We start from the raw sequence: 144,179 nt of genomic DNA, 5'->3' as shown, positions 1-144,179 counted from the left end.
GTACCTCGATGCTGTTTGCTCTTCGAATGCGAGCGCACAGCGAGTGCGGGCTGACAACAAAGAACTAAAGACTAGAAGAAAGGATCGTGGGGCATCGGGCCGGGGCGGACTCATCCCCCGGCTGTCTGCAGCTACCGTGAAAATGCGAGTCTGCTTGGTTGATGTGTTGCGGTTTCTCGGGAACGTGAGACTACGGGGAGGATACGCCGAGGTACGGCTCGATGACATACTGAACAGACAGCGAACGGGACTCTCGCCATACAGCGAACACAGCTATCCTAAACTAGCCGGCGCCAGCATTGTTATCGGAGAAATGCTGCACCCCTGCCTGGGTCGGTCGTGAGAACGTGCCGACGATGCAGTTTCCAGCTGACGAGGCAACACTCGAACGGCTGCCACTCTCAACGGCAACCGGCGATGGTCAAAAGCACAAATATTCACGATTTCGGCACTGCACATGGTGAAGAAAACGCAACCACGCAACTACGAACAGACGAGCTGTCGGTGGGACCGGAAGTGCTAATATTAATGTTTGTTCGGTGTTTTAACGGCATAACACAATATAAACATACATATTATCTACTTATCGAACTCAAAATTAATAACGAAGGTAATAATGAGGGTGTTATCGTGATTATAACATCAGCCAATGGTGGAACTGGCGACAATCGCGTCATATATTGCGGACTAATACATCATTTGTCGAGAGAAGAGGGAGCGATTTCCAGCTTACTTTGAGAATTTATTGTAAATTCCAGGCCGCGCGCTTCGCTATAATATTTGGCTCGCGTGTTTTCGGGAGCCTCGACTACCGATTGGCAGCGCTTTTTGACCCTGCTCAAAAAGTGTTGCAGGGCCCCTTTAATACAGCAGCGTACGTCGGGGTAATAAGAGACACATACATACTTTGAGAAAGTTTACTGCTCCACTTATTAACGGCAGCGACCCTCCCCCGAAAAAAGAAAAGAAACAACAAGAGAAACGAGAACAGGTTTCCAGAGCTTGAATTTCACGCTAGAGCTTTGAAAAATGTGGGAACTCTGAGCGAAACATGGCGCCTAATGTCGGCTTCATCGCGGCCGCGTGCGTCTGGTGCCACGCCACGCACGTTATTTATCCTGAGCGAAAATTTCTCTCCGTGTCCTGAAACCACTAAGTACTGTTAACGCAAGCGTCGCGTGCGACACAGCTTAAACTATATGCGGGCGACGCTCATTTCGCGGCGTATATTCGGAGCCTGGCTCTGGCACCCCTTGAGCTTGATGGCGATGCTCGTTTATCAAAGAAGGGAAGTGTAAGCTGGCTTGCTTCGTTGCCCGGGATTCCACGATACCGGAACATCACGGAACGCGAAGGATTTTGCGGTACTGCGAAGAAACAGAGCTCAAAATTGAGACAAAGAGCGAAAAAACTACAATTGCTGTGCACGCCGGGAACCAGTCCTCGCTGGAGCACGTGCTAGACTTCGAATATAATGCAATGTCATCTGTGGAATTTATTCCGAACTGCGCTGTGATGAAACGAACTATTTATAGGGAAATCAGTGTTATGGAGAAATCTGGCAACAACAGGCATTCCTTCCTCAGCTTTTTTGACATTTTGATTATCCCTGATTGCTTTCGATACATGCTTGAAAAATCTTCGAATTCGTTTCAGAAAATAAGCAGACAGTCCTGAATGTAGTGTTTGCGGCGTGAGGAAGCTGTAGCATTTTACCTCCAAGGGATCGCATGTAATCAGGCTCGAATATAACCAGCTACTTCGAGAATGTACCCAGATTTCACCGATATGCCAGTTTATGACAGAAAACAGTATTTAGAGCTATTTAACTTAACAATTAAGCCGTTAAGAGAGCGGCAACGTTAAAAAATTTCCTGTTAAGAGTAGCCAAGCGAACAGTCTTGAACAGCCCGCACTTTTCAAGTCACATTCAACTATTCCGATATCAGCAAAATTGTGGACCTTAATTTTCATTGTGTTTGTTACTAACTTCGTATAAATTATATTATAAGAAGGCAATATCGCAAGTAACTCTGACGACAAAAACGGTACACCATTTCCTTTATATATTTTGCATACACATACGTTTCATAGGAGAACATACACTGAGCACAATAAAAAATTTTCAACGTTTTAAAGCATGAGAGGCATCTAATATCATACATATGAAAAGCAATATTTCTTGATACTCAATTGAAAGTTGAGTTTTTCACATGCCACAGGGACTAACCAGACAAGATGAAACTTGCATTCACCGGCTGAGACTCGACGTTGCCTACACGAAATACTTCAAGCACAAGATCAGGCAGTCGGACAGGCCCACGTGCACCACACGTAACACTCGGGAAGACCTAAAGCACGTACTCTGCCACTACGAAGCCGAACGACAGATTCTGAAGGCAGCACTTCATTTGCAACGCGGCTCGAGCTTGGAGCTGCGGCACCTTCTCGGCCTGTGGCAAGACAGCAGTTGTGCGATGCGCAACACAAAAGCGCTGTTGGCGTTTTTGAGGGACACTCAGCTTGACCAAAGCTTGTGAAGGACTCTTTTTATGTATATATGTGTGTATATGGTGTATATGTGATCATTGTATATACCATAACCACCCGACACCTGGCGTAGCAAGCCAAGCGACAAACCAGGCTAACCTCTCCGGGCATTTCATTAAAGAATCTTATCTTTCTCTCTCTCTCTCTCTCTTGATACTCAAGACGGTACCGCAAACGCACTCCCAAAGGGATGCGAACGAGCGCTCGGGCAGCCCTGAAGGAGACAGCTAAGTGTCTGCGGAGCTCTCAAAGAAAGCAACGAACTCCAAGACGAACATAATTATTTAGCTTGCTTTTCCCAGTCAAGCTTCGTATCTTGCAATCAACCCAAAGATTTTTTTTTGCTATGCATCTGCTTTAATCACGTATACACTTTGACTATGTAAAGGACGTATCTACTTCACGTCTGTGTCGGGAAAAGATGCGAAGCAAATATAATAAGTGAAATCTGCAAATCCAGCGCGATAGTGAGGGGAGAAGTGCTTTTGTATATATAACCGAAAGGACAATGCGATCATTTTGCTTTACATCGCCTACTCCAGGAACCAGCTGGATCTGGTCAGTACAGTTCGCCGGTTGGACGATTCACATGCGGTCTTGCAGTGATGTCAACGCCAAACACCGACGCCATTCTGGGGATAATGTACCGGTGTGATGTTGCACGCCAATAAGATTTACTTCTCTCTCGCCTTATTTATGTATCTATTTTGTTGTTTAATTACGCTTACTTGGAAACCACGGGGCCCTTGCTCAACAAAGGCTCATCGAGGCAACCGAACTTTTTACACACGAAGGAATGAAGGAAGAAACTAGCGGAAAGACGGGGAGTTTAGCCGGTTCTGTGCACGGCTGGCTACCCTTTGCTGGGAGAATGTGTGGGGGGGGGGGGGGGGATAAAAATGATAGAAAATATGTGTTACAAGAAAACAAGAAAATAAAAAAAGGAAGAGAATATGACACTGCCTAAAATCTGTCTATAAGGCCACTTGTCCGCAAGAAACGCACTAATGCTTCCAAAGCCTTCTGTGTTGAGGATGGTTTACACCTTGCGTTTTGCGCATGATAGCCTTAGTTGTTTACATGGTATTAAACTCAACAAATCAACAAACCAAAGTTTACGCTGAAGTCCCTATTCGATCGCTATCGGAAGCTAATGTACGAGCATTGTTTCGTCAAGAATTGTTTGTTCAACTAAGCACGTTGCGGGGCTGGTTGGCGTTGCATATCTTTCTTCGTGAAAGTTATTCAGTGCAAAAGTTTGTGAAAAACACACTGAAAGACATAACAGCGCCCCTCCTCTTGTGTCTTTCCGTGTGTTTGTCGCCAAATTTAGCGCTGGATAACTTTCATGAAGAAAAAATAATTAATTATTTTTAGTCACATTTTCTCATGGCAAAGAGGCAGATATAGAATATGTTAGGATGGTGGCTGAATGCACCATGTGTATAGTGCCAAAAACTTAAAACTCAAACAGAAAAGAACGTTGTCCGGGAAAGCGTAGAACTTCTTACTCTGTGCGTATACCTACATGTAGAAAAGTGAGTTTCAAAATTGCCAGATAATGAAGAAAAACGTTTCAAGGAAAGCAATAGAGTTTGAAAGGGATGCAAGCACACAGAAAACCATGAGCCCGCAGGCAATCGAAGCAATCGAATTGAAACCAATTCAAAGGCGAGGCGCCCGCGCTGCGTTCGTCAAGCTTGTTGACATTCGCACGCAAGCCATGTTGGTGATCGAGCACTGCGATGCGGGTACCTTTCCTTCCGACTAGTCATTCTATTTCACCGCTACAGTGAATCAAGCTTTGCCATTTTGTTTCATTCTCTTGCTTTCCACATTTTTTTGTCGACCTTAGACGGTGGATTTTCGCCATATCTCTTTCGTGCTCCACACATCCGATTACAAGGCGCCATGTGCTTTGTATAGGCGCATTTTCCCTCTGCGCATGCCTTCATTGAGGAGCTACGCTCACCCGGTATAGGGTGGCCCAGATAATTCTGGCCTCGCGCCTTACGAATGACGTCAGCCCGACGTCATAGTAGACATTTGGAGCGGTCGTCTACATCGATTTGTCGACGAAATAAGAGGAAGCGCATGGCTGATCGCATTTGCTAAGGCTTTTATGCGATGCTTTTTTCATTCTTCGAGCCTCGAGAATGATTCCTCTAGATCGGTGGAAAACATTACGCGTCCACGAAAGGGAATCAGCAAATGGGCTGTCGTTCGTAGATGTGTAGATTCACAAGGCTGTGCAGTGGATCTATTGATTTAGCGTAAGCGTTCCGTTCTTCAATTGCAGATACTTAGTTACATTCGCCCGTTGGTATTCAACGTATAGCTTAGGATACAGTTTTCTGGGCTTTTCCTACTCCTCTAGCTTCGCACTTCTGTACGCGTCACAAAGACCGGTTGAAGCCGTGGTATTAACGTAACGCAGAAGAAAATGCGATTTACGGCATAGCTTGCTCACCATAAATGTCGCACTCTGCAGCTTATTCTTTGCTCCAGCTGGATTCTTTGGAAGCTGGACTGTGATTCAGTTATCTCAGTAACGCCCATCACGTCCTGCAGTGCGTCATTGAATTCCGAGATGCTACCTTCTCCGTTTCATGGGAGAGCATAAGATTTTTTGTTTGGTGCTTCAGGTGGCTTTACATGGTCCCACATTTTCTTTTGTGGGCCTCGATATTCTTTTTTTTTTCAACCGTCAAGCGTGCGGTACACATAGAATTTTTTTCATTGGCAGGAGCAGTGGGTGACAGGCTTATTCCTTTTGCAAGCACTTCTGGTCGAGCACTTACTTGCGGTTTTCCGAATATTCAGAAATGTATTTAAAAAATAAAACTGGTATACCGAATTCATTGTTTCGGTTCAAGTTAAGAGTTATATCGGACGCGTAATATCGGAGCATAAGGTTACTTAAGCTCCGATATCATACAGACAACAAACGTTCATATTGTAAAAGACCAGGGGATCACGCGCAATAACCATCATGACTCTGAGAGAGACAGAACTGCTGAAGATTTCAGCCTGGCGTGCTGCTCCAGGTGGTGGGTGATGATTGCGATATGCGCACTGATAAACACATAACAGCACATACAGTCCCCCCCCCCCCACACACACACATACACGCCCACATAGATTACACTGCTTACAAAGTTTCGTCAAGGCTTCTGGCCCGCAAGAACTTCAACAGCACTTTCGTGGCGTGTAATGCAAAGGTGGTGCTTTGCCATAGGCCGATAATATGCCACATATCTAAGCTCGAGTCCTTATCATCAACACAGCACAGTCATCGAACACAATGTACGAAAGTAAACACTGTTCTGATTAAAGTTAAGAACGGAACACTGACGGAATACTGACGGACTGGGAACCAAGAGCCTGTATATAAAACTGCTTCTGGTAGCTCTGGGGCGGCGGTGTCCCTGCTCCTTTTCACTATAATAACCTGATTAAACAGAGCTTAACGCTTTCACTATTTACAGTGTTGAGCTAAATGAGAGCCTGTTTATGTCGGTAGAGACCACTCGTGTTCTCTAGGGCGCTCACTAACACTGTGGCCTGACTGGCCCACATATACTTTGCCACGTGACAAAGGAATCTTATATGCAGGCGCGAGGTTCTGTGGCATAAACTACAAACCCTCACTTTTCTCTCGCCTGCCTTACACCACAAAATTCACCTGGTAATGTAACCTAATTCGGACTACAAGTTTTGTTCTGTCAGGAGAGCGAACCTAAACCACATTATGGGGCAGCGTGAAAATCACTCCCCTCCCGCGAGCCTTCGTAAACATTAAGGTAGTCAAGAGCTCTGCACAGCTACAACTCCGCACTTCAGGAGGCTCCCCTGAAGTGGGCTGAGGTGGTAGAGGAGGCCTACCGCGAGTAGGATCCCTCGCCTTCTCGCAGCCCCTTTCCCTTAAAATGGGATAAAGTTGTTTCTCTCTCTCTCTCTTATATACCACACAACTGCTACAATCCACAAACTACGGTTCTGATCAAATGCAATTACCGTGCCGTACACAACATTGTCACTACACAACAACGTTGTGTAGGCGCATTTCTAAAGGCGGTAAAAAAACGGGTTGTTTAAAGAAAGATCTCTCTTTATACATCCCGCTTTCTTACTGTCTTTAGAAATGCGCCTACACAACGTTGTTGTGTAGTGACAATGTTGTGTACGGTACAGTATAAAAAAAAATAGTTGCATTTGATCACGACGGTAGAGAGCATACTCTGTTGCTGAAAGTGGGTAGAGAAGGCTGAGGAAGACACTAGGGAGTTTTAGAATAGGGTACGCAAAGATAGCGTTCGTTGCGTACGCACGCTATCTCTACCACATAAAGGGGTTGCGCAAAAGGATAGCGTACAGTGGTTACAAACGCACCCTATTCGAAAACTCCCTACTGTCTTCAAAATCCGGGTAAAGTCTATGCAGTGCATATTAAGCGTTTCTTTATTAAGCGGCATGGCATACTAGTGCGCCTGCTTGATTTGAAGAAGATGGACGATGCCTGGTTAAAATGAGACGGAAAAAATTGCTCGTCTTGCCACCTCCTTTATGTATGCGCTCGTGACACGAACGTCCGGAGCGGATGCTGCCCGGACGTGTGCGACGTATGCGTTTCACGCTTAGGAGGAAGTCCCTCCTGTACATTGGCGACTAATGTGGCGTGCGAGTTGGGGCGTTGAGAAAGTGCAGGGCTGCGAATGAGGCTATAATATATTCCGACAGACTAAACAGAAGAGGTGATGAAACGTGCTCAAGATGAATGTCGGCTTGCAAGAAAAAAAAAAAAAGAAAACGAAATGAGTAGCGCATTCACTTCACACAGTCCTGGCGCCTATCGTCGCCTTTGTCACGCTTTATTTAGTTTCACGTTCCCCCTGCATATTTTTGACTTATAGTTTCGTTCGCCCTTGTTCAAGATGTGCAAGCTATTTATCTGAAGAAGTTGCACAGCACAAGCGTTTTCTTTAAAATACTGCGTTCTCCTCTCCAACCCGTCCATCGTTCTCGAGCGACCGCTCAAGGCGATGCGGATACATTCAAGGCAGCAGCAGCGGCATTCTCATAAATCGTAGCCGACATGAAAAACGGCCGTGAACTTATGCGAGTGAAAGGAAAATAACGCGGTCGCGTGTGGCTCACTGGCGTCAGATAAATCTTGTTAATTTCCCGTTTCGTTACGCAGGCTGCCTGCAACGGCGAACTGCCAACTTTTTGTAATAAAACGCTAGCAAATGGATGCTCCGCTACCGGTGCTATTGAGAACACGCTAACACATTTTTATGAGTGTGAGCAATAGCGATTTTCTACGTACGAGGTTTATGGGGATAAGAAGTGGTGCTGCTGGGGATTACGTAAGGTCACTCTTCCCCGACCTTCGTGGTTCTTTTGGCACATTAAGAAAATGTAAATAAAAGCGAGCCAGGCTCATATTGCTAGAGCCCTTCGGTAAAGAAGATCTCACAAACGCTTACAAACAAAGGTGCATTTTACCGGCGCAACGGTCGCTATAAGCATTCCGCATAGGTCTTATGGATGATGTGCTGGATTTGTGCAAACGAGATGAAATTGCTGAAAGAAGAAGCATGCGAGAGAGAGGGGGGGGGGAGGATTATGTGCACAATTATAACAAACAGCTGTCTTACACCGCAGCGGATCATTTCAGTGATGTTTTCAACGTCTTCATGATGTGACACGGTAACTGACGGTTTTTTGTGCTGTGTTTCTCATGCTTTTTCTTTTCTATACTCGCAGGTGACATATTTCAGTAATTCTTTGGTGTTCAATTAGAAGCTTCAGCTATGGTCACCAAATGATAATGATGCTATCTGGCGCATTACGTGCCAAAACCGCGATCTGATTACGAGGTACGCCCTTGTGAAGGGCTCCGGAAATTTTGCCCATCTGATGTTCTTTAATGTACTGCCATCGCACAGCACCGTGGCTTCTAGCATATCGCCTCCATCGAGATGCGACCGCCGCGGTTGTTATCGAACCCGTGACTTTCGGGTCAGCAGCCGAGCACTGTAACCACTGCACCACTGAGGCGGACTGGTCAGTCGCCAAGGTCCATTGAAGCAGGCGTCCCTCTAGGTCAGAGTTTCATTTACCAAACAGGACACAGTTATCAAATGCCGAGCTCTCTTTACCGACCTCTGGTATGCTGAAGCATACCTTTCAGCTCCTACCCTACAGGTCCATCTTACGCACAATAGAAGCGCATTCAACTGTACTGAGTTTCTCGCTCCTCCTGTAACAGGAGCGGCTTCGCCCACTAAAGTGGTTCATTACCGCGGATGAATTCGAAACAAGAGTCGAGCTATATGACTACCCAGTAAACATAGGGGGCACACTGCATCGTTGGGATGGTGGGAAGAATTAGGAACATGAGGAACGAAAGGCGCGGCACCGAAGCAGGTTTATTATTACAACGAGTGCTTGGTGCCCGAGCTCCTCATTGTCTACCGTGCTTCAAAGCACCCGTCGGAAAACCCGGAACGCGAGTCGGCTTTTGTTCACCGCCTTCTTTATGACGTACTCGGCTGAGCAGTTCCTAAAGCAGTTACGGGTAGAAAGCAAGCACTGTGACGGCGGCCTTCACATTTCAAGCATTCACGCAGTTTCTGTGGGCACTCCGTCGAATCGGTCAAATCTGTCTTTTAAAAGTGGTTACTGTGGCTTAGCGGCTAAGGCGCTGCGCTGCTAAGCCGAAGGACGCGGGATTCGATGGCCGGTAACGGCGGCTCCCTTTTGATTATGTCGAAGTGGAAGAAACGTTTGTGTACATGGATTCAAGTGAACGATTCAACTGAACGCCCTAGGTGATTATACCTCAATGTCTCCGCTGCACGCTACTTGTAACAGCACAGAATATAACTCTATGCTGTCAAAATGAATCCCGAGATCCCCCTAAGTTACTACTCACTAGAATATCCTGCTGTTGGCACGTAAAGCCCCAGACTTTTACGGCCAAGCCGTACATGCCGAGGCGTAACGGGTGTCTTAGGGTAGGCTTTTCCTAGCGCAGCTATGTGCCAGAGATATTGGATAAGCCCCACTACCCCCTACTGCTATACTAAAGATAAGTTCTCCGGAGGCAAAAAAAAAAAGTCACAGTTTGGCCGCAATGGCGAAGAAATGAATGCGATAGCAAGAAAAGCGGCCCGTGATGAACGCGCTGCTACGCGGCAGAAACATCTTCGAACTTGTTTGGGGCAGCGCTAAGGAACACACGGAGAAAGACACATAGGAGACGCCACAGCGCGCATGTGCCACAGAAATGGGGCAAACTCCATTACCCACCATTGGTCCATTAGAGTGACGCGAAACGGAGAATGTGGAAAAAATACGCAGGACGCTCAAATGGCTCCTCAAGAACGCGCACGAAACGCCAAGCATATGCTGCAAGACAGACAAGACAACGAATATCGCGCCAAAAAGACGCATGTTGCTCAAATGGAAAACTTTACAGGGAGCATAAGTTGCGTTTAAAGGGACTTTATGTACGTTTCTGTGCCGTTCAGAAAAATTGTGTGCCTTTTTGCACCTTAATCAAGAGTCAGTGTGACCACTGCTCCGTGTGATCAACAGCTTGGCTGGCAATCCACTACAACAGAGTGGAATTGCTCCGTGGTAACAGATAAACACCGAGGCCGCCCCTTTCAGCTTCGCCGGTCAGCTTCGCCGGTCACAGGGTTTAAGGGCGATGATTTTTTTCTAGGGTATACTTTTGGATCCCACAGGTAGCAAGTTGTTTTCTTTTTCGCTCATGATCATTTAACTCTAGCTGATCATTTCAACACATCTTATCCTCCCCTAAGGCTTATGTTTTTCCTTGGCTTCGCGCGGCTGCAAATAAGAGGCATCGGGGCCACTGGTTACGTTTCTTCTGCTTCATGTATTCTTGCTGTAGCTTGTAGCTTGCGATGAGCGAGTACTCTATAGTTGTTTTCGTTGCTTTAAACAACCTCCGGTGAAATTCGCGCTATTTTACCACTTTATTCATAAGAAACTGCCGAAAGTTTGCTTTTTGAATGTTTTATTGTTTTCAGGTGTAGATGTCGCCTTCCGGTCTGCTTCGTATTCACTTCATACGTCACGCTCCGAAAGCAAGATTTGCTGAAATGGAGCTTTCAGTTTGCCAGGACATGAGTTTCCTGCCCAAGCTAAATTTTAATGCTGATACTAACAGTATTCAGTCCCACTAACTCAATTTGCAAGCAGATGAATTAACTGATTACAAAAATGTGCAGGTCAAGTTGTTTGCAACAAGAAGTACTATGAAAGCTTTTCTTTGAGAATGCTAACAGCGTTGCGCAAACGAGTTGCCATACTTGTATCCATGTAGGAACAGAATGTGTTAACACGATATATAGCTTTAAAGAGCTCGTTTCGCAGAAATTTGGGTGTCGGCGGCGGCGTCGTTGGTTGTGAGCGGAATATCGGCGTTGTCTATGAGCGAAAATACGAGCTATATGCAAATAAATAAGTAATAAAAAAATCTTCGGCCGAAGTGAGAATCGAACTCCGGATTTCTCAGTGAAAATCAGGTGTTCTACTACGGAGCCACGACAGTGCTTGAAACTGCTTTGTAAAAGAACGCTATAAGAATCTCATGCAGTGGCGCAGGAGTCTCCATAACGCATGCGATACTCCGTGCAAGAAGTTGAATTGCACCAGGCGTAAAAGCATGTGGACTGCTCAACGAGTGGGTGCTTCAAAGCTGCCCACCCATTACAAAGTGCGCAGCTGCGCAGATACGCGTGGCACCTTACGGACCCGCTGTGGGTACTTCGCCAATTTGCAAAAGGAAGAAATATGGCGAAGTGGGCGCTTCGCAACTGTACTTGCAGTAGGCATTTCAAGCTACCTTGAAAGGGCCAGTGTTACGCTCAGAGACGTTCATTTTCTTGCGTCACGGTTGAAGGCGATGGGCACGGGGCCCGATTACGCTGTCGCGTTCTACTCATGACGGCGGAGCTCAAGCGTCCTTCAAGTTTCTTATTTGTGGTACCACACGTCACACACCCTGGAAACACAGGTGAACGGTCAGCGTTAAACTAGCAGCAAAATCAAAGAGGAAGCGACAAGAAAATCGCAGTAACCTCTGCCCAGATCAGAAAATCCCAGCAGGCCAATGCATAGAATATACGAAGAGATTCATGCAAACTGTCACATGCATTCCTTGACCTTATACGATTTATTTTGTAGTTTTGTCACGAAAAATCATTTCTTTAACGATATTTATGTACACGTCGCGCGAGATGTCCAGTATTATTCAATTCGATTCAATTCAGTTTATTAAGACAATTTTTTTTTGTAATGAAACCATTCACGTAAAGCTAAAACAATGCTTGGCCGTCACTTCCACTTGCGGTATAGCAGCTCTGGTTATAGCGCTATGTAACAGAGTTAGGAAAGTTAGACAACTTTCCTGACTTTCTTGCTTGGTGCTGCAACCAAACCTTGCGATGAAGTATCAACTAGCCTGCACTGACACCCGTGTTCAGTATAGCAGCCATTCGCTTTGTATTATGTAGTGTTAATATACAGAAAGTTTCAACGTGATGCCTCCTTTTTCTGTTTAATACGCGTCCTCGGCTCCACTCTAGAATAATAGCGATGGCATTCCTAACCGAGTGTACAATACTACGGAAAGTTGACCTTCTCGTATTCTCTGGAAAGATTCCCGCGGCAGGCATTACTGTGTGTGGCGAACACTCGTCCTGCTTTCGGAGAAAACGCTCTTTTCTCTGACACGCACGCCCTCGCTGCCAGCGCTCGCCTAACGCGCAGCTTGCGTACAGACTCACCTAATCACCAAGAGCGGTTAATTACGCACTCCCCGGCAGCATTCGTGCTCTCCTAGGGCAGGCCACTATACCCGTTCATTTGGCATCAGCCGACCACCACCACACTGCGTCAAGCTGCGCTGCGGTTCTCGGGCTTTCCGCGAAGAGCAATCACGCCCGCGGCTGCGGGTCACCACGCGACCGCTTTTCTCACAGTTGTTTTATTTGCGTGCATTGAGGCAGGTGTTCATGGCAGCAGAGCTCCCTGCTTAAATGAAGCTTAAATGAAGATAACTAGCGAATCGCATTCCGCAAAGACGCACATTAGCCGAGTTGTGGGCTGTATGAATTTCGAGCTATCGCCACTGCCTTATCGTCGACTTTTAAAATGTTCTCGGTTCGCATAGGTATAGTTATTGATTAACACTTTTCCAATACATCGCCAACTCTGACCCTATCAAAGCACTCGCGGCGACACAAAACCTAAACGTTGAGGTTTTGTGGCCATGGAAATTTGGCTAACCTTACGTCACAAGGAAGCTTTGCGCAGAGAAAGTTATTTATCAGCGTGAACAAGCTGTTCTCTCTCGTTCTCATTCCTCTTGTTTGGGAGCATCATATTCGAGCCTGCGAATCTTTACGGCCGTCACTGGTCCTGTATGTTATTTTGCTTCTTTTTTTTCCTTTTTCGCTCAGGTAAGCTTTCACATAAACACCGCCCAATATCAATACTTGTCTCTGACAGGCTGATTCGAATAACACTATCATCTATCTCGTAGAAGGCGCATGTGCATTTTTTCTCATCCGTTGGCATTCTTCGCGGGCGCACACAAGCTGTAACATTTAACGGCACACGACGCGCGTGACCCGAAAGCGGCAAATGGCACTCCATCCACTTGTAGCAGGAAGCAAAACACGGGTGGATTCCTTTACTCGACGCAAGCGACGCGAGCTCTGATGGATCTTCTCTACATGTCAACCGGTTTCCTGCGGATTGGCGTGTTCCTTGTTTGCCTTTGTCGATCAATTCCGCCTTTATCTTGTTGTGCCTTTCTTTTGCATTATTTGCTTAAATATATTTTTATAGAATGCAATGAATTCCCAAGAGAGGAAAGCCGAACTGTTGTACTTTTTGGCGTCTTGAAATCAATGCTGGGCGAGTTGGTATCTCATTTCCTCGTAAAATGTGTCTGTGCGGTAGCTAACGCGGATTTGTGTGCGCAGCGGTGTCGCAATTCAATCAAATCAAGCGGCAGATAAGTACTTTAGGTAACACTACATCAACAACAGTGCTGACCCGCCACGGTGGTCTAGGGGTTATGGATCGCGGGATCGAATCCCGGCCGTGGCGACCGCATTTTCGATGGAGGCAAAAATGCTTGAGGCCTGTGTAATTACGTACATGTTCAAGAACACCTGGTGGTCGAAATTTCTGAAGCCCTCCACTACGGCGTTTCTCATAATCATATCGTAATTTTTGCAAGTTAAACCCCAGCAATAATTATAGCTGGGAGACATGTACGAATGCTGGGCGAGGTGGTATCATAACTGGGTGAATTGGCGTCCGAGTTCGTTCGTACGTACAACGTGTGCGTGCCGTAGCTAACTGTGACTGATTAAATTTCACTGCGGTGACGTGATTCAATGAAATGTGTCTGCAGGTATGTACCGTAAGTAACACTACATCAGTCGTATTGCTGTGCGCGTTGACTGTTACAGTCACCGGTGGTGCTGCTGTAGCTTTCTTGCAGCTCGATACGGTGTTTACATTGGCGGCTTACGCGACATCGCTAGACTTTCTCGGAGATACATTTATGCGATTATTAACATTAGTAAGCCTCGTTGTCATCACTATTGAAGGTCGTGTCTTTTTGTAAACATTACCTTTTAATGAAATGCCATTTTGTCGTGGAGTGTCGCATTCGCTGTTCTTTGCTCTAAGAGTTCAAGTAGAATTATTTGGACGGGACGCCGTTGTTCTCAGCAGGAATCCTTTCTTACAGCGAAGATGTGCGTGGCTGGACAACAAAAACGTATGTGCCACAGAAATTGGGCAAATCGCACTGCTGACCACTGATCCACTAAAATGAATAACGAAACACACGGGCGGCAAACACGAATTAACATTTCTGGACAGACGTAACCAATAATTGCCGAAATACTTTAATTAAACCGTCGGGATTAACCCGGGAATAAACACCCGGGTCGCACGTTTCAGCATCACTTGCTGATTATATGTAAGTAGTTCTTGGGCGTTAATTCTTTTTAGGGGCGAAGCTCCTTATGCCGTGGGTCTGTCCATCCTCCGTTTGTTTGAAGCGTTGTAGTAGCCACCTCTAGCTCGTGAGAAGCGCGCGTTCTGATATGCACGAGAAGAAGAAGACGACGTTGACGAGTGACACTCTCGTGCGTGTTCGCCTGTGTGGCGTTAATTCTTCTTTACTACGTCTCGTGTTTTCAACGACACCCGAAGACAACATTTCAGAAATAACGCGCCATGAGGCTCCCTCTTGGCACGCTTTCTCTTTAGCTCGGAGTCGCCAGATGGAAGACAAGGCTGCGGAACGGAGGGCACGGAAGGCGGCGGCAGCGCGCGCTCGCAGACAGAATCCTGAGGTGAGACCCTGCGAGGCCGAAGCTGCACGTCGACGCCGCGAAGCAGATTACGCCGTTCGAGCCCGCGAAGCCGCAGCTGCTCGACAAGCTGCACGGCTGCGGCGAGAAGACCCCGCCATTCGAGCCCGCGAGGCCGAAGCTGCTCGACAAGCTGCAGGGCTGCGGCGAGAAGACCCCGCCGTTCGAGCCCGCGAGGCCGAAGCTGCTCGACAAGCTGCACGGCTGCGGCGCGAAGACCCCGCCGTTCGAGCCCGCGAGGCCGAAGGTGCTCGACAAGCTGCACGGCTGCGGCGCGAAAACCCCGCCCTTCGAGCATGCGAGGCCGAAGCTTCACGGCTGCGGCGCGAATCGGATCTTCAAAATGTGAAGGACCCTGAAGCGGCGAGAAAGCGCGCGTACCGGAAGGCAGAGCCCGAAGCTGTGCGAGCACGTGAAGTTGCTGCAAAACGCATCAGGCGGGCTCTGCCCGAAGGCGCCGACGGGCGCTTCCAGCGGGACTTCCTTGATAACAGTTTCGGCCATAGTTGCGGTGTGTGCAACAGATTGTGGTTCTCAATCTAGTCACAGTATCTTCCATCAAGAAGGACCACGCTCGCGCCAATGCCATCGACGTGCTGCAGCGCGAGTTCGCTTCGCCCCACTCATCATCATTCACCACGTGGATATGCTGTGATTTTTTGTTGGCTTATTTAGAGTCGATTATCATGTGCTTCCGATACAGTTGGTTTAGTTGTTTTCGTACAGCAAGGTCCACTTACCATGTTTGAGCATGAAATTGTCTTTGAGCAGGCTTCGCGTTATTGCTTTAACGATTAAGGTTTAGCGATGTAATTGGGACGCTGCATTATGATCAGCAGGCAGCGAGCCGTGGTAACCCATTCACATAAATAAAAATATGTGAAATTAATGGCGTAAAGATAAAAGGGACGAATCATTTTCTCTCTGAAGAGTGAAGCTGCGACAGCTGGCGTTGCTTAGGATCGCGAGAGCAATCACGGCGAGTAAACAACCTTTTCATATCTTGATCTCTTCGTGTCTCGCGCGGCGATGGGGAGTGCACACATTTCGTCGTTTTGTTGACAATGAGGCAAAAGTCCGTGAGTGTAGCTTACCGATGTAAAGGTCTTCATTATTTCGTTCCGTTTTGACGCGGACCTACGCGCGAAAGCGCAATGCAAGAAACACGGGTTGGCGAGGACAAAAGACACGTGCTATTCTTGCTCGATCTCTCTCTTTGTGATGGCGCTGCGTATGACAGCTCTTACGCGCTCGCCAAGAGTATCACATAGCCCCCTCCAATTTAAGGATTCAACTTTTGCGTGAGACGCTGCCATTGTGTATCGTACGTTAAGCCTACCGCATGAGCCCAAAACGCTGTTAGGTCTGTCGATGTTCTGCACTAGGTTAAGAGTTGTAAATGTTGTTGATGCAGTCACGGTAACCTCTACTCTGGTGAGTGCTATAGAAGACGCACATGCGTATTCGGATTTACGTTTCACCTGCCCAGCTATATCCGCTAGCTGAGCGTTCCGTTACGAAGAAAACCTGAAGCGACGGCTAAAGGAAGAATGTGCGGCTTCAATCACAGCAGTGTTGAGCATACAAGATCAGGCGAACGCACGCGTGAAGTATGTATGTATGTATGTATGCATGTATGTATGTATGTATGTATGTATGTATGTATGTATGTATGTATGTATGTATGTATGTATGTATGTATGTATGTATGTATGTATGTATGTATGTATGTATGTATGTATGTATGTATGTATGTATGTATGTATACGTATGTATGCATGTATGTCACCTTCATCCCGTTAACCTGCAGCTTAGAAGAAAACGTTCTCGTTCCTGCCGTGTTCACAAGCGCTCTTCACAAAATACCCTACTTTAACAACTTTTTCAGAAGGTTCCTACTTGTAATCTCATCTTGATGATTGCTTTAACGTTTTATTCATTTCTGTCATAGTAATATTTTCTTGGATTCTTTTTCGCTTAAGACAAGCCTCGAGGGGAAACATCTTTTTGTTGCCTGCATCTAGAACGCGTCCTCATTCAAGACTGCCCTTATATCTTATATCTTGTGTTCATCAACGTGACTACTGCATCGCTAGCTTGTTTGAATGTATTTATAATCCACTATACCCAACTCGCCTTTTAGGGCTTAGGACAGTTATAAATAAATAAATAAATAAATAAATAAATAAATAAATAAATAAATAAATAAATAAATAAATAAATAAATAAATAAATAAATAAATAAATAAATAAATAAATACTGTACCTAATGCCCCAAGGCGGCCGCGCTTTATTCTGCTTCAAAATTCTTCGCATAGCCTTCATTTATCTTATCTTGTCCGTGCTTTATTATTCACTCCCTTTCCCGCTACATGCGGCCAAATTGGCGTCAGATTCCATTACAGAACTGTCTTCAGCTGTCTATATATTTCGCGCCATTTTCATCCAGTGCGATTGAATGATTTGGCATGGCTAAGTTTGCTTCCTCCTACTTGCGTCTATGGTTCCGCGCTTCCTTATTCTACGTTTTTTTTTTCTCCAAGAACACTCCTTAGCCCTACTGCGTCCTCCACTAGCCAGACTTATTGGGCGCTCCGTGGCAGGCTGAATCTCGCTGCGGCTGCAGCGCCCCCGCGCGTGCTCGCGCCATATGGCGCTTGCTCGCTTCACTGCCTCGTTTCTGAATAAGTCCCGGGATATAAAGCGTGCCTCGAAAGAACTTTGCGGGACGCCTCACTACATCTTCGTTTCTTATATCCTCCTATTTCTGCACTTCTTACTCGGCATAGTGAGTTGCAGCGTACTCTCCCAACAGGCCTGGCTGTCAGACTCTGCAGCTGAAGCGTATTCACTAACACATGGATGAACCCCGAGAAGATATTTGAAGAAATAACTCCACCGAACGCTGCTTCTAACCCACCTACTTACTTCTCATTGCTTATCTATCATACAGCAAAAGAAAGGGAAGTAACGTACTTATTCTAATAATTACTGCGTAAGCTTTCTGCTCTTTCGTGTGCTTTTTCCCGTATTTTGAATGAAATCATGCATGGTAGTCACTTCCATCTGAACTGGAAGTGTGTGCGGCAGTAGTTCCGCAACAGTACAATAATCTTTCCTATATTGACTTTTGCGACCCTTTGTTCTGTTGCCAACTTCTTCTTGCTTCGCAGCGATGTCCTCCTCTTTCTCGGGCAAGCCTTTCGAAACCAGCGCTGTGCTGGACTCGGCCAATGTCTGCTGCGACCATTCGAGTCGCAGTGGATTTCCTGTGGCTTTGGCTGTGTCTGTAGTTTTGGCTGTGTCTCTGGCTGCAGCTCTTGCAATGCCGGCCATGCTTCAATACCACTGTGGTGAGCTCTGATCCTCAGAGGTCGACTCGGACGTGTCTGGTCTGGGAAGCAGAGGAGGAGGTATCATCTGTGAAGTATATGCTTCACAGAATTCCGTGAACCTTCACAAAATTCCGTGAATTCCGTGAACCGCATGGGGAGCATCGCTTTCTGACGACAGCAACAGCTTCCCGACGATAAGAGCGGTCTCCATCATCTGCATTAGGATCTCCTTTTTCCTTCTGTATCGCCGGCAGCCCAAACTGCCTTGCGACTGCTGGAGTTCTTAATCCAATGTTTTCAGCACTACAATAATCACCGCAACTCCCATACGGCCCACATAAAAATCGCCATTGCCCAATCGAATCCCAGAGCACTGAAGTCGTGTAGGCTAGAAAACTCCGGCGTCAGTGACTATTTGTATTCATGTGCACGTGCAGTGCTCGTCTTCTCTCACTCTTTCTGTTTCCCATTCCCATATTCCCCAGTGCAGGGTACCAAACCCGACGCTCGACTGGTTAACCGCTCTGTCTTGCCTGTGCTTGCTTTCTCTCTTTCTTTCTCTTTGCTTGCTTACTGCTGAGGTTCCTGCGAGCTACCCGCCTTGTTGAATGTATGACACTTTCATGTGTGTGTGCTTCTTTCACCGTCGTTTCTCCCTTTCTTTTATGGCGATAGCAATTATATGGACACTCTCGGCTGGTTTTTGCCGTCACCGTCATGTCCCAGATATGTATATGCCTGCATATATTAATAAAAGCCAGAGAGATAGGTAAGAAGAAAAACATTCTGAAGCGCACCACCGAGATTCGAACCTGCGACCCCTCGCTCCGCTTTAAACAATTCGGTCACACGCCACCAGTTGTTTAGGTTACTTACGGCGAGCGATTCATATACACCGTTTAACGCTGGCGGCACGCAGAGCTCGGAGGTGCTTCAGCGTGTGCAGTATCAGCCGCGAGATGGCCCGAAGGGCGCGTTGAAGCGACGATCCTGCATTTTCCTTCAGTTTAAAAACTACCCATGAGACGCGCACTATAAGGTGGCCCAGTTCTGTAGCCACTCGCTATGTGGAACGCCAGGTAAACCATGGAGTTAATATATTGACTCTAGAGGAAAAGCTCCCCATAGGGCCCATGCATTGAAACCTATAACCGCATGAGTTCCGCCATGATGGAACAAAACGAACGTTGCCAGACCCTGAGACGCTCGCTATATTTCACGGTAGTAGTCAGCTTTAATCTACCAACCTAGGCCAGCTACGCGCTGTTCAGGGAACATCAGCTGTGTTTGATGCGTGAAGCCGTGTGTTAGTGTAGCGTTGTCTGTGCAGCTGCCCCGATTGATAACAGTTAACGCTTCCACTTGTTTGTGTATGGTTTTTACTAGGCACGCCTTACCAATAATGCATACCGAATAAAGTTTCTCCGTTCGCTGGCACAAGGGTCACTCGACAGATTCGCAGCTCGAAGCAAAGTGCGTAGGCCGTGGTGGCGCGGTGCTTCGACTTGCAATGACGACACACCTGTATCCACGTTCTTTTTCAGCTCATTGCTGCCGTACTTCAGCACAGAGTGCCATAAAGCAGAACAATGTCGATTGCAGCATGCAGCGGCGAATGTGATTGAGACGTCACCCGAAAGCTTCAATCAAAACTAAAGATACACGGCGCACGAAATTTTATCGCCGTTAAAAAGACTTGAAAAAAAAAAACTTCGGTTGCGCCTAGTTGGTACCTAACTTTCAGTGCTTGTCATCTTTTCTTTGCCGTCCGTCCTGTTTACACTGAAGTTTTCAGCTTGAAAGAAAAAGGGCTTTCACATGAAGTCTAGTGGTACGTGGCAACAGAAAACGCACACAACGGGGCATAATGACAACTACGAGATACACGACGTAAACGAAGTTTCAGGGGCTTTAACACGACGTGGAAACCGGCGCAATCGGCCGCGAGCGCACTCTCGAGTGTTGGTGTTGGTATGGTGGCTCCATCTAGTAAACCAGCCTGCAAACGCTCCTTTTCGCGCGCAGTAAATTGCATAAATAGCCGTCGTATTCTTTCGCAAAAGTATTTAAAATAAACAAAAAACAATACATTTTAATTGTGCAAATACTTCTTTAGGATTGATATGTGATGGCAAGAATGACAACGTTCCAAGATGTCAGCGTTCTTGTGGTTAGCGGTCTCGCGGTCTCGCTTTTCCTCTAGAGTCAGTATATTGACTCTATGGGGTAAACAATTCGTCGAACGCCACCGCGCGGCAGGCGACGCGGAGAGGTCACTCCGATGCGCCGCTGTTTTCAAGAAGCAAAAACTAAGAGCGGTGGGCTGCAGCGCGCTGCTCAGACACGAAGTAACAACTGTGACAGTTGTTCGAATTCGTCCTGTGTATACCTGCGCGTTCTTTTCGAGCGCCCTTCCTTTTGTTTGAACAGCACGCTGCAAGTGTCGAGCTGTGACCGAACTATATAGTTCGCGGTCTTCCTGTATGTGTTCTTTTCGTGAGTCGGTGTTTGAGCGGCGCGCTGCAAGTATCGAGCTGCTTGCCGTTCTTCATGTGACATTCTAATATGTTGCTATCGCATTCATTGCTTCGCCGTTGCGGCGAAACTGTGACTTTTTCTCTCTCTCTTCTTTTACTGTTTTTCTCCCCTCATTTGTCCCCCAGGGCCGGGTAGCACACCGGATGTTTATTTTGCGGTTCATCTCCCTGCTTTTCCGCATTATATTTATCTCTGTCTCCCTCTGCTTGCTTACATCCAGATTTGGGTAGGTCATTCGGTATCGTTTGTAGAATATGATATGCTTATTTATTTTGGTTTATTTTGAATTATTTTCACGTAGAGAGAGAAATAGATGAAAAGGAAGAGGCAGGGAGGTTAACCTGGTGCGAGCGACCGGTTTGCTACCCTGCACAGGGGTGGGGATATAGGGGTCGGAAAGAGGACAGAGAGAGAGGGAGATAAAATAAAAACAAAGCAAAACATGCGCACATGCACACACATGCAGGACGTCCTATCACAGCCGGTCTGATAGCCCGGTTGAACGCAGAAAGCGCATTAGCGCCTGCACAGCCTTCTTCTGAGACGTAAAGTCCTGTCGGTGGCGCAGGATTCTTTCTTCCGAAAGAGTTCGGTCGTCCAATTTGTCAAGCGCGTTGCAAAGCGACTGTCTCTGCGAACAGTACTGTGGACAGTCGCACAGAATATGCTTAATTGTTTCATCACTTCCGCAGTGGTCACAAGCTGCGGTGTCGGCCATTCCTATGCGGAACACGTACGCACAGGTAAATGCGACACCCAACCATAACCTGCACAGAAGGGTAGCGTCACCTCAACGAAGTCCTGGGGGCATTCGAAGGCTGAGAGTTTTGTCTAGGGCATATAGTCGTGCGTGCTGTAAGTGTGGCTCGTTCCACTGCGACGTGGTGAGTTGGCGAGCAAGCACGCGGAGCTTCCGTTCAGCATCAGTTCTGGAGAGCGGTATTAAGAGTTGATTGTTTTCAGTATGGGCGGAACGGGCAGCTTGATCGGCCCGTTCATTGCCGATAATCCCACAGTGACTTGGAAGCAACTGAAAAGTTATTTCATGCCCTTTCTCAGTTAAATGGTGCGTCTCTTCTGCAATCTCAAATACAAGTTGTTCGTGCGGGCCGCGTCGTAAAGGTGACAGAAGAGACTGTAGTGCCGTCTTGGTGTCACTGAACATAGTCCATTTTTGTGCCCGTTCATCACTTATGAAATGTAATGCGACACGAAGCGCTGCGAGCTCTGCTGCCGTCGATGTCGTAAGGTGGGAGGTCTTGAATTTGATTGTTGTGGCTTTAATCGGTATCACAACTGCTGCAGTTGAGCTGTTTGGCAAAACGGAGCCGTCAGTGTGTACGTGTACATAGCCTTGGTACTTCTCATATAGCAGGAGTAAAGCGAGCTGTTTAAGGGCAGGTGACGACATATCCGCTTTTTTCCGGATGCCAGGTATTGTTAGGCTGATGTATTTTCACGTAAAAATGCATTATCCCCGGTGGTGTAATTCTAATGCGGCAAACAAAAGTACGAGTAAGGGCGACATTGCCAGTACAAGGACTAATAAATTTCTGCAAGGGAAAGCGATATACACAGGATTTTATTCAATAAAAGACGGCAAAAAGAAAACCACTGGATATGAAAAACAGTCAGAAAAAAGAATAGAGAGGAATAGAAAGGATAAATGCAGCCATCTGTGATGATGATGCGGATAGCCAAGAATCAACATAGGAAACGGACAGGAGAGAGTGAAACCACTTCCTTTCATAAGGAAGGAAGGAACAAGAGAGAAAGGAAAGGCAGGGATGTTAACCAGTCTAGAAGGACCGGTATGCTACCCTACACTGGGGGAAGGGATGGAGGAGCTTTAAAGGCAGAAGGAGAGCACGCACGCACAAAAAGTCACACAAATCTCACAGTCACGCTAACGTCGTAGTCTATAACCGCCGGTGCAAGTCTGATGCCTTCACAAAGTTAAGCACTGCCTTCGTCGCCTTTACCCGCGATGACCTCTCTGGACGTCATTCCAGAATGGTTTCTGCTGTCATCGGTCTGGGATCTATGCGAGCAAGAGCGACTGCGAGGGATTTTCTCTGCGCTTTGTAGCGAGGACAGTCGCAGAAGATGTGCTGTAGTGTCTCCTCGCTACCACAGTTGTCACAAAACGGGTTGTCAGCCATTTCGATTCGAAAAGAGAATGACTTTGTGAAAGCCACTCTTAGCCATAAACGGCAAAGCAGAGTGGCATCATTTCGGCGTAGTCCCGTAGATGTCTGAAGAAGCAAAGTGGTCGGGCAGTGACGGTGGTGGTTGTGCAGTCTGCTTGCTGTATTACAAGTGGAGGAAGTCATTTCTTGTGCGGCCACTCGAAGTTCGCTAGCAGCATCGGTCCTTGATTGGGGTATTGTCTCGAGCCTGTCACCTTGAAGAGCTGATCGAGCAGCACTGTCGGCGTGTTCATTGCCTATCAGGCGGCAGTGACTTGGCAGTCCACTGAAATGTCACGTGCTGTCCTTTCTCTAACGAAGTATGGAGGAGATACCTAACCCTAACCTCGAAGACCAACTGCTCGTATGGTTCGTGCCGCAGGGCTGATAGCAAAGATTGCAGGGCTGCCTTCGAATCGCAGAAGACTGACCATCATTGAGGCTGTTCGCGGTTGACTGCACAAAGTGCAGCGCGAAGAGAGGCAAGTTCTGCTGCCGTCGATGTCGTTGGGTGGTCTGTCTTGAAACTGGCAGTAATAGCTTTCTATGGGACGACCACTGCTCCGAACGAACACTGGAGGGTAGTTGATCCATCGGCATAAACATGCACGTGATCAGCATACTTCTCGTGCAAAAGAATCAGAGATAGCTGTTTCAGCACGCGAGATGAGAGCTCAGATTTTTTTCTGATTCCCGGTATGCTGAGGTGCACTTCAGGTCGAATGAAGCACCAAGGAGGTATTGCTGGCTTAGATGCGGGGCTGAAGCCTGATGGAAGGTGGGCAGAATGGTATGCAATCGTTGCACAGTACGATGTCCGTGGTCTTTCTGATGGCAATGTTGCAAGGTGGTGGCAATGGGCCCGGGAAAAATGCCTGATATGAGCTCTAAAGGCTTCCACCGCAATGTGCGTTTGCATAGGTTGGTCCCGTGCGATGGAAATAGTCGCTTCAGTCAGCGCGCACTTTGGCAAGCCAAGGCAAACTCTGAGAGCCTGAGCTTGCACAGCCGGCAGGGTGCGAATATTTGTCTTGCATGTATTAGATCAGTACAGGCAGACTATATCACAAAAAAACCGAAAAACAGTGTTCTGTACAGTTCCAGCATTGCGTCTACCGACATCCCCGAGGTTTTTCCACCCAGGAACTTATAAACTTATATTGTGTGGTTGCACGCGCAACCCAGTGTCTTCAACGCGGCGCTCGGCTCATGATGTGTTTACACGCGCAGCGGCGAGGGGGGTTGCATTGGGCGGGGGCATTTTGCCACCACCGCTGCCCTTCGCGCACTGCGCTCATTCTGCAGCCGAGACGCCCCGTTCCTTCCTTCCCCTTTTAGGGGGAGATTCCTCTTCTCAACCCGAGGAACGCACGTCGCTTTCTCGGGGTCCTTGGGGGTCTTCGGTCTTGGGAGTTGTGACTGACCACATCGGACCCAAGCCGTGAGCACCGCCGCCGCTATAAACCCTGAAGCGCTCCGGCCATGGAGTGCGAACCACCGCCTCGGACCGGAGTGCAAAAATCACGCGAGGTGAGATGACCATTTATCATTCCCTCGACGTGTGCTTTCTATTTGTTTACGGTTGTTTCCCCCAGTGGTGCGGAACACTCCGCCGCTGAGGTGTTCTGTTAACTCTATGTGCTACTCTATTGCTTGCAATTGGCCTATATGTATCTGAGGCGAATAAACACCTTCAGTTGAAAGACTTGTCTCTGTCCCCACTGGCCTCAAACCCGCCGCGGTCGCGACTCTATGTGAACCGCGGTATAGGGGGTCACAGCTCTGACTGTTAGGGCTGCTACGTAGTACTAGCGAGAGTGACCGACACTCCGATAGCGCGTGCAGCGATCCAAACGACGGACAGGTTCGCACGCGCGGCTTGTTGTGTTCATGTTTCAGATAAGAACCCCTATAATATCAAGAACTTATATCATAAAAAATACACTGAGCTTATCTCACTCTCTTATGCCCTTCTTATAAGTAAAGGAAAGAAGTTTACTCTTAAGGGCTCGTTTTTCTTCGTTAGACACAATATTAATGAGAACTAACAGACAGCAATGCCAAGGAAAGTATAGGGGGTGTTATTTGTAGTAATTAGAATATAAATGTGAAGAAAGTAAAGTGGACGAAAAGATAACCTGCCGCCGGCAGGGACCGAACCTGCGACCTTCGAATAACGCGTCCGATGCTCTACCACTGAGCTACGGCGGCGGTCATCTCCCCGTCCACTTTATAGGGTATATATGTGGATTGAAACTTAGGAGTGTCAGTCAGCGCCAGTCGCAGCCATGGCGGCGAGTGTGGAACACTCTTTTTTCTGCCTTTTTGGCGTCACGTAGCACGTGATCTATTTACGAGCAGGCAGCTGACCAATAATCCCTCGCATACTACCTGAAGGCATCATGTCTGCCAGAACGAGACCCTCGCTATGAATGAAGGAAAGAAGTTTACTCTTAAGGGCTCGTTTTTCTTCGTTAGACACAATATTAATGAGAACTAACAGACAGCAATGCCAAGGAAAGTATAGGGGGTGTTATTTGTAGTAATTAGAATATAAATGTGAAGAAAGTAAAGTGGACGAAAAGATAACCTGCCGCCGGCAGGGACCGAACCTGCGACCTTCGAATAACGCGTCCGATGCTCTACCACTGAGCTACGGCGGCGGTCATCTCCCCGTCCACTTTATAGGGTATATATGTGGATTGAAACTTAGGAGTGTCAGTCAGCGCCAGTCGCAGCCATGGCGGCGAGTGTGGAACACTCTTTTTTCTGCCTTTTTGGCGTCACGTAGCACGTGATCTATTTACGAGCAGGCAGCTGACCAATAATCCCTCGCATACTACCTGAAGGCATCATGTCTGCCAGAACGAGACCCTCGCTATGAATGAAGGAAAGAAGTTTACTCTTAAGGGCTCGTTTTTCTTCGTTAGACACAATATTAATGAGAACTAACAGACAGCAATGCCAAGGAAAGTATAGGGGGTGTTATTTGTAGTAATTAGAATATAAATGTGAAGAAAGTAAAGTGGACGAAAAGATAACCTGCCGCCGGCAGGGACCGAACCTGCGACCTTCGAATAACGCGTCCGATGCTCTACCACTGAGCTACGGCGGCGGTCATCTCCCCGTCCACTTTTAGGGTATATATGTGGATTGAAACTTAGGAGTGTCAGTCAGCGCCAGTCGCAGCCATGGCGGCGAGTGTGGAACACTCTTTTTTCTGCCTTTTTGGCGTCACGTAGCACGTGATCTATTTACGAGCAGGCAGCTGACCAATAATCCCTCGCATACTACCTGAAGGCATCATGTCTGCCAGAACGAGACCCTCGCTATGAATGAAGGAAAGAAGTTTACTCTTAAGGGCTCGTTTTTCTTCGTTAGACACAATATTAATGAGAACTAACAGACAGCAATGCCAAGGAAAGTATAGGGGGTGTTATTTGTAGTAATTAGAATATAAATGTGAAGAAAGTAAAGTGGACGAAAAGATAACCTGCCGCCGGCAGGGACCGAACCTGCGACCTTCGAATAACGCGTCCGATGCTCTACCACTGAGCTACGGCGGCGGTCATCTCCCCGTCCACTTTATAGGGTATATATGTGGATTGAAACTTAGGAGTGTCAGTCAGCGCCAGTCGCAGCCATGGCGGCGAGTGTGGAACACTCTTTTTTCTGCCTTTTTGGCGTCACGTAGCACGTGATCTATTTACGAGCAGGCAGCTGACCAATAATCCCTCGCATACTACCTGAAGGCATCATGTCTGCCAGAACGAGACCCTCGCTATGAATGAAGGAAAGAAGTTTACTCTTAAGGGCTCGTTTTTCTTCGTTAGACACAATATTAATGAGAACTAACAGACAGCAATGCCAAGGAAAGTATAGGGGGTGTTATTTGTAGTAATTAGAATATAAATGTGAAGAAAGTAAAGTGGACGAAAAGATAACCTGCCGCCGGCAGGGACCGAACCTGCGACCTTCGAATTCTCATTAATATTGTGTCTTCTTATAAGTATACATCAATCTACACTACGCATATACAAAGAATATAGAAAAGGTATAGATGGCCAGTTTTGCCGATGTACACTTTTCTGCAAATGCACTCCAGTGCCGTAGAACAGGTGTGCCATACGAGACGTATATCCGACGGAGGAGTTGACTATACACATACCATTTTGCTTGCGCTGTCCGTACGCCTGCATAGACTGTACGTACCAGCTAGCCCAGTTTTCTACCGTGTTGAACCGCATGCGAAACGCGTGCCGCCGCAGAACCGTGCAGCCCGAAACTATCCGCGCATGTTACTTTGTCTGTGCGATATACACCACCTCTCACTGCGCGTTCGGTTTACGCGGACGCATATTTCGTTAGCAGGAAAGTTTCGCCACGCCAAAGATTCCAAACAAATGGCATACTAAGGGGCTCTCGTGCCAGGCATGCAACCCCGGTGTGTGTAACAGCGTTGTAGAGGAAGCGAAGGGTCGGCGTGGAACACGGGCAGCCGAGGCGAGGGATTCTAGAAAGTGGCCGTGAGCTACCCGCTGCTCCCGTGTGCAAGCACATATAATGCCATCCATGTCTAGACGCCGACAACGCAAACGTGTCGAGCGAAACTCATTACGAGAACATTAGGGTTCTAATTACCCTGCCGGCACTCAGAGACCGATGGCGTGTTCTAAGCTCCTATGCCTGCGTGCCGCAGGTCAGCGAACAAAATTAAGCGAATGAAACAAGTGACATAAGACGATAAAATCAGAAAGTGTTGAACGTTTTGATTGTTTTCTGTGTACAGTGTTCCATTTTTCTCAGTCACTGTACCCAACCACGCTGTGGCTGGGTCGAGTGAACGGTGGAAAGGTAGAGTGAAAACCTCACAGGGTCCCTCATGCATTCACTTGAGACGACTCGAAGGCGAAAGCCATCTTCTTTTTCTTCTCATTCGGTGTGTTGATCCTGCCTCGCCACACTACGAAAGCATTCTGCACCTAACGAGGTTTTGCACACCTTTAATCAAGCAATGGTGTCATGTGATGATGTCATAATGTGACATCCGATTATGTGACGTCACAGTGAGGTCATGATGAAGTCAAATTTTTACGATACGTGACTTCATGGTGACGTCTATGTTGTCGTCATCACATGGTGGTGATTTTTTGCATCACTCGTGTAGACGCCGCCGACGCGGGACGCCGGTCGATTTTCGCGTTTGGTGAGGCATCTAAGGCTTTCGCTTTATTATTTACAATTGTCCAGTAAGTTTAGGCTTTTTTACATCGAATAGTGAATTATTAATGCTTTCCGATAAGCCAATTTCTGACAGGTAATTGAAAATTAACTCTAAAACCCGTCGCCGTTTTGAAGGGCCGGGCATTGGGCATAATGCGCTGCGTAACGTTACCGCGTCATGGCAAACCACGTTAATTTGTCGCTCCAAAAATTGCCTCCTCGTTTTACAAGAGTGTAACACCTGCTGAACCTTTTTCTCTTTTTTGTCGTGGCTTCGCTGAGTTAAAGTGTGTGACCTCCTTCTCGGGTTTGGCTTGAACAACAAAACACGTTGCAACGCTCCAGCTTGCGCTCCGCCGTTGGCCGCTTAAGTGGGAGACTTTAGTACACGCGGTTTTCCATGAACAGCCACCCGCCGTTGTGGTCTAGTGGTTAGGTGCTCGACTTTTGACTCGAAGGTCGCAGGTTTAAATCGCCACCGGGACGGCCGCATTTCGGTGGAGGCGAAATTCTAGAGGCCCGTGCACTTAGATTTAGGTGCACATGAAAGAACACCAGATGTTCGAAATTTCCAGAGCCCTCCATTACGGCGTCCCTCGTAACCGCGTCGTGATTTTGGGACGTGAAACCTCAACACTTACTATATTATATTCGTGAAGAACCGCTGCTGCAGCCGCCTGTGCTCCCGCCACGTCATATTTCCGTGCTTCAGCACCCCTGATAACGCCGTGCGGGCAACGTAGGCTTAGGTTAACTCTGAGGTTACTTCGAAAGTCAGGAGTTCATCCACTAATGGTCAAGTTTCTGCCACAGCTGCTAAGAGCTTCAAGGTTGCATTTTTTGTGCGTGTCCATAATTCGGCCTCCTTCATCAGTCCCTTATGAATATGCAACTGTCGCCAACGTGCCCCCTCCTCATCCTCCACATCACTCTCATATTTCCATCCCTGCGCAAAGTAAAGATGACTACCCGAGAGGCTGTGCATTTGCACAATGTTTGAGCTTGTTAGTTTTAGCGAGGTTTCGGGCCATGAAGTGTGTGGGAGTTGAGTGACGGTCATTGCGTAGGCTTAGTAGCCCGAAGCCGCCTTTCTTAATTGTTGCGTACGAAAAAAAGCGTATGACGTTTCTTCGGGTAAACAGGGAGCACTGTCTTAGGCTACGTTGTCGTGATGCACGTAAATTCAAAGAAGATAGAATAGATTATGTTTGCTGAATTAAGTATTTTATACTCTACATACGTGGTCATTCTAGTTCATACACCAATATGTTTGCTTGGTCTGGACCTTGTGGGTAATTCATCAAAAGTTGGTTCCTGGAAAAAGGGGCATGCTGTCACGCACTCTGTCGCACCGATTTGACGGTATAGATACTGCTATTGGCTTTTACAACAAGCACCGTTAGATAACAGCTCGAAAGAACAAGACCCTCCGGTCTTCGCCTTATTTTGTAATTGGTTAAACAATAAGGCGAAAAAAAAAAGCAGAACTACATGATGCACTTTCCTGCACGTACAAATTAGGTTCGTTGACGTGAGACAAGCTTTTTATTCGAATAAAAACGAACAGAATTGCTGTAGCCATTTGTTGGCAATGCTTACCCTGTTTCACCTGGTTATTAGAATAAAAATAGCATGCAAATGTTCCGCACACACTAAGTAAAATGCACATTTTAACACTTCATTTGTAGTTCACTCAGGGGTGATTCTTCCTTTTCAGTCTAGTCGTAATAGCGATAATAAGTGCGGCTGTAATAATGGGTCAGCGAAAAGTGATAAAAGTGATTGCTGCTTCTTACGTGTAGGTAATGCTTCAATGCGCTCACTTAGTTAAAATGTAATTTTAGCTGACATGGATGCAATATTTCATGTCCAACTGACCATAGGCGTGCGCAGGTTTATCTACTGGGGGGGGGGGGGGGGGCAAGGTTCTATTGCTTCTCACAACGACCTGCCATTGTTCCCCGCCTATTTGGGGAGGTAAACGTAGGAACTAAACAGTTCCTTTATTACAACAAACATCGTGGGTCCTCGGCAGCATTATCGCCTAAAAACATGCGTGGCCATAGTAGGGCTCGTGTTTTCCGTGTTTACTTTTCTTCAATTTCGGAGGGTGTTTTTTTTTTTGGCGGCATTTCGGCAATTACCGGAGTTTGTTTCTCGTAAATCCCCAATTCTCCGTAATTCCGAGTTTAATTTTGCATTATTTGCTCAATACTTCAATATCGAACGCGCGAAGCGTATTATAGTTACCTAGAAAGTTTGAATGCACAAACACATATAAACACAAGCACGAATGCTTGCATACAAAACACCTACGTTTGTGTGCATTAAAACGTTAAAGCTTGCTGTAACAGCATACTTAACTAGCTTCGAGAAAACCCTTCACGCCTAAGCGCCACCACCAGCAGAAAAAAGCACAAGAAAAGAGTGGAGTGCTTAGGCGTCCCGTTTCTTCTCGAAGTCATCTACCAATACATTGTTGGGTAGCGCACAAACGCACGAAACACGAAGGAAGAAGACTGGACGAGCTTCTCTCGTCTTTCTTCCGTTTGTGCTCTGCCCGACAATGGATAGCTTGCAGCTCGCCTTTCTTCTAGCCCTACAAAAGTTTATGTACCAGCTAGCCCAGCAACAACTTCTGCTAGGATATTTTACGAGGTTGCTGTCACTAATGGAAGCGCGCTCCTTTCGATTGACGATTCTCAGCTTTGAATCGGAACAGAACACAGCTACGTCGGCTAAGGCCTTTCCAGTAGTGATGCAGAACTATCGATGGTACTATCGATACTATCGATAGCTGAGTCAATATCAAACTATCGGTAGTAAAAAATACTATTGATAGCACTATCGATAGTAAAAAATTCCATGGTACTATCGATAGCATGAAATCAACAGCACGAACTCATTGCAGAATAAACTTTGTTATTCTGCAACTTGGAATAAACGGGGTACATAGTGGAGCCGGAGGAGCAGGTTGAAGGGCAAGAAAGTTGACATGCTTGTGTTATTCACCCGAGTGCTTTGCTGACACCTGATTATAAAGTCAAACTGTTCAGCTGTAGCGGAAAGGAAGGCGTCACCTGTAGTGGAACTGCGCGGCTTCAAATTTATATTGCATTTTATGATTTCAAAATAAAAAAAATATGAACTAAGTTTGTTAATTGTAAGGTGTAACTGGTTGGTTTTGGATGTGAATTTATTGATGGAAATATTCCGCCATTTTCCCTGCGGAAATAATTTATTTCTTTCGCCAAGAATTGCTCATACGAGTAAATTAACCGAAGTTGATTGAAGGCTACCTCAAATATTTTGGCCATATGCCGGCCAGCAACAACATCATTATTCACACCACTATCGATAGTATTGTCACGTGTTCATGACGGTGAAGAATGCTGCAGCAAGACTGGGAAATACGGAGCTCTTTATTTGTGCGAACTTATGCCCAGAAAATTAAAACTCAAAATACTAGCGATACACGCTGCGCACTGATAGCGGCGAGAACAGTCGTTGGCCGTCAAGTAATCTGATCATCGGTGGAACGCGTCGTCTTTCATACATCGGCCATCGAACCTTCCAGCGTTATCGCTGGTGCTCGCGTAAGCTCTCGAATAAACTTCACTATTCGCGTCCGGCGCGTATTCTTAACAGAATGATCTCAAACAATCGTGAAGCTTCTCAATCATTACGGCGCGGTTTGCGTCAAACGTTGCTAACAGTGTTTGTGGGTGAAACCCGAATGCATCAAAACAAAGCAATAAACATGCATGGCAGTAATATCGCTAGTAATATTAACCATGGTGCTACCGATTGCACTATTTATAGTTTGTAGATAGTAGTACTATCGATAGTTGGTCTACACTATCGATAGTTTCAAAAAAAGCTATCGATACTATCGATAGTCAATTTACCGATAGTTCTGCATCACTACTTTCCAGCCTTCTGGAGAGTGGATTGTATCAACATGCCAGCTGATACTGCGTTACACTGCACTAACTGCTTGCAAGTCTATCATGGGAGTTCTACGTTCAGGAAGCTCGTCGTCGTAGAACGTTGCAGGCACCACCACTGCCACACGTCCGCGGAGTTCCGGCGTATCGTCGATGGGAATGTAAATGGTGCCGTCTTTCATCGAAGAGCTTATTGTCGCAACATCTATCGCATTTACCTCATGTAGGTACTTCCGAAATAGTTGACCTCTACCTGGCATCGCGCCGGACATTTGTTGCGAAAGAGGCTGCCAAGAGGTCCATCGGCTTGGTGCAGTGGAATCCCAGCATGACAGAGGGCACGGCAAAACTGGTGCGTGAGGCAAAGTTTATACCGGGCAAGCCGGCCGATACATCAATGACTGCTTAGAATGTGCTCTTTCAATAAGAACGGAGCAAAGTCATAATGGTGGTTAAAATCGACGTTTATCGGATAAATCCGAATTCTCAAACATTTCACCGGCGAGTGTTTATCGGATTTTTTCGAATTTATCTGCAAACACAGAGCCCCACCCTGTACATTAAAAATGACAAAGGTTCGACTAAGTAAGAGCACAGGACAGAATTAACGCCCCCCTTTATATCATTAGGGGGAGGGGGGGCAACCTCCTCGGTTCCCCCTTGCGCACGCCTGTGGATCTGACTTTAAGGGAAAAGCAACACTGATCCAACCGACCGACTACGTAAACGTTGGCGGTACCGCTAGTTGTTGTTATAAACCCTAGAAACCCGTATTTCACCTTATTTTTTAAATGTACGAGCCATATACGAATACATTTTTAAGTATAATTCAACTGTGATTACTTAGCAGTAATGAAACAAAAAGAGGTAGGCAGAAACTCACGATTTAACGCAATCCTTGCAAGAGAGAGAAATAAGCGAAGAGGATAGGCAGGGAGGTTACCCAGCTCTCGCTCGCTTGGCTACCCTACACATATGCTCAACGCTAATAATATTTCGAGTGAATTGCTTGTTCGGGCGGCCTGTAATATATTCGTCGAACTGTTCAACGCCAGGGCCAAGACGGCAGTCGAAGGCAGACGGTTCCTGGACTAGGGAGCCCTCTCACCTTAGGGTGATACCGGGCATTGCTCGGAACACTGCTTGGAAATATAAACATTTACTTCTCTCTTTATGTCATTCCTCCTTATCTAACTTTGACGGGCTCTTCCTCGGAATTGCGGCGCGCGTGTACGATGCCCAGGAGGTAAGCGAGCAAACGATCATACACTGCACGTGAACCTGACACTTTATTTTTGAAATCTTTTTTTCGTACCCTCCAACACCACAACACCACACAGAGGAGGGGCAAGAACGGATATAAGTGTAAGTGGCCTGTCCTGAAGCTCCTGGGTTAAGAGATGCAGAGGATGGAGGCAGGCGGGTGGTTATAGTCTTCCGAGTTTCTCGGGACTAATGAGCCTGGGTAACGTACCGTTAACGACTGTGACGCTTACGATGAGAATTATCTAGAAGAGCCTGCTCAAACGCTCTCAGTATAACATGTGCACAACCTACAGTTAGAAGTCAAGTAAAGTTACAGATACTAGACGTTTAGGGAGTTTAAAAAGTGTAACGTCATATCGCGGGATCGCGCCGTGCGGAAAAGCTTTAATGCCTATAGGAGCTATACCACAGCCTATTGCGTAGTCGTATTTGTCTCGGGATGAGCTGTATTAAGCGGCGTTTGTTATTAATATCGTGAATTTCAGTATGCTACGACAGAAAAAAAGCTAGTTGTTCAAAACACCTTTCTGCACGAATGCAGTTCTTTCTGACAAGGCATAATGAAAAATAGAAAATTGAGCGAAGAGCCCGTTTTCTTTGGACGCAACCATACACAGCAAACAGATAAAGAACCCAAGGAAAGTATAAGGGGCGTTATTTGTAGCTTGTAATTGAAGTGTTGTAGTCATTCAAGTGTTAGATGGAGGTTAGATTGATTGTTGGATGGAAATTTTGTAGTTATGAGACTGTGACCAAACTATATCTTTCTATGGACAACATAAAATTTGGATTTTCGTCTCCTTAATTGAATCGATAGCCCTCTTTCTGTAGTTAGGAGCTCCTACTTTCAAGAAAATTGATTTCACAACCGAGAAAAGGAATGGCAATAACGGATTGGACGCCTTTGTATTAGATATCGCCCAACGAACTTAAAAAAGACAACGCGGTTCAAAGATGAAGATAGCGCGTCACAGCAGTCGCCAAGCGTATGATACCAGGCCGTATTCTAGATTAAATCCAGCCGATGTTGCGTGTCAAACAAGGATCGCTAGAAACCTCTAAACTTCGTCACAAGTGGGCGAGCGAAGACCGGATATATTGTGGTTCTCCTACCCTGTCGCGACAGCAACGTGTAAGTTGCCTCGACGTGTATTGACAGCCACGTGTAAGCTGCCTCGACATGTAATGAGAGCAACGTGCAAGTTGCCTCACTACAACGGTACTTAAGCGGTGATGCAATAACGGCAGGATCACGCGCAATAGCGCGTACCTATATGAGCTCTAATGAAAACTCTTGGCAAAGACAACACACACATATAAGGGCTTCACCCTTTAAAACCACGCTCCCCCTTTTCCTTCACGCAAATGTAAGTACAAAATATGCGGCAGGAAAGTGTTTTCGAAGTTTCCGCGCAGGAGTAATCGATCACTGCCAAGTGAGCTTACGTGGAAGCCTCATGCCGCAGGAGATTGCTTCATAATGAAAGAACGAGAGAAAACTCCGTTGCGGAAATTAGCTCTCACATTCTCTCACTTCTTTTATTTATTTATTTTTTCATGCGGTTGAGAAGGTGTATACGCCATTTACGTGTGAGCTGATAGCCTTATGCTGGAAAAGCGCTCGGCAGAAAGCAATAAAGTAAGCGCTAACGCAGCGAGGCGGAATAATTTTCTGCGTTGAGTTCTCAAACTCGGGTGATGGAAAATAAAACGGTGCATGTTGACTAATCAAATGACTCAGGCTAGATTTTCGTTATTGAAATGCGTGACTGGGAGGAAATTCTGCTGCCGCTGCGGTGGCTGAAAGGCGAAATGCTAGAAGCCCGTGTACTATGCTATGTCTGGGCACGTTAAAGAACCCCAGGTGGTCGAAAGTATCCCGAGCCCTCCATTACGGCGTCTCATAGCCTGAGTCGCTTTGGAACGTTAAACACTATAAATAAACCAACCAACCGGATATTCTGCTCACGCCATTCTGTAAATGTAGTCGAGAAATAAAGCAGAGTTACCTCTCGCTCGGGTTGCTAAATAATGCAAATATTATGCTCGCAATACGCCATGAATGCTGTCTTAAAAACGCGTTTTGCATTATCAGCTGAATATACTCGAAAGAAAAAAAACTTTGCGAGCCGGTGCTCGAGTTGAGCGAATTATTCTTGTTTTGTAGTATAACATATGGTGCAGTAAATCGCAGGATAACAAAGAAAATCGAGAAAAAAGCTTGGAAATACGCACAGTGCAATGGTACGCAAAATGGTAGGCTTAATAATAATAGATCGCAAGACAGCATAATTGGTAAGTGAGCAAACAATGGCGGCCAATATTCTAATTGGCATTATTGGGAAAAAACGGACTTGTGCAGGTCACGTAATGCGAGGGAAAGGCAACCGGTGGCGAGTTAGAGCGACGGAGGAAGGGGAAAAAAAGAAGCCGATGATGGCAGCAAGTTGGATAAAGTCACGAATCTAATAAAGTTTCAGTCAGAGAAAAGAATCGGCTCGTGCAGGACACGGTAAATAGGAACTTATAGGAAGAAGCCTTTGTCATGCGGTGGACATAAAGTTGGTTGATGACGATTTATATTGCATGACACGTAGAAAAATAAGCTAGGCCATAAAGCACACAGAACGTGCACAACAAGTGCCTATGGTAGTTTCACTATTCAGATTATCAAGGAATGAGATTTATGTCTTAGTTCCCTCGGCTCTTTCTGCATAAAGAAAGTTTTATTGACGTGTTTGTGGAGATTTGAAAATAAATAAATGTTTCAATTTATTTATTTATTTATTTATTTATTTATTTATTGATTTATTTATTTATTTTGTCTTACCGCACCAGCTATTACGGAAGTTCAGTTAGCATGGAAGCTGGAGGGCTGAAAAATCCTTGCATATGGGGTGTCACTGAAGTAAACGTTTCAACAAGTGGTTTTGTCTTCTTCAAGGCAGCGACAGTTGTTGCCCTGAAGAAGAGAAGACCCATTGTCGAAACGTCGGCTCCAGCGACACCCCGTGTTTAAGAATTTTTATCACATCAACTATTGTGTCACAAACACAAATAAAGGACAGCAGGAGTTCGCGGTCATAAGAAGGTAGCTAATGTTACACGAAAAGAGGTTTTGCTATTATTAGCTTGAATGTTAATTGAAGGTGGTTCCCATCCATACATCTGTGATGGAAGAAAGACAAGGGAAGATACGTTGTTTGGCATAAATCAGTCCCAACCTTCCGATAGTGGTGAACGTGGTGGAACACACAATGTGGGTGTTGTAAAGGCTGTCCTTGCAGTGTCGAATGCTGAGAAAATCTGCGAAAAGGAGAATAAATGTGTATTGTGGGTGCGGAAAAAATATCGCATCAAAGCAGACATTAGCTTTCACTAATGCTTGGTATTATGTGGTAATTTCAAAGATTATAAAAAAAGAAATATTTTAGGCCATCCCTAAAGAATAGTTAGGCTGTCGTGTCCGAAATTTGAGAAAGATGTTTCATAGTCTAACTTAGAAGGCACTGATGGTTTATTGATAGGTATTAGAGCAAGATGTTCTGCAGTCAGTGACAAGCAGTTTCATCGCACATTTTAGGGATTTCACTGTTTATTACTAAGACGTGATTGCTGACGATCACTTCGCAACATCCAGCTAGTGCTCTCCGACTTTGTTTCTACATATTTTATGTATTCCAGGTTCCTAAATTTGTCCTTCGCCTTCTTGCTTCACGTTTGGGTGGTAGTAAGCTCCCCGAAAGTCTAAGACAAGATATGCGGATGATATTCGGCCCACTGCACCTAGGTGTTAGAAAAATGTCTTAAACTTGCAAAGAACTTTACTTTACTCACACGGTTCCTGAAAAAAAGAAAGCTAATTGACTCAGTTCTGGTGTTTCAATACAAGTTCCTATTATTCATTGTTTACACAGAGCGAACGTCCTTAACTGCTGATTCAAAGGTCCTCAGAAAACAGCTTTTCATAAGACCGAAGGTGGTGCATATTGCAATAAGTTCAGGACTGCATTTTGTGCTTGACTGAAGAAAAAATTTAGGCATTAAAGCGATGTTCTCCTATTCATTTTGACATGATAAAGAAGCATGTATGAACGGCTACAGTTTATGTTATTGGTATAATAAAAATACTCCTCCTTGGCAATGATTCAGTACAAACAACACGTCGAAGGTCGATGAATATCGCACCAATGTTACGCACCTAAATGTACTTTTGGCTGCATTGCAAGTTGCACAATCTAAAGAAAAGAAAAACAAAATGACAGTTGTGCATAGCGACCCGAATAGCTTCACTATGCGAGACATAAGTGCTGGTATCATTGGGCCCAACAAAATTTATTTGCACTGTACGATGCTATCGTAGACTTCAGAGCGCCAGACTGCCGCAAATTAGATATGTTGTTTGCCAATGAACGCAATAAGGCAACGCCGTCTAGACGATGTTATGTAATACTCCCTTGCACTGTGCAGTATCACAGTCGTGTCAACGTGATCGCCCCAGTGATCTTACGACGCGGCACCCGTGAGCTTCATCTTATGCAAAAATAAAGTTTCAACATCGCCAAGTTCCAACACCAAAATACAATTCTGTTGCACGGGTAGTTACTACAGACCCTCCAAAAGCTGACATAACCCGTGTTACTGCTGTGCGACAGCTGCAGACTGGGAAATCGGGCATTTTATGGAGGGTTGTTTATGAGGAAGTCGGCTTTTTTCGCACGTTTTACCAACGGGAGCTATTGGATATTGGTATTTTAATGATCGGAATACAGCAAATAAACATTCGATTCCAGAAAGGACAGTATACTGGGTGGATGTGTTATCTGTGTGACAAAAAAAAAATGTTTCTTGTAGATTTTAGCATTGTGTCATTCCGTCCTATGCAATTCTTAGTTGTAGAGCTTGCAAGAATCGGTCACCTACAAAATTGCATGTGATCACGGCAGGTTCCATAATGGCCTTGTGGGTGGGAATACCACTCCGTAGTAGATTGTGGTTGGGTATGATACTTAATTTGCTTGAACGCTTTCTACACAACCACGAGCAACTTGTTTTTAAGTTTTTAAAGTTATATACGTTGCAAATGTGAAATATTCACCAACAGGGCATATTGGGTAGCTCAAACAAAGGTGCTCATAAAGTGCTGCCAAAATCTAAATACAGAACAGTGGCTGCGCTGTCCCCCTTGCTACATGTGCCTCGTCTGTTCAGGGAAATCGAGAGAGTTTTAAACATTCTGGCTGCAAAATTAAATGGATACGTAAGTATAATGTAGAGTTGTCTGACCATATTGACTTACAGTTCATGGCGATGCCAGCAATGGGTGGCCATAAACAAGTCCGAAATTCAAAAGCGATCTCCTCTGGGTGGCAATTTGCACTCGCCTCACAAAACAATACCAATTACAAGAACTCTTCCATGCCACCTGCACTTAGCAGTACCCATCACACATCATCAAACCTGTGGTTTTAGGTCATATGTACACTTACACCAGCGGAAACATTATCCTCAGATAATTACAAAACTACAGCACGAATTATAAAAACAGTTATACTTTTTAACTAAGAGTTTCATTTCTCACATTTATGCATTTAGGTATCTGTGAAGCGTGCTTTGCCTGTAAGACAGAGTTGTTAACTGGCAAAGCCAACACCTTGACCAATGGTTAGGCTTATAAACGCGCAGTTTAAAGGGGAAATGTATATTTTACTATTCGTATTATTGTTCACTTATTATTTGTGCCATTGGTCCGAACTGTGCGTGAAGTTCAGTATATACAGAAATCTTTTCTGCTTTTCTGAAATTATTATTCAGAAGTTTTCTGCATGAAAGCTTCAGAAGATGGCTGTGGGCTTCCCGATTTGAATGAGAGGGGCTGGGGAAGAATGCTTATTGCACAGAGCTACGACTTCCTGGACACATAGTAAATGTAATGCTGCACAGACAATTGTGAACTATACCTATGTTCGTATTTACGACAGCGAGAAGGAGACAGAGCGAATTTATTTAGGAGAATCGTAATCTTTGCTAGCCTAGAGAGAATACCACAATATATTATTTCATAGCATAAATATTCTCAAACAGCAGTGAGATAAATAAATGTTGGATGAGGCAGCACAAAACGATTACATATTTCTCCATTGTGTCTTCAAGTAATTATTGGTAAAATTTGCCTTCATCTGAAATTTAGATCGAAAGAATGAGAATCGCTCGAAAGGCCCGGCTTCGTTAGATACAACCATGTGAAGCCAGCAGATAACCAAGGAAATGAAAGCACAGTAGGTGCTGCTGTAGCTCTTAAATTATGCGAGAAATGTCACTTGATGTTTGATATTTCATTCTCAATAATGCTGGCATTATTTCTATATTGCAACATTTTTCTTCCTCGTATTCCAAGACACTCTTTTAAAACTAGGATACTCTGCAATAAATTTTTATAAATTTCGCTCGTCGTTGCTTCCATGTATTATGCGTCTCCCGCACTGCTGAATTCCTTGATTCTGAGCATGCCGGGTTGAATTTCAGTTTTTTTTTCTGTTTTTCTTTTTGTGCATGGAAATCGAGGAGTTTGCGACGAATAAGCTGGAACTGTTTCAGCTGTCAAATCGCAATAAAATGTGGGCTTTGGTAATTAAAAATAGATGAAACAAGGTAGATGGCAGAAAGCTGCGATTATTTTTTTAAAACCGATAGTTCTTCGCGGCTGGATATTTTAATTCTTTCTGGCGGCCTCATTTTTCGTTTCTCTATGAAACACTGGGAACAGCCGAGCAGTTCGCAAAACGGAGAACGAAGGACTTTTTCAGCAGTGAGAACCACATAAAAATCAATTTCTACGGCTTCACTTCTACCATATAAAAGAGGAAACACATATACTGGACTTAATGATGGCCAAGTAAGCTTGCGGTGTAAAATTAAGTTAGAGAGCGTAGCAGAAGAAAACGGTACTGCGCGTGAGAGCAAGTGTTTAAGCCAGGCCTTCATGATGATGCGCGGAAACTGGCTAAAAGCGCTGCCGACGTTTTACGAAGGACATAAAAGTCGAGTGTTGGTTAAAAAGATTTGGTTGGTTGGTAACAACTTTATTGATGGTCCGGCAGAGCTTTCGCCGACTGGGCTTTAGGTCACCCACGTGGGGACGTCGAGGCCTTGCCTCACCGCCGCCTCGCGGGCCTGCTGGACAGCCCAAAGTTGGTCGCCGAGGCTTAACTTAAAATTTTTCTAAATACAGAACCTTTTCCAGTAATGTTGGTTCTTTATGTAGAATATCCTCTATCGAAGTGCTGACTAACTATGTTGGTGATAAAATTCTGGCAGTTAGTGAAAAGTCGCATGCGAAGCAAATCGAAAGCCGTCGTTATTAGACCGCCCTGAGATAGTCCTTCATAACACAAATTTCGAACTTTGAGATTGCATACAGAACTGTATTTCGGAGTGCTTTGCTAGAAAGACAGCAAAATGGCAGCATTGTAACGCAATTAAAGGCAGGTTTTTACACTTGTGTATAAGCTATGTTCCCTGCTACTCTAACATAAGAAAGAATTAATCACGTCTGACCCACATATTTATCAAAGAGCTAGCGAGAGAGCGGCCCCGCAATTACCGAATCGCTTGCCTCGAATATACTTGCGGTACAGTTTACAATCAAGATGTGCACGATGCTACCGTTCTCCAGCTGCGGCTGGATATTCTCACGTCGTTCCTTTTTTTCCTCACTTCTTAGAATGTTCGTATCATTTCAGGGTCTTTGCAAACAAGACGACAAAAATACAGCGTCATCAGCCATTTATTCTTTACTTTTTTTTATTAATTTTTTACCGAAATGTACCGTTAGTACTTTTTTTCACCCATTAACTATCTACAATTGCTTGGTTAGAAACTTTGACTAAAAGCAGATTTCCTGCTCTCAAAAACGAATTCTTTAGTGCTAGTAAATCACCTGGTAAAGCGGGGAGATTTCTCTGCATACAAATTACTTTTCTATTTCCAAGGTTCATTACGTTCTTATATCGTGCATCTTTCAACAACTCCTATCACACATTCAGGATCGGCTTCGCAGGGAGCAAATATTTAGATGCAGTGTGTGGCGGGCTGTGCCCGTTAGAGTTAGGCATTTTTTATGAACAAAGCTGTACCCCCTCCCCCCCTCCTCCCACACACACACACACACAAAAACGATATACCCAAGAGCTATGGCACAGTAAGGACGCGAATCGAAAATACGTGAAAAGCGTAGTGTGCTGGTAACAGTGAATGCCACTGAAAAAAACCAAGGGTGAATGATTTATTGTGATTCAACGAGCCGGTGAAGCGATATTCCAATATATATATATATATATATATATATATATATATATATATATATATATATATATATATATATATATATATATATATATATATATATATATATATATATATATATATATATTTTGGCTAATATCCTCTTTTGTTCTGAGCACCGCAGTATGTAGATACTGCAACTTGGCAGGTTCTATTCTGAACGGGAGCAGCCATGCTTTGAATAATGCAGCGGAATAGATGAAAACCGCGGCTGCCCATCGTGCCGGTTGGAATGACAGCGAACGAATTCCAGAACTTTGTGCGTTAGAAAAATATCCGTGCAGGTTGAATCGAAAGGGTATATTTTTTTGCTGAACAGAATGAAGTAGGTCTTCGAAGTAGGAATAACTGAAATTAAATTTCACGTACTCCTGTGTTTGTCATTGAAATGTTGTCTTATGACGTTGTGACCACTCTCCTCTATGATGCGTCGCACTGAGGGTGAAATAAATATAGTTGAAAATATTGATGGCTGAGTGGGCCGAAAATACCAGTAGTGCAAATGACATGCAGTAAAAATATTAAAATGGTATTGATAGGGACGACTGTGTGCACAAATTTCGTTTGAAATAAACTGTCTCTGCTTTCTTTTCAACTTAACGTGTAATGCATTCCATTAAATTTAGGCGCCTGTAGTTCAACAGCATTCACGCAAGAATGCTGTGCACAAATGCTTGTTTTTTTTATGTAATGCGCTCCTAGGCGAGGTCGCCATCATGTACGATGCCTGCTTTGTCATTTCTTTGAAGCACACAGTGCTCATAAAATATTCACCGGTTCTACCAAGTCTAGAAGCAAGCAAGATGAAAAGGGTTGCAATGCATAAACACATAGTTGACATAAATTTCGAACACTATGTTAGCGAAGTGTTTGTTCGTTTTCCTTGTCGTTGATAAATTACTTAATATTACTGCACTGCAATTTGGTGTTGAATGTTAAAGTAAGAGATTCATATCGATATACCTTTTTTTAAATGTCATTATCCGCTTTTCTGCAAAAAGCTGGCATTTCATGTGTTACTCTTCTATTTTATTACAACTGGTCGTCTTCTTTGCTTTAACCGAGGCGCACTCAGATCATAGTCCCTCTAATTTATTGCGCAGTTTAAGTAGCAATTATAAAATCCAGCCTGTAGTGTTTACGTATTCCACAGTAATACATTGCTTACTCCGTTGGTTATTTGACTGACATTTTACAGGCGACAGCTAACGACCCGTAATTTACTAATGTGGTCTTGCTTCCCGCACTAAAAATTTATAAACCGGTTGTTGATGTAAGTACCATGATTTATCAATGTCTACGCAAGCGAAACAAACACAAAGAAGAACGAATATCTGGGACAATATATTTCTTCCCCTGACCCTTGCATATCTCAGAACAGCAGCATACTGCGTGTTGGCACTATGGAACTCGATATCTTCAATATTCGCGCTCTCCCCTTGCTAGCTGGTAATAATTTCTGGCTGGTTCGATAGAGGGCAGTAGTTCCGCATCGCATTCTCCAAAGCCGGGGAACTAGCTGGCCGTCGACGCGCGGCAAGTCAGTAGCCCTTCATATGCACGGAGGCAGAAATACGGTTTATCTCAAGAATTTATGACACGACTTCCATGAATGTTCTATACTGTACAGTCTTAAAGCTGCGATACTCTTGTCGAGACCGGCAAAACTGCGTTATATGTTACGGTTAAGCGCGTTCAACACTGAGTTATATTTGGCTAGGTGGTGCAGAGTTCCTTGAAATACGTGACGCAAGGTTACAAACGGGAAGAAGTGAGGAGGAACAGAAAAGAACGCCATCGGATTCCTGAACATGAGTAGAAGGTAAAAGAGACTGAAAAGGGCCGACTCTAGAAAAAAATGAAGCGTGTAACAATACTCTATATTGGGCGAGTTGCTGCATCTACTTGAAATCTGCAACAACAACAACAACAACAACAACAACAACAACAACAACAACAACAACAACAACAACAACAATAATAATAATAATAATAATAATAATAATAATAATAATAATAATAATAATAATAATAATAATAATAATAATAATAAAATTCCGTGGTTCTAAGGGCCAAAAACACGGTATGATTATGAGGCACTCCGTAGTGCCTCCAGAAATTTTGAATATCGGATATTTCTTAACGTGCTCTGATATCGCTCAGATAACGCGCCTCTGGCTTTTCGCCTTCAGAAAACTCTTTACTAAAATAGAGAGAATTCGGCTGGCTTATATGTAAACGCCTACATGCTACACTGTATATGAAAGGGGATCGGGGACAGGAAGGCTCTAGGGGCAGGAAGGATGGAGTGAAAAACGAGAGAAAAGACCAAATACAGTATAGTGGTATTTACAGATCAGACAAGTGTAATGATTGAGATGTAGGCCCGATTAAAGCTTATGAACTAGGTTGAGGTACTCGAGGAACACGAAAACAAATTCTAAAAACGTAAGACCAATTATCTTTCCGAGACGTTGTGGCACATGGGAAGCTGGCTTTCTTCAACTCTAAATGCAAGCTTTTTAATCTATGCCACCCGGGCATTCCTATAAAATATTCCATAATTTCTAACCTACCACAGTGATCAGAACGTGTGTTGGTGGCCAAACCAAGGCGGGGAACGTGCAATTGGTGAGTGCTGCGCTTAGGCGAAGTCGATATTAGAGTATCCTAAGACGGCGAAGCGGGTGGTTTAAAAGCCTTCGTTTTCAGTAGCAGTGTAATTTAACAGAGAAAGTTATTTTTAGGCAAGAAATTCCGCAGACTATTTCCTTCCACGTGGTCGTATATTGCTGCTCTGTTGATGCTTCTGATGGGGTAAAATATATTCATAGAGCAATATCGTTGACATACCCTTCTACCTCGCCTTCGTGGCGTCAAAGGAAATGCATTCGTTTCCCAACTTCAAACGAAAGTAATGTAAAATGAAGTGACCTTTTCTTGGAAATTTTTTTATAGCGCACTGGTTTGTTCATCCCCCGGTTGTTGGTATTTCACAACTAAAGGTGATGCTCTGCCTTTAAAATGTGCATTTTCACTCCATGACCATTTCAGTACGCGACTGGAGCAAAGACGATCGTTTTCGTCGTCCACATTTGTCAGTAACCACTGTATAGGCAACATAATACCCAAACATGGCTGCAGAACCAGTAAATACCAAGGTTTCTCGGATATCCCTTTATAAGGCCTCTGAGCAATAATAACGCGCACTACCGCTATGAGTTGCAAAATTCTACAGCACCGCCGCAAGCAGGCGCCCTGTTGTATTGTAACAAACGAATATATCTGGTGTGCCTGTTTTCGAAGCCCGCCACAATCAGAATTTCGAACTTCGTGGCAACGTTTAACCACTTTTCGTTTATTTAGTGTGTACAGGTTGTACATCCATTAATTTTAACTTTGGAATTATAACGCTGTCCTTTATTGTAAAACTTTCACGGGGAAACTGAAAATGTACCTAAAGAGCAAGGCTAGCGCTCTCGAAGCCCATGCGCTGTTGCATTATTGCTGATAGTTTTCTTGCTCGTTGTTTTATTTCCCCGAAATAGTTCTTTCTTGTAGCGCCTCGCCAGAAGCAGCGGCAGAACTTAAAGCACACGTGCCTGCGTGCAGTGGCGCCTGCGGTGCAGCGAACCGCGAAATCGCACCTCGTTGTTCTCAGGGACCATCGTACGTCTCGCTGGAGGCTTGCGAAAAAAAAGAAATTTAACTCAGGACCCCCCCCCCCCCAAAAAAAAACTGACGTTGTCCTCTGGGGCTGCCCACAGTCGTACCCACTGCCACATTCTTGCCATATCCTCCTTTTTTTTTGCGGCTGTTCTTTATACGCAGCCACAGGCCCTGAACGAACGGAATCTGACAGAAACAGAAAGGTGTAACTGGATTTGAACAAAAGGGTTGAAATGTTCGGTACTGCGAAATTTTCAGGCACGTCTGTACAGCGGCTTCGCGCTTGTTCCCCACGAGTTCTTTCGGGACCGTTTTACTTCTGTTATTAGTATTCTGCCGGAGACGATCTACACTGGTAGTAAATATAAAAAGACGTCTGCAACGAGAAGAGCCGAACCCTGCCGGCAGGCTAGCCCGCCCGGTCTGTTCGCAACGGTGCCTGGCAGAACGCGATAACGGCCAGGACGGGTGCCCATAGTGACATTACGACCCGCCGGTTTCCACGGCTTTCATAGGGCAGCCTTCTTATTCGGTTACATTTTTATGAGTCCTTCTCGTTTCGGACTGCGATTCTTCCTCGCTATCGTTCTTACTTTACATGTTGCACATCTTTTAGTTATTCGCAGCACGTGCGCATTTCTATGTCGGATTAGGAAGTTAGCCCCAGTAATCAATATCATATTGGCCAACGAGAAGAAGGCCAGGATTGATGGCAGATTGACAGAAGCTGCTGATGTTCTAGATCAAATGACGAACAGAGCAAGTTGGTCTAACAATTGGCTGGAACAGCCTGTATTTTGGTTTGCCACTCAACACTGTTCAATACTCTAATCAAAACAATGTTTCGGTCAAATGGCAAATGTTGATGCGAACAGATTGCTTCTAGTAGGCTTGACACAATGTACGCTCAAACAATATTACAGCTGCGCGAAACAATCGCCGTTAAGATTACTTGTCGCACGTTTGTGACTTCTGCTGTAATCAAATAGCATCGTGCTGCTCAACGGTTGTTTATAACGTTCTTTCTGTCGTACTTATGATAATTTGTGCGCTGATTACGATCACTCTCATGCTGCAGAATGGGTTGTAGCTTCGAGGACGACGTTTTGGTCATCAGACTTGATCAAGTTCGAGCGAGCGCCGCCTGCTAACTTTAAGAATTGATTTGTTGGTTTGACTTGCGAGCACCTTGTTCTGATGATGAAATCTCAGTGTGCCTTAGATATCGGCTGCCTTAAAGAGAAAAAGCTCTTTAAGGCAGCCGTAATCCTGTGTGGCCTGTCCTGCGTGGCCTATCAGGTGTGTGCCACAGAAATTGGGTAAATCCCACTACTCACCACTGGTCCACTTAAAAAGAAGGCAACAGTTAGCCCAACAATAGGGAACGGGAAAGGCAATGACGGCTGCGAGAAGACCTCGAAGCGATGGAAGGCCTACGCCAACGACGACGTGCCCGTAGATCTATGAGAGGCGCGAACGCTTGGTGTCAACGTGAGTTGGTCTCTCGTTGGACATCCGTGTCGTGTCTTGAGTGTGTGGCTTAACTCGACCGTCTCTGCGCTGAGAATCAACAAAGAAACAGCCTAGCATCACCTAGCTAAAGCCTAGCACCGACCTAGAAGCAACCTAGAAACAACTCTATCACCTAGCTAAAGCCTAGAAACAACCTAGAAGCAACCAGTATAATCTTCAGAATCGTCCAGTTTCGCTGTTTCAAGGCTTGCGCGGCTTGGAGCTTAGCGCAAGTTTCGCCAATTCTTTTTGAACAAGCACGTAAGACCGATCACACGAGCCTTTTCCTTCAATTCGCTTGCAATGAGATTCGCTTCCGGCGCAACGGAATCGAGCCTGCGATCTCAAGCCCGCAAACGCAATGTTATAGTCACTGAAATACCGCCGTGAATTCAAAGAATCCTACATTCCGCACCTCTTCCGCCGAGTGTCTTGTATTCCAGAATTACACTTTTTCCAGAATTTCACGGGGTATTCAGTAATTCGATAATGTGGCCAACGTGGGCCTCAATGCATAACACGTAAACCGCATTGAATAAATATCGTATAAACTTCATTCTGAGAGCTAAACATTATCTTGAGCTTTCAAACGCTGACTATAGAGCCGCACACACCAATAACAATTTTACTACTCATCGAAATGCTTGCTTTATTTTAAAGGATGTTTTCTTTGAGCATGATCGCGCGTGCGAATATAGCGACGCTCGCAACACGTAACTTCGAACGGTGCACAGAAATTCCCGGAAAGCCCTGCAGACGAGCAGCAACAACTACAAAAACCAGATCGCGTTTTCATCTCGGCTGATGTCGATTTAGATGCGCTGTCTGCCTCACGCACGTGCTCGCGCAACCGAGACAGTTTGAAACCGCCCCGGGCGCTGTCAGAAACGTCGCTTCCAGAGGAACTCCGCGCCCGTGTTTATCTGCAGCAAAATCGCCGCGTCGATTTGAGCATCCGTAAGAGCGAACGGTCGAGCCCATTCCAAAACAGTTGTGAGGTGGTGAACGCCTATATACGGAGGCCGCATTTCGCACTTCCGAACGTTTGATAACCTGGAAATGCGTTGTACGTATATGCGTTCGCAAGACGCATAAAGAATAACCGATGCGGTAATACCAATGGTTAGTACGTCGGTTTCCGGACAAAATATCTGCGCTCTGTTGAATGCACTAAACGTTAGAAAAATCAATCGCATCTGTGAGCAGACACGTATACTGAAATGATTGCCGGCTTTCGCTTATAGGCTTTCTTCTATCCTTGGCTTTCTTGTCCTTCCTCATACACCTTTCTGTTGTTGTTGTTGCAGTATCCTTTTTGTTTTGTTTCTTTTTTCTTTCTTTTTTTTGCACTTTGCACTTATGACAGTATCGTTCACTAAGCTCAAATAGAAACGGCTTGATGATTTCAGCTTTTTATCAATGCCTCGTATGCGCTGCTGAATGAATCATCTGAATTAGGTCTGGAAGTTACCTTTGAAATCGTAATCTGAACAATCATTTCGCAATATCTTATGCTACTACAACACACGATTTGAGTGGAGAGCGTATGCGGCAAGATTGTTCAGCATGGCCATTGTTCATCGGTTGTTTTGCTATGGTGATTACTTCGCTTAATACACTTCACCTATATATGCAAGATCTGTACTGCTGCTCACTGCGCGTAAGGCTGCTAGGTTTGCTTGTTGAAAGCATATTGAATTGCAGAGCGAACCTGCTAGTCGAGGGTTGAAACAACGTAAGTTTGATACGTTATCTATATCACAATTGAGGTGACACCAAAATGTCGGACTTTATGGCATAAAAAATAAAAGTTTATTTATAACCAACATCGACGTTTCAGTTGCAATAACGCTGCGTAATTTCAACGTAATTTCGAACGAACCTCGCAGTACGGCAGTTAGACGTAAATTGACATTTCTTCACACAACTTTACAAAGAACATATGAGAATAATCGCTTTGACTGGGAAATTTTCGTAAAAATATGAGCACGGCAATAAAGCACTGTGAAAGCTCAGTACGTGTAAGGATTAACGCCACAGCTGTCAGTAGCTGATACACTTTGTGAGCTTCAGCAATGAAAAGGAGAAACGAAAAGCCTGTCGCTGATCTGTTTCCGAACAATGCTTGCGAATCAATATACGACAGCGTCGCTGTATTTTTCTTCGTGCAGAAAGAACTGGGCGGCCAAGAAATCAGCCTAAAAAAGACTGAAAAGAACTGGGGATGGAAGACGCAAGGAAAACATTTGCTCAAACTCGTTTGTTTGCAGTTGAGACGCAGATGACGGGGCTTAAAGGCTAAAAACTGTCACAATCGTGAAGGCAAGGTGCGGAACCGAAATTGACAGTGCAACTGTGTTTGGATAAAACCAGAGCAAACGTGAATTCCATCCCGTCTACGTCCTCAGATAAGCCCCAAGCTCGTTCGCAATGCATATCGATTGTTCTTTCGCTATGGGAAAGGTGACAGTGATTGATTGATCGCGCTTGTCTATGACCGTATCGCAGTTTCATGAAGCGTTATAGCAGATTGCACCGGGCATATTGCCCTTGGGTGTTTGTAAAGTTTTCAAAACTACCAGAACAGCCTTGTTAAGATTTTTTAGCATTAGTTTTTCAATTTATATATGGCGATATCTATTTTCCGCGTATTTTAGTTGAATGATTTTATTGCATCTTTGCCTCAGGGAAGCGTACGTCTCAGTAAGTTTTTTTTTCCTTTTTTAAAGACAACTGTGTCTTTTTAAAGACAACTGTGGTCACAATCAACCTATAAAAAAGGACGTTGGTAAGGCTTCTATTTTTGTTAAGTAGCTTTTGTATGAAATCAACATTGTGTGTTTAATTATGCTTACTTACAGTGCACGCCAATTATTTGACCAAGTGTTAAAAGCGATTAGGGTTATTCATTTTCTCTAAAGTATCTAAGCGTAGTTACATGCCGAGAAACCTCACTTGCATACTCATAGCGATTGTCAAGAGAGAGAAATGAACTTTATTTTTGACCAGGCTCTTGGTACTTGAGCCCTAAGGTGGGTGGCCTCCTCAGTCCAGGTAGCCATGGCTCGCTGCCGCCGCCCGAGCCCTGTTCACCAATCGTAGCTGGTTGTCAGGGTCTTGCGTCACCAGCAGAACCTCCCACTGGTCTTCTAGTTCTTTCTCTATGTCTGCTCCTTCCTTTGCGTTTCCGCTTGGGGGTGATGACGGTGGTACGTCCGGATTGTTCGAGCAGTCCAGCACCATGTGGCGCAGGGTGTTGCGCGTGTCCGGTGGGCAAAACTTGCAGTCCCGCCTGTAAGTCCCTGGATACATTGCGTGCATCAATGTGCCGTGCGGGTAAGTTCCGCCCTGGAGTCTTCTCCAGGTCACCGCTTGCTCTCTACTCAGACTCTTGTGTGCCGGCGGGTACCGCTTCCTCTGCTTCCTGTAATGCGCCAAAATGTCTGAGTACTTTACATCGTTAAGAAGCGAAAATAATTTTAGTTTGACAATCGCTTCTTCGGCTGTCACAACGAGGATGAACGCCTACCGAAGAAGCGATTGTCAAACTAAAATTATTTTCGCTTCTTAACGATGTAATTAACTTGAGTGCAAGGTGCGTATCCTCCTTCCTCTGAATACTAGTAGGAACGAGCTTTTTAAGGCAGGGACAAAGTATCGCGCACGGAACCACAAAGAGGAGTTCTCTGGCAGCTCGTATATATTGTAACATTTAATATTTATATACGTAATTTACTACTATGTAACTCCTCCTGTTGTGCAGTCTAACCACAAATTTCTTTGTTCCCATCTGAGAAAGTGCAACCTTACCGGTATGCGATTACAGTTCGCCCTAAGAGGAGCACTTTTACTCTGAAGTTTTTAATAAGGCTTGGTCGGGTATGACTGGTGTATGTGTGAAAAGGTAGGGTCGTGCTAGGCTACCACCTGCGTGACTGCATCGACATGAGCAATAAGAGGATTGAAAATAATGAATAATGTGGCACCATTTATTATTTCTAGGTTTGAGTGTGACGTTTTTAGTGTTCTCAGGAATTGGTGCAGGTGCATAAACAATATATTTCAGCAGAATTGCTGTTTCTAACCGGCGGTATCTCGTCAGTCCGTTTGCCTGCTTGCTTGCTTGCTTGCTTGCTTGCTTGCTTGCTCTGCGCTTGCTTGCTTGTTGCCCAGGTGATGGAAATGTTTTCTCAAAAATGGGGTGGTTTCAATTCGCACATCGCTGTTTTTCGCCAGGCTATTTTTAGGTATACCCCCGCCACACATACACGGTACGTGAACAAACGCTGAAATTCTCAGAGTCTGCAAAGCATTAAAAAAAAGCGCACATAAATTCCTTAGCTCACTCACCTAGCATATCGCTATTGAATGCGCGATGCGGATGAGCGATGAGCCGTTGCTGTTGTTGAAAGCCTGTTTGCCAACTTTGGCAGACAAGCTTTCTTGAAAACATTTTTCGGACAACTGCAATGGCTAGTTGCTTTCGTGACGTCGACAACTAAGTTACGTTACATGGATATTCAGTTTTAGACAGCAAATGTATGGTACAGCCCTCCAAGTTCGGGATGTGACCGGATGAAGGCCAATACACGACACGAGGATGGTGTAAAGCGAAGTGCGGCCGGACGCAACAAACACAAACAACGGCAACAACATAAAAAAAAAACACTTTTCGTTGTGATTATGCGTAATTTGTGCGAGTTATCTAGCCAATTATAAGAAAATAGAACTTTTGTCTTGTGAGAAAATGTAAAAGGCGTCGTTGCACAAAGCAGGTGCTGAATTTGAAGGCAAGTCCTATGTGCATTTCTCTTACTTAGAAAAATGCATATAGATATTTTCTAGTAACTCGTTCGCTAAATTTCATGGCTGTGCGGCGACAGAAGCGTGTGGTAATTTCAAGACCAAACGATATGTTTTGTAGAGTTCTGGAGAGATATTTCGGTATCATTAGAATGAGGCCTATCCCAGCGATATTTATGTACCTCTGTCCGGCGCCTGCTGGCGCAATCTTAAGGCATTCACCTACGTATTTTACAGTGTAGTACTGCTCCATTTGAATCTCTGCCGTTTTCGACTGTGCTTACCTCCTCTCGGCACCCATTCTAACTGTACTGGACCGCCGGGCATTTTCCGTATACGCATTAGCTTCCGCAGCTGTATTAACGCGATAGCGTTAAATAGCTCGTTTCATATAAATGGCGGTGTCGGTGGCGGCGTCGTTGGTTGTGAGCGAAAACTCATCATCTTGTCCGTGATCGAAAAAATTTAGAAAGATGAAAACAAAGTACATAATAAAAAATCACACCATCTCCCACTAAAGGGAACCATGTGGGGAGGCGAAGCAGCGCATGGGTCGACTTAAAGTTCCGTTCATCAGGGGCGCCTTGCCCGATGTTAACGCGTCCTCGCCAGAGGAGCGCACCATGAATTCACTGTAGTTGTAGCTGTTACTCGTCCCGAACTCTTGTTGGAGCACGCCACGCGGGTTCATCGCGCGTCTGCAGAATCTCGTTCCCCGACGCCATCACGTGATCGCTGAGAGAGTGTAAAGGGGAGAGGTCACAGCGTCTTACCCAGCCCCTTACAGAGGCCCGAATGCTCTAGGGCGTGCCAGCACACGTGGTTTTGTCTGCGTTACGCCAAGCTAGGACAGCATACGGCAGCCCGGGCCTCTAAAGTGCTCTGCACTTATCATCATCAAGGTGGTCTAAGAACAAGAGTAAGGAGACTTCTCCTTGGCGCGAGCGCGCGCTCAGATGGCTATGGTAGGTGGTAGAAAGTGGACGGTCTCCAATGGAACTACGGACACAGCCCAGCGCAAAAGCTGCTTCGCATTTGAAATCTTCGGTTCGGGTGAGAATCGAACGCAGGCCGTCTGTGTGGCAAGCAGGTGTTCTACCACAGAGCTACGATATTGCTTGAAACTGCACAGGAAAGAAACACTATATGATTGTCATTTAGTGGAAGCAGTCTCCTCAACGCATGTGATATTGCGTGGCAGAAGCGTAGAATCGCGCCAGGTGTCAAAGCTTCTTAATTGTGCAACGAGTGGGTTGGTTTAAAGCTGCCCATCTATTACAAAGTGTGCAGCTGCGAGGGTGTGCGTAGGGATGGTAAAATCGATGAACGATTAATCGATTAAAGCAGCACCATTAATCGCTTAATCGTAATCGATTTCCGCGTTTCAGTTCATCGAATTAATCGATTAAAACTCTTCGATTAATCGATTACCGCAACCTCCCCCCCCCCCCCCCCCCACCCTCCACAACACCGCCCCTTGGCCGGTGCGCATGAGTGCGAAACGAGCGATGCCGAGACGCAGAAGTTGAGCGCAGCTACTCTTTTTCACTACCGCGCATATTTGCACGCTAGCAGAACGAGCCCAAAGCCGACGGCTGCCCTATCCTATAGAGGTAGAAATGAATTCGCCCTGGTCTCCGTCACCTACAGCGTCTACCTCCAAGCCCTGCGCAAGCCTTCAAGCCCTGGCAAGAGGCGGCCCCACACCGACGAGGCAGAGGTGCACTTGATCGACCGCTTCTCATCGCCCACAGCCTATTTCATTCACCTCCTCTTGCCCCACTTTGTTATATTGAGTGTTTGTTAACCGTCGGCAAAGTGCACGTGATTCTTGCTTACTATATTGCGTTATTATTACATTTTGTTGTGTACACTGTTTCCTCTGACATGTCATAATGGCGAGCAATCGCAAGAGGAGCACGGTGTAGACGTTGTTCACAGAAGATTAAAAAACGACAACTGCGATGTGTGATACAGGTGGTAAGCATTACTCGAAGCTAGCGACGGAAACTCTTTAGATATCACCTGCTTCTCGCTGACTTTATTAATGTGCCAAAGAGTCATCCTCCAAAGAAAAATGACCATGAGCAAAATTACAATGCTAAAGACCCCGTTCCCGAAGGTACGAATCCGCCTCTTCAGATAAGTTATCGGCATCTCGCTACATAGCCAAGATATTTTGTGTAACTTATCTTTAAAGACAGGTCGCTCTTCAATTACATAAGCGATTTCTATGTTTCAAAATGTTGGACTGTTGTTAATTCGTATTCGTTCAAAAAGCTGCGTCCTCTTCGCAGGACCTCTTCCTTGGTCCCTGTGTTTTCAGCGCTATGGCTTTATTGAATGAAAGCAGCAAGGCGGTACGCCAACGCTCAACAGCGAAGTTTGTTGTTTTCTGTATAGTTTTCAGACGTGCTAACGCATCGTCTATATATTTGCTTAATTTGTTTGTGTTCGTTTTCGGCTCCGCGCTGTTTCATCGTGTTTGATCGCACAAACTCAGCTCTCCCAGACTTTGATAAACTAGCGATTTTTTTCGCTTGCAGCGTCTATGGCAACTTGGGTATTTTATTTAACTCTCAGGTCCGCCGTGGTGGCTCAGTGGTTACAACGCTTAGCTTCTGACCCGAAGGAAGCGGGCTGGAACCCGGCCGTGGCAGTCGCATTTCAATGGAGGCAGAATGGTAGAGGTCCATGTACTGTGCAATGTAGTGAACGCTAAAGAACACCAGATTGCCAAAATTTCCGGAGCCCTCCATTTCAGCGTCCCTCATAAACATATCGTGGTTTTGGGACGTAAAACCCCACATGGTATTAGTATGTAACCTTCAGGTTTTAATTGTTGTTGTTTTTTCTTGTTTAACTGCACTATACAGTGGTCCAAGAGGTGCCACATTGTAATATGCGTTGTGTATTTCTTGACTGGTTCTTATTGCCGTTGTATTTTACTCCTGAGCGAATAAAAGATTATTATTTACCAATGAATGAAAGAGACAAAATATATTAGAAGGCAAGGAGAGTGGCCTGAGCTTGTACGCCTGGGCCTCCTACACTGCGCTGGGGAAAATGCAACGGGGAAAAACAGTGATGAAGTATGATTATGATGATGGTGACAGGAAGAAGTGATCCATAAATATATATATATATATATATATATATATATATATATATATAATAGGACAAAGGGGTCAAAGAAGGTTATTTTTCATTATACTATATACCAACTAGCCCAAATGTCCGCCTTATAGCGTATATATACCCTTTTCATGATTGTAAAGCTAGCTTTCTTGCGATGCAATTAGCCCAGTTCATAGCAGTTAGTCTAGTCACTTCTGCAAACAGCGTGTTCAAGCGCAGTTTGCTTGCACTATGACGCGGACAATGTAGGCTCAGCTCTATTGAAATAAACACACATCATGGACAAACCCCAGGACTTGCAACTACGACCTCGTCTCCACTTGAAGCACAACAGGTGCCGCCTTTAGTGCAGCGCAAGGAAGCGCGCTCGCGGATTATGAAAATAGCCTAACACACCCAAGAGAAATGCAACTTTCAACTAAAGCTTGCACTCCCACGTCAGCCAGCCTATAGAGGCCCCCGTCTTCTGCTGTTACGCGAAAGGACAGTCGCGAAATACATTGTGTTGTAATGAGAACTAACAGACAAAAAAGCCAAGGAAAGTATGGGGAATGTTATTTGTAGTAACTATGATGTAAATGTGAAGAAAGTAAAGTGGACGAAAAGGAAACTTGCCGCTGGCAGGGACCGAACCTGCGACCTTCGAATAACAAGTCCGATGATCTACCAACTGAGCTACAGCGGCGGTCATCCCCCGGTCCCCTTTATGGGGTATACATGGTTTTCTTTGTGCTTAACAAAGACAAACAAGCCCTCGAAGTTCTCCTTTTTTTTCGTTTTTACGTTCTAATGCCTGATACATTAGACACGCTGACAGTTCGGCCTTCACGGTGGTCTAGTGGTTACGGGGCTCGACTGCTGGTCCGAAGGTCGCGGGATCGAATCGTGGCCGCGGCAGCCGCTTTTTCGGTGGAAGCGAAAATGCTTGAGGGGCGTGCACTTAGATTTAAGTGCACATTTAAAACTCCAGGTGGTTGAAGTTTCCGGAGCCCTCCAATACGGGGTCTCTCATAATCATATCGTGGTTTGGGGACGTAAGGCACCAGAAATAATAATCAATCAAACGTTTATTTAATGTGCCCAGGAACAACCGTAAGGTCTTTGTACTGGCGCACGAAAAAAAAAAACAAAAAAAAACAAAGGAAACATTCATAATAAAATATCAGGGATAAAAAACGTTACAAAATTGCACATATACAACTATGCGCAGGCAGAAAAAAAATATCAACAGTGTACAAGGCTATGTAAGTACAGTGCAAAGCTCGGAGCAGAACAACGACTGGGAGCTGTGAAAAACATCGAGCTCCAAAAAGTAAGCATTGTAAAGACATTGTATCCTGCCAATGGTCGAATGTTCACAGAGGCAGGCGGTTACATGAAAAGGTCTATTCTCTCTGGTCAGCTTACGTGGAATTCGGAAATTAAGACAGTTGAGCAGTACAGGGCAGGATACTGATACCATGCACAAGCTTGTAAAGAAATAACAGATCAGCGCGATTTCGTCGGCAGCAAAGTGATGGCAATGATAATAATCCAGCAGCGTTAGAACGAGATACAGAGTCATTTCTAGCAAAACGATGGTTGTAAATGCTTAGGAATTTTTTCTGGACTCGCTCAATGGCGTTGCTGCTGGAATTAGGAATGCCATTCCAGATCACAGATGCATACTCTAGTTGAGGAAGACATAGCGCGGTGTACAATTTCCGGAAGGGCACAGGAGAACGGAATTCTCTAGACATTCTGCAAACACAGCCTAGGGTGCGAAGACCCCGCAAAGCAACACGCTTAGCGTGAGCAGAAAAGTGTAAGGTGCTATCAAAAAGAACACCTAGATCATTGATCTCACATACCTTACACAACGACACAGAATTGACAGAATATAAAAATGGCACACTAGATGTTTTTCGAGTGAAACTCATTACCTTGGTTTTTGAAATATTTAGGGAGAGGTTATTGCTCCTGCACCATTCAGAAAAAGAACACAAATCAGATTGCAGCAAGCGACAATCGATAACTGAATGAATTTCCTTAAATATCTTTATGTCATCGGCATACAAAAGGAAAGAAGAATTCCGAATGACAGAAGAAACATCATTAACATAAATTAAAAAGAGGATTGGGCCCAGTACCGACCCTTGAGGAACCCCACTAGTAGCTTTATACAAAGAGGACGTTTGGCCATTAACGGCAACGTAACATAATCTATGAAGAAGATAGCTATGGAGGAGATTCACAATTGAAGAATCAACATCAAAGTGTGTAAGTTTATCCACAAGCAGCGAATGGCTGACAACATCAAAAGCTTTGCTAAGGTCACAGTAAATAGCGTCAACCTGTCCTCTCTGCGAAATAGGCGTGGAGACTTGCATCATGAAACTGGCAAGATTAGTGACAGTTGAGCGGCCAGCGAGAAACCCATGCTGATTCACAATCAATGAATTTTTTACATCAGAAGACAATATTTTGTGAAGAGCAAGCTCAAAGATTTTGGATGCGGCACAAAGAAGGGAAATAGGGCGGTAGTTCGAGACGTCACTTTTACAGCCAGACTTAAACACTGGGAAAACACGAGCAGTTTTCCACATGCTAGGAAACGTTGAAGCATGCAGACACTTATTAAATATGGTAGTCAATACTGGGACAAGTATACTGCCATAGGCTTTTAGTATGGCAGAGGGGATGCCATCTGGGCCAGCTGAAAAGGATGGTTTCAAGCGCTTAATGCATTCTGAAATGGAATCTTCATCTAGCGACACAGCATCAGCTGCGCCAACTGCCTTAACCTGTTGACCGTTACTAGCTACAGAGGCTGGAGACTTATAGACAGATGAAAAATACATGGCAAAACAGTCAGCCACGGCTTGAACTTCTACTCCATTTGGGTCCAGTATCCTGAAGGACTCGCCACTTTTGCTCGACCGTTTGCGCACATACTTCCAGAACTCAGCCGGCCTGTCAGACGCGCTTTTTTCTAAAAATGAAATATATAGACTGTGATCCCGTTTATAAAGGCGTTTACAAAGAGTACGAAAACGACAGAATTCTTCCTTCAAATGTGTTGATGCAGAACGTTTATACTTCCTGTGTGCACGATCTTTATGTTTCAGTGCACTTCTGATGAGAACCAGGAGGGATATTTACAATGATGAGGTGTATACTGGGGAATGAACTTGCGCATGCTGGTCAAGATAAGCTCCGTAAACTGATCGACTTGATCATCAACATTGGGTTTGTCAGTTACCAGTGACCAATCTGTGGTGGACAAGTCATGGTACAAGCCAACGTAGTCACCTCGCTTGAAGGCAAATCTGGGCGTTTTGTCGATTTTTCTGGGAAAGCTTGGTTTTTCTGGTGAAATACAGAGTGTTAGTTTGAGTGGTGGGTGAAATTTGTCAGGACGAACAAGAGAGATGTGAGAGAGTGATACTTCGATAGGTTGATTATTAGAAATACACAGATCTAAGACGTTACCACAGGAATTGGCAATACTATTGTGCTGCTGTAGGGAATAATAATAATAATAATAATAATAATAATAATAATAATAATAATAATAATAATAATAATAATAATAAGTGGTCTGTTTGCGGCCACTATGTTGCTGTGCAATCTCGCATGTGTGACCTCAAAAAAGAGATCACGTCAGCCTGCAATTATAGTATTATCGAGGGCTTCCACAATATCTAACATACAAGCGGAGAACAGATTGTGTCCCTACGAGTGCGAGCGTCTTATTTACTTCCTCTTCCTCCTCGTCTCTGCTTTGCCTTTCGCGGGATTTCGTCATGTTGCATATTTCCGGTGCGTCTTTTCGACCAGAGTGGCAGCCGACAACGCCTCCGATTTCGGTGCGCTCGAGGAGGCAGGCTTCGAGGAAATACGACCTGCGGCCGAATCGTCCATGGATGATGGCCACAGATCCTTCAATCCGTGACATCACCCAAAGACGACGGGCCCTCTGTAACCATTGTGCGAAAGTGCGAATTCTCGCGAAGGCGCAAATGCGCACATGTGATCTCTAGCGCGTCTGATAGAAAGACTTCGGTCGAGATCAAACACAAACAATGCCTCTCAAGGAATGAGATATCCTTTTTAAAGCACCCATCAAAAATGTCCATTAATCGATTAATCGTTTAAAACATCATTTAGAAATCAATTAATCGATGAAAGGCTAAATCGACGAACGATTAACGATTAATCGATTAAAAATTTTAATGAACCATCCCTAGGTGCGCGTGGCACCTTACGGTCACGTAGTGGGTACATGGCCAATTTTCAAAAGGAAGAATTATCGCGTAGTGGGCTCTTAACAACTGTGCTTGCAGTAGGCATTCTAGGACAGTTTGAAACGGCCAATGTGACGCGCGCAGTCGTTCGTTTCCTTACGGCGCGGTTAAGGCATGCTCCGAGAACTGAAGCACGGCTAGCACTTGAGAAGGCGATGCCCACGGGGCCCAATTACGCTATCGCGTTCTACTCTTGAAGGCAAAGCTCATGCGTCCTCCAAGTTTGTTTTTTTTTCCTTCCCAGTGTCAAATAAAACATTGCGTCCGCCATTTGCTCTCGAATGCACGCAGGTGTCGTCTTGACCTTGAAACTTACGACTAACAGTTTTCATTCGAACGTTCGTGTCCCCATCCTTAATTTCTCAATCTTGCTTGCTAACCACGGGTCTCTTCTGCCTAACCTCATTGCCGGTATAAAGCAATCTTTTCTCTTCAAGGTTAGGGGCGTGCTTCCTGTCACGAATGCGCAATGGCTGCCGTATGCACTTCTGTCCATCGTTATTACGGCGTATTTCGACACTTACTACGATAAATACGCTTAGTATGGCGCATCAGCATTAAAGACGGCGAAGAAGGACACGTTGCCGTAATCAACCGGTTACCGTGATCAGAGTTCCACCCATGGTGCGTCGTGATATTGATTAGGGGTCGATTGGAAATGACAGGATAAGAAGGGAATGCTGTGGCCTGGGTCTCCTGTGTGATTGCAGCCAGACTTCGAACAAGTGTTCGTGCTTTGTCGTTCCCGAGCTTGCGCAGACTTCTCGCAGCTATCTCGGTGGTTTCATGGGATAAACCAATTTCAAATGTGCTGTTATGCTTCGTCCTATTTTTTGTTCATCTTTGTAGCTATGTGATCACCAATCATTGTTTCTCACACGTGTCATTTAAGATTTGTCGATAGTTTTCATGGCCCCTATGCAGCGTACTCTCGATTTACTTTCTGATATAGGTGCTTTAGGCACAGTTAACAACCATTTAAGTCATAAACACCTCACAAAATTGCTTAATATCTGCAGGGTCTACACTAACGACGAATGGTGTCTGATACTCTATAAGAACACACACTGCACAACACGCTCAAAGTTCAAAACATTTAGAAGTCCAGTACGTTTACGTAGTAAATGTGATCTTTTTGGTTATGTAAGCATATGGCCTAAGTTTTGAGCCAGACAGAGAGCACAATACAAGTCACAATAAACAGAAAAGTTAAGGGGTGATGTCTGTCAAAGCTTAAGTCTTGCTCAATACCAACGTGCCCAATCGTAAGCCGTTGTGAATGCATACATATGCATGTTTCTCGTGTAATACGGTATGCGAATGTATCCGAATGAATTCCATAAATAGGTTGTAGCATGTTATGTCCTCGTGAATAATAACACATAACACTGTAGTAGTCATTCTTTATGGTTCATGTGACGTCACAACGAAATATCTCCGAGAAAAAAGATCGCTTCACAATTGGGCCTTCCCTTTTTTTTTTCGACTAAATCGAAATCAGTAAGCCAACATAACGGAGTCAATGCACTAATCTTTAATGTCGTTGCTCATCAAGAACTGCGTTCACAAATGAAGGAAAGGTAAGGAGAATAAACATTAAGCAAAGCGCTTTGATTTGACGATGAGGAACATTGTAGCGTTTGCGGGAAAAGCTTCGAACAGATAATTTGATGTCACTGTTCCATCTGAAAAGAAAGCGGGATTGAACTTGCTCATTTGTAACCACCGGAGATGTTGACTAGCGTGCCTACCAAGGAGCGCTGACGCACCGTGTAAAATTGAACAAGAGCAAACGCTGCAATAAAGCTTCACCAAATGTAGCATGTAATGTTGTGTCGGAAGCTCAACCGGCTATGACCTGTCGTGTATCCAGCCTCGATCTGTCATTGGCTGCAGCGGCAGTTGCCAAGAGAGAGAGAGAAATGAAGAGGAAGGCCGGGCGGTTAACCAGATATTAGCATCCGGTTTGCTACGCTGCACAGGGGAGGAGGGGGGGGGGCGGAAATAGAGGTCGAAAAGAGGCGGTAGAGAGAGAGAGAGAGTGAAAGAGGAAAGAAACGCACATACACACAGCATAAAAAAACAGCACCCACAGGAAGGGCCAAATCTCCGGTTAAAAAAGGGGAGGCCGAATCACCGCCTCCCCTTTTTTGCCTATGGATGTAGGACTTGTTTTCACGAACGTACGCAGTTATCTCGTTAGAATGACTGAATCAACCATGTGCGCATCAGTGCAGATTTGAAAAGGCTGCTTGCAATATTTGCTGTCATTGCTCCAACTTCGACCCGCTATAGGTGACCCGTAAAATCAGCGATCACAAGAAACTGTGGGATGCGGCGGCTTCCGGTTCGACACACCACGCGGGGGATCAGCGGCACGAACGGGTTCTTTTTTTCTCGCTCCGTCCGCAACAGTGGAGCAGTGGTTATGGTGCTCGGCTCCTAAACCGAAGCCGCCGTCCGGGCCGCGGCGGTCGCATTTCGATGGAGGTAATATTACCTTGTAGCGTTAGAGCTGAAGCAGTTACGCGTGGCTGTCCGAGAGCCGTGCTGCGCATGCGCGAGTGGCAGTGACGTCACACGGCGCACAGCTGGCGCACCGGAGCGGCCGTCGCGCGCGCCTCTCCGATCTGCGCGTTCCAGAAGTGACGTCATAGCCGCGCAGACATACTGGCACCGGCACGGGCCCAGCTGTGCGCCTCCGTTGCGCAGTGGCCGTCTGACGCTGTGCCGGGCGTTTGGGCCATAAAGACGGCAGCGTGTTACTACACTGCCGTCTCTAGTGTTACTACACGTTAAAGAACCCCAGGTGGTCGAAATTTCCGGAGCCCTCCATTACGGCGTCTCTCATAATGATATCGTGGTTTTGGGGCGTTAAACCCCAGATATTATTATTATTATCATCCGTCCACGTTTCAGGGATATCAGCGCTTTAGAAGGTGATTTTGCGTTTTGGGTAAACGTCACTGAAGTTATGACAAGTCCCGCAAGCCATGAGAGGTAAGGATATTTTTGCTGCACACAAACGATACGCAATGCTTTTCTGCTTCTCGCGGGTATTGTAACTGTTTTGCTAGCAGATCAGTCGATACAGAGAACAGATTTTATTGCATTATACGTTGCTGCACGTGAGACGCATCATTTTAAAGCTCTTAACAAGGTTGCTAGTTGGGCGAGTTGGATCATGCAATTCATATTGGTATCGAGCACAAACACTAGAGAAAATATGAGCGAGAGGACAAGGACGCAGCGCATTCTTCCAAATAAAATTTATTCGTAAAGCGCATATATATATATATATATATATATATATATATATATATATATATATATATATATATATATATATATACGCAGGGGAAAAGAACAAATAAAAAAACAGAAAAGAAAGAAACCTGGGTGTGAAAAACAAAAAAAAGAACGCAAAAAAGTGTCACGCTAGGAAAAAAAAGATCGACGTCTTTGCTAGGTGCGCCTGCGCAAGAATTGAGTTCTCGATATAATATTCGCAGAAAACACTTGCGTAAGCTAGCTTATTTACGTCTGCCTTATTTTTAACGCTGGAGTTGGAGCAGCCGACGGCTGAACAGCCGACCGTGGTTTTGCAAGGCGATAATGCTGCGTGGAGAATGCTGAACAATCAGAGGCCTACGGCGCAGCAGTTCGCCGTTTACTTGCCTCGAATCCGGAAACCAGGCAGCAGACGGCGCATCCCACGATCCCTCGCTCTTTTGCCGGTCACCTATTCCATTCTATCGCACTTCCTGTAGGGTGAAAAATTAGTATCTTGCTGAAGGAATGGCCTTGTGATCCTGCCCTCACAGGTCGTGAGACCGGGAAGAAAAAATCACAGTTGCTCGATATTACATGAGGGCGTTACACTTGCGTGTCAAGCTGTACAAGCACAGCGCATTGCCGAATTCACGTAATTGAACTCCTGTCTTTCGCTCTCTCTAATTCCCGTCCTCTTCCTAACATGCAGATATGTGCAAGGTTTAGTTCACCATCATGTCGTTTTACCCTTCATTGGGTACTGAAGCTACACCATGTCGGCAGTTCTCTTTTTTTTTTAATTTTATGCGCTAAGTGTTTTCCTCATTTTTTGACATAGCTTGTAAATTACTCTCCTGTTGCGCTATATCTTCCTATGCCCTGATGGCAGATCATATTTGCGTTCCAAGTTGGCCCTGTGGACTGGCTTGCACTTTACGAGCGTCAAAAACCAATTTTCAAAGCGAAGATTTCACTTCCAACCATTCCACGATTTGGCTTCCGTCGTTTGTTTGAGGTTGCTTTTCCTTCCTGTGTGATGAGGCAGTGGCCGAAGCTGAATTCGAGCATGTTCTGTGAAAAGTTGGGGCAAAAATATGATTGAGCCACTTTCCCGATACATATTCTGCCTGTTCATAACATCGCATTAAGTTGAAATGTTACATAGTTGTCCTATACCTAACTTTTTCGATGTTCAGTAAGATTTAAAGCGGCAGGAATCTCGGATGATATATCTGGCTATCCGAAGGCCTGTAAGTTTCGCGGCGCTCCAGCTGCACCCATACATCGAACACTTCGTCACGTGCTCACGCTGTCTCCTGTGGAAGAAGGCCTCCTCCCACTCTGACCAAACAGTCTTTATTTCTACAAAGTTGTTTATCTGTCTTTCCGTCAGTAGAGGCCCAGCGAAAAAAGGAGGCATGTTCTATATTCAAATTGTCAGTCTACGCACTGCATGTGAATCCAGCATGCGCTCCTGTACAAAAATAATAGTAAATAACTAACAAGGTCTCTTACGCATCCGCCTCAGTCGACTGGAACACGAAAGCCGTATTTTTCTTCAAAGTCGATGTATTTAAAGTCACTCCTAACGGGAAGAGTACTGCATTCCTTCTTTCTTCACTGCCGCGAGCTCTCGGCGGCTTCGCCACATGAATGGCCCAGCTCGCTCGCCTCGCTCCCGGCCTCCGACGCACGGCGCTTCGGAGGGCGACTGTTTTTATAGCGCGAGAAAAGCGTGAAGGAACTTTAGGACGTCCGGTATCGTTTCGACTGAAATCACAAGCCTGTCAAGGCATCGAATAATGCCTGGGTGCTGCGCTTTCGCTCTCTTTGCTATTCCCAGCTGGAATTAGTTGCGAAGCATTTCTTAGCGAACTTCCGCAACTTTAAACGTATCTATCTATCTATCTATCTATCTATCTATCTATCTATCTATCTATCTATCTATCTATCTATCTATCTATCTATCTATCTATCTATCTATCTATCTATCTATCTATCTATCTATCTATCTATCTATCTATCTATCTATCTATCTATCTATCTATCTATCTATCTATCTATCTATCTATCTATCTATCTATCTATCTATCTATCTATCTATCTATCTATCTATCTATCTATCTATCTATCTATCTATCTATCTATCTATCTATCTATCTATCTATGCCTACGGGATCAGCCCACCTTTGATCAAGTAATGATGTGGTGTGATTACTTCACTAATTTGGTCGATCTGTGGCGTCGTGATGACGTCATATGGTGGCGGCGTCGTGATGACGTCATATGGTGGCGTCATCACGTGATGATGATGTTTTGCATCCCTCGTGTTGACTCCGCCGACGTGGGACGCCGACGTGGGACTCCGACGCGGGACGCCGGTCAGTTTTCGCGTTTGATGAGGCACCCAAGGCTTTCGCCTTGAAAATTATTCTTACAGTTGGAGCTGAACGATTTATCGGAAAGCCTCATGCAGCGTTGCTGTCGTTATATTAGCAAACTTTAGTGTATAAATTTTATAAGCTCGAGCTTGAGAAGCCTGTAATTATGGGAATTAAACGGATTGCTTCGTTATTCACCATCCTTACTTAACCAAACACGATCGAGCAAAATCTGAACGCCCCAGCCGTTACGCCGCACTTTTGCACCCGGGAATAATGGCCGAAGAGACGAAAGCAAGCGCTTCCCGCGGTAATGCATCCTTCTCGATTAACTATTACGCGTCTGCCGCAATAATAGCCTCCTGGTACAAGCGCCATATGCAATAACAAGAGAGCAGTAATTTAAGCGCGTGACGAAGCAGCACCCGTTTATTGTTGTCCGCATCTCGCCGGTACTGCATCCATGTGAACGTCCATCCGGAGCGCAATCACTTCTGTCCTGTGGGCCTATATGTCCGGCCCAATAAAAGGCGTGCCCCCCCCCCCCCTCTCGGATAATTGGTTCGCTACCCCCTTGGTGGATCCGCACGGTAGCCGTAAAGCTTGTTAAGGGGTGGTTGTGGCAAGGAGCTTCTTTGGTATCATGCGCGCCGCACGCCATCTCGGAAGCGTTCGGACGGGCGGTAAAATCTGGCGCCTTTACGAGCCTCTCCAAACAATTCGCCCTGTCCGCTCATCGCGGAGAAATGTTTTGTTTTCGCGTCTACTGTCTCTCTGTCTTGCTTAACACTGCAGGAAATAAAGATGAAACGTAGCCTCGTATGGAGTTGTAAAGATTTGCTGCTTTAGAATATCGGTATATATAGTGTATTGATTTGAGAGTGTGAGTTGGGCCTACTGAGTGCCGCCACGTGTAAAGCAAAACACCATTCAGTATACCGGAAGTGCGCGCACGTTATGAGGCTGAGCACCTTTGCTGCTGTGGTCGAAGCAGGACATAATGGCAGTGTTCGGCGTTAGCTCCCAAGAAACTTAATTTTTTCAGATTTATGTGTTTTTCCTTGTAAATCTTGTGTTTTTTTTAAAGCGGACTTCCTGAACTGTTCAGTGTCCTTCATCTAGAGAATTCATAGAGGGTGCATAAAATAAATAAATAAATAAATAAATAAATAAATAAATAAATAAATAAATAAATAAATTTGTGCACATAATACGTACTTCCCAGGTGAGTGTAACGACGTAACACTTAGTACTACACATCAAAATAAATAGTTTTGTTTCATCTCTCGGTACGAACGTTTAACTTCTTTGTAGACAAGACTCAGCATAGCTCCTATTTAAATGTAAAAAGAAAACAAAGTAACTGATCGACTCTTCACGCGAATCTCATAAATATTTTGTTCTTGACAGTAGTAATGTTCGAATATGTATTTTCAAGATCTCATTCACTTATCCTGCAAATATGAACTCATACATACGGGTAGAAAAGTTTGTAAGGCTCAGAAATTAGCCACCTCAAGAGCTGCCCATGCTAAAAAAATGTTTTAGGGGCGAAGCTCCTTAAGGCGGCACCTGTTCGTCTCTCGTTGTCGTAGTAGTGCGTAACCAGTCGTAACGCTAGTACCAGATCTTGACCTCCAAGGTGGTGTCGGTGGGAGATTTTTCCTGTGCGTTGTTGAACAATAAAAATTCGCAGCGTGCGCGTTAACTAAAAGCCGAATTCTTATGTCTCTCATTCCCCATTAGCAGCCATTGGCATGTTCCAGTAGGAAACGTTAGTAGAAGTAGAAGTGTAAGTGTTAGCTAAAAGCCGACTTCTTCTCATTCCCATTAGCAGCCATTGTTTGCCTCCAATGTAGTGCCTGGTGAGATTTCTCCTGTGCGTGAATAAACAATAAAAATTTTGTTCAAAACGCCGTTGATTGATGAAATAAACCAACGAAAGACGCCAGATGTTTTCTAAAAGCAAAACGAAAGAAGGCCAGATATTTCTAAAGCAAAACGAAAAGACGCCAGCTGCTTAACGAAAGACGCCAGATGTTTTCTAAAGCAATGGTTTTCTAAACAATGAAAATTCACAGCGTACATGTAAAATTAAAGTGAGCTGCAAGTCGTCATAACTCATCGAACCTTTAGTATAAACGCGCCCGATCTCACGTCGGTGATGATGTACTGGGCAGAATTCACGGAAGATTCACGGTTTACAGATGAACCTCCGCAGCTTCGCCCACTCATCATCATTCACTCCGTGGATATGCTGTGATTTTTTTTTTCATTTCAGGAGAAAGAGGGTTTATATGAGAAAAGAAGACAGGGGTGAAAAAGCTGGCAACGTTGTTCTATAAGAGCTCAAAAAATATTTTTATTCGAAGCTGGAGTTCCAAATTTATATTCTGCTAAGCAACATATAATTAAAAAAAAAACATAAGGAACGCATAACACTACACTTGCTGCTACTATTTGCGAGTGCAGCAAGTGTTGTGTTATGTGTTCCTTTCTTAGTCATTTTCCTGCGTGCTGCTTCACCTACACGGAATGACGATAGTCATTGCCACGTTTATATAAGCATTCAACATGGGTAACATACAAAGACTGAATGTCTGTCGCATGAAAGCGAAAAAGAAAGTAAGAGAAAGATGAACAAGAAAAGCTTCGTCGCCTGTACCACTTACATCAACAGACGTTGACGTCACTGTAGCTCAAAAATCACACGGTCATTGCGATCTTGCGTTCCGGGTCTACACGGCCATATGAAATGACATTCGCAATTGATGTCAATGTTCATCGGCAGGCGGCTGTGATAGCAAAAAGTTACAAATTGTGCTTTTAATTAACATGTCTTGTTCTTGCTTCCGGGGTTCGCATCCATGACTGGCAGATATGTATCCAACACGTGCGTACAACTATCGCTACGGCTACCGCGGCGTCGCTTCACCAAAACAGCAGTGAGCGTTTGTAAACGCGGCCACATGGCTGACAGCAGGTGGCGCTAGCGTCAAGTCGGAGTATGGAAAAGAGGGGAGTGCGGAAAAGAGAATATAGCTGCACAAATTGCTTCCAACGTCGCTGTACGCAAAAAAGTTACCGGAAAGTTAACGACAACCTTTAACAAGAACGTTAACATCGTTTACATATTGCTTTAACATGCTTTAAGATATCGATGTCGCAATCTTTTGCCAAGCGCCTGTTGACGAGAGTACACATGTCGTACCTGAATGAGTTCGGTGAACTCATTCAACGGGCTAATGCCATTAGGTGTGAATGTCATTCGCTATGCCCGTGTAGCAGCAACAAAAAAGGCATTAAAACCTAATGACATTCGCTGCGAATGACATTACATGTGCCGTGTGACAGGGGTATAGGACGAGTCGAAGGTGAAAGCCATCTTTTTTCTTCTCAACTGATCCTGTGCTGTCACCCACCGAAAGATTTCCGAACCTAACGTGGTTTTGCGCTGCTTCCGTGATTGGCCCACCTTTGACCAAGCGATTATGTCATGTCATGACGTCATCGTGCGAAGCCAAGTGATGTGACGTCATAGTGACACCGTTATGACGTCATGAATTTCGGTGATCTTTGACGCCATGATGACGCCATATGGCGACGTCATCACGTGATGATGATTTATTGCATGACTCGTGTTGCCGCGCGACGCCGACGCCGCCGACGCGGGACGCCGGCCAGTTTTCACGCTTGATGATGCATCTGAGGATTTCGCCTTAACGATACATAACAGAAAAGAGGCAGGTCTATTTTGCAAATTGCTTACTTCCTTGAGTACTTTCTTCCGTGGCGTTGTCCTAAATGTTCCGTATACTGTACAGTGCCGCGTGTCACCTTTACAAATATATTCCCATTTCCCACTTTCATTACCTCTTGTTTCCTTGCCCGCCTTTTTTTTATGTTTCTATTCGTTATCCCTCTCTCTCTCTCTTTTCTAAGTTTCTTTAGTTAGAAAAGCATAAATACACAAAAATTAGGTCAGATCAAACCTTTGTCAAATGCTAGTAGCCCACTTTTTTTTTCTGCCAGCAACTGCACACTCCCCATTGATCATTCGTGTCTTTTTTACTATATCTATTTCTTCAATCGCGGCGTCCGAAAAGCCAGATCTGGGCACTTAGGCGGGCGAGCCTAGAATAACAGCTTACTCAGCCAAGAGTTTTTTTCGCAAATAGATCGCTTTCGGGTAAGGTCCTTGCAAATCACTTAAGGGAAAGCAAGTTAGCGTAAGGGGGGGAAGAAGGGCGCACGCGGAGCTTGCATAGTTCACGGGTTTCTTCGTAGGAGCGCCATCGACGCGCACTCAAATAGTCCATCTACGAAAGCGAAAACGACGCCGCACTACACTTCCAGGGAGGAGCGTGCGGCTGGAAGTAAGCTTAAATTAGCCAATTAGCCTAAGTGGCCGAAAGACCGTCGACCAAGGAGGATGGGAGAGAGACTATAGCCACGTGCAGCTCGCACCGCCTCGAGCTTCGACGTCGAGCGATCTTCTCGAGTGTGCGCAGGTTATTTAGCAAAAGGGAGAAAGTGAAATGATGGGCAAGAAAGGAAGAATGTTTTTCTTTTTCCTTAGTACATCTACGTCTAGTGCCAGCCTACTCTCCTCGTGGCGCTAAAGCAGGCCACAAAATGGAGGTCATGTTGCGGGGACGCCATTGCGGCACGTGCTGCGTCTCTCCCTTTCTTGTTGGCGTCTCCTTTTTAGTCGCTTTCGTTTGTTCTTATGAGATGTCGGAAGGTGAATGAGAGATTCAATAAGCGAGAGATGCTAATTGCGATGAGAAGCTAAAGACTTTAGCCTGTTTGATCATCTATGTGAGGAACCGAAAGAGAAGAGAGAGAAAAAAAAAAAGACTCAGGAAAGCGCGTCCCGTTTACTGACCTATACGGAAGGAAGGAGATTGAAGAAAGAAATGCAATGAATGAATGAATGAATGAATGAATGAATGAATGAATGAATGAATGAATGAATGAATGAATGAATGAATGCTGAGGGAGGCTAATGTGCCGGTTTTGAACAAAGGCGTACATCAACGCTACAATGAATCACTGATGTCTTATATGCACGATATTTAGCACTTCTCATGCTCAATACCACGCTACTATTTAGCATCACAGCCATACCTGTTGGCTATGTGTGGGCTATGCGGTATAAATGAGGGCAATGTGTATACACTTAGTTATGCCTATATTCATGTAGGTGTGTGGGCGTGCAATCGTGTAAATGTTCAGCTGTATCCATGTAGTTTGAACCGATACTCTGGACAACACTTTTCTCGTTATCGCTACTGCGGGCTACTGGCTCCTTGTAATCTGTGAACCTGCGTGCTTAGACCCTTCCTTCCAGGGCTAACTTTAACAGCTCTTATCTATCTATGTGTTGAGAATAAAATGGTAATTTCATTTTTTAGAATAATTACCGGAAAGTTAAAAAAGAAGATGCAATGAGGACGCAAAAGAGAATGCTAGAGATGGAAACGCTAAGGGATTAACTCCGATAGTGATCGCTGAAGTACCCTATACACAAAAAAAGGTTAAAGAGGACGGCGAATGACTACGCACTTGGAGCTGAACATTCATTCAAGGATAGTCTCTATCGCTCGTATGATCCTATTGGTTTAAAAAATTCTGCGTAGATTTACCGTATCCGCATCATCCATGAGGGGCCGCGAGTTGCCTTTAATTAAGCCAGCTGGATGATTTTATTCTCTTCGATACCCGCCTTCTCTTTTTCACGTACTTTTCTTTCGCTGTCCATGGCAACAAGACTGTGTACATGGTCAAAACTTAAACATTCTCCTAAAGTCGGCGCAGTAACTTAAAAATACAACAGAAAAGCAATTCTCCGAAAAGTGTGAGGGACGAAGCAATCATCCTGAAGATGTCTTCATTGGTGGAACGTATGTCACTGGAATCTCTCGGGATGGCTCCCTTTGAACTCTCTTGCGTTGGCATCGACCCCTTCGCGTTCTCCGCACTTTCTCAGACGTAATATATATATATATATATATATATATATATATATATATATATATATATATATATATATATATATATATATATATATATATATATATATATATATATATATATCTTTTCACGACACTCCTCTTGTCCCCTTTGGCGTTCATTGATGTTCCATGGGCATTTTGTATATATGTTGTTTTTGTCAGTTGCAGCTGACTCGGGCATCCAGAGCGCAGGCTTGGATGAACACGAAGGCGGCGTTCTGGAGAGCGTCTCGAAATCGTAGAGCGCGGCGAGAAACAGCTTGATCTCGGCGCAGCAATGGATACCAAGTCAGCGAGATTGCTTTCACGCCTTCACCTCTTCTTGTGTCCGACGGACGCGAACCGATATTGAGCGTCGCTGCGCTGCCTATATAGCAATGGCGATACGGAGAACGGACGAAAAATATCGGGCAGCAGAAAACCGGAGAGAAGCCAGAAAGGAAGGAGAGACGTCGGTGGTTGTTAAGGAAACGGCGAGAAATATAAAAGGTTCAACTCGAGCAGGCAGATAGCGGAAAACACGCGCCTGTTCTGTGTCTGCCATACCGAACGGTCCCGTCCCGTCCGGTCCTTTTTGTTTTTGAAGAGTGGACAACGAACTGGCGGCGGTGACGCCGCTACGGAACAAAAAGCGCGGCTCGTGGTTCCTAGAAGTCGCCCTGGCCGAAACACATGTTTCCTTGACCGATAGCTGGTCAGCTTGATCCATTCTTATTCACGAGTATTCTGAGTCAGGAACTCAAGTAATTTCATGAGTCGCCGTAATGCTCTCTGCCTGACACTCAAAGCAGCGTGGAAAGAAAAAAATCCTATTTAAAGGCAACCGGCTTGAAAGAGCTACGAATCCCACTTGAGTTACTCACGTGGGATCACGGCGGGCATGTTAACAGGGCAGGTCAAATGACCTTGAAAGGAGGGACAGGAAGAGGGTAAAAAAGAGGGCTGGGCAAGCATTAAAAAACTTGAAGGGCGTTGAAGGTTCTCACCTAAGAGCGGAATGCGATCGTTTCTCCACCTCAGCTGGTCGCCTCACTCGCTTGACTTCGGTCTTTGTGGCTCTTGTCTCCAAACAGTTCTCTCGCTGCTTTCTCCTCTGTTCGGCTTCGCGGGAACGCATTTCAGCGTCGTCGCCCCGCCTCTGATGCTTCGCTTCGATGCCCGTTGCACGATACTCGGGATGTTTGACTTGTTGACCTCCGTTTTCCTCGCGTGACATTCCGAAACCTCGATTCGATTCTGGCGCATTGACTCAACACGCTCGACCTTCGTCTCCGCCTTCTTTGCTTACGTGTTTTGTAGGCGACCCCTTCACTGAGCACGAGGAGCAGTCCTATGTATGCACCATCTGGATTCGTAAAAGACGGATACAAAGACGGCAACCGTTCATCCGAGTCTAAGCAACCAGCAGGCGAGGCACTGGCGCCGCCTTCAAACCAACACGTACGCGCACATATCGGGACTACACGAAATTTTTCAAGCGGTATACACTACCAGGATGTGCTCCTGGTGCAATGACCACGCAGCCACACTGACACACATAACAGTTTACGGAGCGCCCAGCCGAGGCAGTATCCAGGCGGGTGACCTCATTATAAGCACCAAAAACGCGGTCTTGGAAGGCAGGACTTTCCTAGCTGGCACTGGGGAGCCAACTGGCGACTCTGGAGCAGGGCCGCCGAGCCGCCGTGGTCTATGGGGCTCTCTCTACAAGTGGGCTCCACTCGAGATTATGCACGCGGAGGCTTTTCGCGCAATAATGTTCTTCCTCCTCCTCCTCATCGCACGCGAATTATACACCCCACTTTTGTCATTTCCGTACGCTCCCACGTTTCGCGCCGCCACTTCATTTAGCGCATCGTCGAATGCGCCTTCACCCTGCCGACCAATCAGGATTTTAGCATGCTCGCGCCACCGAAGCCAGCTTTTCTGCGACTAATATACCTTAATATATTGCGTGATACTGCACAGTGGAACTAAGACAACAGTGTGTCCGCGCTATTCTTTCACTGAAGCGTTACCCAAACTAGGCGAAAGAACTTTTCGAATCTGTGTGAAGTTTAATCCTTCGTGATCCGGCATCATCTAAGGAGGTATTCTTCTGTGTTCTCGTCTATGGCACACCTCGCACTGGCTAAATGATCATTTTTTAGCCCTTTTCTTTTTTTGCAATTACGCTGGCTATCTTCACTTTTAAACTGATATGCGATGCTTGTGTTCGCGTGCGTATACAGCTGCAGTTAATTCTCCTGTCGTGTTCAATGCGAGGGCCTTCCTCCACCCAGAGAGCTTCTGCCAGCTCCCTCCGAAACGACATGGGAGACCTTAATACGGTCCCCCGACGAAACACTGCAGAAAGCAGTCATTGCATGGGCAGAAGAGGTCGCCGCAGGCAAGCGGCCAACTCCAAACCCATGAAATTTCTCTTAATAAAGTTGTATCCTCCTCCTCCTCCTGTCATCTTCAAGACGTATGCATGCGATTGGCCTCCATTTTAAACACTTTGTTATGATTGACACACGGAAATTATAACAGTGTCAGGACTATAGTAGTTACCCGGCTTGATGGCAACTCAGTCGTCCTGGCAGAAGAGCATGTTTTTGAACGGCAGAACGTCATCAGCAAATTTTGCTACGTATCCGGAACAGAGTGCTCACTCTGGAACGAAAATGATTGTGTCGTCTCTGGAGATTAATTACAGTCTTCTCTTGGCATCGGGGGTTTGAGCGTGAGTGAGTCCATTTATGGTTACCACGCCTTTTGATGATACGGCCTTTTTCTAGCGCAACAGTCACGTCGAAAGCATTTGCAGCGTTGTGGGCGCGGCTTTCACGTCTCTATTTATGCTGTGCGATTTCCGAGTGGCAGTAATGGTAGAGTCGTGCTATATGTGCTCATAATCTGCAGCATAGATGGCAACAGACACGTAACACTTATTACTGCAGTACGATCGTACTGCGTTCAAATCGCACATTACCAGGTTGGCGATACGTTGCTAACGGTCGTTTGCGCAATCAAAACACAGAGTGCGTCCACGGTGTTCGAATGCTGAGCCCACATCTTCTTTCTGCTTCGCGCTGGTCTCAGGCTCGTAATTTAATAAAGACTACCCCCGCTTCACGAACACTTGCGGTTCTTTTTCTTGATTTGTTCTGGAAAGTTGGCAAATGATGGTTGTTTTTCAAATTGCTCAATCGCAGGCTAAAATTCTCAACTTCAACAGCAGAGCACTGAACAAAAACGGTGACACAACCATGGGAGGCAGTCGGTCAGATATTGTACGCGGGAAGATGATGTTACGTCGGTAATCTGGCATGGCATCAGACTTTACAGAGCGTGGAGACGAAGGCGACATGTATGCATTATCATCGCAGCGCCGTTCTTCGCAGCCATTATCTTCGCAGCACGACGGACATAGAGCAAATTCACTTTTCCGCTCGTAACTTAGTTTACGGCGTTTGGGCAAGAATGCGTGTCGTTTTCATAAATCGTTGTAGTTATTGTAAATTGGACTTCTCCGCTTAACTTCTCCTGATTTATTTCAAAGCGAGCGTCTCGACTTTGGCCGGTTTAATGCCTTTAGATAGCACATATACGACGATTTATTAGTCACTTGTCTGCTCCTAAATTTCGCCTATATACTACACTAAACGTCAGCGATCGCAATAGTTCACCAAAATGGCCATGAGTGGTGCTGACAGAATGGCGGTTATATCTAGCCTGCATGCGCAACTAGCCAGGAGTACGGACGAGAAAAATACTGATATCACAGCATAATCCGCCTTTTTCATTTTCCTGTGCTGCGCTGTGCCGTTTTGGGAAAGGGGGGAGGGGGGGCGTTTTGCAGAGTGATCCAGGACATCCGGGCTTGCCAGGACAAAAGCCTCCGAGATCAAAAGACGTGCGGAGACCGTAGTAGCGTTTCGCGCCTTTCCCGCCACGAGAAGGGCGCATGCGCCTTGGCGCCGCGAGAAAGTCGAAATGGCACAGCAAAGCATCCGTTTCGCGGAGGTTTTGGGTTCGGCTTTCAACGAGAAAAAGCCGTTCTGCAGTCCATTTTTCATTTTCTTTTGGCTTATACCCGATGCCTTACTTTATTTTCTATATCTAATCAAAATATGGCCACCTGCTTTCCCATTTACGTGCTACATTAGTAACGGAACAACGTCGTGAACAACAAAATAAGAATTAACTCAGCGCTGTAAGCGTACTGCACATGTCCTGTAAATAGAGAGTTTTAGTTTAGCGCGCGCAAACCTGTACGTACGCAACGGCCTGCGCGCTGCGTACGTTAGAGTTAAGGCTGTCTCCTACACTTTTAGTTTATCGTACGCAACAACCGAAACGTGGACTGCGTCTAGGCGTCAGCACCTTCGCCTCGGCGTGTTTTTCTGCGCCATCTAGTGGCTAACAAATAAACTACAATAGCCGATTATGGTTGACACAAGTCAAGGCACGAGACAAGGCAAGATTTTACGATGGCGCAAGTTTTGTTGAGGTGATCTGTCGTGAACGGTGACGGTTGGTACGACTCCTACGAGGCGAGCAGCAGCGAGAGAGGAAAAATGCCTTCCAGCATCCTTTCAAATCAGCGCCTTTTGGCCACTCTTTCATGGGAAGAGATAGACGATTTGATGTTCACAAACCGAGAGCGGTGGCTTTTGAAGGGCGACTGCAGTCTCGACGACATCGAATATCTCCTGCATCTTTGCAGCGATTACTGTCCACTGCACTGGGTCCGCGAACGAATTCAAGCTACTCACGTAGGCAAGGAGCTCCAAATCAAGGGCAATTCCGAAATGGGCGCGGGATTTATTCGCTGCCATGACCACCGTGCCGCGCGTGCTGCTGTCGGACGCAGCCATTTTGCTTGTCTCGACCGGTCGAGATCTCACGAGAGAAGCGCCCATAAGGTACGCAACGGCCGTAGCGGGCGCAGCGTAAGCGCCGAGATCTAGCGTGCGCATCTCTTGCGCGCGCAAACGCACGCATCTCTCTTAGGTTCAGCGCATGAGCAGTCTTGCTCTCTCTCACCCGTTGCGTGCGCAAGGCCGTTGCGCTCGCTAAACTAAAACTCTCTAATGTCTTCACTCGTTTAATCAAGAGCACAGATGAGCCCACAGCAACATGTACATGTCCTCGGTAATCTTTCGAGCTGCACGTCCTTGAAACAGGAAAGATGTTTCACGGGTGTCTTGCTCTGAAAATGGAAATGCGAAACGGTGCCTTATAGCGGCCACATTTACGCTATTTAGGTACATTAATTTAACCCCTTCAGGGTTTTCGCCGTACATGTACGGCAGAAGCTTCCTGGTACCAAAGGGTTTTCGTCGTACATGTACGGCATAGCGTTTATTTTTAAAACGCGCGCCTTTTTCGATCATTTCTCTTATTTGGCCTGTGCTTCAACACTTCGGGAATATGTGGAATTTTTTTTCATGCGCCGACGTCTCTCCGTTGTATTTTTTTTTCGCTTCCCAAAACGGCGCGCCGCCTATCGCTTGCCCATCCGAGCGCGTTCGCGGTGCAGCTGGTTTAAAGTGCGCGCCTTTTTCGATGATTTCTCTTGCTTGGCATGTGCTGCCACGCTTCGGGAATACGTGGAATTTTTTTCATGCGCCGATGTCTCTCCGTTGTTGCTTTTTTTATGCTTCGCAAAATGGCGCGCCGCGCGCCGGCTATCGCTTGCGCAACCGAGAGCGCCCGCGGCGCGGTTTGGTTTCAAACGCGCGCCTTCTCCCTTTTCTCTTGCTTGGAATGTGCTGCCACGCTTCGGGAATTCGTGTAATTTTTTTAATGCGCCAATGTCTCTCCGTCTTTTTTTGTTTTCTTTCCAAAGAGGCGCGGCGGCTTGTAGTCTCGCATCAGCACGCGCGCACGCGGTCCGGCTCGTTTCGGTTTCGTCCTTCGGGTGGTTTTCGCTTCTTGCGCCCGCAGAGCGCATGACTGTTTGGTTTCTAATCTCTCAAAGGGTGACCGCTTGTTACTCTCTCATTTATTGCACCCCGGCGCGCGATTACATCTGTTTCCGCGCGGCGCTAAATTACACAAACGACGCCGCCGTGATTGCGTTTCCTGTTTTGGGTTCTCGGAAAAACTAACTACGTCTTGTTGGCGATAAGACGAAGTATTGCTGTAGCTTTTTCACTCGTTTTTGCTTTCCGGACGGGCGCAGAACTATAGAGTTTTCTTCCGTGCGCTCACTAACGCAGTTCGCTCACGCTATGGAAGCGCGCGTCGGTTGCGCTGCTGCCGGTGAGTCGAGCAGCGATTCTTCCGATGCGGACTATTCCCCAATTGCCGATCAGAATCTGATTCATTGGATTTCAGTTCGTCAGACGAGGAGTTTTGACGAGTTCAGACTCCGATGACGATCAAGGAGCGACATCTGAAACGCGTGCGCGGGGAGCCATGCTTCAAAGACTATCACACGCTGAAAAGTTTTTAGTGTTTGAGCACGAGCGTTTTTAACCGGAAACGTAGTCTGGTACGCTTATTTTTGTATGTTTGTGAGCTATGTTTAATACAATGCATAATTTTTATTCATAAAAAACTGTGAAGCTTCTTTTTTTTAGGATTCTGCTTGATTTTACTAAGAATAAACCATATGTATGTAGCAACAAAACTGATTTTTTTGTCACTTTACGGTCACGAAAAAAAATTTTAGACAATTTTTTTCTTAAATAGAATTGTCTGAAGAATTTATTTCAGCAATAAAAAAATTACACATTTTTGGACTGTATTTCGCGAAAAAATTCGACCCTCAAAGGGTTAAAGCAATCCCACGACGCTTCTGTGATTTCGCTTAGCACGTAAAAAGTTTAAGCCATGTTGTACTGAAGAATACCGAGGACGATGGAGCTGGAACGAAACTGCTCTTTCACTTATCTTTCCAGTTTGCATATACCAACGCCCCAGGACGGTTTCGGTTTAAAGCCACAAAAGTATCAAATCTGATATCACTAGTGTTAGAGGTCCTATACATGCGGCTGCGAGGCCACCTCCTGCTCGGCGCTACTTTTCACTGCTCAGAAACTGGCTTGCCGAGCATCCCGACGCGTCCTCTGACAGCGTTCCAGCAAACACTGTCCGGGCCGAGCGTTGGAAAGCTGAGCTGGGGCGTGGGGCGACACGGCGTTGAGAAGAACGACGGGCTTTGTAATCACACGCTTCGCTTGTGCTCTTGGCGACAGCGCGCAGAGTGGCGCGGCGAATGCGTAATTACGCCTCTTTAACTTTCAGCCGCTGCTACAGCAGCCCGACTCGTGGAAGTGAGAAGGACGGAAGGGGTTGGGAATGAAGGGCACGCACACTGACACGAGAGGCGAAGAAAGGGGGATGCAACGCTTATCTTTCTACTCAGGCAATGGGTGGGTGGTTTTGCGTTGGTTTGCGTAGCTATTTACTACATCGCCTGGCGCCAGCCTCGCTATACCGGACTAAACTTTGGTCTGGCCTTGAGCCGTGACCCTGTCGTCAACGTTGTTGTTTTCCCGCTCCCGTTCCCGAATAAAAGGAGGCCAGGGCCAGAACTCCTGGCCATCTTGAGTAGCTTGATATCCGCTAACTGTTGCGAGAGCACTCTTATTTCTCTACTTCTGTGCTACTTCTTTAATGCGTGACAAGGATGATCGCGAGTCGTGAGGCTGGTGTTATGCGTGATTCACGCCCTTATCCACGCGCGCACAAAATGATTGAAGTTATTGCATCCTATGCCTCCGAGACCTAAATATTGTACGTTAAAGAGCTTGTCTAGTCTACTTCTGTGTTTCTTCGTGTTACCGCGCTGCTTTGCGAAATATGACAGTACACCAACTTGCCAAGCTTTTTATATACTTCTGAACTTAAAGAAGAAACAAAACGTCTTCATTTCGTTTTGATAAAACGCAGCGTATTTTGTAAGGGTTTCCAGCCACCGCTGTGGCGCAGTGCTTACGTTGACCCTTGCCGCGGCACTCGCATCTCGATGGAGGCAAAACGCTACAGGCTCGTGTACCGCGGAACGTCAGTGCACGTTAAATAACCCCCAGGTGGTGGAAATTATCCGGAGCCCTCTTCTACGGCTTCTCTCACAGCCTGAGTCACGTAGGTGCGTTAACCCTCACGTTAACCCTCAAAGGTTGCCAACTTTCTGGCTTAGGTAGCAGTGGCTACGCGGTAATATACAAATCAATGCGCACGGGTAAAAGTTTAGCACATATAAAAAAGACATCAGCGGTGATTTAGAGGCAAATGTGAGACAACTGCGTTAGCATTTCCTTTAACAACATCTACTTAGCTTATATAGTTAAATTGATAGCCAAAACTAACCAGCACCAGCCAGAGCTTGAAATACGCTAGGTTGTCTTGACAGGAATCAGGAGACACCTCATACCTTTTTTATACTTAGTGTATTCTCACCGCTCAGTTCGCGTTGAAGCGATGGACAGCTCGAAGGTCGTGTCGATCGCTGCAGCGGCCCCGCTTCCTTGCGCAAGTGGTTTATGGAGTTATGCCATGTAGGACGCTAAAAAGTAGTTATCTGCTCGCCATACTTCGAAAACATTGCAATATATTGCTTTGTCCTTGAAGAGAAACTGTGTCTCTTTTGTTATGCAAGTTGAAAAATGAATACTGGTCGTTCATGAATTGGCGATGGATTGAACCGGTCCTAGAGGCCATCGTCACCATTTTCTGCAATTTGATGCTGTTAGTTGTCGCGGTCTCTTAGTATATTGATCCATAATCATGGAAGTTCAATATCGCCGCTCTTCCTTCAAGCAGCTGATAGATCAAACTGATCTGGAAAATTGTACCGGCGGTGGGTATACGAGGGCAGAATTAAAGTCGCGTGGCGTCCCCCTCTTCCACGCTGTTCGTTCGAACGCTGACTGCTTTCATTTCAGTATTGAAGTCCTGCACATTTATTGCCAAGAACTGCAAGTTGCGCAAAGAAACGCGAGCGCACTGATACTGCACGACGTACTACAACGTCCCAGTGCGTTCCTTCCTCCCTTCCCTATCATGCTCCATCGTTCCCCGCTTCCAGCTTTCTCGCAATTACAGAAACTTTTTCTTCTTTTTCTCCGACCATCTGACATATCTTGCTCTCTCTGCAACGGCCAAATACGTCAGGGACGAGGCGCGTCGCGGCGTCTGGGGGACGCTGATAAAAATGCCATTGAGTGGCAACGATATCCGGCAGGCGTTACGGACACGCTTTGGCGACGCCGTCCGTGGATGGCAAAGCTAGCCGGGGCAGTAACTGCCCTCTTTCTTTGTCGAGAGGAAGTTGGTGGGTGGCTAGGGCTATGGGGATTAGGATAGATTTTCTTTCGTACATCTTTCTTTTTGTCCTTACAAACGCACAAATCAACCTCGTAGGGGCGGGAAGACAGCATCGCAGAGCGCCAAAGGAAGATCAACGCTCAGAAGATTCTGGCGATATTCAGAAAAATGTTCTTGAGATCGCCGACCCAGCCATCTCGGTTGCTAACTCGCCGGCAGCGTGGTTCTGCGCTGTATTAAAAAAAAAACAAGACAAAGGTACTAAGTTGTGCTCTGCGAAGAGCACGCGGCCGCTGTGCAATAACGTATGGCCTGTAGAGAGGCCCTCAAAGCCGTTAACTTTGAAATACGTGAAGTTAAATTTTTTGAACAGATACTCTCTGCGCACATTTTCGCCAGAATACGCTCGAGTCATTCCAGAACCAGTGCACGCTCATTTTCAAATTGAGCTACCATATAAGCGGCTTTATGGGCTGTGTTTTGACCATATTCAAGTTCATGCTTTAAATATGCTCAGCTCCCCACCTCCCGCTTTCCCTTTCTTGCAGCGATGCACAAATATCAATTTTTAAAAATGTGAAAATAACTACATTGTTGATTTCAGTATAATGTTCCTGCAATTTGTAATATGCATTACAGGTATATTAGCTGAAACAGGCGCTTATTTTTATCACAACATTCGGATATACAAGCGCAGGTGTTTCCAAATTCTGCAAGTACAGTGTGCCTTCGGAAGTCGATAATTAAGAGGTAAATTAATCGTACGTTTTCAGTTACTTAGCAGTAATACCGGTACTTGTTGATAACTAATGCCTAACAAAGAATATCATTTTCTTATGCCTGCCTTTTTAGTAGCTACTTGTAATCCTTGCTGATAAGATTGATAAGACACAAATACTAATAAGTTCAATACTGATAACATATAAAGGCCGCAAAGCAATAAGACAACCGTAGTACAGTAGCCATTTACGGCGCAAGAGAAGTCATTACAACTTGCGAAACACAACTCGAACTCACGTGGCCAAGAAACATTGAGGTACCTTCATCCATTGGCTTCATAAGCGCAGGCAATGGGACAGCCGTGGATCTGTAAGCGACATCCGGCACGTACGTTGAGTTAATGAAAACAAACATCAACAAAGGTACAAAACAGTCCGCAGGAGACGAGTCCTATTCCCCGCAGGAAACAATGCACCAATGAACCACATTTTACCTGCAGAGAAATAACGACCATGACGAGGTACTACTACAACTTTTCTTTCGTAGGCCGAGTGGAAAGCTATGTGTCCTCCCTGTTCAGTCCTTACAATACTACAGAAAACACAAGCTTAATTTTCTCGGCGCGGCCCGCGCACTTCCACTGACTTCGCCAATTTATTTTGCTGGTATAAGTGTATTGTTCGACTGCGTGCAATACGGTAAAACACTGACATCCGCAACCGCGTTTCCGAAGGGGAGCTCCCATGATAACACCGTCTCTCCCCACTTCCAGGAGGCAATCTTTTTTTTTTTTTTTGGCTTTCAGAAGTTCGGCTACAAAAGCGCGGCTTTATGCGGTACTCTTACATATCTTCATGATGTTATTTGCGATAACTTCGTTCTTACGTTCCCAGTGCTGTCTGCAACTATTCGCAACTGCCGTCCTTCGATGGCCGAAGATTCCTGGAGGCCTCATTGTTCGGAGCAGACATAGCAAAGCCGCGCGCTTGGTGGTCAAGCCCGAAGTACTTCCCGTTCTTTGCTTGTCACTGCTGTGTTTATCGAAATGCTTCATCGAAATGTTTCTTTCTCCTATTGTTACTCTGTTGTTGTTTTTTTTTTGTTCGCATACAACTCGGTGACCGCTTAAGACGACCATCACGAATTCCTCCCTAAGCTCCGCAAGGTCCGCGAAGCCGATGGCCGCAACAGCTGCCTGGGTGTGATTTTTCTGTCAAGCTTTGCGGTATTTTTCTCACCCTGACCAGCACCTTCGCTGATTGCGACGGGCTGCGGTGGAAGCACCCGAAAACTGCTCTCTTCCCAAGATGCACTCGCAGCCTCTCTCTCCGAGGTCTGTATCAGTCAGGAGAAGGGAAAAAAATGCGCTAGCAAAGCCGAAGCCTCGCCAAACAAAAGCGTCTTCGTCTCCCCGGCCTTCTTACGCACGCCTGCACGGCCACGCGCATAGACCAGAGGCCGTTAAAGGAAAGCCCGAAGGGTTCCCTTGTGGGCCTCATGGCAGCGTCCTTGTCGACCGTCGCCGTTGTTTTCAACCGGGGCTCGTGCCTACGAGACCGTGCGAGCTGCCTTCGCTTTGTTGGTCTCGGGGCGGCCCTAAAGCAAATTCTTCGCTGACGCCTCCGGGCAAACAAGCCGACACCCTCCACACCCTCTTCACTTCGCCCGCCACAGTTCTTGCTTCCTTTGCGTCCATCTTTAGATCATTCTGAAATATATTTGCTGGCCCTATTGCCTTTCTTTTTCACCACATCCTATTCGTCTTATTCGCCCTCTCACCCGAGACACTTCGATGCTTTCTTTCGAATAAAATGTCTTTCTCTCACTCTCTTTCGTCCTTCTTGTTTTTGTCGCCGCGATCGTCGCCCTCACTGTTTGTTTGCCCGAAACATTCCCCGCGTGCCCTGCGTAGTACCCGGTCGTTGGTTGCATGCTGAGTTTCTTTGTATGCTCGCGTGGGTGCTCGCACGTGCCGCGAACTGTTCTGATTACGGTCGACTCTGACGTAGGTCGCGCACTACGCTTGGTTTGCTCTGTTTGCTCAGAGTGAGAGAGCTCCAGGCCTGCCATCTCTTGCTGCTGGCGCTGGACAGAGCGACGCCAGGAGCGCTTCTGTCATGACACGTGGCCTATGACATCGTATATAGCTAAATGCGTGAGGTGTTTGTGGAAATTCTATATTCTCCGTTTCGTACAGGATATCGGCTTCTAAGTTTCATTGTACCTATACGAGTTCTAATAATAGACGGTCAATGATAGACGGTTGATCAGTTCTCTCCAGTACAAAAAATTGGCCGCGTATCTGCGTGCTTCGCTGCAAATGTCGTGTAAAGACGATAGAAGAGGCGCTGTGTGAGATATGGACGCCATCTGGCAATACGTCGGGAAACATGAGTGCTGTGTTGCGTGCTGGTAGTCCCGGCGCAGCAGCAGGCGAAGACCTTTGCAGAGAAACGTCCGCACTGAACGAGTACTCTCCACACACTCTTTTATTTACACGTCGCCTGGGTAAAACAGGAACGCCAGAGCGGCGCCCACAACCGGCAGCCTAAGGCCGCCCACCACGCTGCTTTTTCATTTTTTAAATATCTTTTTTTTCACCTTCTAGGCCTTCTCAAAACTAAAGTTTTTCAACACCAACCCATGGCATTCGTACAGTGCAATACAGAACCGAAACCGAAACACAACAATGAGCTCGTGCGAAGGGCACGGAGGAAGGCAAATTTCAGCGCAGTCGCATTTTCAGCTTTGTTGAAACAGCGCTCACTAGACGACGACGAAGTAAAAGAAGGCACAGGACAGGCAGCGCCTGTCCTGTGCCTTCTTTTACTTCGTCGTCGTCTAGTGAGCGCTGTTTCAACAAAGATGAACGCATGCCAACTCGCTCAAGCTTCCATTCTTATGCATTTTCAGCGCAGCTTAAGAAACTAGGGTCCTTAAAATTACGTATGTATGCATTTTCTATTAAAGGAACACGCCACCTAATACTTACATAGTGATGTTGCACCTCAGATATGCATGATATTTACTTTTTGATCGACAACGTTCACAAGTATGAACAGCCGTGCCAGTTCAAGACGGCTGGCCCTTGGGCAAGTGGTTCAACTTTGGCCGAGTGGCTGAATCGAGGGACGTGCCGACAAACAGAAAGACAGACAGACAGAAAGACAGACCAAAATTTCTGCGTTTAAGTTCCCCAAGAAAGACTATCGTCTTTAATAATGTGGAATATGGGTGTCGGCAATGGTGACGCTCATACTAACCACGCTGGCGCACAGTTTCTTCAAATGTGGGATTGATAGGCAAGACGCACGTGTTCAAGGCAATCCAGGGCAAATGAGCTTTTTACTACAGTGAGGCGCGCCCAATTGAGGGGAAAATGTTGCGCGCTTGAACTTCTACCCCGCTCTTTATCGCGTAGCTTTCTTTGTTTTATTTGAAGGGATATTTTCTTGAACTTTCATGCTACTGCTGCTGCTGCTGCTGCTGCTGCTGCTACAGCTCTCTTACCTAATAGCTTACGAGCAGGACACCGATCGTATTATAGAATAAGCAGAGAAGTGGCGCATGTTACGAACGGTGCACATAAATGTAGGAAGATGCCTAAGCCTCGTGTTAAACTTGATGAATGATGACGTCCTCCTGAGCGAGTTGGGCTCTCTATCGCGTCCGCTCTTGCATGAGACAAGTAGAAAGAACGTCAGAGTAGCAAATCTTTTGTACTGCACTATCGCTCGCTAACATACTCTAAAAAGCGCGGTAACGGAACTTCCAGTCGCCGTCACATGCGGAATAATCACGTGACCTCAGGAGAAACTTCTCATGCGACGCCATTCGTAGAGCGGAACGTCTCTGTCGACTCTGGTTCCGGCGGTAGTGACGCCGGCGAAATAGTGAGAACCGCGAAGAGGCACGGCGTAGGTTACGTGACCCCTCGAGTAACACGGGCCAACCACCAGTGGCGTATCCGGGGGGGGGGGGGGGGGCACACGGGGCCCATGACTCTCTCCCCCCTCGCAATTTTTTTTCTGCCATGGGATACAGAACACAACATGACACTCGATTTACTTGTCCGGACACCACGTCGAATCAAAAGCGTGCCCCCCCCCCCCCCCCTCGAAAAAATTTCTGCCTACGCCACTCCGAACCACTGACCCTGGCGAAACAGCTATACTTGTGCAACGCAAAGCAGAATCTTTCCTTCCATTCAAATTTCGGCGGTGGTATGACTTCATCCTTGACGTTACCGCTCAGCTCATGTGACTGTCCCGCATGTGACCGAACCGGAAGTTCCACTACTACGCTTTTTAGGGTGTGCAAAGACCTTTTTTGTGTGTGTGGACTACACATACCAAAGGTGGAACTACTTTCCACTACGTTATCTTCGGGATCAGCCCACAAAAGCAGCTGGGTGCATATCTAATAAAACGAATTGCTCAACGATCACTCGTCTATTTGGGAGAAGGCAGAATGAAGGGCCGGAGACCCAAAAAACGACCGCCATTATTATTCGACACGTGAATTTGATAGCTGATAAAGAAACTGTCTTCGAAATGTAACGTTAAGAGTGAATTCAGTTGTGGTTAAATAGACTGATAGGCGTCAACATTCAACATCACTACTTTGACCTTGGCCGAAACGTTTAACCGGAGATGTCACTCTTTTAACACCTTCCTTAACCACTTACAAGCCGTGCATATTACTGGCACATGCTGGCTCGTATTAAAGCCGCGTTCTTAGTTAAAATAAAAGAACAACTTTTTTATTGAAATAAAAAATAAATGAATAAGTTGTCGCCATTTCTTGGCGTCGGCTACCCCTTTCCACTTGCCTGTTATGATAAAAAAAGTAAGAAACAAAGAAAAACTAATATGGCATGCTGTAATAAGGACAACGAGCAACAATAGCCGCAGCAAGACGAATATTATTTTTGTTTTCATATTCATTAGGTGCAAGGTATGTTTGTAAAATCAATTTTTAAATCAATTTTATGCCACTTTAAAACTAAAAAAAAAAAAAAGACCAGCGCATGTGGCACAAAGGCAGAGAGAGAGAGACAAAGGTAAAGGAAAGACTAGAAAAAAAATGCACCCTAAGTAAAAGAAATGAACAGCAGACACCCCAAGTGGGTCATACGATGAGCGTTTCTCCGTCTCGCGTCCTAGCTTTTTTTCTCAAGAAGTGTTGTTGTGGTTACTGTGGGCTGCATTGTTATTTAACTTCCAAAACGAGGGGGCCGTAACGGAAGCGCGTTTCTGGTCTTAGATTGACTTACTGCATGCATCGCGCTCTCATATTCAGAAGGGTCTCATTTTCGCGAGTCACGAACAGCGTTGAGAAACCTTGGTGCGGCGCTTGCAAGCACCCTTATTATTATTTTTTTTTAGTTCGAAGATTTCGCCATCTTAACCGGGCACTTTCTCAAACCACGTGCGACCAACTCAAGCACAACTTTCTCAAGGAACCGTCACCGACAGTCACGCGCGTGGGAAATCGTTGGGGCTCATATAATTCTTCCTTAATAACATCACGTCAACGCCAGGGAGTTTTCAAAACTTTCTTTTTAAATATCAAGTAACTCTAACGAGTAAAGTCGACGGATCTGTAAAATATGACACGTGCAGCAGCTGAGATGTAAAATCGAGTGCGAAAGTTGTGCTGTACCAGGAACTCGCTCATAGAATGCGTAAAGAGCCATAGTATGCAAAAGGAGGGCCCGCGCTGTTTGGATGTGGCGTCTTTAAATGTAATTATTCACACCTTCACAGGCCCTAACAGAGTTAGGAGCGAACCGCTTTTCAGACGTGACGTTGGGAGCTTCTAGGTGTTGATTTCTTTTTTCTCGGCGATGTGTTGTACCTTTTTTTTTTCAGAGCCTTTGCTGGATAATAATTGCATACTCAATAAAGAAACGTTCAGATGACGTAATTTTCTTATCTAATTCGGCAGCAACATTGGATGACGCACACACCCTCGCTTCCTATTAGCTGTTTGCTTCACATGGACGAGGGCAATGCATGACGTTTGTCCTGCGAGGGGCATTATAGAAATTACAAAAGAAAATACGCATACTGAATTGATCGTGCGCACTTGCACGTACGCGGTGACCAAGTTAAGATGTTCACGGTGACAAACTATACTTGAGTGTCTACGCCAAAGTGCAACAAAAGACGCGGCAAGGAGACTCACAGGTTCCCTGAGGCCTGACCACGCGTACGCGTTGCAGCGTGGTCCGCAGCGCCTCGCGAATCTAACGGCGAAGAATGACAAGTGTATAAATCAGTCAGCGCGTGACCTTTTGACGCGGCGCCGCGCCGTCTCCCTATGGGGAGAGAGGGTGCGCGGCTACGCGAAGCTGCGCGCCCTCTCTCTCCATAGGGAGAGGGCAAGGCGACGCGTCACAAAACCACGCGCTGGCATGCTGCAACGCGTACGTGTGGTCAGGCCTTTAAGGTGCGAACACAGTTGCAGCGGGGACCTTTCTCGCGCGCCGCTCAGCGCTCGCTAGACGCAGCTTTTCTCTTGCTTCCGTGGAGCGTCGACGCTTCTCCCCCGCCGACCGAATTGCTCCCTGCGCTATTTTTGCCGCTGCCGCCGGCTGCTGCGCAAACAGTCCATCAATCAGCACCTGTTTTTTCTCCTCTTCCTCATCACGCGGGCGTCGTCATAGCAGCCGGGCATTGTTCTCCTCTCGCGCGCCACTTCTCTTTGTCTGTCGGGGAGATGCCGCGAGCCAGCAGTAAGCAGGCAGGCACGCGCACCTTGACATGTCCACGCTTGTCTAGTGACTCTCACGCCAGCAATGTGGACAGAGTGCCACTGCTTGCCGAGCGGAGGCACCGAAGGGTGGGACGCCACCGCGGCGTGCTTTCCGCCAGTGTGAACGTACCTTTATGCATTCGTCTAAGATGACACGAAGGCGACAGTCATCTTCTTCATCATCTTCTTGTGCTTCTCTTCTCTTCCTCAGTGGATTGTATTGATAACTCCCTGCCCCCCAAACACACACACACACACACACACACACACACACACACACACACCACACACACACACACACACACACACACACAAACAAACAAACAAACAAACACGAGTCCCGAAGCCAAAGGTCACGTGATACTTCTGGTACCATATGTGGTGTCAGCGACGGCGGACACCGCCGGACACCGCCAGGCGGTAACTTTTGCCTCTCATGAGCCACTTAGGTTGCCTTATAGAGTGCTAGTACAGCGATGTTGTCTATTTGTACAGCGCATTACGGGAAGCACACCATTATACGACTGTTAGAGGTCTCAGAAATGCGAACCCACGACCTTGTATGTAAGGCTGTAAAACAGTTCGTGATTTGGAACGAAAATCTAACGGCGAAGAATGACTAGTGTATAAATCCCAATAACGAAGAAGAAAGGAAGGACGCCAAATGCCACGAAGTGTTTTAGAATTCAGAAAAAGAAATAACAAATTCGGTTCACTTCTCACGGCGATTGACAAATCTCATTTCCTGGGAAATCGAGTAACAGCCTTAAGTATCGAGCGAATTCAAGCGAAGCCTGCACCGGTGATTCCGCAGCGCCTCGCATCCGCGTGGCGCTGCGAACATTCATGCTGCGGCTTATCTCTGCGCCAGAAAAGCCGAGAGTAAACCGAGTCTTCACAGGAATGTGATATTCATGAGAGGAGCAGCGTCTCTAGATGAACCACGGTGTTGAAGAATTCAAACTGACGTAATTAGATTAGGAAGAATCTCGCGTTACCACTCACATGATGCCTCGCTGCCTTATCGTGTTTCGCATTCCGACAGCCGGCCGCCCTATCTTTAGTTTGTTCAATAGAAATGAGTGTTTCAATGTCCGACAAACGAATATGAAATATTACAAACACAGCACTTTGGTAGCACTAGCTTCGTGGAAGTGAATAACGCGCCCAGAAAAATGCGCCTTTAAATTTCTGAAAGTCGACGCTTCTTTTTGCGGTTTCTTAAGTCGGTACGGTTGAAGTAAGCGTCATTGGCGAAGTTATGACATAGGGGCCCCAACGTATGGACTTCTCTTCTCAGGTCATTCTTGCCCGAATGCAAGCGAAGCATAAGGTCAGAAAAAAAGAAAAAGGAATGAATGCATAGTCGGTCGACAGTTCATAAGACACATAGATGGCGGCTCTCTTGGCTTTTCTTCATGATCCTGCCTTCTACCAACACGAAAGCACAGCCCAACGGCATTATTTCATTGCGCCCATCTTATGACGTCATGATGACGTAATCAAGCGGCAATCTATGACCACGTGACTTCATGCACCGTTCGTGTTGACACCGACGGTCACCTTTCTCGTTTGATGAGGCACGTAAGGCTTTTTCCTTAAAATATAACTCTTCACTTCTACTATATCCATCATTTTCGTACCAGTATGCCGAAGCGTTTGTACTAATTGCTGTTCATTCTAGCTTCCACGAATTATATTATAATTTGCATTTTTATATTTCTTAATGCTCACTCTGTAATATACAACTTTCAGCTTTCATAATTCTGCTAATTCTTTTTTTAATTTGTAATTTTATTTTTATGAGATGCCTTAATATCCGCTCTGTCATGCGCAATCCTTAGTTAAGTTGATTTCATCCCTTTTAAATATTTGTTTATTTTTATCAGGGTTGTCGGACAAATCGCACCGGTGCTTGACAGGGTGGTCTGGAAAATAGCAAAGAGTATCACTGGGTACTCGTACCGCTAATAAATCTTCTTCGTCTCTCTGACCATGCTCTTAACCCCCTTTTTTGCTCCATTTGCTCGCACGACCTTCTGCGTGCATACTGGCGAGCTTCCTAAATCTTTAGTCAACACTTTTTCTCTTGAAGTACTTGAAGGTTTGCTTTGTCCATCTACATTCTTTCATATTTCTTAGCCGCTCTGCTAACATAATTTTGCTGGGACATTCTTTTACAACAAATTTTTCCAGCCATATCGCCCTTCACAGTCTCATTTGTCGTCTTTCAGTGAGTGTCCACAGTAACCAGGGAGTCTTAGCATTGTGAAAGTTGCTTCTCTCTTTCTCTCCTACTGCAAGGCATCCTACAGCCCCTTGAGTCGCACGTCCATTCCAGATTGCAGCTCTGATCTTAAGCATACTGAAGCCCAGTGAGTTTCCAAATATCAGTTTTGGAACCATCAGATTATTCCACACACATGAAAGCACGTTGCACCTATACTAACTTAGATCTCTGCTTCATTATTCCAGCATTTCTCTTTCGCATTTGTATCGGCGGTGGCGCCGATGTGCAGTAAATTAAGAAACTAAACACAATTGAAATTGAGCAGATTAGTTGCACCAGTTCTCGATATGTCGGCCACGCCCTCCTAGTTTCGCAGCCAGTTCAACAGATGGCACTGTGCTCCAGCTCATATTAGGGTGCCTTGATGCGCGTTTTGTTGCGCGCACACATCGAGGCACACTAGCTCATATCGAAACTGACTGTAGATATTGTTAAAGTGCAAAGTTTTAAAGTTAGCGCTTTTTACTATAGCAAAGGAAAGTGTGTAAATGGAATTTCTGTGTTTAATCATTTAAAAGAACGAGGATTCCAGGAACTGCAAACTGAAGCCATAACTGTAAGCCGCGAAGGTCTCCTTAGCCGATCAAAACTCGTGGAATTCAGCGCGGCTTTGCTGGTACGGTACACTGATATTGGTTCGCCCAGTGAGAGTATCCCACTTCGCATGCCTAGCTGGAAAGTGCACAGCCAGGTTATTCGTGACGCTGTAGCTTTTTATTTCTTGAGAGAAGAAGGAAAATCTAAAAGCCCACACGTTCTTTGATATGCTACACGGATGGTGATGGGCTTGGAAAGAAATCTGAAAGTTTTCGGCAAATTTTTTGTCCCCTACTTATTTACTGACACTCGACAAGCACGCCATAGGACGCTCTGTATGTAAGAGACAGTAAACAAAAAACTTCAAGAAAAAAAAAACGAGAATATATGTCAGCTCTTATGTCTTCTTTTCCTCTCGATTTACTGAACCAAAACTGTGAAAATGGAGCCTGTTGCGACACACCACTGCTTTGGAAGCCTTGGGGAATCGGCAGTGGTTCGCGAGTGTTCTTTTTTTTTTTTTCTCACATCTTGGTTGTGCTGGGATCTTTGTGCTGCCTCCTGCATCACTGTTATAATATTACTTGTGTTAGCCTGAGCACAGAGAGAACCATCTATGTCTGCGAGATGAAGAAGGTATGTACATGAAGGTATAAGCATAATGCACAATATATTACGTGGCTAAAATTCACAAAGATTTGTAAATGTCCCTGAAGATGACAGTTCATGGTGCTATCATGGCAACACGACACTAGCGATATTTCTCAGTGGCAAAAGCTCACTGGCGTAGCCAGGGGGTGGCACACCGGAGTGACAGTCGACCACACTTACCTGCCTGGACCCCACGACGGATCAAGGAGGTGCCCCTCCCGAAACAAATTTCTGCCTACGCCACTGCAAACGCTATATGAAAGCTCTAGAAACACATCTTTTCGATGGACTTCACAAAGGGATTATCTATGATATTACTCGTAGATGGGTGGCGTAAGGTCGTATAAAAATGTTCACGAGATGATTAGGTGCAAATGTTTTGTCTGGATGCTTTGAAGTTTCTATTCCAATCCGTTTCTTTTTTCTTTCCCGTTTAGTCGGCAGTCTGAGTGAACCTTACCGCTGGGATTAGCCGGATGTTCTCCCTTGAAGATAATACAGGAACAACATCATGAAAAATGAATCTTCACATCATGCTGGTCTTTGTTGCGCCTGTTTTTGCGTCATTCACGTAAATTGCGCACTAATGTAAAGCGACACGAGGTACGGACTTGGTGCGCAGCGCACCCATCTTCGGTGCACCACTAAAGTTTGCATTTCCGCACTAGGGCACTTTAGGGGACTAGTTGGCTCATGAACATTATGGTGGAGCAGCGCGAAATACGGAACAGTATCCTTTGTGAAACAGGAGTGAAACAGTGTCCTGTGTGCCCTTGTGTGTCCTTGTGTGTTTCACTGTCCCGTACTTTGCGCTATTCTGCAGCGACGTTTATGTTTCCGACTGCACAACGTGCAAGAAAGTGGAGTTTCCACGGAAATAAAAAAAAAAAGGTAGAGAGAGAGAGAGAGATAAACACTTTAATGGAAGCTGGAGATGTTTGCCTGGCGTTCGCCTGACATGCTAAAAAGTATGACATCATCTAACGCGATGCGTATACGTGATACAAAGACGAAGCGTGGAGCAAGCGTACGAAAACAACCGCATATGTAACGCACATGAAACAGTACTGGTGGGAGATCGGCCCGCCAAAGAGCAAAAGTGAAATACTTCAGTGACAGAGAAGGATCAGGTATTCGCGGCCTTGTCTCGGTACGATCATCTTCGTGCAGATTGCATAGTATTAGGATGTAAGCTACGGCGTCGTCGAAATCCCCATGTCATGTATTACAATTTTTAGGTTAAAAAGAACCAGGCGTGGGCCTCCCATATACCTTACAGGTCGCAATAAGAAGAAGGCTGACGACGCGCGCACATGATGCATTTTGAAAGCCTGCTTTCAAACTGCATCGTTGCTCGCAAAGTGCGCCCAAGCTGAATGCTCACAGAGAAAACTGACACGAAGAGACAACATAAAGAAGTAGACGCAGCAGGGGGTGAGTCAGACAACAACGTCCCTCTCACGTCGCTTCATGACACAGGGAATCGCACGAAATGGAAAATAAACAAAAAGGATCGTAACGTGTCCTCGCTTTTTTGCGACGTCCTAGAGTTTTCGGGACGTGGTTACAGTGATGAGAATGGTGACACCACGAATGCTGCGGAAAAACTTGAAAGCAAAGAATCAGCGATGTACAGTAGGCACAAAAAGTTAGGGACCACTAGGTCTAAGAAAACTTTGTATATCCCGGTAATATGCGAGTGCGTTCGGTCGTGCTACAAAGTAGATGTTGCTGGCGCGTTTTAGAAGTTGGTTGCACAAAGTGAGATACAACAGGAGATTCTCACGGTTGCTTGAACGCAAAAGCTACTAGACACTCCTGTCAGAAAATTATTGAAGCGTGCATTGTTCTGCTCGGAACGTACGTCATCCGAGTGCTTGTTAACTGCACCCTGCATAGGTGAAGTCCGGCGTCTAAGTCAGTAATCAGGCCAGCGAGCTGTTTATATCTAGCTCAAACAACAGTGGGCAACGCTGCGCATTTCCGTTTCCGACTACATCCTCGACCCATTCTCCCCAACGTAGGAGACTATGCCTCTCAATGCAAACAAACAAAGCATACCACACATAGCACACTTAGCATTACGGTCTTAAAGCATTAACACGTTTCTGAGACTATACTTGTTGGCCCCTAGTGGAGTCAGCAGACGTTATCAATGCACAAAACAGCGCAGATGCCCCGAATGGATCCGCTCCGTGTTCTCACTAATCCAATTTGGCGAATGCTTGAGTGCTTCAGCTTTACGCAACCGTCGCCGGTGTATGTCCGGAGTGTCTGCGTTGAATATCTAGTTAAGGTAAACTATGCAGCTATCTTTAGATAGACAGTATTGTTTTTCTATACTAATAGTTTTGGAGGGTGAGTACGGGCATTCGATATGTGAAAAGAAAAGATTTTGAAATGTTATTCGTGCTATCGTATGAATTCTGTAAATCACACGAGGTGGTTGCTTCAACTGTCAAGAGTATACGTGCAGGCGATATTTCGGAAGCTGACAGGGGGAGTGCAAAGTGTAAATTTGAGACTTCCGGCAGTAATTTGGTAATTTTTTTCTTTATCAAATTGGTGCTGCTTTGGCTGTTTAATGAATTCTATCTCGCTGTTCCACAAACTGAGAAACTAAGGTTTTGACCGTATATTTCCCGCCTGGTGCGCTATAGTGTAGCTCGATCCTTACGAAAAGGTTCATGGTACAGGGTGTGGCTCATCACGTGTAAGAGTGTTGCCCAGCGAGTTGTGGAGGGGGGGGGGGCATACTGTAACAATACTTGTATTCATGTTGAATTTGACTGCAAATGAAACTGCATCTGTTACCTTTATGGGCACATTGCCGCATGTAACATCTACGAGACTTAACGTAATATCTTCAGCGTAACTAAAGAAGCGGAAGTAAGGTTTCATTGCGCCCAGCTAACTATTGTTGTACTGTAAACGCTGTAACAGCTGAAGGAAACTAATCTAGAACATTCCCGAGTGCTTAGCCGAAGAAACAATGAATTCATCGTAATCTCATATTATATTCTATCTAAACAACAGACATGCACATTTCTTGCATCGCAGGTGACATGAAGTCACGCCACCTTCACTTTGTCGGACTTATCGCAGCACTGAGCGGCTATTTTATGATAATACATTAGGCGGAACGCAATAAATTACACGATGAGTGTTAACCCTGTTCACCTGCATTTCCAAGCACAAAATTACAGTCTACGTAGTACATTTTATATTTGCGTTACAGCTGTTTTCTCCGTGCTTTTGCACAATTCGTACCGTTAAAGCTCGCCTGTTAGACCTGTCTGCCTGCCTATTTAAGTTAGCACGCTCTATTTGCAACTTTGAAATAAGGATAAATATGACTTTCGACCACTTTCGATTCCGGTGACTTCTCCTAGCCAGAAACAACAGTATGAAATGAACGGCAATTCAGAAAGCTTCTGTCCTTACGTTTCTCGCCCATCACTCAACAGGTGTGCCAAGACCAACACTACCTATGCCATCGCCTGACTCCTTAGTGTCGTTACCTAAGCTAAAAGCAAGTCGTGTGGTTCAGTTTGGCTCAATCAATATTTCGCTGGTTTATTCTCTCGGCAAACTTTACCTAACTCCAGAGCTGTTCCAAGTAAGTGCGCCAATAACCAGTAACAGGGTCCAGCGCATTCTGTTCAACGGGTTAAGTGAACTGGTGAAATGGGTTAGGTAAGAAGGAAGTTGAATAAAGTTAGGTGAACCTACAGGACAGGTAGGCCCACCATTCGGTTGCATCTCTGAAAACATGCCAAAAATTCCTGGCGCATCATATTACACAGTCTTCTAACAAACGATTATGATAACATCTGAGAGCACTCCACACGCTTTCTAGAGTAGTAACGCCTCCTTCAGCAATGCTAATGATGTAGCGTAATGGACTTGAGCTGTAAACCAGCCTAATGGACCAGCGTGCAGGAGAGCCTAATGGGTGCTGATGTTTGGCAGCACTGGATAATGTTTAAGCGGCGCACTTGAATGTTGTTGTTCAGTATAAAGCACGTTATTTCTTACTGTCATAACTAGAGAAGTTTGCTTTGGAAATCAGTTTACATGGCGATATTTTCTTGCCTCACAGCAATCTCCACCGCATCGTCGAAAAAGCGTTGACTTTAGCTTCGAATTACCGCGAGCTAAAACTTTGCTACCTGGAATATCTGCAGTTATGGGTGCCTATTGTATCGTGCCCGTTTGTTCCTGTGATAGATGCACTGACGTTTTATCAAAAAATGAAAATGAAATGAAAAATGAAAGATGGCAGTAGTCGTGCCAAGCCTAAAAGAACAGTGGAACTGGGCGGCCTTCCTTGTTTCTGTTTATTCTGCTCTTTCTCTTTTCCTATCTTTCTTTCTCTTTCTCTGTTTTTTCCATCGCTTTTTGTCTATTACTCTGTCTATTTCTTGCTCAGTCTCTCTCGCTATTTATGCCTTTTTTTGTCTTTCTTCCCTTTCTCTCTCTTTCTCTCTCTATATCTCACTTCACCTTTCTCTCTATATCTTTCTCTTTATTGCATTTTCTCTTTCTTTCTCTCTTTCTGTCTTTCTTCCCTTTCTTCTCTCTCTCTCTCTCCATTATTCTCGCTTCCTCTTCGCGCGCCCGTGCAGTATACAGACAGACACATCGCCTTCGCCGAATGCCTGTAACGCCGGTCAAGAAAACGAGGACCTCTTAGAAACGTGGAAGGCCAAGCTCGCCTCAGAGGACCTGGACCAACAACGACGTCTCGTCGCCAGGGCCAAGCAGGCAGCGAAGGCCAGAGGGTTCCTGGAATGAGGAGACCTTCCATCTAGGGTAGTAGCGGGACTGGCACCGCGATGCCGTTTCGTGCAATAAACGTTTATTCCTCCTCCTCCTCTTTCTTTCTATCTTTTTCTCTCCCTCGCTCTTTATTTCTCTCTCTTTCATGTGATCGTTCTTTCTCTTGCTGTCTTCCTTCCCTTTCTTTCTATCAATTTATCGTTTTCTTTATATGATATTCTTCACTCTATCCACTCCTTCTCATTTCCACCCTGAAATCTCTCACCCTCACCCTCAATTCCCTTTCCAACCCGCGTTCTATGCTATACTATACTATACTATACTATACGATACCATACTATACTATACTATACTAGGCTACACTATACTATATAAAGCTATGTTATGCTCTGCTAGTGTGCCTGGATAGCCTAGTGGTTACGATGGTCACCTTCGAATCGTTGATGCGCTGGTGTGAATCCCACCTCGTCAAGAATTTTTTTTCGCCAGGAATTTCTCTCTTTGTCTTTCTTTCTATCTATTTCTGTGTCTCTCTCTTTCTTTCTCTCTCTCTTTACTTGTTCTCTCACCCATCAATTATCAGAGTCGTGCATCGGAGAAATTGGCGCACATGTTCTGTGAACGAAGCAGAAGATGAAGAAAAAAACGAACATAGCGCGTGCCGGTTCAAGAGAATAATTTTCCAGAGGTGGTTTACCACGAACGGCTGGCATGAACTGCTGCGCTATTAAAAGTACGAAATTTCGTACTTCACGTGTAAGTGCACACAACAAGGATTTGCTGGAAGACAGCATAGGCCCTGCAGCAATTCGTAATTTACAGGATCTGCAGGCAGTGAAGCCACGGGCATAGAGAAGAGATAAACTGCGTTCTCCTGTCCGTAGATTTGGTGGTAAAATATTTAGCAGTACGGCTTGGTGGTCAAGTCAGCGTGTGTTACGATGTGCACGTTGCAAATTAACCCCGTTATAACGTTTAAAAAAAAGGTCACAGTTTCGCCGCAAGGGCGAAGCAATGAATACGATAGCAAGAAACTAATGCTATACGAAGTGAGGTTCGCCAGTGGATACTCTCAGTTTGAACAGCGCTCCTGTTGCAAATGCGGCCCAAGCAGCCAAGGAAACTAGCGTGCTTCAAGTATCGAGCTGTGACACTTGATAGTTCGCGCTCATCTTCTGTTTGTTCGTTTAGCGGCGTCCATTGAGCTCGAGTGACTTTCGTACGCTCCGTAACATGAGCGTGAACATCACGGTGAAAGCTCGAAACATCCCTCTTCCCCTCACCACGAGAAAACCGCGCGAGCAGACAGCGGAAGGGCGAGGTTCTCCCTGCGCAAATAGAAGAAGAAGCGAGCGAGCTCGCCGACTTCTAAACCCGCCCGTCGCGCTCCTCGCGCCATCTCGCTGGTAATGAAGAAACGCTTATAAGCGCCTGCCATCTCCGAGTCCTGCCAGCGGTAAAGGGTGTGTATATAACGCTCGCCGTTAGCTACCTGAAGGATCTGGGCTTTGTAGCGTAGTGGTTAGCGCCACGCTCTGCGGAACGAGAGGTGGCTGGTTCGATTCCGCGCTTCGGAAGCATTTTTCTGAATTATTTTTCTTTGGGACTTTGATATATATATATATATATATATATATATATATATATATATATATATATATATACGGTGCATGACGGCGGCGACGGCGACGGTAAAATCCAGCCGAGACTGTCCATATAATTGCTATCGCAATAAAATATAAGACAACTTCACACGCACCATGTAGTCGGAGACACCCACGTTTTTATAATTTGTTTTTTTTTCTTCTTGCATTGTGTTTGTCTACGTAACCATTGCAAGTGATGCTAATGGAGCCCGTTCGTTGACTCAAAAACAAGCAGTTGACTCGGCCGGAGTGCATCGTATGCATGTTTGCATTCATCTGCATTGCGCCGAAGCTGGAAGGCAGAAAATTTGGGACGTGAGTAAACCACTCAGTACGCATTTCTCTTTATTCACTCCATGCATTTAATGCAACATGTCGAGCATGGGCTGAGAAATCTGCATTACAAAGCTGAAACTTCTAATGTACAGAATGCGAACCACTTGAAGAGAAAGATGTGTTGCAAACACATGCATTTCGAGCTTACTGCGTATCTTCCTCGAATGGTAACCCGTCTGATTGGAAATACAACGCATGGACATGCCAGAGCGTGACGAATGAGGACAAAAAAATTCAAACTGGATGCTTACCTTTGACGTACGAAGGCGGAGGAAAGCACGCATTGAATTACTGATGTGCATTGTCTGAGTACCCACGTGATTTGAATATGCAAGTCAATGCAGTGGGCTCGCATATGGAAGCTTCCTCTCGAGCCTTACTGCGTAAGTTTGCATTCGAAAGCCGAGACGAGCATGTGCTACATTCAAACGCTTCCGCGCGGATATGTCCTCCTCGTGCGGACGCCTATGATAATACCGTTAAGTATGCTCCATCTACGCTAGCGGCGCAACCAATCGGATATAGTTGCGACTGCCGCGACAGCATTTTTAACATTGCACTCCTGTTTCATTTCATGACGTACATAAGTCTTAGAATGACAGAAATCTGAGCTAGTTGGCAGGGATTCATGATAAAAGGTGGTAGCCGTGCAAACACGAACCCAGCCTAGAAGTCAGCACGACAAACAACCGTTGTTAGCCAGCGTACGTGTCGTCCCGAATTCTCTCTCGTGTCCGTGTTTGCACATCTACTGTCTTTTATCATGTACATAAGTCTGCGTAGCCGTAACCACTGTCCCGTTATCTAGGCCCTCTATCTGAACATCCAGGGTGTTTTGTTAATGAAAGCATACGTCCAGTGTCATTCCTTCATTGTCTCTATAAAATAACTTGTAGAAGTTGTGGCGCTTGAAAGTACTTTTAAGGATTCTCTGGGCATCTGATCGAATCCACATATTTTACGTTTATCCTTAACATTTCAATGCGATAGCTTTCGAGTATGGCAAGGAAAAAGAGAGCAAGGAAAGGAGGAAACCCTTACTTCGTGGCTCACATCGAGCGAAGCGAGCGGTAAACGCGCTCACTAAAACCTTTCTGTGGCCACCTCATACACTCTAAGCAGAACAAAACAGTACGTGTTATTCTTTTCGGTGATTCCTGACTAGTCATGTATATGACTCTTAAAAAAAAGAGATACGTTAACCCTCTTTTGGGTCTTATTACCCATAGAATTTCCTACAATACTTACTAGAGGGAACTCTGGCGCTAGTGTCTATGGGAGCTGCAACGCATGACGCTTCAGCCAGCATGGGAATGATGGGTAGTACACAAATTTGTCTAAACTTCGTACTTTCGGCTCCGTTTGGCTCCGCGTCGGCTGCGTCCGCTTTGTCGAAAAACGAAGTTCAGCAAAAGTCAGCAGTTTCACTTCGCCACTTTAACTTCTTTAGGCTCAGCAATTCAAATCTGGTCACGAAGTTCACAACGATCCATTCTTTTATCCGAAAGAAAGCCAAAACATAGCAATAAACAAAGCCACAAGTACGTTTGAAGCCGCAAGCACGAAGACTAGGCAAATTTGTGTACTACCCATCATTCCCATGGTAACTGAACGATCGCAGCGCCAGAGTCCCCTCTAGTTAATTTTAGGAAACTCTATGTTATTACCCTCCGACTAGAATATAATGATCACCAAAAAGAGCTTACGCGCCTTTTTAAGGAGAGTCATACACGCGACAGGTCAGCACTCCAAAAAAAAAAGCCGAATGCCTCTTCTTGTTTTATTAGGGTGTGGTATTTGCACAAAATACGTTGAGGACGAGATCCTCCTGCTGTTTTTGGCGCAGAGAGGCTGACCTCTTTAGGGCCACTCATGGATAAAGCGGAATGATACCTTCACAGGACGGCCAGGTTACCTAGGAGTAAAATACTGCATATTTCCTGCGTCATTTTTACTTGGTGATGTTTTCCATTGTATCGAGTGGCGAGACAGTGCACAGTAAAGGCACTGTGCTTTTCCAACACGAGGGAGAGATCACTGATATGTACTGCTCGTTTTATTTGGCTTAAAGAAAGCTCCGTATTGTCCTTTCTTATTCTAATTTTATGTTTCGTATCTTGTGGAAAAACAAAGTCGACGTTATAAAATTACCCTCTGGCCCTAGGTTGCCCTGAATCTTTTAGGCAAACGCAGGAAGCTGCAGCGAGGGAGAGTGAGAGGGAGAGGGTTAGCGAGAAACAGGAGCTCAGGTGTTTCAAATTAAACGTGAAGGGGCATCTTCCTAGTCACTACTTAGGTTAGGTTCCCTCTTACAATTTCGTCGGTTGGACAGACTGTTCGGCTAGTTGCAACTAATAACGTATAATTTATGCAACTTATAATGCAAGACCATATGGTCTTGCGTTATAACAAAGTAGAAGCAGTGCGTGTGAAGACGGACTCGCCGAGATGAGGCAGACAAGGTAGCGCCTTCTCGTCTTTGTCTGTGCGTTTTCATTTGCGCTCATTTGACCTTCTTATGATACAAGTTCATAACTGAGGTGACTTCACTCCGGTCACCCTTCATCTATTTGTACAAACAACTGCTGCCTCACGATATGCCGGGAGATTGGTTACAAATCGACACATTTCGAATACAACGCGCTCACCGAGTTGTCCTAATAGTGTTTTATTTTCACCTGCGATCCACATTGCATTTATTTTGAGGAGGCCCTCACTAACAGACAAAAATACATTTTAAGCTAGAGTCGTTCTTAGGGAAAAAAGTTAAGCAAGCTCCGAAGCGGGGTATGTTATTAGCGAAACCGGTAGGCCACTGGACAAGAGCCCGTAAAAAGGAGAAGCGTTGTGGATTCACTGATTCAGTCCTGTTGAAAATCCTATTTACTTCCACGAGTAGATACGCTGGTTACATATACGAATTCCAACAGAAACCAGCTAGCCCATCTTATTAATTTACTTTATTGTATTCCCCTTATAGTGTCGTCCTGTTATTGTTTTTCTGTACCTGCCTTCCACATGACATCAAAGGAGGGCTCTGTAGAATTGGAAGCATCAGTAAAAGAAAACTTGCGATTATTACAGTGCAGAAACTTACCGTTTTTGCATTTGCAGCGCGTGGTTAACCGCAAGCTATTTACATTTACCCTTACAAGATGACTTACTCGTTTGTTTATTTTTTTGTCTAAGCAAGAAAGCTTTTCAAAATGCAGAATTCAGAGTCCACAACACAGAAAATTTTCTCTTTGAGATGTCTGCTCAGCTTCCTGCAATTGTATGCCCTGCCTCTTCAGGTCAGTAAAACAGCCAAGTCAGAAGCGAAACACCACGGGCAGTTTCTAGATCTAGATCATGTGGTTTTACTTGATCCAACTAGTTGACGAGATCTTACATAAAGACTCAATTGAAATTGAGAGCCCTGTGATGTATTATTCATCGAGAACGTTCGGGGCGATTTGCCCTTCCCAAGTGACCTCAATACTAATCGACTAGACACCCGATTCACGAGCTTTTTCATTTCGTTGTTTTTGCACGAGATTTTTCACAGTGAAGGGCCGTCTGTGCAATAATATGTCGCGACAGGCACTTGGCCCGCAAGTGATCTTTGAGGTATTTCTGGCGTAAGAGACTTTTTTTGCTATGCACATAATATTGAATCGCCCGAAGGTTTTCGAAAACCAGCGCAACGCCCAATGAAGCGCGAGCGAACAAGCGTACTACGTTGGCTGCATCACTGCTGCATCCATCTAGTAATATTTCCAAAGCCGTAACTCCAGCCGAAAATGTTGTAATCAAGGCATCTATTGTGGGGCAATTTCTAGAGCAAGAACTCTTCACTTTGGCGTTCAAGAGCGCTGAGGAGAGCAGTGGCCCCGTAATCGAAGTTACGAAGCACAGGATCCTTAACGAGCCTCGTAGTTGACCTCCTGTACAGCTCCAGTTACTCTCTCATTAGAGCCCGAACTTTCCTAACACTGCGTGCAGATAGCACAGAGATTGGTACTTCGTTGTGAAGAATGTTTTAAAGCATTGCTTGAAAGATGATCCCGTGGAATCACGGTTGTTTAGTTAGCTGGCTTATGGGGTTCAACGTTCCAAAATGATTGAGAGACGACACAGTGGGTGGCTGCGGATAGTTTCGACAACTTGGGGTTCTTTAACGTGCACTGACATCGCACAGTACAAGTGCCTCTAGCATTTCGCTGGCATCGAAATGCGGCCTCCGCGGCTGAGATCGATCCCGCGTTTTTTGGTCAACAACCGAACGCCGTAACCCATGGGCCCCCGCAGCGGCTCGTATACAATCACGTAACTGGACTTTTAAAAATGATCTGCGCTTAATCGCTCTCCGTATGAAGGTCTTTATAGTACTATCCGTATTGTAAATAAGGAACGCTTAGAAAAAAAATCACAGCATATCCACGGAGTGAATGATGATGAGTGGGCGAAGCTGCGGAGGTTCATCGGTAAACCGTGAATCTTCCGTGAATTCTGCCCAGTACATCATCACCGACGTGAGATCGGGCGCGTTTATACTAAAGGTTCGATGAGTTATGACGACTTGCAGCTCACTTTAATTTTACATGTACGCTGTGAATTTTTATTCTTTAGAAAACCATTGCTTTAGAAAACATCTGGCGTCTTTCGTTAAGCAGCTGGCGTCTTTTCGTTTTGCTTTAGAAACATCTGGCGTTCTTTCGTTTTGCTTTTACAAAACATCTGGCGTCTTTCGTTGGTTGATTTCATCAATCAACGGCGTTTTGAACAAAATTTTTATTGTTTAATCACGCACAGGAGAAATCTCACCAGGCACTACCTTGGAGGTAAACAATGGCTGCTAATGGGAATGAGAGACAGAAGAAGTCGCCTTTTAGCTAACACTTACACTTCTACTTCTACTAACGTTTCCTACTGGAACATGCCAATGGCTGCTAATGGGGAATGAGAGACAGAAGAATTCGGCTTTTAGTTAACGCGCACGCTGTGAATTTTTTATTGTTCAGCAACGCACAGGAAAAATCTCCCACCGGCACCACCTTGGAGGTCAAAGCGTAAGACTGGTTACGCACTACGACTACGACTACGAGGGACGAACGGGTGCCGCCTTAAGGAGCTTCGCCCCTAAAAATCCGGCTGATCGTATCCAAACTAGGAATCGGTGTAATGCGACACAGTCTGTGTGAAGCCTGATGTGTCGCATTGTTCGATATTGAAGCAAGCGTTACGAGGAGAAGCGACGTCGTTGTTCAAATCGCGTAGTTGTCAAATAAAAGTATGTAAATTTGTATGTATGTGTAAAGGAACGGATGCTTTACATTACGTTGCACTAGCGACCTTTACGCTGTACTAGCCACAGTTAACCACCCCCAGCAAACGTTAGCCAACAGTTAGCCATTGTTAGACTGCAGCTGGCCAACATTACCCAGTTCTAGCTAAAGGTGACCAGCACTGCGCTGTTCAACCCAAACAAGCTGATTACAATGTGATAACAAAAACTGATTACAAATGAATGACAATGCATGATAACCAAAAGAACGCAACACACTCTTTGGGAGTCCGTCGAAAGCCGGTGAAATTCTATCTTAAACTTTCCTGTATTCTTTGTGTTATTGCGCATGTGTAAGCTTCTAACCCTGAGAGAAACATACTATGCGATTTGAAAGACGCGCCGGCGCTTAATATTTTCAAAACATCCGTAACAAGGCGAATATAAACGGAAAAAACGCTGCTGCAACGCCATTGCATTAGCACAACAAAGGTATTTCTATGCCCGTCTGCTGCTCACAAGGTAAGTCGACACGATATATGCATATGATTCTTGGATCAGCTCGTTTGCTCGCTGAATTCGCTTTTGTACAGATTCGCAGCTTACACAATGGTAGACTGCATCTCTACGGCCTCAGGGATTCTCTCGCGTTCAGTCGGTTAAGAAAGGAACGAAAGAAACCTAACGCTGTTCTACTGCTGTGAAAGGAACGTATAAGTAAGGAGCATCTATCGGCAACGACGGCGTCTCATGTCGCGCTTTCTCGAGTCGAGCTTAACGACATGGAACAACGACATGGAAGATGAGACACGGAGGAGGAAATTCGGGATCTTTTCTAAAGGAATCGCAGGTAGATTAGAAAAACTGAAGAGAACTTTCGATGTTTTTTTTTAGCAAGGTTATCAAAAATGAAAGGAAAGGCGACACTTTCGTGTCTCCCTCACGTCATCGCGGGAAACGTACAAGATGTGTTCGCTCAAACTTTGAGAAGCACCGCCTCGAGAGGCTCGTTGCGTATATCGTTTTGGTTCATTCTTTCACGGCGTGAAAGTTAACGACTACGATTGTTTTTTTTTTCTTTTTGCGAAAAGAAGAAACGACCCGGGTGGCGCTGTGGCGGCCAAGAATGTACAAGAGACGAGTGATACATCGGAAGCCCGAAGCAGGGGACAACGGCAGAGATTAAAAGCGTCGAGGAAGAAATCTCCTGAGAGACATATACAGGAGGACGGGCGATGGTGATTGCGTACACGGTCGCGACTCCACAGTCATCTTTCGGGTCACATTTTCTTTCGCGCCAGCAATCTGTGCTTTGCTTGCTTTGCGCAGTTGGGCTGTAGATGTATCTACGTGCTGAGCAATTGGGGTGCGTCAAGTTTCGCGTTCCCTTTCGCTTCCGGTTTTCGTTTTCTTTGACTTCCCCCGCCCTATCACGTACAGCATTGTGTCCTCAGCCGGATTCCTCTCGGCGGCCTCACCACGCGTCTGGGACGCAATGTTGCCCTCTTCAATAATATATAAGATATGATACGCCTGGAAGTTGGACCGAGGACACAAACGTACAAAACTACGTTTATTAATCGAGGACGCTTTTCGAAATTTCAACCAGGATAACGTTGTGTTGAAAAGTTAAAACGCTTGCATTGAGTAATTCACGTGCAGTAGTTTCAAAACTGGAGCATAATGGAGCTTTTGTCACCAAAAGAAGCAAAAGAAAAAAGTTGGCAATGTTAGGCGCAGGAAAACGAGAACGCTCAGTGTGGTCTAGCATGCGTAACCGACCATAAAAAAAAAACTTCTCTACGCTTCCAACTTTGCTGCAGCCGCAAGCAACTGTCGTCCTCGAGAACGCATGCCACAGCCGCTCTTCATCCTTTCTCTTAATCGTAAGGTTTGCCGAACGGCGGGTGATCTTTAAGTAAACCGTACGGCCTGTTTCTTTGCGAAGAAGCTGCATGCGTGGTCTGAGAGTGTTATTGTTCATTGTGAACCATTTGGGGTATCTGATCTAATCTGTCCTTACTGGCACCCCTACAAACTTTTGCTGTGGCTTCTGTCCCTTGACACGAGCATCTGCTTTCTGGCACACAGGCTCTTTTCCGAGTTTCAGCTAACCGACGTCCACTGTTTCTAGAAACAACCTCCCAACAAATTATTTATGAAAAGCACAGTCGTATGCACGTTCTGTCAGATTTTCCTACTGTTCTCTATTTACAAGTTCCGGCAATCTTATTAATTCTCTGAAAGGCCGACGCAGGAACGAGTTATATCAGATATTACCCATTCCGAAAAAGCCGTTCGCGCCAGTACAGCTGATTTCAATACGTAGGTATGGGACTTTTTGTTCTTTATTTCTTTGCAGTGGGGGGCGCCTTTTGTGTTTAAGGGAACGTAGATGACTAAACGATGGAGTATTGTTGTCGACTAGTGGCGGAGGGTTAAATTAAACAATACATGTTCATGTTTCGAGTCATGGTGCCCTCAGTACCATGACTCAACGCCGCCTTCTAGCCGCGGCAGACGTATAAATGAGGTAGCGCATGATTGTTCTCATCGCATCTGTTCCCAAGGCTGCAGGACGTAACAGCAAGTTGGCATCGAAGCTGCGGATTCATCGATATCGAGCTCGCGAAGGAACGTAAGCGTTCCCCGCGTTCCTCCTGATTAGTCAAAAAAAATCGATTCGACCGAGCTCACACACGTAACGCTAGCGGTTTCGATCATCCCTTCTCCTTTCAGTACGAAAGCAATGAAAATATGACACCCGCCAATGTAGAAACTGTACGCTCGCCATGAGCGCCTAGCGACGCGCTTCGTGCTTTCAAGGTGCTGGCTTCGAACGCGCTATTGCCTCATTACGCTGCACGTGGCAAAGAAGGCTCGTGTACCATCTCTGCGACGTTTATTTCGCCAGTGTTAGCTCAATGACACCGGTACGTTCACGGCTCCCACGCATTCCACACGCCGCCGTTCATTTGAGTGTCTCGGTTTGAGCTTAACCTCCTCACCAACCCCCTTTCACTCCTTCTTTCTGCATCTACCATTTGGTGAGCTCACTAGTGGACTGACTGGTTACCGAAGTTAGGGCACGAGATAAATGAACCCTAATGAAATCCTCCCGGGGAGAATGTTTAGGGAGCCGCGCGAAACTCCGGCAATGTCCCGGGCAACGTCATTTAGTGAGTTAGTAGTTGATGGCAGGAGGCTTAAAAAGTCTAGTCGAAGGCACGTAAGTAATGACAGTGGCGGTAACAGCGAAAAGAAAGTGTTCATGGTGTTGAAAGCAAGTTGGCAAAACAATGTTTGGCATTGAGTTGTGTGCTGCTGCTCATAAAGGCCGGCAGACGGTGGCACCTGCACGAAAGAGACAGAACAAAAAATGAAGCGAAAGTTTGGTTAGAATGAACGGTAGAAGTGAAAAGGGTTTGTTGTAAAGGAAGTAGTTAGCGTAATATGCGCTTAATATTGCACGAAGGAGAAATTGGGTTCCTGAATTATAGACAATGACATGGAAACAATTTCAACTTGTTTTTCATGTTAGGAGTTCTTTAAACGATGATTATATTTACAAATAATTCTTCTAATGTGGACTATGCACATATAAATATCATGTTATAGAAAGTGATGTCAGATATTCACTGCTGTATAAGAGTCGGGGTTCCCTTGATTATGAATGGTCTCACAAATAAATGAACTTAATATATAATCATTTGATCATATGTATACGTTCAGAGTAAGTGAAGGGTCGGGTATAAAAAAAGAACTGCAAGGTATTGTAGTATATTTTTTAAAGACGTCAGGAACGAGCGAGAAGGCGGAGCTGCCTTTACATTAGTACTAAAGCGATTTCAAATTATAGCGTCTCTGAACGCTAACGTTTGACATCCTTAAATATTGTTCAGTTAAGGTTGCAAAAGTCAATGGCGTGAAGTGATCTCATTGGCGGGGTGTGACGGACGAACAGACACTGTCATGACATTAAGATCAAAGTGTCACTTGCTATCAGAAACTGGATTGTGCACACAGAGTATACTGCAGCACTTAAAAGAAGTCATAGGATTTATTAATAGTATTATTAGGTGTTTCAGCACGAAGAGATTTTCTTAGGTTCTCATTAGAACTTTAACCAGCACGAAGAGAGAGACAGAAACAGGGAAAGACAGGGAGGTTGACCAGACGCACGTTAGGTCTGCGCACAGCGCCAAGCTGCTATCATAGTACGAGCACTATTAACTATTCCATCTTGTTTGAATACATAGGCACACTGCTCTAAGTATATGTAATAAACCGGGACAGGTGTAGAAACGGGTATATATATCATTTTTAATTTTGAAAACGAAACTTCTCCACGTTCAAAATAAAAAAAAATACACGCAATTAGATGTAAGAAAATGCGACCTCTTTTCTAGTGCACATATTAGCAGATGCTCGCTGCACAAAGTTTTCGGTGCAACCTCGGGTATAAGATATAACGTGACGCTGAAATACGCAACAGCACCAACAAATTGGTCATTCCAGGAACTCACTGAAGGTGTGTGCGTAGAAGATTAGCTCTCGATATGCGAGCTGGTTTCTTCCAAACTTTCGCTCCGTGGTTCGCCGGTAGGAGTGACATGGGCATAGAAAACACTTCCCTCATTAGCGGTGCCATTCCATTAAGCCCAAGATGAGGAGCGACGTCAGGCTGATGATCCTCGCAGAGACGACCGGTGCTCAGTACACAGCGGTGCCTGATTAAACCGAATTATTCATTTCGAAAGATGCATTGCTTTTGCCTAGCCATTTTAATGCATAAAGTAGCACGCTCTCGGAGCTCTTATAGGATCCGTGAACGCATATTCAGGGCAGCGCTAAATAAATTATAGCGAGGATTCCAGAGTTTGGATGCAATTTATCGTAGGGACTGATGAAGAGCGAGCGTCGTTGGAACCGTACTTAAAGCAGGCTGCAAGATCGATCGAAGTCCACAAGCAGGCTTAGGCCATCGGCTTAAGAGGGCCACAGCACGCCGCAAGGTCTTTCCCGCCGCTGCCTCTTTTTACCACTTGTCCACAGAAAATGAGGATCAGCTGCTCAGCTAACATTTCGTCTGCTAGGCGCGCACGTTCAGTCATGCCTTGTCACCAGCGTCGCCGTCAAAAGTATCGACTTGTGTTGAAGACGACATTCTGGAACTTAGAATCACCGCGATACGCTACGTCGCGAACCGTTTTCGCTTCGACCCTTTGCAAAATAGCGATTCAGAAATGGACGCCGTGCTAAGCAGCAAAGAGGAGGTGCCCGGGGACGCACGCTTGGGCCATACTCGCTGGTGTGTCTCAATTAGCTATATCAGAGAATTTTAGCGTGCTCGGCATTCAGGTATACGCAAAGGGGTCTATGGAATATCGGCATAGCGAATGCACACCAGCGGAGAAATAGAATACGGTAGGTTTATACAATAACAATACTGTGCTTGCCAGGTTCTTCTTTGCGCCGCCAGATGGCCCCAGCTATCCTCCTTCCCACGGTTACGGCTGCAGTAACCCGGTATTACGCTAGCGCAAGGAAGTCCACGGACGAACTAACATTCACTATTAACGCTACATGCATGTTACTTGTTAGCGATGTTATTTATCTATAGGCTACTCCACTTTGATAGCTTGTGGTCGTGTTGGCGTGTACCGTACGTGTAACGAAACGCCACGCACTTTCCGCTTTTTCCGCGCCTCGGCAAACATGTCAGCACTACGCAGCGGTTCCCCGACATGCTGGAGCGTAGTCGCTCCGATTGATCGCACTCGCGCTGTGGAGCACACGACAAATTAGTCGATGCGACACGATGAATTGCAAGCACGGATCGGGACAGCAAGGAGAGCCACTTGCTGGGAGTGAGAGCGTCGCCTGGCGTCGGCGCCACAATAAATACACTCAGATCGGCGACGTCACTGTTACTAGCGTATCGTCACTCAGGACGGTATTTGCGGTATGTATCACACCTTACACGTAGCACTAGTGTCGATGTCGCAGCGTGATCAATCTTCCGTTGAGCTTTTGTACGCTGTTTGCCCTCGAAATAAAATTACTTCCACGCGACGGACGCCATTCAAATTTGGTCAAGAAGACCTATGCATACCAAGCAATCGAATGAATGTTAAAATTTGATGTCAGTGCTCCTTTAAGCTCTCCTCTTAAGAGTACCGCAACCGGTCCACTCTGTTGCAAAGCCGAGTTCGAAGATGTAAAAAGCTGGCTTGTAATATATGGTTGAAAAAAAGTCTCCTTCGAGGTCTTAGCATGTTCCCCAACTTTTGTTTGTTTGTTTGAGAGGTGGGATGCGCCACTACATACTGACCAACTTCTACATTCAGGTAAAAATATAGCTTCTCCGTTGACATCACACGCTTTGAATGTTTAGAGAATTTCATATTACGCATGACATTTGGGGTACATCAGAATGAATCTGCTGCTCGGTTATTACGCTGTTGCCATATTTTTCTCTGATACCTACGGTATGGAGCCGCTTGGTGTAGTTCTTGAGGAAGTAATGGGCTTTTGAAAAGACCTCACAAGATTCAATAAGTTCACACTTCTCGCTTAGCACGAATTAAGTATTGTTCCCTAGCAAAAATACCAATAGAATTTCCTATTGGTCCAATAGGAAATCGCTATTGGTTCTATAGGACATCTATTGGAGCTGTATTGGTTGTATAAGACTTCTATGGGTACCAATAGACACCAATAGCCACCACCTATTGGTGTCTTATTGGACCAATAGAAGTTGTATTGGTCAAATAGGGGCTGCCTTGTGGTGTCTTATTGGACCAATAGGAGTTGTATTGGTCAAATAAGTACTCCTATTGGTTCCTAATGTACTAACAGAAGATGTCAACAGGAGTTTTATTGTTCAAACAGCTACCGCCTATTGGTAGCTGTTATGACTGATTGAGCGCGTCGGACCCGATCCCGATCAAATTTCTTGATCATGATTGGCTATATTACACGCAAGCTGCAGACAGGATCAATTCACTTTTGATAAGTCTGATCCCGATTGAGCTTAATCGTACACCGTGAGACACCGTGTGCAGTTAGCAACTCACGCGACTAAAAGAGTTATATAAAAAGGCTGCGTGTCGACCACGGCGGTACGGTGTCTCCGTACATGCCGTGCGGTAAACGGGCACTATAGTAAAACACGCTAAAGAAGAACTTGCGAAGGAATCGACAACACAGACACCACAGAATAATAATAAAGAAACCGCCATTAGATCACAAACGGCATAGAACCACCCAGGTGACACACACACACAAAAAAAAGTGAGACGGTGCGCGGCGTGGCGACGCTGCATGTGTGAACATTTTTTTTTTTACACGTTCCTTGGTTAAGCAGGCTAAGCCATGTGCTAAGCTTTAAGATAAGCTTTGGATAATATGTAAAGTTTATAACTATTTATGCTAAGCAATATAAGTAGTGCTGTAAAGATACAGGAGAAAGAATTGTGGATCTGCAAACGCGATCGACCGTGCGTTTGGCGCGCCATCCGCGCTCGGCCGATACGAAGACAAGCCCAGCCTGCGGCCAAGCTAAGCCAAAACGTTGTGTCTGTCGCCCTAGTAGGGACCGTAGCCCTAGCGCACGCTTTGTGTGATGTCGATGCTTCACGTAAGCCTGCTTACACGATGTTTGCTTTAGTGTGCTTCCGCGACAATAACGTGAAGACTGTATTCAGCGTGCACCAGACGGAGACGTTCTGAGCCATGAATCTCTTGGATTTCGACCGATTTCGACCGATTTCGACTCTACAAAGTGGCACCAAGAATAATGGCAAGACGAGCAACAAGGCCCATGTGCTCCGATTGTTTGGTGAGTTGAGTGGGCATGGTAGTTACTCCTATTTAGTATTTATTTGATATCACCTTTTTTTTGTATTCAAACTTGGGACGAAGCTGAAAGGTCGGGAAAACAAGTCCCTCGTCCTTTGTCTCCGGTATTTGATGACAGCGAGACCAGCGACGCCTCGATTGCAAGTCCACATGCTCTCAGAAGTTGAATGATTGAGCGCATATATTATTGCAGTTTGTTTTCGTGTTTGTCAGTATGCACAAAAAAACGTAGCATAGATTAGAGGTAAAGGACAGGCGCCCTGCTCGTGAGTGTAGTTGGAGTCTCGCAAGCCCTTTGTAAGTATTTACAACGTGCGCGTTAAGCCAAAAACGCGTTTATCGCCTCATAGTAAAACGCTCTATTCGATGCGGTTTGTGTGTTGTAGTGCGCGCCAATCGGCTTATCATACTTGTTCGACATAATGTCACAAGAACCACATGAAGGCCGCATGATAATTCATTATACAAAATGTGCATAGCATATGTACTGCACTGGTGCGATTTTTTATTTCATATTTTTTTTTTATTTTTACATACTGCAGCGCCCACTTAGGGCTATCGCAGGAGTGGGTTTATTAATGTTGTTGGCTTAATTGCATAAGCACGTAACATGCAGCACGTGTGTTATATCCAACTTATTGCAGCCTGACTGCTGTGTTGGGCTTGCAACGATGTGGAATCTAGGCTGCCTTTACTACTGTCTTACATATTACCGTTGCCTCATCGTGAATCTACCCTAGCTTCATTTATTTCATGCCATCTTTAAGTTGAGATTTAGCGGCATGCTCTAGGTATGATAGTCGCACCACCATCGTGAAAAAGAGCACGTCACAGATAGTAAGTGATTATTGAGTTTGCTGTAATTTAAGGACGAGTTTGCAGTTCATTTTTGGGTACAGCTCAAAAAACACAGGACACAAGCGTGTAAACGGGATAAGGTGCTGCTTAATTTAAAAAAAAATTTTGCCCCTTTTCTTTCCTTTTTTGCCGCAAAATTTTGCCGATATACTGTTTTCTTCCACGCAATAAGCCACAGTTGGGTGTGTGATATTTCACTCAGTTTTTTGCTATAGTTCAGCTCCTGCAACATTGTGAACATGTGCAGTGAATTAAGGTCTAGATAATTTCTCACTGTGCCGCCTACTTTCTATACATTGCTTCGAAGGTAAACTTTAATTAAACATGTGTTACTGTTTTCTGATTTCATGGCTCTGTTTATTTACAGAATCTTTCAGGCACTTCCTCGAGTGCGGCTGAGGCAGTCCAGAAGAAATTGACACAAGACATAGTTGCCTTGGCAAAATAGTCGCCCGCAAGATCGCCAACATCATCAAGGGCCAGAAGAAGCACTTGTAGTTTTGATTATGAGAATATATTTGAACATATGCCTCATTCATCCACTGTGATTATCATTGCAGGGGCGCTGCCACAGTTTGGGCCTTCTGCATGACGACAAGACACCCATAAAACACTTGCGCAAGACTAATTCTAATGGGGCTGAGAAGTGGGCAAATACAAAACTAATACAATGCCAGCAGGCAAATACAGAACCAATAGGCCAATATAATTCCAATTGGCTAATAGAGAACCAATACACCAATATAGGTCCAGTAGGCTGATATAGAACCAATAGACCAATAGCCAAATACAGTTCCAATAGACCTATAGAACCAATAGACCAATAGGTGTCAATAACCCAATAGGCTATTGGTTTTTTATTGGGAATTTTTGCTAGGGAATTCCTTTGGCACCCGCAATTAATTAAAAAAAGATCATTCGTTTCGGCTGACGTTTGGTTGACCTTGGCTCGAAAATACAGAGCACCCCCGCCGCCAAGCAGAAATCGTCGGTTTCATACGTTCCATAGGTTTCGGTGACATGCCCGCCCAAGTGCTGCGCACCTGTGCCGCACAGATGTCACACTGCACGAAAACTCGGAAGCAGCCTCATGAGAGCTAATGAAGTTAGAAAGGCTTAACCCTCCTGGGTTTGCATATGAAATACCTTGTGCAGACCGCGGCCATATTCAAACTGGATAAACCGGAAACTTCAACAGAATATTACGAGTACACTGCAGTGACTTAGATAACAAAAATGTGGCATGCTAAGTCCTACATGAGCATGTTATGTAATGTACATTGGCCATATGATAAGCAGGGAGGGTTCCTCTGTTATCGCCACGCTAAAGAAACCGTTTTCGTGTTTTTAGTCGGGTTCTCTCACGATTCAGATCACAGAGCACGCGCTGAACAGGAGCACCAGTAATGTCTACCCAGTTTATGGGCACTGCTTGCACCAATTAAGTGTCATGCAAACCTTATAAATGAGTGCATTCGCTATTCTTGCTATCATCCTGAACGAGCCTTTCATGCGGAAACCTATAAGTTATTTCAGGGAAAATATTTCTACTTTGGTTGGAGCTGCGTTTCAACGAGAAAGCGTTTGTTGGCTAAGTTGAACAAAGAGCGCACTCTAAGGCGTCTGCAAAAGCCGTGTAAGCACGTAGACTCTCGCAGGCCGAGCGTCGCCGCAGCGACGCTCGGCCTGCGATATAGCTCTACTATGCCGCAGCAACCATGCAGCTTCTATCTCCTCCCCTCCTCCCTCCTACACCGCAGGCGCGGCGGTGAGAGGAGGCTGACGACATCAAAGAGGGAAGCCCGACTCGAAGGGGAAAACAAAAACGCGTAGGAGAAGTGGCCACGCTGCGAAGGCGCCCCGACATCCTCAACACGTGGCCACCGATGTAGCATCTGAAAAGGGAGCGCGCCCATGTGCGCCGTGGCCTTCAACTCCGCAACACCACTCTGCAGCACCTCTCAGTACCTACAACCTAGCAAAGGAAAAAAAAATGCTATCGTGTTTTCATCTCACAAGAATAGGGGGTATGCACTGTACCTTGATCCGCGAGGTGGCGATAGCATCGCCGGGCAGCGACGCCATTTTGGCGGTCCGGCCGTTCGTGAGCGCAGTAGTAGGTAGCAGTACCGCCAGTATCGGGCTACGTTCTGTATGCGTTCTGCTTAGCCCACGCACAGCAGTGTCTCGTGCGCGGTGCGTATTTATTACGTGAAAATCTTTGAACGAATTTATTTGTGTGTGCGGAGAGACGGTACGTGCCGTGGTTGCACGTCAGCCAGCTGCGACAATGGTGAACTGCGCCGTGTTTGGTTGTAACAACCACACGAAAAAGGAGCCTGTGGATCAGTATGCTGCCTCGGTTGGTTTCTTTTTCATACCAAAGGCCAGCTTTGCAGGTGCAGTGAGCAGCCTGTACCTCACCGTCTTCTTTGATCAGAAGCCACGGCGTAAGGAGCTTTTCATTAAATGACTGTGAATGACAAACATGGGAGTACAAACAGACAACCTCAGTGATGTGACCTAAACATTTGAAATAAATTAGAAAGCTATCGTAGCTGCAAAGTTGGAACACTAAGAAATGTCTGAATAAAGCAACGTCAACGCTGATTTGCACGACGTAAGTGATCGACGCAACGCGGCTTCTTAAATTCTGGCGATCGCGTTTAACGCGGAGTGGAATTAGATCATACTTAATCTTTCAGAAAGCTGCACGTCGCCCTAGCTAGAACTCTCGCTTAACGCTTGCGATAACTCAGCTACACACGAGCAAGGCAATCAGCGGTTGTTGAAATGCGAAAACCATTTAGAAACAGCCACTGGCAAGTGCTGTAATCCCTTCCTGCCCTGACGTCCCGTTACCGTGTTTGCGGGTTTCACACGGCGCTAGCACGCAGAACAAACGCGATTAGAAATAAACGGGGAAGTCGGCTTACTTTTCTGACAACAGCGATTGTGCTGTACGGCAGAACTTTGACGCCTGCACTAAAAAGCTGCGATAAATCGGCTACACATTAGCACCGCACGCAGCGGTTGTTGAGAAGCAAAAACCATTTGAAAACAGCACTGCAGCAATTGCTGTGATCTCTTTTCTGCCATTACATCCCGTTACTGGGTTTACAGTATCGGCAGAGCGCTCGCACGGCACAATAAACGCGATTACAAGTGGACGAGGGAAGTCTGTTTACCTTTCCAACTGCAACTATCGTGCTGTCTTGAAGAACCTTGACACCCGGCTGCTACACCCATCCACTCGTGAGATAGTTGTGACCGTGCATGGATTTATAAGCTTTCAGTTGCTCACGTGACACAAAACTTGTCTCGTGAACAAGGTAGTCCTTCATGTCGGTGAAGTCGACCCGCGGCAGCATGCAGTGCAACATCGGGTTGAAGTTCAGCGTCTTCGAGTTCGAGTGGGTCTGCGCCGCCACACAGACGCACTTTCGCCAGGTAGCGCAATCGCGCAGGTTTATGTAACCCACGTGCGTATGCGCTTAAGTCCATTGCAGTCCACAGATGCACCAAGAAAAGCGAAAAAACAGATAGTTCCACAGTGCCACCATGAGCGCCGCGAACCACCGAGACCGCCAAAATGGCGGCATCCTGGAACGACGCTAGCGCTCCTTGCGGATGACGTCAGGTGCATACCCCCTATAAGCTTAGGGATCTTCTGCAACTTTTCTTTTTCATCAGTATATTCTTTCCAGGCCATGCGGGATTCCTTCCAAGTACTGATTTCTTTATAAGTCCCAAGAGTACAAATTAAATAATTTTTTTATATCTGTGACTTCAAACTGGCATTCTGACGCCAGGATTCCAGCGCCAAATTTAAAAAAAAAATCACACTTGGACTGTCCCTTTCTGTTAAAATACTTAACCTGTGATATTGGGAATCACACAAAAAAAAAGAAAACATGGCTGATCCCTCCGTCATAGGAATCGGTATAACACGAAAGTGAAACGTGTCTGCACATGAGTAGTTGATTGTTTATTGTGCACTGATATATGAGAGCTTGTACAATGTATATTCGTGTTTGGCAGCTATATCACCGTTTGACGTTGACACGCCCACGTTGACGCCTAGTGGCACATCTCCATCCTGACGACTAATGCCCATGATCATGATTTAACCCTTAGCTGAAGTTGCTAACATATACCCGGACACCTCATATGGGTGAATCCCGCGTAAAATGGCATCAACAAGTATATAATAAACACTGGCATTTGATATGCACTCCTTCAAAGCGTCGTGAAACGCGAAGGGAAACGCGACGCGCGCCGTGTCTTCCCTCTAGGCTGGCCGTGATTTTTCAGAGGGCTAGCGGGGTGTACGTACGTGGTGCGACCATTTTGCTCTTTGGGTGTGACAGCCAGGCGAGCGTCAGAGAGCTATTTTTTTTTTAATATGGATGAATGCTATGAGCGAGGCTTGGGCTAAAGCCATCACCTCGCGGTGTGTTAGAGCGTTGACGAAATTACAGTTCTCCTATTTGAACGCGCCGAATGAGACGGTCGTAGCAACTGCGTGTTGCCAGAGCTGATCGCAAAGGGCACACATTGCTTGAGTTTACCTACTGCTTCCAGACCGCGACACCACCCTGCGAACCAAGAGCACTGTGAGAGGAAAGTGTGAGAGCTAAAAGACGCGTTCGTGTAGCAGCCATCATGTGTTTGACGGTTGCGCAATGGGTTAAAGGGACACTAAAGGCAAATATTAAGGCGACGTTGATTGTTGAAATAGCGGTCCAGAAACCTCTTAGTGCTACTTTTATGCCAAGGAAGTGCTTATTTTGAAATAAAATCACGTTTTAGTGGTCCGCATCGCGTTAGCGCACTTCAAATCACCCGCCTGAAATCCGACTTTCATACGTCACTGCTGCCGTGCCCAACGTTGCCCGCCTTTACTGCGCGGCCGCCGACACTAGCAGCAGCGGAGCGAAAGTAGCGGGACCCACAGCAGCAACAACGGCCATCGAAGCCATCGAAGCTTGCCGCAATAGCCGCAATGGATGTGGACGGAGAACTTGACAACGAGACATTGGCTCGCGACGCTGGGCTCCAATTCAGCGACTTGAGCCCCGATGAACGCGGTATGCTGCTGAGGGCTCGTAGTGCCGGCGTCGTTGCATGCGGCATTTTGTCGAGCTTTCTGTCAGAGCGACTTTCACAAGCGTGCAAAACACACGCGGCAGTACGCGATCCCGAAACTAACACTGAGACGCGACCGCGTGAGCGAAGCAGGGCGCCGGGCAAAGCGTAGTTCGGCGAAAACGGAACCTTTGAACCACGCGCGCCGTTCCCCATGGCAACGCCACAGAGGTTCTTTTTTCCATAGAGTTTCCTAAAATTAACTAGAGGGAACTCTGGCGCTGCGATCGTTCAGCCACCATGGGAATGATGGGTAGTACACGGATTTGCCTAGTCTTTGTACTTGCGGGCTTCGAACGCACTTGTGGCTTTGTGTATTGCTGTGTTTTGGTTTTCTTTCAGATAAAAGAATGGATCGTTGTGAACTTCGTGACCAGATTTGAATTGGTGAGCCTAAAAAAGTTAAGTGGCGAAGTGGAACTGTTGAACGTTTGCTGAACTTCATCTTGCGACAAAGCGGATGCAGGCGACGCCCAGCCAAACGGAGCCGAAAGTACGAAGTTTAGACAAATCCATGTACTACCCATCATTCCCATGCTGGCTGAAGCGCCATGCGTTGCAGCTCCCATAGACACTAGCGCCAGAGTTCCCTCTAGTAAGTATTGTAGGAAACTATGCTTTTTTCCATGAATCGAACGGAAACGAACAAACAGCATTTGATTACGTCTTTTGATGCACGGAAGGTTCTTTTATATTGCTGCTAGTTTGATTACTAGTGATTTATTGTAGGCAGTTTCTCATACGTCATCGGGATCACTTAGAAAATGTCCCACTCGTGGCGCTCATCATGTGATACATTTACCCTAATTTCTCGGTAAGTAGGGCACTGCTGTTGATAATATTGCCGTTTTAGAAGTCATACATTGAGCTTTCACTGTGACATAAATTGTTATTTGCCTTTAGTGTCCATTTAAGTGCCCGTCAGTCATCGTCGCTGACTGGGACGTCGTGGTTTCGACTCCTGACAACGGATGTTTTTCTTCTAGTTTTTTTTTTCTTTGCCATCTGATCGCGCTTATTTTGCTGACGTACTTCTGGCAGAAATAAGTCATGGAAGTCTTGGTGTACCCGGCATAAAACACTTCCGTGTTAAATACCGTTTTCAGTGAATCCTTTATTAGTTTAAAAACATTAACACCTTCACATCCGTGTTGCTTGAAGGTATCCATCTTGCCGCGGTTACTGGATTGAATAAATGCATATATTCCAAGCAATGCTATTCTAAGCAACAGTAAGCCATCAGCTAAGTACTTAACTCACTTTATGGTGTTTCGTACGTGTTAGAAGGTTGCTATTGAGGTATAAGGGACTATACACGCGCTATCCGTACACCCGCTCCGCACTTGGCGGGTCACCTGCCGCCCGCAAACGGAGGAGGAAAAACCGGTACCCCGTATGCGACGATTGGCGTCGTTCCGGTTTTTCCTCCTCCGTTTGCGGGCGACAGGTGTCCCGCCACGTGCGGAGCGGGTGTGCGGATAGCGCGAGCATAGTCCCTAAGCAAGAACCAGTCGACTCACGAATGCGCAGGCAATATGAACAATAAACGCCAGCGAGGTTATATAGCGCTCTCACTGTGGCATTGTATGAGAGTTGAAGAACAGTTACAAGAAAATTCGACGACGCAAACCACCGAGAAAAGAGCGAAAGGAAAGAGCGTCGTCGAATTTTCTTGTAACATGCACCAACTAGCCCAACAACAAGTTTTATTGACGAGCAGTGTTTGCTGTATCCTTATATTCTTTTATAGCGTCATTCGTTTGTTTAAACTCATTTTACATATCGACGTTATATCTAAGCGCTGCCTAGTTCCTTTGCAGCCAGGTAGAACATTGGCTTGCAGGACGGCACACTTGGGGGACAGATGAGCTAGCTCTTCGCCGCGAGATCGGACTATAGGTGGCAGCACCATCGCGGCGTTACTGTGGATAGGCGGTTGACGGCACGCATTCAAATGTACACAGCGGCGCTTCGCTGTTAGCTGTTTGAGCCGATATCGTCGGCGAATAAAGCGCTTTGACTGCAGTCTCGTGGTGATGTATACGCCCTCCATTCCCACATTAATGCAAGAAACCGTTCTAACGGTCCTATTACATGTGAGAGAACCGCAATCTGCCAATCAGTGTGGTGCTGGCCTTCGGTCACAGTCTTGTTTTGCTGTGCTCGATGTTTTTTCTTCCTTTGTTTCTACGTGTTGAACTTTTGTTCTGCCTAAAAAACAATGGAAATAGATTTCCGCGCCTGAGCCAATGAAGTGTATGCTTCTTGCTGTAGCGAAAAAAAAAACTGAAATAAAGAAGAGCCAGTATTCATGAGTAATTAGATGAAGTAGAACTTTGTGCTTTTCTGTTAGTATGAAAACGTCTACCGCTACAGAAATGCGTGGCTTGAGGTCTTTTTTACCAGTTTAGCGGCCTTTACAGACGCTAGTCCATGCTTTGTGGTATCACAAGGATTTTGAAATCGCCAACTCCTTACGGGACGGTGTCGCTAAATTCTACATTCACACCTCGACACTTAGTACTTCTTTCATTTAGGACGACGCCAAATGGATTATGTGATGTGCTTGAACGACAATGTGGCACCCACATTAAAATGATTTTGGCGAAAGGACGATGCGATGATTACACCAAGCGCCATACTGACACGTGCATGAACTCACATATTAGAGTGCATACAAGTCTCGGAAGGCGAAATGCTTGTGTATATCGCGTAGGCATACTTACAAGCATTCGATACTCTGCTAACCCAATGGAATAAGCTGCCCTTTGTGGATGTGCAAGACGTACACGCACATGCGAACGCGGTGTGGCTAGCAGACGACGCAAGGAGCCACCCACACCACGAGGTTTCGTCCACTCGCCGCTAGATGCCGACTTTGTTCGATCTCGCGCCCAATAGCGATACTACGTACAACACGCATATCGGCAAATATTTCATGTACACTGCAGCACAATAAAACACACAGACGACAGCAGCAGCTGAAGGTGCACGGTGCTGTTTTGTTGTGTTCCGTACACTATATTGCGTGCGGTGTGCATCACGCCATACCAACTAGCCCATCAATTTTTCCAGTTAACCTATGCAGAAATATGTGCCATTCACACACTCTCAAAGGAGTCTCCTCCATTAAATTTACTTGCATATTTTAAGGCCACAGCAGCGGACAACGCAGGCATACGCGATGCATGTCTAAAAACGAACAGCTGTTAAAAAAGGGGGTGGCGTTCGCTGTGCAAACAGCTTCTAATGTGGTCATTAGTAGCTCCGATTGACTTTATACCATGTACTGTTCACTTGGTATTACTCCTTGGGTTCCCATGGGCTTCCTATAAATAGTGAAAAGAAGAATGTTGACTGCTAATGGACACCGAGATAGAGACCCCAGCTTCTTAATATTGCACGGAGGCAAAAGAAAAAAAAAAAAGAACTGCTGCAACACAGAAACCGCGTAAATCTTTCAGTAGAAGAAAAAAAATACACGTTACAAATTGAGGTGGCCGTTGTCTATTTACAAGAGGTATCGGCGCGAACGAATAAAACGTGGCATCATGTCCGTTTTTTCTAATCATCAAGAATGCAACAGACAGTGACAGCAGGCTTCTTTTTCTCAAATATCTCGTCTTCGCTACATGTGCGAAGCTCGCAACTGAAGTATGCGCTACCCTGATCAGCTATTTATGAATATGAACATCAAAATTTTAAAAAACCCCGTCACGCATGGCCGTAGGTGCTTCAGGATTCCCTAGATCACCTCAATGAGCGAAGGCAAGGCGGGTTCCCTAGGTAATATGCTAATAAATAACCTATGCGAGGAAGCCTCATCCAGCCTAATTCTCATATTTATTTCTCCCTTCGCAAAAGCAAGAATATCAGCGCATTTCAGTGCATCCGTGATTTGCGCGAAAGAAAAACGAACTCCACAAAATAGTGAATGAATCAAACGGGGACCACAAATGGCGGAAGTTCCGGAGAAGATCGAGCCTGGAAAAGAATAATATGCTTGAACAAGTAACGTCGCTGGAGCCGCGTATCGGCAAGTGTTGCGTGTCTTGTCTGTCGCTTGAAGAAGGCAATACCACTCGTCGAAATGATTGACCCCCTGCTCGAGAACTAGGAATGATGCGTACCTAAGGTGAATGACGCCATGGTTTGGAATCCGTACGCTATTCGGGCACCCTATAGTCTGGCCTTCGTGACAACTCCGGTTATGAAATTTCTCTGCTGAGTCTTGTGCAGTCAAGTACGCGAAAAATTAATGATGAATTTGGAGTTTACTTATGCCAGGCATTTATGAGCAGCTACCGAACAGGGTTAGCATCACTTCCAAATTCTTCGAGCGAGTCCTATGAACGAGACGATTTCAGTCACGAGAACCTACTTTTAGATGTTTTCATATCACTGTTCTCGCAATAAAAGTTGGCAGATAAAGAAGGAAAATCGTGTGACTTTATTGTATATGCATAATAAATAAGAACAGTGGTGTTTTGCACCTCTAAGATAGTTCTATATCACAGTGAGCAACGATAAATTTTAGATACCAATGCAAATAAATGCTTGGGCGTACAGCTCCGCGGAAACAAAAAGTGTGCCGTTTCGCTGCCGTACTGAATCCAACATTAAAATTGCCATTTCAAAAATCTCTTCTTACATATGGGCGGATATAAAGGCAAACCTGTCAAAACGAAGAATGCACTGGCAAAAAGTTCTTTCATTCGCCCTTGCAGTGAATCGCTATGCAGTGCTACTGAGGAACACGAAATTTCAATTTGTCCGTAAACGACGTTTTTTCTCCGCAGACATGTGTTTCATGCAGAAAGTTGCAGTCGCTGCTTATTACGTCGCTTCCTTGGTAAAGTAGTTTTTCTAACTGCCTGACCCTTCGGAAGAAATGCCTTAATATTCCCGCTGCATCGGCAGGCAGCCTTGGACTTGAACTTCCGGCCTTCTCGAAAACGCGCTAAAAACAGGTACTGTGCAGTTCGACCGAATGAAATCACAAATTGCTCAGAAATTCAGTTTTCTACGATGTAGTGGTCATCTAAACTTTTGATGTCAACTGTGCATCGCTCGCTTTCAACCACTCCTACCGCTTCCATTAAACCGCAGTTGTACGGGGCTATCGGCATATAGCCTGTTTACTCCTCGCTTTAAGAAATAAACCTGTTCCCGACTATCCCGGATGAGCATCCTCATAAGGAGGAGAAGAGGGGGGATCGGGGCAGCAGTCAAAACTCGGCGCCACCGACTTTCTTCTTTCATGTCTTCTTCTTCTCGCTCGCGACCCTCTCCCACTTCGCGGCGCCGACGCATCTCCTATGACGTCTTCGCGACGTCATTCCCAGGGAGGAACGCGTCAAAGCGAGCCGAGCCAATGGGAGAGCGCGCGCGCGCTCCGCTCGAGGCTCCTCCGAAGCCAGCGGGAGGAAAATGCTCTCGACTAGGCAGGCGGCAAGTGGTGAGGGGGAGAGGGATGGAAGACGCCGCGCTCGCCTGCGACGGGTCGGACCAAGGTCGAGGGGAAAAAGAAAGGAGAGGACGACCGTTATGGGGAAAGAATGCGGAGCAAGCGGAAGGAAAGGGGCCGAGTCAGTGAAATGAGAGGGAAAAAAAGCTAGATAGAGATGGGGAAAGGGTGCCCGAGCTGCACTGGCCCGCTCGACCAAACAAGTGGCGCCAGATGCAAACAAAGGGGAGAGATTTTCCTTAGCCCTTCGCTGTCTGATACTGTAGCCACGTTGCGTGCTTTTTATGATATGTGACTTTCGTTTCCCTTGCTTCCAATAAGCACTGTACGTGTCGTAGACAAGCGATTTTCCAAACGCATGAATTGATATATGCCGCCTACTGATGCGTTGTTGAGCAAAGACATATTAATAACACGCAGATACAAAGCAACTGTAGGAATATATGCGTGAAGTGAAGCTTCAGTGGAATGGTTCGTTGAACTTGAATTGCATAGACAACAAAGGACAACGCTTGTGAATGCATCTGTTTTCATCGTATGCTAAGTCTAATATAAGTTTGAGATCGTGAAGACATCGTGAAGTTCTCTACTGTAATCTCGTGGAATGCTTACGCTTGTATAGTCTGCCTAATGCAGGAAATGCCCAAATCAAAACAATGAATCGGGACAGTGCACAGTTTAGGTACTTACCCTGCGATATTTGAGGACAAAAGCGGTGTCTGATATTCGCGATATTCCGTTCTTGTGAAAAAGGGAAAGAAAAAAAAACCGAAAGAAAAAGGCAGGGAGGCTGACCGCGCTTATCCAGGTTGGCTATTCTACAATGAAAAAGCAGACTGAAAGATGAAGAGCATGAGAGCATTTCCTGCTTTCAGCAGACGCATGACCCGAAACGCGCCCAGTTCGTGACAACCTGTCGTACAATCTGCTGTGTACTTTTTTGCGCTGTAGTTTTAACATTATGGAATACTAACTAGCCTGCTCCCACACCTTTGCTGTCATGCAAGCTCGTGCGAATCAAGGAAAGCAGTTGTGCTTGAAGCATTGCACATTATAGACCCACAAGCCTGTGGTCCCGAGATCATCTATTTTGCAGATGGTCCTTTCGTCACCGTATTTTGCAGAAGGCCTTTCGTCACCGTATTGTGAACGCGAAAAAATGCTGTGTTTCATTATTCTATTACGCCGCAAGTATGGCGGTTGGCAGTGTCCGCTGTTCACAATAGTATTGAGTAGGCATTCTTAAGTCACGTGGTATTTGTTTTTTGTATTTCGCGGGCATCTGCTCGAATCGAAAAAAAAAACACTAATATTTAATAAACAGAAAGTTGGAAACTCTCTCATTGGGTGTTTTGCAATAGAATGCACAAATTTCTGATTAGAATTTTTCGTCCAGCTTCGTTGCTTTGGTAGTTAGTTTATTAATATTGCCTACCTAAGTAATCGAGCGGGACACAAAAAAATTGTGCGACTTACTGTATGCAATAGTCAGCGACACGCATTTGGTCGCGTCGCCATCAAGTGCGTCAGCATCTTTTTTAAATTCTGGCTAGAGCTAGCTGGGGCACGCTGTGTGTTGCGAACACAAAGAACGGCGTTCGATTTAGGTAAGTGGAACATATTTGCACGAAGTGCTCACTTGTACTCGAATCATAAGTGCGATCTTATTAACCATGTAGCTACCCACTCAGGTCAAGAGTACCGTTTGTGCAAACTGGCACAACAGTACTGCGTGGTAGAACGCATTAAAATGCAAAGCTATGTAGCACGTGAAAGGAGGAAGGAGCAATGTGCGCATTGTGCAATAATTTTAAAAGAAAGTGCCCTAATTCAAGGCGGGGTTTTTTCCCAAGCTCGAAATTACGACTCCTTTATTATACACGTCTACACGTGCGCAAGAAAAACCTTCGCACGAGTTTCGCTACCTGCTAACGAACGACCTACTTCCCCGCAATTTGTTCAGCCGTGAGAAAAATGACGGTTTTTTTTTTCATGCGCCATAAAGGATTATGCGGGCATCTCGATAATTAGGGGCTCGCGTGTAGTGTAGCGAGCGGCGGGTATAGTTGCGTGCGAAGAAGAGGATTTCGCCACCGCCCGCGCAGCCGCTAATTGACGAAACGCGTCGAGATTCAAACTGCAATACGAGACAGCGGAAAATTGGTTCTTAAACTCGGCACGTGCCAAGGTGAGTATGCGGGACTTGGTGCGATTTCCTGCTGCAACCTTAACACCTGGTTAAGCTAAACCAAAGAAAGAAGAAAAACGTTTTAAACTCGGAGAAGAAAGTGCGGGAAGAAGAGAAACCGGGGCGTCTCGAAGTGCGAAGCTGTTTAAAAGAAGCAGTGACGGATTGGCTGTAAGCAGACTGCGGAATGGAAAGTTTTAATGGGCTAAAAGTGTGTGCCTGCGTGGGAGAGGGGAAGGGCGGGGATTCACTCCTGTAGATTTTTTGTGATGTGGCGGACAAATTACGAACGCTGTGAAAAGTTGCCACTGTGACTAGTACTGTGAGGAGGTTGTACGTTTGGTTCCTTCAAGAGCTCAGGTAGAGCCCGCGCCTTACTTATGCGCCAACGCCTCCTGGCATCATATCAATAAGAAAATAGCAACAAACTTATCAGCACTTACGTCACATGGCTAGACGGGAACTTGAAGAGCTTTTTGGTAAACATGTAAATATGCAGGGGAAATGAATATAGAACTTACTCTCAGTGCTACTTAGGTACAAAATTATTTGTAGTTTTTAAATACCGTTACACGAAATGGCGGGAAGCGATATTGAAATATGTGCGCCATTCAATCTACATTTTTTTGTTAGGTAAATAGGGCGCGATAAAATGAAAACGTAGCGAGCAACGTCATTGTGATGAATGCGTGAAATACACCGATAAACAGACGGTATGTTCAAAGGTATACAGACAACTTGAATGGAAACAGCCAGCAGCCTCCCAACGAATACTAGGCTTATGCTGAAGAAGACACTCATTACTGACGTCATTACTTCCGCACTGTCTTCGCACGTCCCGGGTGGGTCAGCACCTGAGTAATATTCCAAGGAAGCCGACTGTTCCAAGCGTATACTGTAGCCGCTATTAGAGAAGTGGAAATCCGGCCTGCATTGCTTTTAGTTAACAATGACAGAAAAACAGCAGAAATGTGAAAAAGCAGTCATTGGCTTGAGGCAACAAGAAGGCGAAAGCCATCTTTTTTGTCTTCTCAATTCATTGTATTGATTCCCCCTCCCAGAAAGCTGCCTACACGTCACGTGGTTTTGCAGTGCCTCCGGGATCGGCCCACCTTTGACCGAGCGACGATGCGATGTAATTACGTCATTATGTGACGTCATAAGTACGTCAGAAATTGTGGTGGCCTGTGACGTCACTGACGTCATGTATCGACGTCGTCACGTAAGTATGATCTTAAATGCGAAGCATTTCTTAGCGAAACTTTGGCATTTTGAGCGTTTCTATCTACCTATCTATCCATCTATCTTTCTATCTAGCCCCCTACGTGTAGGTGCTCTCATGATCGCCTCCTTTACTTGGTGTAGGCCTAAATTGGCATGGGAGGGTAAGAGGATTTGACGAATATGACTGTCGGGTCATGACACGAATAAGGCGAAAATCCTGTCGCATATGTCGTCAAACCCTTTCCTCCAGATACGTGTGGCACATACCCGTTTACCATGGGCCGCGGTGTACGGGTATGCGCCACAGGTGATTGACAGTTATCTACCCAGGGACGGCGAGAACAGCCATTGGTAATTTAAATGCGAGAGCGTTAGGAAAAGTCGACATCGGCAGCGTTGACCCGGCGAATGCAAAGAATAAAAATTAGGATCTAGCAGTAATCGAACCCAAGCATTCTGCGTGGCATTCAGGTATTCTACCACAATGCCACGCCAGGTCTATAAACTGGTTTCGAAAAACAGCCTATGCAGACGTAATGAGGTGCAACATCAATTGTGGTGCTGGCTATTTAATTTTACAAGACAGCAATAAGCACTACATATGTACTCCTACGATACAGGCGTCATAGCAGATTAACGTCTGTGGTTCCAGTGTTCGCTCCGCTTTTATAGCATTCTAATAAACATTACATTTGTATTCCTATGATTCAGCAAGCTATATTGAAGCAAGCATGATATTCACACCAGACGATGGCCCTCGTGCAGCGTCACAATAACAGACAACACCTCACGCTCGCCGCTCTTAACACTGCGCCAACCTCGAGACCACGAAGACACAGACGCAACCAGTCGAATCGGCGGCGTGTTTGTTGCGCACATAAATTACAACGACAGCGACATTGCGCTCGCCGCCATTTACCTGAGCTCCGGAGCGCAAAAGGACTCCGTGAGAAGCTTCTTATCAACGTGTCTTCGAAATTACGCCACAACCGCGGTGACTACTGGCAACAACAACTCTACCGAGAGGAGCGTGCGGCTCATCATCGCCGGTGACTAGAATGTGGATGCGTCAAAACCCAACACCTGGTTCACACACTATATGAAAGACAGTTTCGATGTGGACAGGGCCTGCCGAGACCGCGTGCCCACGACGAGGAACGGAGGTGTCATTCATCATTTCTTCATAAGAGGCATCCACAATTTTCAAGAGCTCATACACTCAAGAATAGATCGAGTAAAAAGGGCGTCTTTTTGTCCCGTAACAATATTCGTCATTTATTTTGCCTTCCTTTCCTTGCATTATCGCCGCGCGTCCGGAACTTTCTGGTCGAGAACGGCATGTGCGCTATCAGCGTGACATAGCATTCTTGGTAGGAAAGTGGCCAGCGTCGAGTTTTCAAGAAAGGAAATTCGGGCAAGCCAGATGATTATTGCTGTGGGACAAAAAGACGCCCTTTTCACTCGATCTATTTTGTGAGTGTACATCATACTTCATGTGTACATAGGCCGCTCGTCGCTGCTATATAACGGACGCATCTGATAACAACTCTTGTTCTGCTGGTGGTGCTAATTGATCATATTAATGGTGCCCAGGTTAACGAAGTGTGAACAATGCGCTCCACACACGGATGCGTATTCGTGACGCGTGTGTGCTTTAACCACCATCACGGACGAACACAAGAACAACATTTCAGCCTACCACTGCTGTAGCTGGTAGTGCCCACGCTAGTCGTGGCGTCGTTACGCAACTATTAAAACCACTTCTACACCCTTGCGTCGTCTCTAGATAAGTCAGTGCGTATAAAATTTGTAAATATATTTACTGATTACTACACCCGTCCGCCTGATGCTAAGTGGCTAAATACATTATGATAAGTGGCTGATGTGGTGATGCTGATATTAAAAGAGCGACATAGAAAACTTCCTTATGCATGCTTCGCATATCACTGGTTCCCACGGTACGTAGGATCTGCCAATTTTTTTTTTTTTTTTGTATCACTCGTGTTGGCGCCACCGACGGTCAATTTTCGCGTTTGTTGAGGCACGTAAGGCTTTCGCCTTAATGATGACGACACGTGATAATCGGAAGGACGCAAAAGACAAAAAAGGAAAGAGGATGCGCAAAGTTTCAGGCACCAATATTCGAGATGAAGAACTGTACCAGTATGAGCAAGAGACGAACGAATACGAAATGGAAAGGAGCACGGAATGAAAATAAACATTAAGGATTACGAACGGGGCAAGGTATCTTTTAGTTCGGACTTACTTTTCACATTGCTGTCGTTTTTCGCGTCGCCGCTTCCTCACTGCAGGTGGCGGTAAGTCGAGCCGCATTGGGAAACCCTGAGGGAGCTCGTTAACGCTGACAACGGAAGCGGATGAAAAAGAAAAATAATAATACGAGTAAATGAAGGAACTAAGACATGTAAACGCGGAGAGATCATGTTGTGTGAAGGGAAGTACAAATGCTGCACTGTTCAACCGAAATTTTGGCGCCGGGAATTCTACTTTTTTCTCCGCAGGAAGAACTCTGAAATACGGTTTACTTGTTTTTGTTTCCTTTTCGAACGTTTTGTTTTCAGCACTTTCTTTCCCGGGCCTCTGGCTCGTCCGGTGCATAGCGGTGCGAAAGTTGGCGCAAGGCGCACGAGGCTCACGCCTTTGTGAGCGGGCCACAGAGATACGAAAGAAGGGGAGGAAATGCGAAGTACGGGATTTAGGGAAGCACCGCCCAGAAGCGGAAAACAAGGGAAGCGGAGTGATATTCAGTTTTCTAGTTTTACGACTAAGCCACTGCAGCGTGCTGCCGCATGGAAAAGCGGGCCCATTAAAAAATATTGCTCAAGTAACGGAAACCAAAAAGAAGGGGGATGGGTGGTAGGGATGAAGGCGGTAATTAATTAAGGCACTACTTTCGGGAAGTGTTTTTCTCGTCCAAATGACATAACGCTGCTGCCGCCGCGCGCGAGCAGCGTAAACTGCACTTTAGGCGCCCACAATCAACCGTTGCCATGCACACCGTGCATGCGTTTGTGTGTGCGCGCGTAATTTCTTTCACTTTGCCTTCCAAGGCCGAGGGATAGCACGCCACCGCTATACGCCGGCCGCATCATGAAAACCCTTTGCATTGTACGAGTTGCGGCGGCGTATACCAAGCCAAAATTAGCGCACGAATATGCGCATGGTCAGTGCATGTGCCAGCGGTGCGTGAAATAATTGAAGCCCATAATAATCCTACATATGGTCCCTGCTAACCTAAGCTGCAGTTAAATTTGCGCGTACGTTGCAGCCTCCTAAGCCTAACCTAAGCTAGGTTAGGCGTAAGTCGCCTGTCTTGCGCTGCCTTGATAATAATAATAATAATATCTGGGGTTTAACGTCCCAAAACCACGATATGATTATGAGGGACGCCGTAGTGGAGGGCTCCGGAAATTTCGACCACCTGGGGTTCTTTAACGTGCACCTAAATCTAAGTACACGGACCTCAAACATTTTCGCCTCCATCGAAAATGCAGCCGCCGCGGCCCGGATTCGATCCCGCGACCTTCGTGTCAGCAGTCGAGCGCCATAACCACTAGCCCACCGTGGCGGGGTGATACGCTGCCTAGAGTGGCGACTTATATTTTTCTAGGCTGGCTAGCGCAGCGTTCCCACAACGCAGCTTAGTAAGACTACAGCTGTAGCGGGAAACCAAAGAAACAGCGGCGCGGCTCTTTAGGACTTGCCAGCGAACTAAATTTTCACGACGCGAGACGTGGCTGTGACCTTCGCGGTCAAGATATCGCAGCAGGCAGAGCCCTCAGGACGGTCCCGTAGCATTTGGGCCGACTTGTTGCTGTTCACCGCCGGCCTGAAAGGAAAGAGTTCTGGGAGAAAGTTAACCAATCAGACGTCGCGGCCCCGAAAGCTACTCGGCCGGCCAGCTCACCTGTTGCGCCTCGCCCGCTCCGGCTCGTCCTCTAGGGCTCATGTATTTGCTGCTGGAATTAATTCTACACATGCTATCCATGGAAGAATAACGCAGTGTCTAATGCGCACCGTTACTTTGGCGTAACACTGTTTATGGTCACAATAAAGAATTAACGTGGCACAGGTTAAACGTGACGCAGGCCAGCGTGCGCTGCATGGTGAAAGACTGTTGATGACTTTTTCCATCACGAATAGTTTGCCAAGCAATAGTGACTTCTGGAGGCTGACATGCTTTGCTGCTGCCTTGAGGATGAGGCCTGTAGCCCGGAGCTCTCTTGTCGATGATTACGGTGACGACCCGCGTAGAGTTTCCGCTAAAGAATATCGGCGTGCCGGCTGAATTCACTGTAGGTAATATTTATATGATGATTGTAAGTAAACATTACGCCCTGAATGCAAAACGTTCTACCGACTTCAGTTAGTAACGCGTCACTCCCTCATAACCATATTTAAGTCGCTCCTACACGGTTACTTTGACTGTTTCAAACCGACTGTTTTCCTCTTAGACGTCATAAAAGGTCTACAATGAATATTATGTAGAGTATTGCAAAGTGATTTTATGCACTACGACATAAATAGGCGCCGTGCATACTGACACCGCGACTGTCGCCTCTGGAGTCCACAGGTGACAGGAAGCTCTGTTTTCGTTTTCGGGAAGGGCATACTAGTACGGAGCTTTGTATTCTTGCACGGGCATCAAAAAATATATCAAAGGGTGCTCTTTGACAACACTCAGCTTTCTTGCCTTCTATTTACTTGAACCTGAGAACTTTCGTGGAGAAAGAAAAGTTTGGTCTTGTGCAAGACAGAAAAGCCCAACTACGAGTATCGCAACTCACATCCAACACATTAGGTCCCAACGGAACCCCACAAGGGGCAGTCATTTCTCCCCTCCTTTTCAACATAGTAATGAAGGGACTGTCCGACATACTCCGCGACATTCCCAACATAAATCATGTTCTTTACGCGGACGACATCACCATCTGGTGCCCGGGAGGTTCGCTGGCGGAAGTAGATCAAGCCCTCCAAGCCGCTCTCGATATCACAGAAGCCTACCTACAAAACACCGGACTGCGACTGTCACCCACGAAATCCAAATTGCTACTGTACCGTCAATCTCACCAAGGCGTTCGTAATCTAACCTCTTTACACGAGCCTCCCATAGCACTAAAAGCCAAAGACGGGCAACGAATACCCAGCGTTGACTCCATGCGCATTCACGGCCTCCTAGTCGAGGCCACCGGGTGCCATGCACGTACAATAACACATATCACAACTAAAACTGAAAACATGCTCCGACTCATCCAGCGAGTCTCGGGTCGCAGGCAAGGCCTCGGTGAAGCCAACCTCCTGCGCATATACCATGCGTTCTTAATGAGCCACATTATTTACGTCGCCTCTGCCCACAACTGCACAAAGGAGGAAAAGACTAAACTCAACGCATTAATGCGCAAAAGCATTAAACAAGTCCTCGGCCTACCCCAAAACACGAGTACCTCCCGTCTCGACCGACCAGGTATGCACAACGACATCGATGAAGTGATCGAGGCCCAAACCACAGCCCAAGTGGTCCGCCTCTCCTCCTCCAAGGCGGGCCGTCGACTACTACACGAAGCCGGCATGTCCTCACACCACTACCTTGAACGCGCAGTAACCCTCCCGAGAGATGTCCGAGATACCTACATGGTAACCCCATTCCCGCGAAACGTCCACCCCCACCACAATAAAGGCAGACGCCTGGCCCGCGCTCGCGCTATCCTCGACCGTACCGCCGCAAATCGTGGCTCTATCGAATTCGTCGATGCGGCGCAATAGCGAGTTTTAGTATAGCGGGAAACGCTTACGTTAGCGTTAGCGTGCGTCTCAACGCTAACGCTAAAACGGAACGCGCTGCGTGTCAACTGGTGGTCTTTTAGTACAGCGGAAGGCATTCCCGCTAACGCTAACGCAAGCACATACGGCGCCATCTAGACATAAAAACACTAAATGCACTGTAGAATCCACAAAAGCGCCACCAAGTTGAGCTGATCCAAAGTCACCACTGTTGCGTCTCCATGTCGCGTTTGCAGAAGTGTTGAGTTCTGACACATTGGTTTCTGTCGACATGCCGCGTTCGAGAATTCTTCAAGACCCCTATTACGCCTTTTTAAGCTGGGACGCATCACGCGTTACATTCATGCACTGCCGCGAAAGGCATGAAGGGAAAAGACGCCTGACATGTATCTGGTTGACTTGTGGCCGTATCTTGGAAAGAGGCGACCAGAGGCGACTAAAGACAGCGTCGCCATCTCTGCGCTGCTACAGAAAACATGAGCGAACCTTGCAAGCAAATCTTGCTAAGCCTTCTGCAGCGCAAATCCACTTTGTATCTCAAAAACGGAGCTATTTTATCGGCGGTACACGGTTGGCGAAGCCTCATTACTCAAATCTAAATCAAATACGAACATTATTAGGGAATGAATAAGTTTAGTAAAGCAGGACGACGGCTACAAAGATTCGAAGTGGACGGCTCTCGCTTCAACAGGCACCGCCATCTTGCCCTACGTACGGGATCTCTTGCGTGCGTTAGCGTTGAACGCTATATTCCAGAAATAGCGTTCGTACGTAAGAGCTCGGGCTACGTTTGCGTTCTGCTCATGCGCAGTTCGGAGCACGCAACGCTAACGCTAACGCTAAATCCTTGCGTTTGCTGTTATCCGCTATACTAAAACTCGCTAATACGGCAATTCCTCCACCTTTGCGCTCGCAGTAGTAGATGGCGATGGGGCCCTACGCTCAGCCGCCTCGGTTAGGCTAGCAACGAGCGCCATAGCCGAGCAGGTCGCCGTAGCTTTAGCGATGACCGACCCCTCGCACACCAGCGTCTTCACAGACTCCCGCGCCGCCCTTCGGGCTTACGAAACCGGCAACATCGCGCGTGAAGCAGCCCACATTTTACAAACATGAAAGCACACGGGCTCGCACTACCTCTCTTGGTTCCCTGCCCACAGGGAAAAGACGTCCACTCCCAACAACCCAACCTCAATGAAACGGCTCATGACCGAGCGCGAGAGCTCACCCGCCGCGACGATCAATCAGCCACCGAAGAGCTGGGCCCATACATACAGTTTAACGACCCCTTACTAACCTTCCACGAAATCACCTCTCACTACCGCAACAATAGAAGCCAATACCCATTACCACACACAAAGCTCGAACGTGCGCAAGCGGTAGCCTTTCGCATGCTACAAACGAGATCGTACCGATCACGGGGCCGACTGAGCCATTACAACGCAGACATCACTCCCCAATGCCCAGATTGCAGAGAACTCTATTGTTCACTCTCGCATATGCTATGGCAATGTCCCGCGTTACCTCAGGGACATATCACTAGTGAGTCCGACTGGGAAGAGGCACTCAGGAGCTCCGCGCTCCACCAACAACTCAAGGCAGTCTAGAGGGCCCAAGAACTGGCGGAACGCCATCACGTTCCCGCCCCGACTCGGGCGTCGCCTATGGTAGCGGCTGCTAGGGTGTCCCCCCTGGATCCCCCGGCGGCCTAAACTCCTCAGGACCTATGAATAAAAGTTCTTGACTGACTCACTTGCGCACCATTTAGTTAAATCTAGTGTATTTCACGAGCGCGTCAGTGGTGGCGCCTCAGTGCAGACAATCCTCACTAAAAGCGACTTAACCCTTATCCAACCAGCGAGCCTTGGGAGTGTCTTGGCCAGCTCTGACCTCGAGGATCAGACCTCGAGGTCACGAGGACACAGGACGTAGACCAACAAGTAATTCTCGACCAAGGAGGACTCTTCGAAGCTACGTTCTCAAAATAAAAGTGTTTTTTTCTCGCTTCTTCAAGATGAACTGGCGTGGAAAAAGAAATAAGGAATCCACAGAAATACCTTTTAAGCCATGTATGTTTTGTTTTGTGCGTTCAGCCTAACATGCTTACAGGTCACAGTAGCTGTACTTACATTAGTTACAGTTAAACATAATCAAGTAAAAACTAAGCTATAAGGGTTATCGCGGGTCGTTAACGGAGGATTTTTTTATTAATTCCCACTACCGGCGCTTCTTTAACATGCATAAAAGGCTCAGCTCGACCATATTACGTGCCGTTGCCACGGAAACACGACCATTGTGACAGGAGCATAAGCCATGAATCCCATACTCGGCACTAAAACGCCATAGCCACTAAAGTACCTCGGATGGGCTGCGGTCGCTTAGTCTATTTAACCGCGAATGCGCAGTAGTATGTGGCACTCAAATTTGTCGATTTTTGCTCAGAAAGTCTCCGGGGCTTCCTTCACGTTCTCAGAACTTATTTCCACTTAAATCGCAAATATCCTTGGTATACATCGAGCTCATCGTGTCTGAAAAAGTTAAGGGCCAGCTTCGAATAGATATTGGGTGCGAAGCACTTTAGAGTCCCGGCCTTTCGTATGCTGTCGTATGCTGTCATGGTATGCAATCGCAGCTTAGCGCAATGCAGGCAAAACCACGAATAGCACAGCCATCTGTAGCATGTTGAGCGCGCTCTCGCGGCAAGTCTTCTTGCTCTTGTTCTATGATGTCGTCGCTTGACATAACGCAGGCAAAACCACGTATAAAAAAGAAAAAGATGAAGCAAGCGAGAAATAGAGAAAAAGAAAGGGGAAAAAAAAAACCGGCAGATCCCTCGCACTGTGGGAATCGATGTAATGCCAAGCAGCCAGCAAAGAGCTGCATACATCGCTTTGTTTATTTTTGAGCCGAATGAAATCATTCATGGCATGGCATCTAGTTCACCATATATCGCATGTTTGCCATGCACGCGTGCATGCGCAATGTGGTATATACCATGCCAACGAAACGTATATTCTGGTATATACACTGCATTACCGGTGATTTATGTTCATCACGCACTCCTGTCATGCAATACCAATTTTGGTATATATCCAGCTATCTAAACGGCCGGAAGCGCACCATAACAGTGTCATGTAAATCATACCGTACATGACATGCATAACATAATTCGCATGTTAGGACCTGTCATGTATGTTCGTCATACAGTCACATCGCACAATACCAATTTTGGTGTATATGAAACGAGCGAAATGGCCGCGTGTCCACCATGAGCGTGGCGTGTAAATCATGCCATACATGACATGCATGTCATGGTTTTCATGTTACCACATGTCATTTATGTTCGGCATACATTCGCGTCACGCAATGCCAATTTTGGTGTATATCAAGCTAGTGAAACGTCCGCGAATGGATCATGAGCATGGCATGCAAATCATGACATGCATGTCATGGTTTTCATGTTACCATCTGTTATTCATGTTCTTGATACAGTCACATCGCGCAATACCAATTTTGTGCATATCAATCTAGCGAAACGGCCGCGAGTGCACCATGAACGTGCCATGTAAATCATGTCGTACATGACACGCATGCCATGATTTTGATGTTACTAACTCTAATTTACGTTCGTCATACGCTCGCGTCGTGCAATACCAATTTTGGTGTATATCGAGCCCGCGAAACGGCCGCGAATGCACCATGAGCGTGGCATGTAAATCATGACATACATGACATGCATGTCATGGTTTTCATGTTACCACCTGTTATTCATGTTCTTCATACAGTCACATCGCGCAATACCAATTTGGTGTATATCAACCAGGGCTGGGCAGAGATACTCGGAAAAGTATTCCGGAATACAGATATCGAAATACATGAACTGGAAGCCTAAAATACAGATACTGAGATACATTTGTCTTTAACGTAACGGGATATTTCGGAGATACTTTTGCAATAAGACGAAAAAAGTATTCCGGAATACATTTACAGCGATACAGATACTGGAATACTTTTTTTATTTCAAGGATGCTCATACTATGCAAAGACACTCATTAGTGCATCATAATGTTGTAATTAAAGTTACAGCGCATCGAAACGTTCAGTTCATTTATTTATTTATTACAGTACCCTCAGCGCCATTAAGACGTTGCAGGGGAGGGGGGCGGGCAAAGTACATAATTAGTAATAATTGCATAATTAAAATTATCAATTGCAATAAAAATACACTATTTCACAGCAACAGTAACAAGGATTGGGCACCGAAATCGACATACTTGGCGAACGAACTAACCTATGCTAAAAATAGCACACTTTAAGCAAATCACTCGAATCACTAATTAACGCCAGTGAATTGAGATAACGCACACATTTATTTTGAAGATCTGCTTTGCTGTGAAGCTTGCTGCGTAGGCTTCTCAAATAGGCTGTCTTCTAACAGCGTCGGTTCAGCCTCAGCACAAGACACACGAAAGAAAAAAAGTCTGTCTACCGCTGAAGGCGAGCACAAATTGGTGTTATAGTGAATAAATAACGCCTTCATAGCCGGATTGCCCTGCACCGTGGCGATATGTCTTCTCGGGTCATCTAGATACGGAAACACTTCCGCCCTCACTTGGGTTGTTCTGACTGTTCAGAATCCCAAGTCGGTCCCCATCTTCGGAATCCACAGCCGTCTGACCCTGTCGGCTTCAATGAAGCTGTCACCACCACCGACGCTACCAGCACCCAATTCAGAAAGCCGCAACAGGCGAAGTCGGCTCCGGCGGTGGGGCAGCCTGCTACCACAAAAGACCATTTCACGCATGTAATCAATTAGGAACGCACCCTGACATTGGAGAGGTGGCTGAAAGCGCTTCAAAGATAGCCATCTACTACTCACTTCCGCCGCGACTACGCGAACTGCTTTTGGAAGTGCCGCCGCTTTGAGAACTGAACGCACGCGAAGCATTGCAAAGCCTTTTCCAAGGCGGTGTCCGCGCGGGAGGTCGCGAAGTAATGGCTTCCCAACCGAAAAAAAATAGGCGTGCTGCACTGACCTTGAGAGACAGCGACTTTCGTTGGCAGAGGCCGACAACACTGCCCCCGCGATTCTGCCGTCTGCAGCTTTGCGCTTTACCGCATGGACCATTCTGTGCTTGAGGGGAAGCCATCGCCGCCCTATCTGTCGGCGACCGGTGGCGCACCTTTGCTTGTCTTGGCACAAAAAAACGTCCTTCCCCCATTGGAAACACGCCTCAACTCATTTCCGACACAAAAAAAACAATGTAACGAGATACTCGTTTCCTGCATAGTATCGCGATACAGGCGATACATCGTAAATGTATTTCACTACCGAGATACAAATACATTTTTCAAATGTATGTCGGTACAGAAATACAGATACTCAAAAGTATCTCTGAAATACTATCGCGATACTCTTGTATCGCGATACTGCCCAGCCCTGATATCAACCTAGCGAAACGGCCGCGAGTGCGTCATGAGCGTGCCATGTAAATCATGACGTGCATGACACGCATGCCATGATTTTGATGTTACCAACTCTAATTTACGTTCGTCATACAGTCGCATCGTGCAATACCAATTTTGGTGTATATCGAGCCCGCGAAACGGCCGCGAATGCACCATGAGCGTGGCATGTAAATCATGACATAGATGACATGCATGTCATGGTCTTCATGTTACCACCTGTTATTCATGTTCTTCATACAGTCGCATCGTGCAATACCAATTTTGGTGTATATCGAGCCCGCGAAACGGCCGCGAATGCACCATGAGCGTGGCATGTAAATCATGACATAGATGACATGCATGTCATGGTCTTCATGTTACCACCTGTTATTCATGTTCTTCATACAGTCGCGTCGCGCAATACCAATTTTGTTGTATATCAAGCCCGCGAAACGTCTGCGAATGCACCATGAGCGTGGCATGTAAATCATGACATGCATGTCATGGTTTTCATGTTACCACCTGTTATTCATGTTCTTGATACAGTCACATCGCGCAATACTAATTTTGGTGTATAACAACCTAGCGAAACGGCCCCGAGTGCGAGCGTGGCATGTAAATTATGTCGTGCATGACACGCGTGTCATGATTTTCATGTTACCACCTCTAATTTACGTTCGTCATACAGTCGCGTCGCACAATACCAATTTTGGTGTATATCAACCTAGTGAAAAGGCCGCGAGTGCGTCATGAGCATGGCATGTAAATCATGACATATATGACATGCATGTCATGGTTTTCATGTTACCACCTGTTATTCATGTTCTTCATACAGTCACATCGCGCAATACCAATTTTGGTGTATATCAAGCCAGCGAAACGGCCGCGAATGCACCATGAGCGTGGCATGTAAATCATGATATATATGACATGCATGTCATGGTTTTCACTTTACCACCTGTTATTCATGTTTTTCATACAGCCACATCGGGCAAAACCAATTTTGGTGTATATCAGCCTAGCGAAACGGCCACGAGTGCGTCATGAGCGTGGCATGTAAATCATGACGTGCGTGACACGCGTGTCATGATTTTTATGTTACCACGTGTCAGTTATGTTCGTCATGTCGAAATGTCTCGTCATACCAGTTTTCGTATATATCCATTCATTTAAACGGCTGCGACCGCCCCGAGACCATGTCACATAAATCATGCCGCACATGACATGCGTGTCGTGATTTGCACGTTAGGACCTGTCATTATGTTCGCCATGAACTCTTGTCATGTCATACCAGTTTTGGTATCTATGAAATTAACGGAATGGCCGCAAGAGCCCCAAGGCCGTGGAATGCAAATCATGCTGTTCATGACATGCATGTCATGATTTTTGTGTTATGACTTGTCATTTATGTTCGTGATACGGTCATGTTATTCCATACCAATTTTTGTATACATCCGATTAACGAAACGGCCAGGAGAGCACAAAGTCGTAGGCGGCTAGATAGATAGATAGATAGATAGATAGATAGATAGATAGATAGATAGATAGATAGATAGATAGATAGATAGATAGATAGATAGATAGATAGATAGATAGATAGATACGCTCAGACTCGCAGAACTTCGCTAAGAAATGCTTCGCATTTAAAATAGGAAGAAAAATAGGAAGACTAACAAAGAGGAAGGAATAAACAAAGAGAGAGGAAGAAATAAATAGAAATAAAGAGAGAAAAAAAAGAGAAGAAAAGCAAAGAGAGGAGGAGAAAGAGAGGAGGAGAGAAAAAAATACACCATCAACCGCTAAAGGGGACCATGAGCCGATGCGAAGCCGGAGCACTTGCACGATCGCGTTCCGTTGGCATTCGTTGGGCATTGCTACGACCTCGCGTCGTGGAACGCGAAGAGGTAGGCTACGTGCGTCGTATCTTCCATCTAGCCTGGCCGTTAATTCTCACAGGGCGAGCGGGGAACGCGGTCGACAGGCGCGCGAGAGGGGCGCAGCGTAGGAGAGGAGAGAGAAGGGGAGGGGACGCGCATGCGCTCGAGCTCATCGCGGCGTTGCGCAGGAGAGAATTTCGGCATGTCTAGCCCGCGTTTCAGAGGAAGAATGGAAAGGGGGAGGGGAGAGGGGAAGGGGGAGGGGTATGGGAGATGGAGAGGGGAGAGGGATGGGGATGGGAGAGGGGGGAGGAGAGAGGGAGGAGGAGAGGGGGGAGTGGAGAGGAGGTGTGTGGGGAGGATATGCGCATGCGCAGTAAGGGTGGTCACGCCGCACACCACCACCACCACCACCGGATTGAGCTCCGCCTTAAGATACTTCGCATCTAAAAGAAAACCGAAGAGAAACAAAGAAGGCTTCGTTGAGGCTTGTCACGCCTAGTGCGAAGCTGCCTTCATTTTGTCATGTCTCCTTCGCTGTTAAAAAAAAAATCCTGTACTTGAAGTCAGACAGAAACTTCGGCTAGTTGGTTAAGAAGCCTAAAGAAACAGCACTCGTCTATTTTAATTTCTTTCCCCATTGCTCCCGTCACTTCACGTGCTTCCTATGCTCGAAAGCAACCGACCTGATTGTCCGATTGTAGGTAGCGCCACCGTGCTTAGGAATCATCCGGACTCGTGCCGTCCCTTTCTCCCTAGTTCACTTCCTAATCTCTCTCTCCCTACATATAGGGTGCACGATGCACGATGCACGATGTAATTGAACGAAATAGAATGTAAGAAGTAACAGAACACGTCTGTAACGATTGCATAGTGTCACATTAAAGTCTTCCCTTAGCCATGTAGGAAGGTGCACAAAGGAGAAATGACAAGGAAGCTTCCTTTCAACCATAACAGAATGCGGATATCCATTCAGGAACGTCAATAACTATGATATTCTTATTAGGAAACTACATATTAACGAGATGTCATAGCTTTGTGGTCAAATTAAGAACGCACAGCTGAAGATATGACAGTGACAAATGCGCGTATGCTTTTGTGTGTTTGAACAATGATATCACTTCAGTATTTCTATTTGCCAAAACCATGATATGATTATCAGGCACGCCGTATACTTTTCATCAGGTCCTGGTTAAATACGGGCTATATCCAGGAAACCAGATGAAAAATGTCCGGTTTCCGGGCTATATCCAGTACCTTAACCGGGACCTGGTTAAGAGTGATAGTGGGGTACTCCGGGTGTATTTTGATCAACTTGAGTTTTTAAACGAGCACCTAAATCTAAGACCTAAAAGCGCGGGTCTTCCTGCGTTGCGTCCCCATCGAAATTCGGCAGCCGTGGCGGGGAATCGAACCCACGACTTTGAGCTGAGCAGTGCGGCCCGTTATTTGCTAAGTTATCACTACGGGTGTTTGAAGCAACAATGTAGTGTAAGATGCAACAATAAACGCACAAGCTTATTGATGGTTGCAGCTGCAGCAAATGCTTCGGTAGCGATGCTGTTCCGCCAGCAGCCGCCACTGTAGATCGCCGATGACAATATAGGTTTAAATAATTTCAGTAAGGCCAATCACATCCATAAACTCGACGCAGCCTGTGGGGCAGCGCGCTAAGAAAGAAAACGACATCTTGAACTGTTTTTAAATGCGAAGCATTTCTTAGCGAACCTTTGGCACTTTGAGCGTTTCTATCTAGGTATCTATCTATCTATCTATCTATCTAGCCGCCTACGGCTGGGTGCTCTCATGATCGCCTCCTTAACTTGATGTAGACCAATATTGGCATGGGAGGGCAACATGATTTGACGAATATGACTGTCGGGTCATCACATGCATAACGTGAAAATCCTGTCGAGTACGTCGTCAAACCCTTTCCTGCAGACACATGTGGCACATACCCGTTTACCACGGGCCGCGGTGTACGGGTATGCGCCACAGATGATTGACGGTTTATATCTACCCAGGACCGGCGAGAACAGACATTGGTGATTTAAATGCGAGAGCGTTAAGAAAAACGGACATCGACATCGTTGACCCGACGAATGGAAAGAAAATGAGGATCCCAGCAGGAATCGAACCCAAGCATTCTGCGTGGCAGTCAGGCATTCTACCACAGAGCCACGCCAGGTCTATAAACTGGTTTGGAAAAACAGCCTGTGCAGGCGTAATGTCTGTGCAACGTCGATTTTGTTTGTGCTGCTGGCTATCTAATTTTACAAGAAAGCAATAAACATTAGATATATACTCCTGCGAGGCAGGCGTCAGATTAACGTCTATGGTTCCAGTGTTGGCTCCGCTTTTATAGCAGTCTAATGAACGTGACATTTGTATTCCTATGATTCAGCCAGCTATATTGAAGCATTCCTCGACGCCGGAGGAATACATTAACGAAAGTGACGTATGCTATTCACACGATTGCACCATAAAGTTCATTTAATATCGATAATACTGACGCATGTACTCTAACGTGAAGGGTGACGTTACGTCGCCCCATAAGTTACCCTTTCAACGCCAGTGTTGCCGACGTGCCTGGTAAGCCCACGATGCGCATACAGCTACTGCACTTACAAAAACAGGTCGATACACCTCGTGACGGTTGGCTCAAAGCCATAAAATACAGCATAGAAGTCCTCCCTGACTTCTTCGCATGAAACCGATTCCCACAACAAGTGGGATCTCCCAAATTTCCCCAAAGTTATTTGTGATTCCTGACATGCCACGCATATAACTCTCTTTAAAGAAACATGCAAATTCTCTTTGTAGATAATTATACCCTCTTCGGAGAGTCGTGGGGCCCAAAAGAAAGTCAACGTGTCCCTTTAAAGAGAGTCATATACGTGGAAAATCAGGGCTCACTGAAAAGAGTGGCACATACTCTTCTTTTTTTTCTTTTTCTTAGAGTGCGTGTGGGACGCTCTCCATCAACGATCTGTCCAGAGTCAACCGCAGTTGCCTTCGGTGCGCTTCGCCCTCAGCACTTATGCCATAGGCACGTAAAGTGCTCGCAGATAAATTCTGACTCAGTCCCTGTAATGTAATAAACGCTGCAAGTACGTTAACAAAAGTTATTTGCTGAAAGATAATACAAACAAAAGAGTAAAACTGCGTACAACAATACCCAGCAAACGCATGTGGTGGATAGAATAAGAGGACCTAAAAAAAAGAAAAGACGACTGACAACTCCGCCTAAGCGAGAAACAGCGAGAAAACGAACCTTTTGCGGCAGTAGGCCTCCAAGTGTTCTGCGTGCAGAATTTTCCCCCTTTCTCTGCTGTGCGTGGCAAGGTGATCTCTTGCCTCATCACTAGTTCTCTGCTTTTCTCTCCGGCGTGTTGGTAAACAAGACGGGCGGGTCGGGCAGTCCGCCTGTCTTCCTTTCATCTCGAGTGCGTACGTCTTGGCCGCGCTCGGGGAAGCTTTATCGAAACTGACGAAAGGACCGCCTGACTCCTGGCAGCATTAATCTTGCCCCGCTTCACGTGTACTTCCCACCTTCAGGTGAGCTTTTATTTTTATTTTTTTCCTCTCTTTCTTTCCCGCTAGGGAAAATCCGGTTGCTTTTTTTGTGCCAGGATTAATCCTTTACGATTTTTTGTTTCTTCGTTTTAAGAAAGCCTCGAGATTGCGCCATTCGTAGCTTTTTTTAATTTATTATCTGCCCAACCTTGAATATTCCCCCCGCAACGTTTGTTGGCTTCTTTACTGCGTGTGTGTGTTTCTGTGTGTGTGTGATTGTGTGTGTGTGATTGTGTGTGTGTGCGTGTGTGCGTGCGTGCGCGCGCGCGCGCGCGCGCGCGCGTGTGTGTGTGTGTGTGTGTGTGTGTGTGTGTGTGTGTGTGTGTGTGTGTGTGTGTGTGTGTGTGTGTGTGTGTGTGTGTGTGTGTGTGTGTTTTGCCCAAGAGCCATTTACGGAATTGTGTAGCAATTGCCAGAGTCGCTACATTGTTGCGCTCAAAGCTGGTAGCTGCGTAGGAAAATCTAACAATTTTAAACAAGAACTCTACGAGAGCCCCGCAATGACGTATCTAAAAAGAAAGTCAGTTTCGCCGCAAGGGCGAAGCAATGAATGCGATAGCAAGAAACTAATGCTATATGAAGTGAGGCTCGCCAATGGATACTCTCAGTTTGAACAGCGCTCCTGTTGCAAAGGCGGCCGAAGCAGCGAAGCAAACTAGCGTGCTTCAAGTGTCGAGCTGTGACACTTGATAGTTTGCGCTCATCTTCTGTTTGTTCGTTTAGCGGCGTCCCTTGAGCTCGAGTGGCTTTCGTACGCTCCGTAACATGAGCGCGGATATCACGGTGAAAGCGTGAAACATCCCTCTTCCCCTCAGCACAAGAAAACCGCGCGAGCAGACAGCGGAAGGGCAAGGTTCTCCCTGCGCAAGTATAAGAAGAAGCGAGCGAGCTCGCCGACGACTTTTAAATGCGCCTGTCGCGCTCCTAACGCCACCTCGCTGGTAATGAAGAAACGCTTATAAGCGCAGCCGTCTCCGAGTCCGTCCAGCGGTAAAGGGTGTGTATATAACGCTCGCCGTTACCTACGTGGAGGATCTGCGTTTCGTGGCGTAGTGGCTAGCGCCACTCGCTGCGGAGGAAGAGGTCCCTGGTTCGATTCCGCGCTTCCGAAGCATTTTTCTTAATTATTTTTCTTTGAGGCTTTTATATATATATACATACTTATACGGTGCATGACGGCGGCAACGGCGACGGCAAAATTCAGCCGAAACTGTCCATATAATTGCTATCGCAATAAAAGGACAATTATAGCTTCGTGCGCCGATCCAATCAGGTAAACCCAAGCTTTGCAATACGGAAGGTCAACTATTTGACCACGTCACTGCGGCAGTCGTGTAAAGTATGAAACGAGTAGAACGCATATGGGCGTCTTGTAAGATAGCTGCTGGCGGTAATGTCCGCGACATCCGAAAATTGTTTGCAACAAACATTCTGTTCTCAACATTTTGTAGGGGTAACATTTCGTAAATTATTATGTGGAAGGTGACGTATTTGCTCAGTATGCCGCGTTGCCAACATATTTTCGGGATTTTCTGTGCGCATCCGGGCTTCATCAGCAATGCTTAAAATC

The 144,179-nt window shown here is 45.8% G+C and overlaps 1 non-coding gene across 1 annotated transcript; it reads right to left on the bottom strand.

Moving 5' to 3' along the window:
• Nucleotides 1-55,565: 55,565 nt before the first annotated feature.
• Trnat-ugu (transfer RNA threonine (anticodon UGU)) lies at nucleotides 55,566-55,638 on the bottom strand. Its single transcript has one exon. It is a non-coding gene; the product is annotated as a tRNA-Thr (tRNA).
• Between the last annotated feature and the right edge of the window lie 88,541 nt (nucleotides 55,639-144,179).

This window comes from Rhipicephalus sanguineus, chromosome 2, assembly GCF_013339695.2.
Source record: "Rhipicephalus sanguineus isolate Rsan-2018 chromosome 2, BIME_Rsan_1.4, whole genome shotgun sequence".
Classification (NCBI taxonomy): domain Eukaryota; kingdom Metazoa; phylum Arthropoda; class Arachnida; order Ixodida; family Ixodidae; genus Rhipicephalus; species Rhipicephalus sanguineus.
This window is presented reverse-complemented; position numbering and strand designations above follow the sequence as displayed.